Source organism: Furipterus horrens, unplaced genomic scaffold (genome assembly GCF_987537825.1).
Source record: "Furipterus horrens unplaced genomic scaffold, mFurHor1.1.pri manual_scaffold_8, whole genome shotgun sequence".
NCBI classification, from domain to species: domain Eukaryota; kingdom Metazoa; phylum Chordata; class Mammalia; order Chiroptera; family Furipteridae; genus Furipterus; species Furipterus horrens.
The window spans coordinates 102,703,916-102,846,888 of NW_028327178.1; the positions used below are offsets into that span (position 1 = coordinate 102,703,916).

At 50.0% G+C, this 142,973-nt stretch overlaps 2 protein-coding genes and 2 pseudogenes across 2 annotated transcripts; all 4 read right to left on the reverse strand.

The window, feature by feature from the left end:
* Positions 1 to 488: 488 nt before the first annotated feature.
* Positions 489 to 73,612, reverse strand: KCNB1 (potassium voltage-gated channel subfamily B member 1). The gene is made up of 2 exons (XM_090286548.1): positions 73,015 to 73,612; positions 489 to 4,214 (listed from the first exon to the last, which is right to left on the reverse strand). Exons 1-2 carry the CDS (start codon positions 73,579 to 73,581, stop codon positions 2,205 to 2,207), a joined length of 2,577 nt encoding a protein of 858 aa, XP_090142674.1. The 5' UTR covers positions 73,582 to 73,612; the 3' UTR covers positions 489 to 2,204.
* Positions 73,613 to 87,374: 13,762 nt separating this feature from the next.
* Positions 87,375 to 121,817, reverse strand: PTGIS (prostaglandin I2 synthase). Its single transcript, XM_090286549.1, has 10 exons — positions 121,420 to 121,817; positions 111,686 to 111,809; positions 109,817 to 109,995; positions 108,965 to 109,108; positions 104,555 to 104,706; positions 99,732 to 99,913; positions 94,650 to 94,818; positions 93,481 to 93,662; positions 92,098 to 92,249; positions 87,375 to 89,079 (listed from the first exon to the last, which is right to left on the reverse strand). The coding sequence occupies exons 1-10, from the start codon at positions 121,491 to 121,493 to the stop codon at positions 88,935 to 88,937; spliced, it is 1,503 nt and encodes a 500-aa protein (XP_090142675.1). The 5' UTR covers positions 121,494 to 121,817; the 3' UTR covers positions 87,375 to 88,934.
* Positions 118,606 to 118,750, reverse strand: LOC150003686 (U1 spliceosomal RNA; annotated as a pseudogene).
* Positions 121,818 to 130,149: 8,332 nt separating the features above from the next.
* LOC150003687 (small ribosomal subunit protein eS21 pseudogene) lies at positions 130,150 to 130,359 on the reverse strand (annotated as a pseudogene).
* Positions 130,360 to 142,973: the final 12,614 nt, after the last annotated feature.

The window sequence follows — 142,973 nt, forward strand, 5'->3', positions numbered from 1 at the left end:
TTGCTGTCAAGTACTCTGAAGATACTTTGGAAGAGCCAAGATACTTGGGCACACATTTTCCTTGTTAACACAGCAAAGAACAGGACTGTCCCCCTCTTGGAGGGGTCCACAGTCCTTGGAGATGCTGAGAAGCAGTGTGAACAGGGTGTATAATCAGCAGAGAACACGCATTTTTAAGGGCGATGGAATGACCCCATGTCATCATACCTGTGACAGGTGGCACAACGTCGTGCTGCTGTAAGGAGGGCAGGCAGAACAACACTGTGATACTTGCGTACTGAACAGGTGGATCGTGCCGTTGTACTAACAGGTGGATCAATAACATTGTATGAAGGACAGTGGAACAACACCATGTTTTGTCCCGTCAGGAAGACATATACCTGTCACAATTGAGGACTGGTAGATTACACACTATTGGACTTGGGACACCATCCCTTAAAATTGTATTAGAAGAGAAAACATCAGTTCATTGTACTACAAACAAGCAGAACGATAACATGTTATCTTTACTGAAAGATAGGCCAACAGCCTGGCATCACGCTAACCAGTGGCTCAACCCCATGTCACTGAACTGAGGAACAGCAGCGACACCACACGGTCACACTGAACTCGAGCAGACCAATGCCAGTGCATCAAACAAGACAGGAACACCCACACCAAGAGAGACACTAGAACCACTCACAATGTGCACAAATACTTATTGCTTTTGTCTGTACTGGCTGCATCGATGGCTGCAGAGAGGAGAGCTGAGCTTTGAATACAGACGGTGACACTGGAAAACACAGCGACAGCTGGTTGACAAGAAAGAGAACAGAGTACCACACCCAGTGCCCAACTGTCTACTGCCTTCTTCCGAGATGTGCCCGTTTCCTGTACACGTGACTTTCTGAGAGGCCTTCCTCAAGGGCCAGGTATCCTTCCTTGCAAGGGGGCTTAGGGAAGCTTCGGAGGGGCAGGGAAGGCGCCCACAGACCTTGACCCGGCAGACGGCAATATCGGCACAATATCACCCGCTGTGGCCGGACCCAGGCACATATTGAAAAACAACCCAACCAGAGTCCCCAGAAGTGGCCCATGGAAAATAGTGCTTCTTTTAAAGTGCAAGATGGTGACACTGTCCCTGGTAGAACCTATTTTTGAAAAACATAAAATGCTTTTTATTTTAACTTTTTTAAAAACTTGAATACCACAGGAAACAAAAAAGAATTTCTATTATAGTAGATGCTTTCCCTGCCGCAGCAGGAAGTATTCGAAAGTCTGAATGGGGCATTTCAATTGGGGATTTTTTTTTTTTTCCGTTTGTTTTTGCAGGTAAAAAAGAAAGTCAGATTTTATTCTGTTCTTCAGTTACATACAGTCTCTTTGAATAAGCTATTTCTTTTGCATATTTGACACTTGCATGTCTTTAGAGTTTATACTAGTGCTGTACAGAAAATGTATTTCCTCAACAACCCTAAAGTAAGTAATGCTCAGAGTTCATACTGCTGGCGGAGCGCCCGCCTTCTGAACCCTTCCCAGATTGCCGGGGGGCAATTACAATTGAGTACAAGTGGTACAACTCACCCTGATGATATCTCAAAATAAAATCTCAGGTGCTACGAAATACTGAACTCAATGAAGCCATTGGAGTAAGGGTTTTGCGCTGGGATCGTGCCTTATGGCGCAGAGATTTCTCCGTGACACCTCATTCCCTGGAGCCTTCTAACAGTGGGATCCATCAGGAGGTGATCGACAGGAGTCCCTAGAGGTGGCCAGGCAACACCCAAAACCAAATTGGTCAACCACTTTTTCAATACCGGCCATGTGTTCCAGCAACCTTCTCCAGCTGTAGCCAGGAGGGGTCGGAGGTGTCGCCTTCCGTGGCTGGGACGGAGAGCCATGAGAGAAGAACGGGGACTAGGTGGCCTTGGATATGTGTAGAACGTGTAAGTGGTGGCTGTGAGTTCCGCTCACATCATCACCCAAAGAGGGCAGTGGGGTTGTTACAAGGAGGCGCCATGTCCTATGGTGTGGCCAGCTGCATTCTGGTGGACCTGCCATGGCTCTCAAGGTCTTAGGGAGCTTTCTCTGGAGTCTTTCTTCTTTCTGGGGGCTGTGCAGAGACTTTCTGTTTCAGAATTCATGCAGAAAGGCTCTGTGGCAGGTAAGCTGAGCAGCACTCCTCTTTGGACCTCGCCCCAAGTCTCTCCTTCATGTGGGGTAGTTCAGATGCTCGAATCCCGCGTGCTTCCATGAGCCCCTCCCCCTGGTAACACCCGGACATCGGGGGAGATGTGGTTCTCAAGTTTGCACTTTTCCTGACCACTGGGGGCTTTTCCAGTCAATGTTTCTGCAGAGTAAATACAGTTCTGCCGTAAGAACTTAGGGGAGGTGGATAAGGGGGAACTTTCAAAGTGGTTCTTCTCCGATCTTGTCCCGACACTGAACTTGGGACTGGTGCTCCCATGGAGGCTCTTGGGAGGGCTGGAGTCCACACTGTACAGCACTTGCCCCTCATCATCTGTGTCTGCGTCAATGTACTGGTGGATACCTGCTTCGAAGTTGAATGCTATTGCTGCCTGTTTCTCGGGTGACCGGAGCGGTGTCCTGGCACTTGCTGTGGTGTAGATGGAGGACTCTGGGCTCAGCACAGACCTGTCCAAGAGTGTGGCACACTCCAGTCCAGCGACAGCAGCGGCAGCACCCCCCAGGTTCCTGAGAGGGTCATGGTACATCCCCAGAACGGGGACCAACGGACTGGGCTCCCCCTCCATGAAGTTGACTTTAAGTGCTCGAAGCTTCAAAGGGTTGTTGGTCTTCATGGAACTCTTGGGGCTCTCGATGAGGAAAGTAGAGTGATGACTGGCATCGGGGGTGGGGTTGGCCTCAACAAACCTACCACCACTGGCACCAAGAGCTCCCTGCCAGCCCGTCTCTGGGTCCATGCTGCCCCCAGTCTTGCTGGGGAGCGACGCCAAAGGGCTGTGGGAGAATCTGGTGGCCTCAGGGAAGTCTGTGGCACAGCTAATGAAGCTATCAATGCTTGACATGCTTCTCATGTCTATGACCCCTTCTGTACGAGCGGGCAGGGGGGCTATGGGGCTGGGGATGCTCTCCATTTCAAGCTCTTCCTTTGGTTTGCTCTGTGTTGTTAACTCCTTGGTATTAAGGATGGGCTGAGACTGGGCCTTGGCCATCTTATTGTACATGTCTTCCAACAGCTGGACATTCAGATGCTGAGGACTAGAAGATGACCTGGCCTTTTCAGGGGATCCCTGCTCCTTGGTTTCAAAGGACTTACTTGAGCTGGTTTCAGATAGTGTCCTCTTTGTCCATTTCCATTTGTTGGGAGACAAGTAGTTATCTTGTATTTTGTCCTTCTTACCCAGATTCTCTCCGTTTTTCTCAACCACAATGTCCATCATCTCGATGCTCCGGGCAAAAGCATCTTTCATGTTCATGGACACAATGCTGCCATTCCTCTTGGCTCTCTCCAGAGCCTCCCTCCGCTTGATTGCTTTCTCCTGCCTCTTCTGCTCCTTGTAGAACTCAGAGAAGTTGTTGACAATGATGGGGATGGGAAGAGCAATCACCAGGACCCCCGCAATGCAGCAGAGTCCCCCCACAATTTTCCCCAGGAGAGTCTTGGGGTAGATGTCGCCATACCCCACAGTAGTCATGGTAATAGTAGCCCACCAGAAAGAGGCTGGGATGCTTTTGAACTTGGTGTCCTCTTCATCCTTCTCCGCAAAGAAGACAAGGCTGGAGAAGATCATGATGCCCATGGCGAGGAAGAGAATGAGCAAGCCTAACTCATTGTAGCTCCGCCGCAGGGTGAAGCCCAAGGACTGGAGGCCAGTGGAGTGGCGCGCGAGCTTCAGGATGCGGAGAATACGCATGATGCGGAAGATCTGGACCACACGGCGCACATTCTGGAACTGCAACACACTCTTGTTGGACTCAGTGAGGAAGATGGTAACATAGTACGGCAGGATGGCCAACAAGTCAATGGCGTTGAGTGGGCCCTTGAAAAACTTCCATTTCTTGGGTGAGGAGAGGAACCGCAGCAGGTACTCCATGGTGAACCACGCAATGCACACGGCTTCCACGTGGGCCAGCTGGGGGTTGTCTGTGGTCTGGCCGAACTCATCAAGGCTCTGCAGCTCGGGCAGCGTGTTGAGGGACAGAGCAATGGTGGAGAGGACGATGAACATTATGGAGATTATGGCAAGGATCTGTGAGGAGAAGAGAGTGAGATTTAGTTACCATCCAGCGTTTCCCATCTCACTATTCACTTAATGCCTGGACGGCTGAGCTGAAAGATGATAAATTCAAATCCATTCATTGTACGGATGTGGAAACTCGCTCAGAGAATTGAAGTGATTTAAAGCTAATCATCTAGCTCAGGGGCTGGCAAATTTTTTTCCATGAAGGGCCAGATAGTAAATATTTTAGACTTTGAAGTCCATGAATTCTTTGTTGCAACTACTCAACTCTGCAGCTGCAGTATGAAAGCGGCCTTGGATAATACAAAAATCAATGCATATAGATGTGTTTCAATATAACTATTGATAAAAATATATATATACATATATATGGCAGTGGACTTTTGGGCCACAGTTTGTTGGCGCGTGAGCTAGACCAGCAGTTCATCACGACCACAGGGTGGGAACTGCTTTCAGGACAGGATACTGGCTGCTACTGACTGGCCCAGAGATGGACAGGAAACCCAGGCTTCAACCGGCTTCATGACAAACCCAAGCTCCAAGCAAGTGTGTCCCAAGTCACTGGGGACAGAGAAGCCATAAAGAAATCAGAGAAAGCTGACCCTTTGAGAGAAGCCTGGGAACAAAGGGAGGGGCAGAGCGAAGGAGCCGGGGGCACCCAGGAGGTTTGAGAGAGGATGTAGGGGCAGCAGTTAAGAGCTTGGGCTCTGGTGTCAGGCACCTTTGGGCTCAAGTCCCAGCTCTGCTGCTTCCTTACCTTGAGCCAGTTACTAACCTCTCGAAGCCTCAGTTTCCCCATCTGCAAAATGGGATGATAATAACAGTCTCTACCTCAGAGAGCTGCTGTGAAGATTTAATGTGTCAGGACAGCCTCTAGCAGAACACAGCGAGTGTCTGATGAATCCCAGCTACCCTCCTGGGGGACTGTCTCAGCCCACACCTCCCCATCAGCCCAGACCCCCCAGCCTCTGGGCGGCCCTGCTCGTCTTTGCTTCCTGCTCTTGTTTGGAAACTGCCTTCCGTATCCCGCACACGGACACCGTTGCTGTCTGGGTGAGTGTGAGAGACTCTGACCCCTGCGATGAATCCCCAGTCAGACCCAGGGCCGTCAGGACCCTCTGCATTTGACTCCTCCTGCCCCTCTCTTCGGCCTCACCTCCCACAGGTTCCCAAACTCCACGCTTCTCTAGCCACACGCAACGGCTGGTCAGTTCTGTGCCTCTTCCTCTCTGTCCAGAGAACTGTGCTCCATCTTTAAAAACCCAGGTCATGTGTCCTGTCCCCTCCTCTCCGAAACCATCCCCAGGCGGAGCTGCCCACTGCATCCTCTGGGCTCCCCTATTATTGTGTAGGACCTTGGGGTATATACCATACGCGTCGCATCACGGGGGAATGTGTGGGTCCATCACTGCCCAGCATCTGTGACCTCTGGTTGGGGTGGGGGGCAGGGCTCGGTTTTGAGGCTTACCTCCACACTCCCAGCACCTAGCCCAGGGCATGGCACTGGCAGAAACTCCCCAAGGGTTGGCTGCTGCTCAAGTTCACAGGGCTGCACGTGCAAGGGTCAGGACCAGCATTCAATTTTCAATGTTACAGCTAATTATTGATCATATACTATGTGTGAGGCACTGGGGATACCACAGGCAGCAAGCGAGCTCTGGTGTCTTTCTAGGTCAGCTCAGAACAGGACAGGGAGCGTCACACGATGCAGCGTTTCCCCCGTCTCAGTTGCTTTCCCAACGTCTTGATTTTTTTTTGCTATAGTAGTCTTTAAAAAGAAGCCTGAGTTTTCCTTTCTTGATTTACACTCATTGAACAAGAAAAATTCTGCAATCACTATATAAAATAAAATACCTGATACGCACAAGAGTAGATGTAATTTATATATGTTTATGAATCATAACCAAATGAACATCTGTGAAGCCACCACCCGAGCTAAGAAACAGAACATGTCACAGTAACCCTGACACTTCCTGTGTCCTTCCCCACTCAGAGATAATCCGAATTTCTTCTCATCCCTTTGCCTTTGTGTATAGTGTTTAACACAAATGTATATGTGCCCGGACAAATGGTTTCTCTTGGCGCAGCCTGACATCATATTGTACCTGTTCTTTGGTCCCTGTACTACTCTTTCCTGAATAGAAAAAAAAAAAAAAAATGAACAAACAAAACCCACTCCCCTCCTTTGTTTTATTTCAGCCTCATCCTAAGTAATAAACTGCAGCTTTTGCATGCTTGGGCTAGATGTATTAAATATTCATTAAAATAAATATGTGATCATCGGAATAAAACATTTTGGCAGCACACTTCGGGAACTGCTGCACAGAGGTTAGGAGTGTGGGGGCTGAACCGGGAAGCCGGCTTTGCCATTTATTGGCTGGGTGGCCTCGGCATCGAAACTTTCTTCTCCTCAGCTTCCTTGTTCGTAAAATGAGGGCTATAAGTTTTTGGTTGTCACAACTTGGGGGAAGGGCATCTGGTGGGTGGAGGCCAGGGGATGTTGTTACGTGATTTATAATGCACAGGACAGCCCACAATGAAGAATGATCCATCCCTAAATGTCAATAGTGCCAAGGCTGAGGAACCGTGGGATATACCGAGAGTGAGCCCCTCATAGATTGGGGGGATTGTGCATGTATAGCTACTAGCTCAGGGCTAGCTAAGCACAGAGTGGGTCCGACCTCATGCGGCAGCCAACCAGGCCTTGGGCTGAGCCCCCAGATTGCTGCTGCAGCCTCTGGCTCCAGCCAGGAGGGAGCTTGCAGGAGAAGGAGTACCTCCCTGGGGAGCCTGTTTCTTTAAGAACTGGGAGATCCCATTTCCCCCAGAGGCTGGTGGGGAAGCCTGCTCCAGTTTCTAACCCCTGACAACTCCAGGGAAGGCCCATGTAATTGATGTCTGCCGGCAGACCCATGAATTATGCACCCAGCCATTGTACAGTCCTTAGGGCTGTTATTCTAAGGCGGGCACCCCCTTTGTCCCTGAGACTGTGTCCTCCCCTCTCCCTCCTCTCAGCCTTGGGAAGAAGGAAAGGGAGGCAGAGCCCTGCTGGGTCCTGGAGGTGGGTACCTGCCGCTTGGGGTTGGGTTGGGAGGGTCACAGCACACCAGGCCCCCTTGCCGTTGTGTGTGAAAACACCAAATGGAATGTGCAGTAATACATCCCGGGGGCTTCCCTGACCCACCCTTCTGGGTCCTGCCCTCAAGATAGTTCTCCCTTCTGGACCCACTAGAGTTAGGGCCACACTTCCTGGCTGGAGAACATCCTAATGTGAGTTAAACCCCATATGCCTCAGTTTTCTCATCTGTAAGGTAGGGCTGTATGTCATGGCAGGGCTGCAACAAGGGTCCAATGAGTTCATAGGCTCTTAGATCAGCTTTCATTACTCCACAGGCTTACACTTATTTATAAGCTGAGTCCCGGCACTATTTTTCCCAGGCTGTGTAGCCTTGGACAAGTCACTGCCCCTCTCTGAGCCTCCATTTCCTTATCTCTAAAATGAAGCTGCAAATAATTGAGTATTTATCACATAACAGTCATTCAACATGTTATTAAATTATTACTTGGGTGGTTTATTGTCACCCCCACCTTGACCCCCAGAGAGGTTGCTTTTGGAGTTCCGGGACTAGGTCTGAGGGTCCCAAGGCCTGGCTAAGGCTGCAGACATCCTACAAACAGCTTCAAACCCAGATGAATGAATACTGTTGATCTGGTCTCTGAGATGGGTCTCAGCAGTGGGGGACCAGCCAGCACCCTGAGTCCTCTCAGCCCCAGCTCAGGCCCCTGACCGGCCTCTGTATTTCCTGCCTTGCTTTCCCAGGATCTGAGCCCAATCAGGGTTGGGCAGGGCTCCAGGGACTCGGGGAGCAGAGGCGGGAGCCGGGACCAAGGACTTGGAGGCTGTTCCCAAATTCCCTCCCTGAGAGGCAGCTCTGGGTTCTAGAGCGCACTTGTCTGCACCAAATGGGTGAGTGGGCTTAGGTGTTCTGGGAGAAGAGATCTGGGTGAAGCCAGCCCCGGGGGTGGAGCGCAGGGGTGGCCACCTTTGGCTCCGGCAATCGGCGCAGACCGTTCATCATTTCCTCTGCGTACTCCCCTGCTCGCCCAGAAATGTGGATGAGGCACAGAATGTCCATGCAGAAAAGAGCCCGGGCCCCGCAAGGTGGGAGGACTGAAGCAGAGAAGGGCAGGCACCCGTTCATGGTCACACAGCCCACTGGGGGCCAGTCAGTACAGTGACACTAGACGCTCTGGCAAGCGGAGCGCTGCATCTAGTGTTTAAGGGCTGCAAACTGCTGTTCATACACATGCGTGCTCACGGCAGCATTGTTCATAGTAGCCAAAGAGTGGAATCAACCCAGATGCTATCGACCGAGGCTCTATCCCATACCATACGACAGAATATACTCATCTATAAAAAGGAAGGAAGTACCAATACGTATGGTAGCAGGGAAACATTATGCTAAGTGAAAGAAGCCAGACACAAAAGGCCACATGTTGTATAATTCCATTTTATAAAACATCTCAATAAAGCAAATCTATAGAAATAGAAAGTGGTTGCCGGGTGGCAATAGCATTACCAGTGAATGGGCATAAGGGGTCTCATTGCAACGACGAGAACGTCCTAAAACTGACTTAGGGTCGAGGTTGCCCAATTTGGCAAATTTACTAAAAAAATTATTGGCTTGCACACTGGAAATGGGTGAATTGTATGATATGTAAAATAAGTCTCCCTAAAGTTATATAAAAGCTTGCTTTCTATAAAGAGCACCCCTTTGCTTTTAGTCTTCACAACCACACGGCTAGGGCACAGGAGAGAAGCCACAGCCCTGCTTTGAACCCCGCAGCAGCTCCCCATGCTTTCAGAGAAAGTTCCGACTCCTCTGTATTTAACTGATGTATGTTTATTGAGCACTTACTAAGTGCTGTGCTAGCCCCTGGGGATGCAGCTTGGGAAAGACAGACAGTTTCCCTGGACTTGAGGAGCTGGTAGCCAGAGGCAGAGCAAGAAACCCATAAACCAATAAAGGAGCAAGATGATGTCAGAGAGTGTTATGTGCTACATGTTACCGAGGAAAACAAACCGAGGGATCAGGGAAGAAGTGCTGGGGATGGCCACATGAGGTTGGGTGGTCAGGGCCGGCCTCTCTCCGGAGGTGCCCTGGTTGCGGAGACTTCAGGATGCAGAGTGTGCTGTTTAAAGAGCTGAGCGCTCCAGGCAGAAGGCACAGCATAGGCAAAGGCCCTGGTGTGGGAATGAGTTTGGCGTATCAAGCAGCAGAAAGGTGCTCTGTGGGGGTGGAGCTGAGTGAGCGAGGGGGAGAGCGGGGGGAGATGAGGTCGGAGAGGCAGGAGGGGCTGGGGAGACGTGGTAAAGAGGTTCAGGTTTTATATTAAGACTACCGCGCCTCTCTCTCTAGACCAGCTCCTGCACTCCCCACTGCACATTTCAGAGTGAGTCCTGGCAAAACCACTGACATTTCCCAAGCTTTCCCATCATGGTCGCTCACGCCTCCAGATCTTCGCCCATGCTGCTCCCTCTGCCTAGAGTGCCTTTCCTCCTCCGCTTCTCCTGGACGATTTGCACACCCTGGACAGGCCTCAGCTCAGACGCCATTGGTTCCAGCACGCTCTCTCCGACCACAGGTCTAGGCCGGGTGTTTCCATCCTCTGGACGCCCACGGCCCCTGAGCTTCTCCCACCCACAGCGCCGCTCGTGCTGAGCTGCGATATTCTCATCTGCGTCCCACAGCAGAATGTCAGCAGTCTTGAAACAGTGCTTGGCACAGAGTAGGTCCCCCATAAATAGCTGATAAATGCATAAACAAGCCAGGGAACAAAATGGAGGCTCAGAGACTGAAGTGACTTTTCCAGGACCACACAACTTGTAAGTGGAACATCTAGGACCCCATCTCAGGTCTGTGGCTTTCCCAAACCCGTTTCAAGGACAGATGAGAAGGCGGCTTCTGGACCATCAAACCTTCCTCTCCTTTTATGGCACTTCCGCTTCCTCCAGCTTTAAGGGGGGGGTGGATTACAGCCAGGGTGTTTTAAATATAAGGGTCACTGGCACAGATCCGATTAAGGGGATTGGGAGCAGCCTGATGGTCTGCCCCTCCTCCCCAGGATGGGGGCCCCTGGTGAGGGGTTGGGAGTCAGAAGCCTGCAGGGGACGTCCCTGGGCACAAAGGGACAGGAATCCAGGGATTGTGCCCTTGGATAACGGGATGAAGACAGAGGCCTTGGGGTGAGCCAGACAACGCGGCTTTCATCAGGAGAGGGCCACCAAGTCACAAAGGTGGACAGGAGGTGCGGTGGCACTGCAGGGGCTGTCCCAGGCATCATAAACCAGAGGCCTGGGGCTGAGAAACCTATTTTTCCATATTGGCTCAAGTTTCAAAATTGGGAAAGTTCACATTAAAAAATTCAGATTTTCAGATTCTCTCGGAAAATCAGATGATGTGTCTACACTCCACCTGCACTCCCGATGGCAACCATTGGCTGGCGCTGAAGAGCCAGATGCCCTGGGCACAGCTCCCTAGTTTGCCACAGGCCCCTTCACTCTTCATTATCTGTCAGGTCTCTGCAGGCATCGGGTTTGCAAACCTGGACTGGTGCCATTCTGAAGACAGCAACCATTTACTGACCTGCTACAGTATACGTAGAACATTCCAGACAAGATCTGCATCTATTTGCAGGAACCTAGGGTTCATACTTGCCAAACCCCAACTCCCCGAGGTGACCTGACTCTTCCTAACAAGCTCCGGGTTAGACAGCCTTTTCCTAACAGGTCCACTGAGTTCCCATGAGCCTTGCCAAAGCAGGAATTCTGGGAGCTGGCGGTGTTGCAACCTCTTGCCCATCTGAGGACAATGTCTCTAGTGATGGCGGGGGACTTCATTCTGGTCCCTGCGGAGGGAGCAGGTGATAGGGAGAAATGGGGGGGAGGGCGATGCCCTTTCTGCTTGAGTGGTTGCCAATTCCCTATATCAGCTTAGGGCATTAGGAGCTGAGGAAGGGACTGTCAGTCTTGACAGTGATGAATGGCATCAGCCTATCCCTGATGCAGAGAGCAGTGTATTGAATCAAAAACAAGGAGCATAGGAAATGTTGGGCAAGGACAGTGTCCACTGGTTCTGCTGAGCCAACACCTGTCCCCTTGTCCTCTGAGTCTGGCAGGATGGGGAACAGGGAGGGTCCAAGGAATGTCCCAAAGTCCCAGCACTTCTTAGAGAGTTACACTTAGTAGGAGCTTCCACAAATAATGGTTTCACTATTGCCAAGGATTCCGCAGTCATTTGAAGCTGGACAGAGTAAGGGTTTACGCTGCAAACTCTGATGTTGGACAGAGCTGGGTTGCAGTCTTAGCTCTTGCCAGCTGGGTGACTTCTGGTCTGTTCCTTAACCTCTCTGAGCCTTGGTTTCCCCTGGTGTGAAATGGGCAGGATTGGGAGAAGAAATCAGACCAAGATAGAAGCTCTAAGTGCAGAGTTTGGAAGTTCTTTGGTTTTGGGGCCACGCAGGTGAGTTCTGCATGTGGGCTCAGCCCTGGCATGAATGACATTATCTCTGAGCCTCAGTTTCTTCATCTATAAAGTGGGGGCAGAACAACCCCTACCACACTAGTGCTGGTGAGGCAGTGATGAAATCATGGGTGGAACAGGCATACCCCGGGGACTGCCACTTGGGGGCAACGAAGGGTGAGTGTGGCTGTGACAAGCGTGAACAGGGGCCACCCTGACAGCTGGAGGGCTTCACTGACCCACGAATGGGTTGCTTTGGCCCACACGATGAGTTAGTTGCCAACATTTATTTTCCTGTGAGTCCAGATTTCCAGCTTCTCAAAAAGAATCTGAAGCTCTGGCTACTGTGGGCCTATGCTCCTCTGTGACAGGCCCCTGGGCTGCAGCTGAGCACCAGCTCATCCAGGCCTGTGCTTTGAAAATCTTATACATGTGTTGTTTATGAGGCCTGCTTGGCCTCTGCCGGGATGTGGGTTTGCGAGCCCAGGAATAAATCATTAGAAGCGTGGCCAGCGATGAGGGAAAGGATTAAACCCTGCCAGGGAAACAGCCACGGGTTCCTTAGGGAACGCTGGGCCTGCTGCTGGGTCCATAGGCTGCCCTGAGTCAGGGATGCGGGATGGAATCCTGCCTGCTCTAGTGCCTTACCCGTCTGTACGTGGCCTGCTCCTCCCGGTCTGCAGGAAAGACACGGAGTTGCTGCCTTAGAGCCCCTGGCTGCATTCACCACCCCCTGCTTCCAGAACTCTCTGAAGTCCCCTTCATTCTCTCCCACCCACTCTGCCAATTAAAGTGATGGAATAAAAAACGATAGGGTGGGGAGGGGGGGCGACTACTTTAGTTCAAGTGGCCTTGGGGGGCCTCTCTGAGGAGGTGACAGTTGAGTGGAGATTTGAGGGATGAGAAAGAGCTGGGCATAGGAAGATCTGGGGACCGGCTGTTCCAGGAAGTGCAAAGGCCCTGAGGCAGAGAAGAGAGTCGCATGTAAGAGGAAGAGAGAGGAGAACAGTGTACCAGGAGCCTACAGGAAGGCAAGAGGTGCTAGAGGTGAGGTCAAAGAGAGAAGCGAGGAAGGCCTTGAGACCCGACGAGACATTTTTATACCAGCCACAGAGGGCTTCTCAGCAGGCTAGGGACGGGGCCTCATGTAGGTTTTAAGATCCTCCAGCTACATCTGGTAACAGCCCGTAGGGGGACTGGAAGAGAAGCAGGAATCTAAATGAGAAGGCCTGGCCGGTGTCCAGGTGAGAGATGGTGATTGTCACGAATAGAAAACACAGACTCAAGACATATTTTGGAGGTGAAAGTAACCAAACTGCCGACGGCTCAGATGTGTGAGGTGAGGAAAAGGGCCTGGGAGGGAATCCCAGGTTTTGCCCTGAGCCACTGAGAGGATAGTGGCGGCATTTCCTGAGCTGGGAAGACTGGGAAGAGCTAGCACTGGGAGGGGCCAGATCCCGACAGGCTGTCAATGCTAGCCAAGGGGTCTGCATGAGACCCTGCAGGCAATGGGAAGCTATGCAAGGCTTTAGAGCAACAGCAGAATATTCATTGTCATTCAACAAACATTCACGAGGACAGGGTTCACATTCTGCTCTCTGCCAGACAGCAAGGCTCTCCCCACCCTGCATGGGTTACGGGGCATGGCACAGCTTCCTGGGACCAGGGTGTAGATTAAGGAGCCCTCACCTACATGGGCCCCCTTCCCCTCCTTCATTCTCTGCTTTCAGAGCTGACATGCATTTCAAAACTTTATTTATTCACGGAGTGTCTGTCTTCCCCTTTAAAAGCTCCATGTACGTAGGACACCTTGGCCACCTCTGTATCCCCGGGGCTTATACCTGTGCCTGGCGCACCGCAGGTGCTCGATCACAAAATTTTATTTATTATGGGACAAGTTTTTTTTTTAAAGCCCCAGGCTCCATCTTGAGGACCAAGTGAGAAGCCATAAAGTGTGAGCGCAAGGTCTACTACACAGCAGGCGTTCAATGAGCAGAATGAAAATGCACAGAAACTCCAGCTACACTGTCCAGAGCCTTGCCCAGTCTCTGGTGGGTCTTGAGGCTTCCCCAGGGCAGGATGGTCCTGAGGACAGCCTGTGACCCATCTGCCTGGGCCCCTGTCTCAGGCCTGGATGGGGTAGGCGTGGTGTCTGCACTAATCCTGGCTAAGCAGCCGGATATGTAAGGACGTGTAATCTGAGGCTTGAATGTCCTGTCCTGACAGCTTTATCCTGACCTTGGCTGGGATGACCCAAGTCAAGGTAGACACTCCAGCCCCCCAAGGTCACCCAGAGCTGAGACCCTCCACACAGTCAGGGGCCGAGACCAAAGGGAGCTCTCCTCTGAGGTCAGAGGGTGGCAGGCTCACCCAGGCCTGCCAACCCTCTACCCCTGCCAGTTTGGGAAGTGCATCTCTGCATCCCTCCCCGCTTCCCACATCTCCGTCTTAGAGTCCTCTGTGATGGGAGCAGTATTATACAAAACCACTGTGTCAGGGAAGTGAAGGGATTTATTCTTTCACTCAGCAAACATGGATCGCAGCAGTGACCAAGACGGACCTCATCTTTTGGGAACTGACATTTGGGTGGGGGAAGCAAATATTAAATGAGAAAACATAAATTAAAGAGGTCACTTCTGGTACTACAAAGGCAAGAAAATAAGCTAATAGGATAGAGAGTGACTGGGTGTAGAAGGGCATCATTAGCTATGGTGGTCAGGGAGGGCTTCTCGGAGGTGACATCTGAGCTGAGAACTCAGGATGGATCCAGCTGTGTGCCGATCTGGGAGAGGAGCATCCGGGTAGAAGGACATGATTTTAATCTTCACAAATCATAGGAGTTGGCACTATTACTTCCATTAATTGAGCATTTATTTTGTGCCTGGCCCTGTTCTAAGCAATAAGCTCTTTAATATTCAAAACAATCCATTTTTGTCATTCCATTTTATACATAAGGAAACTGAGCCACAGAGAAGTTGAGTACTTTGTGCAAGGCCGCACAGCTAGCAAATAGCAGATCTGGGAGTTAAATCCAGGTCTGCTCTAACCTCCACGTTATATGGGTTGTTCCCTGTCCTCAGACCACAGGGAGGAGAAAAATTAATTGTTGAGCACCCACCTTGGACCTCCATCATCTTTACTTGGCCCTACCTCTGAAGGCTGCCCACTGGTCCCCTGCATGCATGTCTCTTTCCTCTTCTTCTGATAACACTACCCTGACGCCATCCAGCTCTGGGAGCGGCCATGTGACAGGCTGGACCAATCAGCACACTCCATCCCTCCTAGCCAAAGTGAACGGTCAAGGGATGAGCATGTGAGACAAATTGGGCCAATGGCAGTGAACCCTGGGACTCTGGCTCTAACTACTTGAGAGGAGGAGCTGTCCTTTGAGAGGGGCTATCCAGCTGCAAGAAAGCTCAGAGAGCTTACTCGAGGGTGAAGCCCACCCAAGGGAAGACGGAGACAGAAGACGGAGAGAGACTGAGTTGCAGTGACAAGTCCTAACGATATGATTCAAGGGCATGTGTATCTGGGCCAGAAGCCAGAGCAACTTCTGGACTTTGTAATTGCATGAGCCAATAAATCATCCCTCCCTTTCTTTTCTAGCTTAAGCCAATTTGAATTGGATTTCCATCACTTGCAAATGAAATCAGAACACTTTCCCTCCTGAAATGCCCTTCCTTCTCTCCTGCTACCAGCAGCGTTAGTCTTACTACCACCATCAATATAGCCATCTCTGCCATCACCAATACAATAACTACTTTAATTAATACTTCTAGTACCACTACCAGTAATAGCACCATCATCGCCACTATGAATGCAATGACCGGTGGGGCCATTACTGCTCCTAGGAGTGATACGGTACTACTACTATTACCTCTACACATGTCCCGCTGTCCATTTGTAAACCTCTCTGCAGTGTACAGAGTTCACAATCCAGGCTGGGTATTATCAGTTCCATTGTAGGGGCAAGGAAACGGAGGTTTCCCAAGGTGCCACAGGCAAAGCTACTCACACTTTCATTCATTCATTCCCTCACCTGATCAACCATTTATTGAAGAAATGTCACTGACTGCCTTCTGTGTGAGGACAGGCCCCACTAGAGGCTGGGACGCAGCAGTGAACACAGACCTGGTTCCTGCCCTAGCGGAGCGGCCAGTCTGGTGGGCTCCAGGACATTCCAAGGTGCCTCCCTCACAGGCCAAACAGGAAGCCTGGCCAGGGTCATTGTCTCCTCCTCAGGGGTCTGAGCCTACAATGGAGGGGCCCAGTTTGTAGGCAAAATTGAAGGGCTGTTGTGGATTTTACCTCTTACCTGAGCGGCCTTGGGCAACAGACCCAGCCTCTGAACTTTCCTTCCCACCAGACAGTGAATTCCTTGTGTTTGGGCGTGGGGGGAAGGGAATCCTGACTTAACTTCTCTGTCTCTGCACAGAGCCTAGCATGAGCCTGGGCAGACTGTAGGAACTCAATCTCGTCGTCGGCAGCCGTCCGTCTCGAGAGACGATGGTGTAGCTTCTTAAGAGTCTATCTGCACCGCCGAGAATGGCTGTGCAGTCCGACTCGGGAGTGACACGGTATCTGTCTCCTCCCGTGTTGAATCGACATCTTGCGATGACGCTGGAGTGTCCTCTCCAGTGAAGCTGAAGCTACAGAGCCTGGGCAGAGTGATATGGAGGGTCTGCTGATATGTAGGAACTCAATAGATGCTTATTAATGCACTGTTTCTCAGAGGCAGGACTAGACCTCCTTCCTTGGAGGTAGACCCAATTTTTTCTATCCATCTACCCAACCTTCCACCATTTTACCTCACTTTCCATCCATCTATCCATTTATCCAACATCCATCTATCTTCCTTCCCCTCTCCCTTCCTCCCTCCCTCCCTCCCTCCCTCCCTCCTTCCGTCCATCCATCCACCCAACTTTCAATTTGTGCCTTCTTTTGCTTTCTTTCTCTCCTTATTTCTCTTCCCTCTTTTCCTTCATTCTTTCCTCCTTCCACTCTTTCTCCATTTTTCATTCTGTCCATGACCCTGACACTTATCCAGCACCAATGCTCCTTTAGTCTTCTATCATCCATCCACCCACTCCTCCTTTCCTCTCTCCCTCTATTTCCTGTATTCATCTTTGTTTTCATCTTTCTTTTAATCAATTATTTATTCATCCTCCAGGCACATCAGGCCCTGTGTCAGCTGCCATAGATAAGGTGACCGTCACCTGATCCCTTTCTCAGAGAAAGCACATTAAACCAGACGAGGGGCTGCTCAGGACCAGGCCCCCTTGCTCTGACCCTGTGGTCTGTCTCCTGGGCCCTCTCATTCAGGCTTTTTTTCTTGCCTATGTTTGGCATCTTCCCTAGAGTTCTAGCCCATGGACCAGGCAGAAAGTATTTACACAACCGGTTTCTGGCTGTTCCCACAGCTGTTCTCAACCCGTATTCAGAGGAACACAGCCCTGGGCAGGGCCAAATTGCTGCCCAGCTCTGTACAAAAACAGTACAGCACTGTTTGAGTGCCTACTGTGTACTGGCGTAGTGGGGAATGTAACAGAAAAGATGATCTAAAATTTCTGAGGCCTAAGGTCCCTTCCTGGTTCAACACTTCCTTTTCACCCATTCTGGGCAAGAAGCTGGGAAAAGAGAATGAATAACCAAGCCAGTCTGCAGCAGCACCAGGACTGGATTTAGGGTCTCCTGACCTGGCTTTCTGTCCCTTACCTGTCTCCTCACCCCTGCCAGTACTCCTTGGGCAGTGAAGGAGAATTCCAGACTCCAGGTTTTTGCTCCTGCTGTGCTTCTTCCCAGCCCCCTTCCCTAGAAGGTTAACATTTTCCTGGCTCTTAGCAATTTGCAAAGGAGCTTGCAAGATGGAAGAAACAACAAAAACCTTGATTCTCTCAGCCACTTTTTGAGGCGGTCTGAGTTGCTACAGGACTTTCCTTCCCCGACCCCTCGGCCCCAATCCCATGTTTCCTTGGAAAACTCTCTGTCCGGTTTCCTCCGCCTGACAGCCAGCCAGGCTTGAAAACTCAGCCTCCAGACGGGCCAGGCAGGAAGTGCAAACAACTGAAGCTGCCTGGATGTAAAATTCGGGGGGGCGGTGCCTGGCCACCTCTCACCAGCTCCAGGAGGAAACAGAGGTGGCCCAAGGGTGGCCTAATTTTCCAGTTTTTCAAGACAAACAAAAAAAGTCTGTTTTTGTGTGTGTGTTTGTGTATGTGTGTGTGTGAAATCTCCCAAATTGTTAATGTTGGCATTTAATTAAAATATGTAAATACAGTTCAGCTCAATCAATACACATTAAGAGGCTAGATCTGCCCCTTTCCTCCTGGCAAGCTCAGCTCCTCTGCTAGCTGGTTGTCTGCTCCCCCACAAGTTGCCACAAGAGAGCAGGCTCCAAGAAGAGTGCGTTGCTTTGAATACAAAGGACATCATAACAGTAGCAGTCAGTAGAAACTGGATATCCAAACACTCGAACCACCCCCATGAGATGCTGTTATTGTCATTTTACAAATGAAGAAAGAGGCTCAGAGAGGTTAAGAAACATGCCCAAGGTCACACAGCTAAATGACAACCTGGATTTGAACCCAGGTCTGTGTGACTCCAAGACCGTGATCTAGCCCAGTGGTGGCGGCACTGTCCCCTTGGAGGCATGTTGGAAACGTGAAGGTGGACAGGCATTTCTGACTGTCACAGTGATGGGGTGGGGGTGCTCCTGGTGTTCAGTGGGTGGGAACCAGGAATGGGAGAGATGCTGTGTGATGTACAAACAGTCCTACATCATGAAGTCATGTCTAGCCCCCAATGTCAACAGTGCTCCCAGTTGTCTCCCTGCCCCCACAATGGAAGCCATTACTGAGTGCCAGCTGTATGCCAGGGACTTTGGATCCAGAAGCCCGGTGAGGTAGGCACTGTTAATACCCCCTTTTTATAGATGGGACAATTGCAGTTTGAGGGTGATGGTGACCTAACAAACGTTTCATGATGTGGCTGTGGAGCCCCAGACTAGGGTGAAAAAATTTTAGGGTGTGAAATTTAAGGGAATCCTAAAAAACTCAGTAATCAAATAGGTTATATTTTCATGCAATAGTTTTGAAAATCATACAAAAAAATCTGTGATGAACAAAATAGCTCCTATCTTCTATAAAGACAGGATCTGCCACGTAGAGCTACATTGGAGTCTGAGGGAAAAGGAAAACTTAATAACACTGGTCCTGGATCTCTGTGCCCTAGATGAGAGCCTCACTTGCCTTACCCTAGTCCTGGCCCTCAGTGGCAGAGTCAGGGTTCGAACCCAAGGCCACACTAACGGTACCTTCCTCTCTATCACTAGCCTCAGTAAGACAGGGAGTGGTGGCCAGGCCTTGATTGCGACTGGTTAAATTATAGGCCCCGGGAACCACAATTTGTAAAGCAAGAATACAGAAAGGACTTTAATTAGAGCAGGCGGGTGGGTGGCTGGCTAATACTAAGTTCCCTAAGAGGTACTGTGTTGACAAATTTGCTGGCTTGCTCACCCGCTCTGGAGGCCTCTTTGGAAACCCGTTCATAGAGAATTGGGTAAACAGCTATTTGTACCCTGAGAGAGAGAAAAGGATTTTGCAGCAGGGTGACTGTCACAAGGGTGGAGTGTGGGGGCTGCAGATATGGCACAAACCCCAGACTTGCCACTGACCTGCTGTGTGGCCTTGGGCAAGTCACAAGCCCTCTCTGAGTTTGTTTCCTCATCTGCAACATGGGGATGAGAAGACCTAACCCTGCAGGCCTCAAGGAAGATGAGAAATAACACACAATCACGTAAGATGGATATTCATCATTTACTCTTGAAAATCCCTACCTTTAAATTGTGAGGACCTAGCCCTGGCTGGTGTGGCTCGGTGGATTGAGCGCCGGCCTGCGAACTAAAGGGTCGCTGGTTCGATTCCCAGTCAAGGCACATGCCTGGGTTGTGGGCCAGGTGCCCAGTTGGGGGTGCGTGAGAGGCAACCACACGTTGATGTCTTTCTCCGTCCCTTCCCCTGTCTCTAAACAAAATAAATAAAATCTTTTAAAAAAATCGTGAGGATCTAAAACTTGGAAGTTCAACAGGCAAGAAGTAACGTGATTTATTTCAGATGCAGTCTCCCTCTCTGAGGCCAGAGGCACGTGTCCAATGTGGGGGGCGGCAGGGAGCGATGAAAGGGTGAAGGAGTAAATAGAGACTTTTCTCTGCCTTTCTTCCTCCTCAAGTGAGAAAAATTCAGTTCTCATGAATCTGACGCTTGGATAAAGAAACTGTTCTAACTAAAGGTCTGTGGCATGTGAAAGGGCTCATTACGGTTGTGGCCCTAAGAAAACAACCGGCAGGGGTTCCCGATTTCAGAGCTGCCTGCTTCTGGCCCTGATGGCACGTGGGAGCTGGCTCCTGTCCACGGAGCGAGTCTGGAGCGGCTGAGACTTCGGCGCGGGTTCAGCCAGGGGCTGCTGACGTCCTTGGGAGTCTTGAGCAAGGCTGGTTCAGACTGGTCAGGAGATAATTTGTGCTGCTGTTGCCTCATTTACTTCCAAGGATAATGACCAAGGATGTGCACAAGTGGAAAAAAGACAAGCTGCTCCGGCTTGTGCCAGAGTCTGATAATGGCCATGTAAATAAACAAACCATTATGCCGAGAATGGAAAGATCAACAGATACGCAACTGGTCTTCTACCCTGAGACCGGCCCTGAGCGGGAGGTTGGGTGCAGTGACTGTCACCAGGGTGGCACTCCCCACAGGAACATGGGCTGGAACTCTGCGAGGATGTCACAAGGACAGGAGAGGATGCCTCAGGCACTGAGTGGGCAGAGCCTGGCGTACCAGGCGACGTGCCAGCTGACCTTGTAATGCACGAGACAGTGCTGCTTACAATTTCCTAAACCTAGACTCTGACTCCATTTTATACATAAACACACCAAGTATCTTCTGCCAAGGTCTTAACATACACCGAGTTTCCCAGAAACTGAACCATCAGAGAAAGCAGGGGAAGAACGGAACTTCCTTCTTTACCAACAGTTATTCACCACGTCAGAGGGGAGCCACGGAGCTGATGGCCGTGCCGCCTGTGGTATCTGCCAACACGCCTGGAGCTCTCTGCTTCTGTCACTGTCGCACTCATGGTGCTTCTATGGATAGTGTAAGCACCTGACACCTTCATGGTGCTTCCCAGTGTCATTGTCATAACCAGGCACTTGCCTACTGAAATGCCTACACGTTTAATATAAATTATTTCCTTGTAATTCTCCTTTCTATCAAAGTTAGTACCTACAAGTTTTATTTTGCGGAGGTTAAGCGGTAACAGCAGGTAACCCAGTATTTGTTATCTAGAAAGGGGGCTTTGGGTTGGGGTAGAGAATGATGACCCTGAGGGTGTGTGTTTGTGTATTTCACCTACTGAGAGCTGCCTTCCTTGATCCTCTCTTACCTCCCTGATTGGGCCACACCTCTCCGCTTAAATTTTCAGAGCATTTGCACTTTTTCTTTCTTTTTTTTAATCCTCCCCCAAGGACATTGTTTCGTTGCTTTTTAGAGAGAGAGAAACATCTATGTGAGAGTTGCCTCCCAAAAGGGCCAGGACTGGAGACCAAACCCGCAACCTAGGGTGAGGGTTAGGGTTAGGGTGAGCTAAGATCTGACTGTTAGAAGGAGCTGACCATGAGAAGAGCCTGAGGGAGAGAGCACCAGGCAGAGAGTGGAAAGTGCAAAGGCCCTGAGGTAGGAGGACCCCTCAGGGCTACCACAGGCTCCAGTGTGCATCCCACCAGCAAGCTGTGTTATGATTATCCAGAGTTCTCACTCTTGTGACAAGTGGCTTGATTTCTCTGAGCCTTAGTATTCTCATCTGAGAAATGGGATAAGAACTCTATTTTCTTCATAAGCTGTTGTGAGGAGTAAGTTAATACGTATACGTTTTTTAGGGTGGTGCCTGGTGCATAATGGGTGGGTGCTCCATAAATGGTGGGTCTGCTCCTCATCTCCTCTGAGAAGAGCCAGTCTTTTAACTGCCTGCTTGCCAAGGTCAGAGGGAAGCCTCAGTGATGACTTCATGTGCAAGAGCAGCTTTCTCGGGTGGAATTTTTCTCTCTCACACCTCCCTCATCTCTTTTTCAATTCCATCCATCTGCCCATCCATCTGTCCATCCATCCTTTCATCCATGCAGCCATCATCCATCTACGTACCTACCATCTCCCTATCTATCCATCTGTTATCCATCCACTGGTCCATATATTATTCATCTCTCTACCCATTCACAAAACTACCCACTCCTCCCCCATCCACCTCCTTATCCACCCATCTGTCTATCATCCATTCATCTATCCACCCATTCACATACCCACCCACCCACTCATCCACCTGTCCATTCACCTGTCTACTTGTCTGTCCACTCATCCATCCATCTATCCAGCCAGCCAACCAGCCAGCACTTATGGAGAGACTGTGCCAGGTTCTGGGGAAGCATAAACAAAATAAACCCAACCTATTCCTTTGAAGAGCTCAAAGGGCCTTAGGCAGGATAAGTACCTAAGCTGCTTTATCAAGCATGACAGAGTATAGGGTTTGAACCCCCACCCCGCCACTTCTCTCATGTAACATCGAGACAGTGATTTCACCTCTCTGAACCTTAACTTCCTATCAGTAGAACAATGATAACCCCTACCTCCAAAGATGAGATATGAAAGAGAAATTACTTTTTTACAAGGCTTGGCACATAGTAGGCATTCAAAATATGGTTCCTGGGATTCTAGTGGAAACCAGATATAAGAGGAGGGAACAAACTTGGACATGAGAGAGTGGAGAAGAGGAGGGGATTTCTCTGCAGAGGGCCCAGGAAGAACAGAGGCACAGAGGCAGGGAAGTTCAGGTTCATGGAGGGGCCAGCGGAAGAGGAATGTTCTGGTCCCCTCCCTCTGTGTTCTCGGGCAGCAGAGGCCAAAGAACTGAAAAGGATGGGGGATGGGATAGGCTGTGAGGGGTGAGGGCCTGCAGCCCAGATGACCCAGATAGCCACAGGCAGATGGAACTGGGTCATGGGAATTAATCTCTGCCACACGGTGGGCTCCTTCCACCCACCATCTGGGCTGGTAGGGCCTGGCTGGGTGGGAGGAGGTTTGTTTTGATACTTGGCTGTTCCATGGGACCCTCACACTTAACAAGTTCAAGGGAAGCTCTTAACACCCTACCACCTGCTTCTTACTAGGTTTTTTACTGTTTTGGAAAACGGCACCTCCATCCTTCTGGATCCTCGGGCCACGAACCTGAGAGCCCTCCTGAGCTGCTGTCTGTCCATTGGCAGATCCTGTGGGCTCTGCCCTCAAAACAGGTCCAGAGCCTGACCGCTTCTCCCACCTCCACCGCCACAGCCTTGTCCAGGCCACGGACACGTCCCGCAGGATTATTGCAGTAGCGTCCTTTCTGGGCTCTTCCCTTATTGCCCTTCGAGGGTCAGCTCAGGCATCACCTCCACAGAGAGGCCTTGCTGACTGACTGCCTTAGTAAAGATGCCCCTAACTTGTCACCAAAGGGTGCTCTTACAGGGCTCTCGGAGCACGTGGTCCTTTCTTTCTTGACCTGTTAACTGTCTCGTACACTAGAGCGTAGGTGTCACGTGGGGACAGGGACTGTGTCTGTTGTGACCCCTTATGTATCTCCGGTGCCCTGGTACACAGTAGGTGCTTATTGTTTGTTGGACAAATGTGTGCACAAGGCCTTCCCCAGTGGGGAGGTTGAGAAGATTTCTCAGATTCAGAATCACAGACTCATGGGAGTATTTTTGAAACATGTGAGTGGTGAGCCTCCTAACCATTGTCATTGCCACAATGCCCACTGTACAGATGGGACATCTGAGGCCCAGAGACGGGAAGGAGCCAGCCCTCAGGCACACACCCCTGCCTGCGGCTGCAGAGCCAACCTGGGACTCCGGCTTCTCTGTCGGGGGCTTGTTCTCTGTCATGGCCTCACAGAATCCCGAGAGTCCCCGCTGTCTGCAGACCCTGACACACCGGCTTCCCCGCCTCATGGCCCCTTGCCAGCCACCCCAGCTTCCCCTGCCTCATATGGGGATCTCTTCTAGACTTGTTGGCTTCTGGAAACCCCATTAGGAAGGAGAAAAACCACAGCCTTCTCTCCTCTGGGGGTTCCCATGTAACTGCTGGGGGGTGGGGCGCAGTGGGGGTTTTCAAGGCAAGATCCGGAGTTTGGGCTCCCTCTGAGGTCACAGCCAAGGGTGGCCCAGCCCCAGAGACCACACCATCCTGTACCCTGAGTCCTGCCTCTGGCAGATTCTAGATGAAAGGGTCGGTGGTACTTAGGCCGGATCAGGCCAATGACTGCAGTTCCGTGTGGCAGAGTGGCCTTGGTACGACCTCTTCTTTCTCTGAACCTCAGTCGCCCCGTGTGGAAAATGGGGTGAAATCACTGACAGTACAGGCAAGGAAGAAATCTTTCCTGCTTCCATTAGAAAATACCAGCAACTACTCTTTAAGCACCTACTGTATAAACTCTTCTAAGTGCCTTTATTGAAGCTCTCAAGCCTTTTAGAAGGGTGGCCAGAGCAAGACACATTTACAGAAACAACCCAGAGAGCACACTCTGCCGAAATAAACACCCACAACACACATATCCTTATCACGATAACCACTCCAGCCCTTTTGCTCATTTTTTCAATGGTGGTTATGACCCATTCAATTGATTTTATGACGCTCAGGTTGAAAAGCATTGTGTTAACTCAATTATTCCTCACAAAACCCTTTAAGAGAGGAACTACTCACACCCCCACCCCCACCCCCGTAGATCAGGAAAGGGCTTCAGAGAGTAACACCTGCCCCGGGAAGTGATGGAGAGTGGAGAGGCCAAGCCAGACCTCAGACCCTTAATGGCTGTGCTCAATGCCCCTTTAAGGGCTCAGTGGGTGAGCAGGGCCTCTTCCTGGGATGGGGCCATGGAAACCTTTCCACAGTCCCCTGGCAACATTGCTTCCTTGGCCCCAGGCAACTCATCTTTTGGTTTCCCTAAGCAAGATGTCAGGTTAGTAAAACAGATCCCAGAGTTTAATTAAAACAACGATCAGTGCCAGAAGGAGGGAGCCTGGGCCAGCCTGCGTGGGGAAGGGGGACTGCAGTTTTGTTAGGGGGGAGAGGTGGGGAGAGGAGCTGAGTGGGTGGGAGACAGAATATGATAGGAGGGAAGAGGAAGGAAGGAAGGAAGAGAAGAAGAGAATGCAGAGAGAGAGGGAAGAGGAGGGGGAGGAAGAGAAAAGGGGAGGGAGGAGAGTCTCCACACCTGAGAAAAGCAAGGTCTTGAATAGGCTCTGTTCTGCTCTTGCCTCTTCCAACCTCTCCTGCCGGAGAATCCCAAGTATCTACGAGATCCGATCTCGTCACCCTCTGCTCTAGAGCCTCTGTGGCTCCCCGGGGCCTTCAGAAAGAATCCAGACTCCTGACTGTGGCTCTCAAGGCCCCAGGATCTGGGTCTCGCCACAGCCCACCCCTCCTCTCTCCTCCACAACTCCTTACGCACCCCCAGCCCCAGCGCTCTTTCCCCCTCTCCACAGGAGGCTGCTCCCAGGGGCCGCAGGGGGGCTGTGCTCTGGTCCTTCAAGGCCTCTTAGATGGGGGCGCCAGGATGGATCTGATTGGCAACGCGCCCTTTCTGAGCGCAGGGTTCGGGAGGGGAAATGACAAAGAAGGGAACGAATAAAAGGCAGGGATGGGCGTCAGGTGGGAAGGCGCCCACCGTTCTGAGCGCCCTGTTGGTGCCGGGCCCCGTTCAGGACACACTGCGTGCACTTGCCCGTGCCTCCTGCTCCAGCCCGGAGGCTGGGAGCCGTGATGCAGGCTGCCTGCGGTTCATCAGCGCAGAGCCGGGTTCCACTCGGGCAGTCCGGCTTCTGAAACCACGGGCTTCGTGGTGGCTCCAGACAGTGGGGGTGAGCGGCTGGGTGGGTCCAGGCAAGGAGGGAGAGGCAACTTGATATTTGGTGGCCTGAGAAGGTAACCTTTGAGCTGAAACAGACAGAGGGCTGGCCAGTCAAAGATGAAGGAAAGATGGGGTGTCTGATATTCTGAGCCCAGCCGCACTTCAGCCCCCCATGAGTTTCCATCCTTCCTAAAATGTGCTTGGCCCAGGCCAATGCGAGGACTGGGAGGGGCCAGAGCCAAGTCCATTGAAGGACTGTGACAGGGTACGGGGCTGTTTCCTCTCCGTGCGCGACTTCCAGGAAAGGTCTAGGGGAGCCAAGAGGGGAGGGGCCACCAGTCTCTCCAGCAACCAGAGGTCAGGAGAGGGCCATGGTTATCTCTTGGAACATAATGTCTTTTCAGTTGTCACAGATGTGGCTTCATTCGCCCACTCCCTCCTGGCTCATCACAGCCCACTGGCCCCTCTGAGGGCCTCTTTCACCTCATCCCCTACTTCTCTCCCGCCATGTTTCACTCTGGTTGCAATGATCTCCTTGCCTTTCCCCCCGATGTACTGAGCTAAGTTCTGCCTCAGGGCCTTTGCACTGCAGTCCCCTCTGCCTGGAATGTTCTTCTCTCATCCTGTGATGCTGTTATTAACCAAACATCAGCTTCCAGGAAGTGAATGGGGGGCGGGCAATGGGGGGGGGATCATTATGTCTAGACCTCACCATCCCCAAAGGTTTTAGAGTTTTCATTATGTAAGTATAAGGTTGGTTATTCACTGCATCATTGTTTACTAGATCAAAACATGTGAAAGCAACTTCAGAGTCCATCAACAGGGGAGAAGTCAAATCGACAGTGGGTCGTCCATACATACAATGGACTACTATGCAACTATCAAAAAGCACGAGGGGGTTCAGTGTGCATAAACAGGGAGGGATCCCCGAGGGATGCTGTTAGTAAACAAAATGAGGTGCAGACCTGTACAAGCCAGCTCCCATTCCAGTAAAACAAAGAAAAAAGAATATACACGCACTAACGACTTAGATTTACTTACGTATAGATAAATTATTTCTGGAAGAAATTGGCAACAGTGGCTACCTCTGGGGAGGAGGACAGGGGACAGGGGCGGCAGAAGGACTATTCACTGTGTGCCTTTCTGAACATTTTGACTTTCATCCTAAGCAAATATATTACCTATTTCAAAACCTGACATTGCAATATTTTTAGAACTTTGGCCTTATCTCTAAATGGGTTACATGCACAAATGGGGACACAAGGGGGAGCAATGAGAGAAGGCTGCGTTCGTCAAACCATGTGACTCTTGCACCCCATCACAAACTCACTCCTACAGAATGCCACGAATTTAAAATATAAACATGTAAGTAACCAAAACAAACCCCCGTGGCTATCTTGTGAGCCTCATGCTTCCATTGCATTGTGATTTCATGCAGGTGAGTCCCAAGCATGAATTTGTTGAGTTTAATATTTTAAATGTACCATAACTTTAGGAATTCTTCAGTTCTTTTAAAGACAAACTAATATTCTGGGAGTCTCAAAAAATAGAAGTCTCTCAGGTTTCTCATGGCCTGAGGGGACCCTGTCTCAGCTCTCCTTGGGGAGAGACCAGGGAGGCTCAGAATATAGGAATAGCCACTCCTTGGGGACCGTGACAAGTTCATCAGGGCACAGGGTAAGGTCAGTCCTGCCCCTGGGAACATGCCCCCGGGTGAATGTGGGCATGAGGGAATCCCCAGCCTCTAAGGCTGGTCTTGCTACAAACTTGGGGGGCCAGTCTATTGTTTTTTCACTGCTTCTTTTGGAAGCAGCCCCTCCCAGAGCCGAGCTAGAAGCTCCGCCCGGTTCTGTCCAACTCCACTGAATCAAAGCGGGAGATGCTGATATAGCCAGGGCTGCAGCCCGACTTAATCCAAGGTCAAAGTTTCCCAACCGCCTGCATGATGGTAGAAATGACCAAAAGGCACTATGAATAACATACTTGAATTTAACCCATTCATGAGTGTCACACTTCGCTGTTTTCAAAGCTCGTGCCCAGCCAGCATCTCACTTATTCTCATGACTACCGAGGAGGCAGCAGAATTGGTTTCATAATTCCCACTTTACAGACAGGGAAACTGACATTCAGAGTGGGGAAGGGACTTGTCTAAGGTCACCGGGCTGGGGAGTGTTATACATGGTAATGTGTCTCTCACCGAGATACCACCTGGGGGGCAAACAGGATGGGCCTAGCCCAGTGCCTGGTCCCTCGGGCACGGATGGGAGAGGCTCCGTCTCACCAAACAGGCAGAGCTCAGGGCAGAAGCTAGACAACTCTAGTCAAGACAGCCTTGCTGAGCCTGCTGATGGAGGAGGCATGTTGAGCCACCCGTGACAGGGAATCTCAGAACATCTAAGGGACCGGCGAGACTTGCCAGACCTGCCTTCAAGTGGCATCTGTAACGTTCCCACCTCTCACCAGCGGCATAGAACTGCCCGGGTCCAGGCCACCATGCTGTCCAGCCTGGGCCACTGCAGTCACCTCCTCACACTCTCCCCGCTGCTGTCCTGGTCCTTTACAATCAAACACAGTCCATTTCCCATGTTCATCCAGAAGGGTTCTGTAAGAGCCTAAGCCAGATCATTTCATTCTTCTCTGCCCAACCCCCAGCCTCACGCCTTCCAATGCACTCAGAACAAAAGCCAAAGTCCTAACAATGGCCCACAAGGCCCTGCATGGCCTGGCCCTTCCTCACCTCTCTGACCTTTCTTCCTCTCCCCACCTCCCCTCCAGCCACAGTGACCTTCTTGCTGCTCCTGGAACACACCAGGCCCTCCCCAGCCTCAGGGCTTTTGCACTTGCTGTTCCCTCTGTCCCCATATATATATGTCTGTCTCCTTTCTTTACATCTTTCAGGTCTCTGCTCCAATGTCACATCCCTGCGACGACTTCCCCTGACCCCTCTATTTCAACCAGCACTTACCTCCAATCAATACCTGTCCCCTCACTCCTGACATATTACATCTATGGAGAGCTGGTATCTATTTAATTGTGTCTTGCTGTTTATCATTCCTTTCTCCTTTCTAGAATGCAAACTTCATGAGCTGTGGGGGAGGAGAGAGGGCCTCGATCCTCTTCCTTGATTGCTCTATCCTCAGGACCTATCAAGGGGCCAGTGTAGAGTAGATTCTAAATAAAGATTTGTTAGAGGAAAAAGCGAATGAATTCCAGGTCCTCACGACTCTAACTGGGCCAGCAGGCTCTGAAATCGTCACAGATCCTTCTCTCCAGGAAATGCAAACCCAGCTTCCTCCTGGGGTTGGGCACTTTCTCTGCGAGCCACACGTCCAAGTCACGTCAGTGACAGTACCCAGTCCAGCTGTTTTGTGACTGGAGGCAAAGCACACTCCATTTCCTCAAGGCAGTCAAACAAACACAATGATAACTTTCTGGAGCTCAAGGTAAAATTTATAGAGTGAAATCTTGCTCCAAATGGTTTACCAGGAAGCAGAGAGAAACCAGGATGATTTCTTTGTAAAGAGCAAATGAGATCTTATGCAAAGTCAGCTTTGCTTGAATTGGCTTCCATGTCAAAAAACCATTAGTATGCAGAAAATACTCTTTCACAATGAAGTTACCATTAACTGAGCAGCTATTATGGGCAAGGCACTGTGTGGCATACACTAGGTACATTGTCTACTCACCCTCACGCTAGCCTTGAACAGTATCTCTGCCTGCCAGAAAAGGACAGTAGAGCTTAGAGAAATAAAATGCCTTGCCTGATGTCCCAGAGTCGTTAAGAGGGGAAGTCAGTACTCAAACCTTGGTTCTTTCACCCCGAATCCAAGAAAAGATCCTCAAAGAACACCGGGCATGGAGATCATTGCCAGCTACGATGGCCATGCAGATAAGCACAGGTTTGCTGGCCAGGGCCTGAAACAAATAAGGGTTCTAGTTCATCTGAACAACAAAGATGGTTGGTCAGTCATGCAGCACCCCAAGTTCACTCACTGTTGGTGGTTCCAGGAAGACATCTAGAGACAGGCCATTGTCTCCTAAGAACTACGGCGAGGAAAGATGTGTTTGGAAAGTCTTTTCCGGTTTCCATTAAAGCAGGTGCTTAGCTAAGGGCCCAGAGCGGCCACATGCTCACTGTTCTGCTGACTCACTTGTGGGTTTCCCTGGTTCTGAGATGACATCGTAACCCAAGGCCAGGCAACAAGACTTGGATTTCCAAGTACACAGCTCCTCAGGGGTGGGAGGCAGGGACACGAGGGGCATAGAACAAACAGGGTAGGGGCCTGCTTCACACTTGACCCACGAGGCAAAATGAGATTTGGCCAAACCAACTCTGGCTAACATGAAGCGGTAGGAATATTTCGTTCTGGGACGAGCCCTTTAATGGGCCTGTGAAGCATTTTCCTCCAAAGCCTCCTGACCTGCTGACATGCCACATGAGTCTTAAAACATCACTCCCACATTCTTCACCACTCTTCCACCAAGAGGTGAGGTTTATGTCCCTTCTTCTTGAATTTGGGCTCTGTCATTGCTTGTTCAGTGGACCAGAGCCGAATCGATGTGGTGCCAGTTTGAAGACCCAAATCTTAAGAAACCAGCATTGTTCACTTTCTATTTCTTGGCATGCTCCCCCTTGGAACCCAGCCACCATGCTATGAAGAGGCTCAAGCTACTGGGAACCACTCTCCGGCCACGTGAGTGGGGTGGCCCCAGTGGACGCCATGTATGAACATGTTGCAGACTTATGAACAAATAAGTAAAGATTTTATTTCAAGCCACTAAGTCTTAGGGGTATCTTGGTACACAGCAGTAGGTCACCAGAACACCTTCTCAACTTGGAAGGAATTTCCTGGGTCTTGCAGGAACCCCAAGTCCAGATGTAGGCCCGTAATAATAATAGAGAGGCCTGGTTGTTTGAAGGCATAAATCAGGCCAGAAAACACCAGCTGCTGACTTGTCCCCATCTCTCTCCAGCGTCGTCAATAAGAAGAGCTAAGCATACGTAGCCTTGGATTCTTCGCTAATTGAGATAGAATCCTCTGTTAACCAAGCACACCTCCAGAGGCCTCTGTGGTCAGGGGTGAAGAATAGATGTTTTTCCTTAATTCAGGATTTTAGATATTTTTCATAGACCATGGAGTTAATTGATAGCTACAGCACTATTTGGAATATCGGAGGAAATAAGGTCATTGGGTATGAAAGCACCAGAAACCTCTCCTTCTGTTATTGATTACAAGGGGCTGCCATGGAGAGGGAACTGGGAAGAGGTCAGGGAAGGTCAGCCTGTAAATTCTTCATCAACACCTCTTTTTCGAGGGCTTGGATGGGCTCCATGGAAGTAGGTTTGCCTGCTTTTCATGGAAGTGGGTTTGTCATGTGATTTTAAAAGTCACGAAAACTCTATCTGCTCTATCTGCCAAATGTCCCTCTCTTTTTTCTAAGTTAGCTGGAAGTCCCAAAAGGGCCATGATGCCAGGACAAGGCTCAGGAGTGCCCACAGAGGGCATCTGAGCAACGGGACTCAATGCCCGCGCGGGAATTGGCAGCCTTCATCAGCATTATCTTGGAAACTACTCTTAGGAAGTCGGTGAAGTTGACTGGATACAAGCTGTGGTCTATCCAAACGGTGAAATACTGCTCAGCAATGAAAAAGAATGAACTGCTGATAAATGCTACACACTGCCTGAGCCTCCAAACCATCATGCTACATGGAAGGAGCCAGGCACAAAAGGCCACAGATCATGCGATTCCAGTTCCAGGAAATGTCCAGAAGAGGCAAATCCACAAACTGAAAGTAGATTGGCGGTGGCCAGGGCCTGGGGGTGGGAATGAGGAGTTGGCATGAGGTTTCTCTTGGAAATGTCATGGAACTGGATTATAGAGCTGACTGTACAACTCTGTAAATTTATTAAAAATTATTAAATTGTGTACTTTAAATGGATGCATTTTAGGGCACGTATATTATTCCCCAAGATAGTTGTTTTTAAAAAATACAACCCAGGCAAGGCAGAGGGAGGAGATGGGGTGAGGGCTGGGGGTTGCGAAGGAACTAAATGAGTATGTACTGGTCAGAAGGGGTAAAAGCTTTGATTTCACACCTAATTGGGGAAATGATGGCTAGAAGGCCTCTGCCTTCATACTAGTCAAAGCAATTGTATTATGAGAGGGATAAAAGAAGAATGAAGAATAATAATAACTGCTAACACTTATTAAGCGTTTATTCTATGCCAGGCACTATGCAAAGCATTTTACATGTATGAACTCATGTACTCCTCCCAACGGCCTCAGTGCTCCATAAGTCTCTTAACGTCTGCATGTCTTCTGAGCAAGAGACACTAAGAGCTTTGTCTGAACTATCTTCTCAAGGATGTCTGGGTAGCAAACAGCCTTGGGAGATAGGGACAGTACCTCCATCTGGGGCAGAGAGTAGAGTTGTTTCCTGACCAGTACAGTAAAGGTAAGGTCTCCCTCTGGGGCAAAGGATGGGCAGATGTGCCAGCAGCCCTCTTGTAAGACTGGGGAGGTTCCTAAGCTTGGGGATCCTCAATCGTGACAAATCCAGGCGGTGCTGCCTCCATCTGGGCCATTTTGCAGTACCCCCGCGGACCTTGGGGGCAAAGAGAACAGATGTGAACGTGAAGCTCACACTGGCTGCTGTGCTGTAATAACGGCTTTTGTCTCTGACCCGCATGCCTTGTGTCTTTGCCAGCATCCATGAAACAGTGGCAGGCTGGCTTGTTAGCTTGCAAGCAAAGTAAAATCTCAAACCCTCCACGGTTCTTGAGAGCTGGCATTCACATCACCCCAATTTACAGATGAGAACTCTGAGGCCCAGAGAATTGAAACTTCTTGTTCAAGGTCACACAGCTAGCAAGTGACAGAGCTGGGACTGAAACCCAGAGAGATCGGGGAAGGCAGGCGATCGGAGCAGGGGGTTGGGGAAGGTAATCACTGGGAGTGACGGGAGATGAAGGCCCCAGAGATACACAGAAGGTCGTGCCTCTCAGCCTCCTAACTCCACACCCCCCCCCCAGATGCTGCCTGTCCCCACATCCGGCTGCTGGGGCTGAGCAGCCAATTTTGGATGGCCAAGATATATTTAACGGTGAGTCACGCTCTCCCCCAACAATCAGCGGTGGCAGGCTCCGGAGGATGCAGGGAGTATCTCTGGGAATCCATGCCTGAGGGTCACCATGGCAACCCTCCCCGACTCACTTGCCAGCAGCTGGGATGCCAGCACCTGAATCAAAGCAGACAATACTCTCACAGGCCAAGTGCAGCCAAGGACAGGAGCAGACTTGCCACACGCCATCACTGACGGGTTTGACAGGGGTTACTGCGGGGGGTGGGGTGGCATGAGGACTCGGAGATGAGGAAAACTCGTGGGTGCACTTGTGAACTCAGCATCCCCCATGGAGGCCTGGTGCCTCTGGCTTGCTGGGATGAGGATACCCGAGTAGATAGGTATTTTGGCAAGCACCATCTCTTTCTGCCTTGGTTCCTCTTGGTCTCTTTCATAGGTACGTGCTCTCACAAAGAACCCTCTCCATCGGAGGCTTCTAACCAAGTACCATTATGAGAGTTAAGACTCATGGCAATGTGGGGGTGTTAACCACAGACCTGTCTTTCGGGATAATTCTCAGGACTTCAGAACCTAGGACCAATCAGCCATACCTCCACCAGATATGAATATTGCAGTGAAAGCAGTTTGGAACTCATCCATTCATTTGTTCATTCATTCATTCATTCATTCATTCATCAATTTGATCCTCAACTGTTCGTTCTGATTTAAATTCAGGCTCCCACAGGCCCTATACAGATCTGGGCTTGTTATCTTCATCTCCTCTCACTCTCCCTCTCTTACTCCTTCCTAGCCCACTAGCCTTGCTGCTGTTTCTCGAACGTACCAGGCCCTTTCCTGCCCCAGGCCCTTTGTACTTATTCTTCTATCTGCTGGGAAAGTCCTTCCCCCAGACAGCCACAGCCTGACTCCCTGACTCCCTTTAGGTCCCTGCACAAATCTCGTCTTCTCAGAGAGATATTACCAAGACCGCCCCAGGAAAAGGCCCCCAATCCAGCCTCAGCGATAAGGCCAAATGCAGTTATAAATATAGTATCAGTCAGACTGTGGCTTAGATCTTCTAGCTGGGACAAGGAGAGGGAAACTGAAAATGTGTGGCCTGTACATCGAACCTGACCCACAGGTATGTTTTGTTTCAAGAAAAATGAATTAGTTGCTAACATTTATAAAATTTGGGAAACTTCATTTTAAACTCCCAATTTTCAGCCTCTCTTGGAACAGCGGAAGATCAAGGTCCATGTTCCTGCACCCGCAGCAGCAGCTGGCAGCCCCGAGCGCTCCCGCCTTCCAGGGGCCCCTCCACTCATCCCCATGCCCACAGACAGCCTCTGTGGGTCTTTGTGCTTGCGGTCCAGGTCTCCCATCTGAGGTCTCTAAGGGTTCTTGGTTTGGGAGGAAGGCAGTGGATCACAGTGATTTTTAGCTTTCCTCAGTTAGAATCAAGTTTCTGGGCTACTCCAGGCATTCCAGGTGAAGGCACTGGGTAAGCAACAGCCCAGAGGCATGAACACGCAGGGCAAGTTCTCGGACTGCCGATAAGTAGCCTGGAGTGGGAAGAGACCAGCAAAGTCATTTGGGGACAGAACCGAGAGGGCCTTGAATGTCTTGCTCGGTCCCTTCAACTTCTCCTGAAGGTCATGGGGAGCCACAGGTGATTCTGGAGCAAGAAAAGGGATGTGATCAGAGTGAGCAGTGATGTAGGGAAGAGGGAGTGAGAATCACCCTTGGTATCAAGTCTGGCTCAGGGGTCAAACGCCAGCTTGGAGTGCACCCAGGGGTCGGAGGGGTGGTGTCTCCCGCCAGCACCCCCAGCTCCCAGCTCCCTGCTCTGGTTGTCTTATAATAACAGCGTTTTCAATACAGATGTTCTGGGTCCCCTGCCACGGATCACTCAGCCACTCTTCCAGTGAGAAAACAAAAAGCAGTGTTTTTCCATGTCTATTTTAGGCTGCTGCCTACATCTTTGTTCTTCTCGAGGAACACACGCTCCCAGGGGGCCCCTTTTTCAGCTGTGGACTGGCAGCCAGGTCTGGTCCACCAGGCTGGGCTCCACGGTGGGAAAGAAGCAGCAGATGTAATGGCATCGGGCCAGTCAGGCCGGGGGCTGCATGGGGATGCCAGTGTCATTACGTCCTAGAGCCAAGAAGGTGAGGGGAAGGTGGCTCATCCCAGTCTGCGGGCTTGTCCTAGATGGACCATCTTTGACCATTCTGAGCAGCTAGGAAGAACCCACCTTTGTTGTCCCCCAAAGATGCTGCCTGAAATCTGGAAGTCTTTACTGTATGGGGTGTTTGTGCCCATTTGGGGGATGGTCTGGGAAGAGAAATAGGGATCCTTTTGCGCCTGGATGCATCCAGCCCACCCATTTGACAGGTGGTAAGACTGAGCTTAAAAAGGCAGCATGGTTTGCTCTAGATTACAGAGCAGTTGGCCACAACCTGTGACTGAAATGGCAGAATGTAAAATCTCAGCAGGCATGTATTTTGTCTGCCTTGGTCACAGCTGTGTCCCCATCACATAAAGCAATAGCTGGCAAATAAGAATCCCTTGATAATTACACTTTGGATGAATAAATAACATCTATATAGCTGTTTTCACGTTTTTACAAAGAATTTTCACGCACATTCCCTCATTGTGACTGCCCCGATTGTCTCATAAGTCAGGAAGGGGGTTCGTCCTCATTTTCTAGGTGTGGAAATGGAGGTTCAGAGAGGTTTATTTGTCTACCTGAGATCACACAGCCTAGAAGTGGCAGAGGCAGGCTCTGAATCCATAATGACGGCGGAGCTGGGCGTCCCTTACAATTTTCAGGAAGAGACTTGGAAGTGCCCAGCTGTGAGGTAAAAGCCTTGATCCCAAGGACAGCTCTGGTTGAATTTTATTTTCTACACATTCTGGGGGGAGGAGTGAGACCAAGGGAGCAACTCCTCAAAATGCTAAATGGAGTTGCCATGTGACCCACCAATTCCACTCCTAGGTGCACCCCCACAAGAACCAAAAGCCACATCCCCACAAAGACTTGTCCATGAATGCTCACAGCAGCCTTCCTAACAGTCAAAAAGGAGAAACAGCCCCAATGTCCACCAACTGATGAAGGATAAACAAAATGTGGTCTATCCAGACAATGGAATACTATTCATCCATAAAAAGAAATGAAGTTGTGATCCATGCTACAAGATGGATGAATCTTGAAAACAGTTTGCTAAGTGAAAGAAGCCAGACACATACTATATCATTCCATTTCTATGAAATTTCCAGAAAAGGCAAATCTATAGAGACAGAAAGTGGATTAGTGGTTTCCAAGGGCTGAGGAAAAATGGCCATGCAGAGTGATTGCTAATAAGTATGGGGTTTCTTTTTGGGGTGATAAAAATGTTCTAAAAGTAGGTTGTGATGATAGCAGCACAACTCTGTGAATAGACTAAAAACTATTGAATTATACATTTTAAATGGGTGATTTTTATGCCATGTAAATTATGTTCCAATCAAACCATTTTTTATAAAACACAAAGAGAGCATTTCTATGACAACAACATTTTAGAAGGGGGAACACACAAATGAGAAAATGTCCCCAGCATGGGCAGTCCCACACTGTCTTTATGATGTCTCAGGAAGGCTTTCAAGATAGGATTTCAACCCTGAGCCCTAAGGATTTACCTGAGAGCTTGTTCCTAGAGAGTTGAGAATCTGTAGGACACTGCTTCTTGGCAGCCCTCCCAGATATCCCAATCAGAGTTAAGAAAAAGAACCTAGTGTGATGACGGGTACCACTTAAGGTCCAGGTGCTCTGCTTGGGAGTATCACCACCGTCCCATTTTCCAGGCAAAGAAATGGAGGCTCAGAGAGGAGAAATAACTTGCCCAGTGTCACACAGCCAGTGTGTGGCACTCTCAGTTACATTATAATACATGGGACTTGTCCAGACTGGGATCTGGCCCACATGCCAGTCAAATTCCTTGGTCTCTGTGGGTCTTGGTTTCTCCATCTGTACCGTAAAATCCCAGCTCACCCCCGTTCACTGTCCTGGTGGGAGCTTCAGCCAGAGCATCCCCACCTGCCTCTAATATAATGATTCTCCATATTTCACTTGGACAAAGCCGAATGCCTTTTCTCAGGGCCCCACCTGCCCAGGGATTCTAGGCTGTTCTTCTTAATGCCATCTTTCTAAAATGCAGCATGCTGCTCATGCCTTGTAGGTTCCGCAACACCTCTCAAATAACCCTGATGTTGGGAGTCAACAAAGAAGACAAAGTTGCTGCTTTGTGAAGCATTTGCACGATGCAACTTCACAGGCTGTCTTTCCTCAGTGCTTTTTAGGGACCCTCACTTTACTTCTGAGACTTTAAGTTCAGCTTTGGAGTTTGCAGGTCTGAGAAAATTTTCCCACCAAAGTCTACAGGCAGAGCAGCTAATACACACCCTTTCACATCTCCTCCCACGCATCCTTCCATTCACCCATTCATCTATTCATCTATTCATCTGTTCATCCATCCATCCATTTCCCTATTTAGTTAATTCAACAAATATTTATTGAGGGCCTACTATGTGCCAGGAACTGTGTTAGTCACTGAGTACAACGGCAGAAAAGCTACAACAAGCCCTGTGTCCTCATGGAGCTCACATTCTAATGGAGGAAGACAAGTCTTAGTAGACACACAAAATATCAACACAGATTAGGATGAAGGTCACCAAAGACAAGTGCAGAATAACACAGGGGACCTAATTTCTACTGAGGAACAGAGGCGGGGTCTCTGGGGAAGTCAATATGAGAAATAAAGTCTGAAGTATGACCTAGCAGTGAGGAATGCTCTTGGTTCAAGAGGTAGAAGATGCTGAGCAGAAGTGGCTTAAACAAATGGGATCAGGTTACTCCATTATTGAGGGACTCAATGGTATCATCAAGAATCCAAGTTCTCTGTCATCTGCTCTACCATCCTCAGAGGACTGACTCCATTCCCAGGCTCACCTCATGAACCCAAGATGACTGCCATTGCTCTAGCCATCACATGAAGACATGACCGTATCCAAGAGTACAAAAAAAAGATCCTCTTACCCTTCTATCATAGAAGACTTGATGGATGGCATCACATGTCCACACCTAAACCATGGGTCAACCATGATTGTCTCAAACCAGCAGTTCTTACCCAGGGGTAATCTTTTGCTCCAGGGAACAATAGGAGACATTTTTGGTTCTGATAATTGTGTGTGTGTGTGCATGTGTGAGGATGCTATTGGCATCTAGCAGGTAGAGGCTAAGTATGCTGCTAAACACCCTACAGTATACAGGACAGCCACCGTGCACAGATTTACCCAGATGGCAGTAGTGCCAAGGTCGAGAAACTTTGCCTTACACCAACCAGAACCAAATCCTGAGTCATGGGAGCACCAGGCAGAAAGACATGGGGAATTGGTTAGGAAAAGTTTCCTGAAAGCTGTAATAACTCAGCTGAATCTAGAAAGATGGACACTGGCCAAACCCCCCAGGCAATGAGACAAGCCCAGCTCCCAGCCGTGTGAATGAGCAGAAATGCAGATGCTTCCTCCACCTTTCCTGCCCCTTACAGTGGGATGGAAGCCTATGCAGGCAGGGACCTCACTTGTCCTACTCAGTGCGTTATCCTCATTCCCAGTGCAGTGCCTGGCCATTGCTAAAAAATAAATTAATGGAGTGGAGGAGACCCACTCTTGACAATGAAACCCCAAGTCGGCCAATTCCTGGGTGCCACACAAAGTGAATGCTGTGGACAGTGTTCTAGAAGATGCATAGGAGGGTCAGTCAGTCAGCACTAGCACAATCCCAGAAAACAGCTCGACTCCGTCATTGTACAGATTGGGAGACCAAGGAAAGACCTTAGTCCAAGGTCACTCCTTAACTTGGGGGCAGATGCAGGCCAGAATCACTGTGATCTTTTCCTAACCTAGGATCAACACCAACGGGGAGATTTGAATGATCGTTCAGAGACACATGATCCACTGATCACAGTTTCTGGTTCCTAAATCCAAGTCTGTCTTGAGAATTTGGGCACATCCCATCTCCCATCTCCTTCCAAAGCTATTTTCCTGGATTCACTTACCTCCGGACCCCAGAAGGATCTGAGTGGGGCCACTATTTTGTCAGTGACGTGTCCCACTCAGTTTGCAAAATGGCCACCAACCAGCCAATCAAAATGGCCAGTTCTCTAAAAATGTATTATTTGCCTTCTCTGCCAGCCATAAAAATAATTGGGACAGTATGTGTATGATCCCAATCTCCCACTTCTCTTAGATAACCAGAAGGTCTGGCAGCACTATGCCCATTTTTTTCTGCATGGCAGCCATTTCCTGGAGCTGGGCAGCAGCGGCCCCTTTAGTTAAGAAACAAATGCTCCATTCCACCCCCCGCCCTCCTGGCATCTCACTCACATATGGGCCTGCCTGGTCCCGAGAGGCAACTGCCACTCAGCCCCAGCTGACAGTGCACGTGTGAGTGGGTGAGGCCATGTGGGACCACCCCCCCGCCCCCCCCAGGCAGGACAGGCTCCCTTGGTGGCCATGGGAACTCGCTGCTGTTTGTGACACACCTTCCACCTGAAACCGAGAGATGACAAAGTCCGTCTCTCTTCTCAGCTCAGGCAACTCCAGCTCCCTAAGGGCCAGAAGGGGGAGGGGGTATGATCTGTCTTTTCCAACAAGGGGCCCAAATGCCTCCAAACGCCCCCACTTGTTCAACCAATGCAGAGATGGGGCGTTGGGAGGGGCTGGTTTAGATTCCATCTTATATAAAAAGATCAGAAAATGTTTGATTAGAGATAGAGGAAGGCGTGGGTGTCTGAGACAGGGCTCTGTTTCTGGGCAAACGTTCACATTCCCCGAGGCCTCCCTCCCTTCACTTCCTCTGGGCAAGAGCACAGACTCTCCTTGAAGTTCAAAGCAGCCATCTTCCCCTCAGCCATGACCCTGGCCCTTCACCAATACCCTGGGGTCCCTAATGCATCCGGCCTGTTTCTGGGCTGCTTACAGAATCAGAAGGAAATCAGGGAATGAAATGAGAGAATCAGCCAGAAATAAGGAAATGCCCCACGCAACATTTCCTTCTGCAATGAAGAGGCTGAAACCCAGAACGGCAGCGGAAATCGAAAATCTCATTGAGAAAAGAGGCAAGCAGGGAAGTGAGTGCCAATTAGCACCCAGGTCCCCTCCTGGGAATGTCAGCCATAAATATTAATGGCCATAATCATCTCGTATTAGTCATAATGCCTTGGAAATTAAGGTCATTTTACTGGGAGTAAATAGCTGCCTTAATGGCAGGAAAAGGTAACTGTCGCTTGCTGGCTGGCTGCCTGCCAGGTGTGGCCCGCCAAAGTGATGACATAAATCAGAAGAGACAGGTCCAGTCTGAGAAGCGGGGCAGGAGCATCTAGGGCAGGTGGGGTGAAGGGGCAGGGCTGCAGCCCACCCTCTCAGTGGCAGCAGCCCCCATGCAGGGCCCTGGGGGCACATCTGCTCTGTCTGGGCACAGCGGCCCCACTCGTGCGAGGCTGGGGCTAAGGGCAGAGGGCCCGCCCTTTTTCACTGCAGCCTCATTGTCTTCACTGTGAGATGTAGCCCCGTCTCTTCTTCCTCTACCTCCCTTCCCCTCCTCTCCTCCTCCCCCTTCTCTGCCTCTCCTGTCAGGACAGACTTGTCCAGGTGGCACGGGAGACACGGAGCCCGTGGCTCACAAGACATCTAGGGTCCCCTCCTCAGTGGTCTGTTTTGTAATCCTCACCCTAGGATGTGTTCATTGATTTTAGAAAGAGAGGGGAAGGCGGGGGAGAGAAACATCGATTGGCTGCCTCCTGCACCCGCCCCTACTGGGGTTTGAACCCTCAACTGTTTGGTCTACAGGATGATGCTCTAGCCAACTGAGCCACCTTGCCAGAACCCCTCCCAGTATTTTAATTTCTTTTACAATAAGAAGGATAAAAAATGAACTTTAAGATTCCAGAAAATGTTTTCACAGGTAATATGGACACATTTGTCTTTCGTGCAGCCACAATGAGAGGGTTTAATGTTTTTTATGGAGAAGCGAAAGAGCCTGGAGCCCGTGAAATTTATAACATGGTCCTGCTCTCCGCTGCCCCCCTCTTCTCCCACTCGGCCTCCTCCTCGCCTTTCTCTGGATCCTTCCCCTCCTCCCGAACTAACCGTGGGATCTTAAGTAATCAGCATTGCCTTCTGGAGTCTCAGTTTCAACCTGTGCAAAATGGGCTAATAGTAATAAGTCATAATAACAACTAAATGAAATGACACCAAGTGGTGTTAAGCAGCATTAATCCCCTGCCTTCCTAGAAGGTTCTGGTGTCCTGGGAGTCAGAGGCGTGATTTATCTGAACATCTTAGGGGACAGTCCCTGGTAATGCATATTCTGCTCCTCCCCATCAGGCCCCCTCTCTCCCTACTTCCCTGGCATTCCCATTCCCCTAAAGGGTAAATGCTTTTCCTGACCCTCTGACAAAGCTCACAAGGCACTTGATTAGACCACATGGAACAAATCATGCCTCTAAATTCCAGCGAAGGAAAGCATCCATTATGGCTGGCTCTGGCAAGAGTTCGGGTGCCTCGCAGGTCCCTGTTAGCTAGGACTGGATGCATAATATACAAAGTGCAGAACCCTGAACCCTTGTTTAGACATGACTGTGAATTTCAAGACAGTGACAGCAGAGGATTCAACCAAGGGTGGGGCCCTTCTGAGCTTGGAGCCTGAGCTACCGCTCGGGCTGGCGCCCATGACAACAGCCGCTGTCAGCACAGAGCTGCAGGCCTGTGGGTGGGTGAGGCAGTGGGAGTAGCGGGGCGGTCACAGTAATGACTCTGATTCCCCATCTTCCCATCCACCATTGCCTAGCACAGTGCCTGGCACATAGTAGGTGCCCAACATTCCCTCACTCATGGCTCACCTGCTCACTCCTCTCCGTGTTGGGCCCAGAATATCGTCAGACGAGACCTGTCCCTACCAGGGGGAAGGCTGGGCACCTGGGCCAGGCTTGCCGTCGGGTGGGTGGGCTGATCATTTCTCCCTGGAGTCTGTGCACCGGCTGCTCTCCCTCCTCCAACTTCCCCCAGACAGAATGATCCCTGCTTCCAAGGTATTCTGGCTCTAAACACCCCCACCCCTGCCAATCGCAAACAGCATAGGCCAGGATTAAAAATAAAGCAAAATAATAATAGTCAGAATAAGAAAAGCCAACGTTTATTAAGCACTAACTAGGTGTCATTCTGCGCACTTGATATATCTCATCCTGCTTTAATTCTCACAACCACCTTCAGAGGTGGGTCCTATGATTCTCTCTGTTTGGCACCTGAGGAAACGGAGGCACAGAGAGGTAAAGTTGCCTGACCAAGGTCACACAGTCAGGAAGTGGCAGAGATGGGCTTCAACAAGGGCTGACATTGGACCAGAGCAGGGACGGGAAAGGGGTGGTCTTGCAGCTTATTCCCAGCCTCTAGGCAGAATGCCCACAGACCACTAGGAGATACCTTTTCCTGGGAGTGGGGCAGAGAGCAAGGGTGACAGAGAGGAGAGTGTGGCCCCTGAGACAACACTGGGGTGGGAGTCCTGAAACCTGTTAGAACCTGGGTTCCACCACTATGTCAACCTGGGCGGTCACTCACTCTGACCTGTACTCCCCCGAACTTTGCTGACAAAGTCACACCCTCCATTCATGCCACACCAACACGTTGGCCTCCCTACTGTTCCTAGAATCTATCTCATTGTCACCCCAGGACCTTTGCACGTGCTGCTTTTGCATCTGGAGAACCGTCACACAGCTATTCACATGGCTCCTTATTTTTCTGGTTTGAATTCAAGGATCAAGAAGCGTGTGCGTGAGGGCAGCATGACCTGTCTTCTGTGTGACAGAGGGGCCTTCGCTGACCACCTCACCTGGTGACATGTGTAAATTGCTTCAAATAGCACCTGGCACACGGTCAACACCAAAGACGCGTCTACTACTCTTATTATCATCTAAATGTACAGCTCCTCTTACCTTGTCTCTTTCTGAAATTATCTTATGTGTTTGTCAGCTTCTGTGTGCCCTCTGTCTCTCCCACCAGAGGGTGAGCTCCACTGGGCTGGGACTTTGTTGGGGTCACTATGGGTCCCCAGAGTTAACATAGGGCTCAGCTGGTGTCCCACAGCTGGGAAATCACCTCTCTGAGCCTCACTCTCTTCCCCTATAGAAAGGCAGTTGTAACAGCCCCTGCCAGGGCTGAGGAGCAGATGGAAGAAGGGGAGACCCTGCCAGGGCTCTGTGATGCCGATGTGGGGACTGCTGGGATGTCATGGTTCCTAGAGCTTAGCCCTAGGAAGTTGGCCACTGCCACCGGTAAGCAGCCCAGTTACACCCAGCAGGTTAGGACCTGGAGTCCCCCAGCGCTTTTCACACTAGCTGGCCACCAGCTGCCTGAGTTGGCACAGAGGCTAGCCTGCCTGCCTGGCCTGATCCAGAAGGATGCTCAGACAGCATCCTGGGGCTCACCTGGGCTCCAAACGTCAGCCCTGCCTTGGCCTGGAGGGCAGCTGAGGGGACACAGCCACAGAGACCGCTTCATGGACTCTCACCTCACCACACATCACTTGATTCACTCCCCCTACCACCACCATCCAAAGTCATGGCAGGTAACTGGTGGAACTGGGATTTGAACCAGGGTCTGTCTGATGTCAAAGCTATGCTGGTAAACACTTACATGCCATTGCTTCCCAGGCAGGCCAGATTCCAGAGATTCTCAGCAAGGAGGAAGAGTAATGCGACCTGGGTGCTGCCCTGTGCCTGAGAAGGGCCTTTGGGTGGAACTGTGCAGGGTCCCATGTGTGCCCCAGGCTGGCTTCCAGTTCAGACCTGCCACTGCCTTGCTGTGTGAGCAAGTCCAGCCCCCTCTCTAGGCCTCAGTTTCCCCAGCTTGGAGCTGTTGGTCTCTAAGACCCTTTAGCTCTCCACTTCTGGAAAGTCCCTGAGTCTGAGGATTTCCAGAGGTCAGCAACATCCAGAAGGTTCCATTTCTGTCTGATGAGGGAGGGCGAGGGGTAGGGGCAGCTATGGGAGCAGGGAGTGGCCTGACTGTCCTGGGGTCTCTGCAGAACACGCTTCTTCCGTTTCTCTCTGACACCGAGATTCTCAGGGCAACAATCCCAGGTATGGTTCCATATACTGAGGGCTTATATGGGGCGAGCACTTGCCAGAGTGCTTTGCAAACGTAATATATACAAGTCTGGAAGAGAGGGACTACTCCCCCACCCGCCTATTGCAGATAAGAAAGCAGAGGCACAGAGAGGTTAAACACATTGCTGAAAGTCACTCAGCTAGTAAGTGGCAGGCCGAGGATGGTCCAGGAAGTCTGAGTCTGTGCTGTTAACACGAGGTCCCTTCCCCATAGTGCTGGTGACTTTCTGGACTGTATAATTCTTTGCCATGAGGGACTGTCCTGTGCCTTGTAGGAAGCTGAGCAGCATAAGTGGCCTCTACCTACTAGATGCCAATAGCACCCATCCCCCGGGTGTGACAACCACAAATGTCCCAGGCATTTCCAAGTGTTCCCTTGGGATCAAAATCACCGCTGGCTGAGAACCACTGCCTTAACTACAGCCCTGGAGGAATGAATGGATCCTGGGTCTGCCTGGGAACTACTACCCTCTCGAGCCCAGCCTAGGCTCCCAGGAAGCATTGCCAAAGGCCAGGGACACCGTGCAGGGGACCATGCCCTGTGCAGGTGGTGCGAGCTTGCAGGGCAGCCTCCTCTGAGGCTGGGGGTGGGAAGACATGGTGAGGGGTACTGGAGGGCAGCAGAGAAAACGCTTGGGTGGTGTTGTAGGTTTGGAGGGCAGCTGTGTGACCTTGGGCAAGTGCCTTGACCTCTCTGTGGTGCAGTCTTTTCGGGCGACATGAGATATAACTGCTTGCAGAGTTGAGCTGTGAAGCTTAAGTAAGGTATCATTACTAGTGAGAAAAAAAAGGAAAACCAGAAACTACCTCAATACAGGGCCTCCTTAAATAAATCATGGTATGCCCATGGCATGGAAGGTTATGTGGCCATTGAAACAAACGAGGTAAATGTCTTTTTGCTGATGTGGAAAGACCTGAGATTTGTTAATTTATTAATAATTAAAAAGCAAGATACAGAACAGTATGTACGACACAATCCATTGGTATTAGAGAAAAAAAATTGAACTTTCAACATACCCTATTGAAAACCTACTACTTGCCAGGTGCTGTTGTAAGAGGTGTGAACACAGCAGTGGGAAGACAGACAAAAACCCCCATTTCCACGGGTCTGGTGGAATGGGATGATGCACATCAAACATGTGAAGATTTTATAAGGGTGTCTGAGACCGTGGTTTTTTCTGAGCCTGGAGATGGGGTGAGTGTCAACTGTTCCACTGTACACCTTTCTGTATTGCTTGCATCAGTCTTACTGTGCTCATGGATTCACTCTCATGATCAGTTTTTAAAAGACTGAACAAAAAAAAATTAGTGAGAAGACAATGCCAGTGCCTGGCCCACTGTAAATGGTTGCTTTTATTATGATCATGTTTCAGTAGCTGTTTCTTGAGTACCTACTATGTGCAGGAACTGTGCTGGGCACTGGGGACAGAGTGGTGAGCAAGCCAGATAAAAAACTTGGGGCTACAGCGATTAGAGAAGTAACTACAAGCATCATTAATGTTGTAGTGATGATGTCCAGGGGGTTACGGAGACATCAGAACCCAAGAGAGAGGAGGCCACGCATTTGGGGAAATTGGCTGGGGGTCAGGAGCCTGGGCCCAAGCTCTGTCTCCCCTGACATGACTTCCACCCTGGGCTGTTCACAGCGTGTGGCCCTTGTGTCCCTCTGGAGCTAAAAAGAATGATTAGCTAAAGTTGATTGAGAACTTTCAACCAATCAGGCTCTCTGTAAACACTTTACATGCTTTGACTTATAGAATCCTTATGACAACCCTACAAAGTAAATACTATTTTTTGTCCCCATGCTGCAGGTGAGACAGCTAAGGCACAGGGAATTGGGAACTTGCCCGAGGTCACACTGCCTGTACGTGGCAGAACCAGCACTGAAACCCAGGGAGTCTGCTCCAACCCCACACTTGGAAATACCTACTCTAGGAGTTTCTTATTTTCCTCCTCCTCTCTGCTCCTTGGGAGCAGTCCTCTGCCTCCACACTGTCCCCCCCGACATGAAGATGGCCCTCTGGTGCTACCTTCCAGTAGGATGTCCAGGATTGGAGATCGGCCCTTGGCATCTCACCTGTCCCATGGGCTCATAGGCATCTTGGTTTTGCCCTCAGAGCCCAGGTAGCAGAGGGATAAGGACGGGCACGAACCACCAGTAGCACACTGGTCTCCTGCCTGCTGTCCTGTAGGGATAAGGACCTGAGATGATTCTCAGGGTCCACGGATCCAGACTGAATCTAATCCCAGCCCCTCAATGAGCCCTGACCTGGGTCACAAACTGAGTCCTAATCCTGGTCACACTCAATCCTCACTCTGGCCACAGAGTCTGTCATGACACTGTTCCTAGTCTAAGCGCTGACCTCAGTCACAGTCTGAGCCCTGGTCCTGGTCACAGACCTGGTCCTCAGCTGAGCCATGACCAGGCTTAGACGGTGACCTTGGTCTCAGACCGAGTCCTGGTCCTTGTCAAGAATAAACCCTGACCCTCACCAAACACTGAGTCCTGACCCTGGTCACTTACTAAATCCTGACCCTGCTTATTGGTTGAGCCCTGATCCTGGCCACAGAGTCAACCATGACCTTGGTTACACACTGATTTCTGACCCTGGTCACACACTGAGCTTTATGTTGGTCTCAGATGCACAGCCATCTCTAAATGCTGCTGTCTGCTGTCCAGGGGTCTGAAGAATTCTCAAAATGAACCTCTTTCCACTTCCCCCAGAGAGCTAGGGACCAGTCAGTCTCTCCACCTGTGCGAAGATCATCCAGTCTGCTACCTCCCAGGGCCAATCTGGGGGCCTGGAGGGCCCTAAGAAAGATCAAGAAGGCATGATTTAGACAGAGCTAAATTCTTGGGAGGCCCCTTTCCAAATAGAAAGCTCTCAGACTCCTCCTATCTGTCCTCGCCCAGCTCCTTCTCCCATGTTCATGCCCACGTTCATCCTGAAATAAATTCATCAGCAGCATTCTCTTTAAGGAAGGGAGGTCAGACAGCAGCCCACCCAGGAGCTGGGCAGAATTCTATTACCAGGAAGAAGTGCCACCGGCAAGGAAGGACTGTGCCCTCTCCCTCCCCGCAAAGCATTGCTCACTGTCCCCTGGCCGGAGGCGGCGTGCTGACAAAGGGAGCCCATCTTCCCAGGAGCAGCTCTGTGCCCCTCAGATGGCTGGCCAGGATCTGTCCCTGGTTCTGGGAAGCGGCCCCCGTGTCTGAACAACAAAGGCGTACAGATTTGAAAAGGGTCCCCTAAGGTGTTTCCAAGGTTCGCAGGGCCTGGGCAGGGCTTGTCATGTTTGAGAATATCATCTGGCCTCCTTGAGGAATAATGTTTCCTCCTTAAGACCCCTGGGGGTTCTCTGCGGGGGGTAGGGGATGAGGTAAGGAACACGCATCCATCATGCCTTCCTTGCCCCCACGAAGTGCAGATATTAGAAACCAAGGAGACTGAGCAGAGGCTGTTTTTCACCCAGTTCCCCTCCCTCCTCTGGAAGGAAAGGACTGTAGCTCCTCTGGGCCCAGGGGAAGGGCGCATGAAGGGGAGGAGGGGAGCGTGGCTGCAGGGGCTGGGCGGGGGTGTTCCAGCTGTCATTTGAGCCCTGCCACCGCCTGGGCCAGCATGTGAGTTATGCCCTTGCTAGGGAGTCAAGAGTCAAATATCCAGGGAGCTAGTTAGTCAGTGGGACACGGACGTAGAAAACACAGACGGTTCACCTGTCAGCCATCTTGTCAGCCAGACTCAGAGACAGGTGAACGGCCAGTAACTCATCCATTTGATCAGGCACACGGTCAGACGGCCAGGCAGACAGACGGATGGCCAGTCAGCCCGTCGGATGAGGAGATGGACAGACAGACCTCTCAGCGTCATATTTTGGTCAGATACAACAGGCACCCAGAAGAGAGACAGAGAGACAACAGGCTGTCTGTCACAAGCCTGTCAGTCAGACATGGAAACAGCGAGCCAGGAAGTCAGACCAGGAGATGGGGAGATAGACTCTAGTCATTCATCTAATCACAGACAGCCAAACAGATTGTCAGCCAGGCAGGCCGACATGGAGACAGGCAGATCATTCACCAGTCACGCAGTGCTGGGTTAGAGTCCCGGGCTGACGGACAGACAAATGGTCCGTCAGACACCGCGAGAGGCATTTAAACAAGGAAATGAACAGAAGGGCAATTGTTATGCATTTAATTACAGTAAGTCCTCGCTCAGCATCGTCGGTAGGTACTTGGAAACTTAAACTTTAAGTGAAATGAAACCAATTTTCCCACAGGCTGATTGACAGAAATAAGAGTAAGCTTCTACAGCATATTTCTGGTCATAAAAACATCACCAAACTTCTAAATAAAGACCCCAAATACTCCTAATATTAAGCACTGAAATAACTGAGCTGTATGTACATTTAAGAAAGACGAATAAACCACAAGCTAGAGAATTCTTTTCCAACCCACTTATTCCAGTTCAGAGTCGGGAGTGGCTGGAGCCGATCCTGGCAGCTCAGGGTTCAACGTGGGAGCCACCTGGATAGGACGCCCTTCTATCCATCACAGGGCGCACTCACACACTCACTCGGACGGGGACAATGTAGACACGCCAGCTCACCCCATGTGCACATCTATGGGATGTGGGAGGAAACTGGAGTCTCTGGAGGAAACCCACACAGACATGGGGAGACCATACGAACTCCACAGACAGTGGCCCCGACTGGGAATTGATTTATTTTCTCATCAATGTTGTAATGAAATGATGTTATTCAAGGACCTGCTGGACTTCGTTATGAGAGCCAGTCAGACAGACAGACAGGCAGAAAGACTATCGGTCATCCATTTAGTCAGAGCCCTGAGAATATAGCCAGACAGGGGGCCAGTCCGGTTGGCATCTTTTTGGTCAGACGCAGACACACAGCTGCGCATCCATTCAGTCACACAAGTCAGCCAGACGCCTGGGTGGACAGAGAGAGAGAAAGCCCCACTCATCCATTCAGTCAGCCACCCAGTTGGTTGGGCAGGTAATCGGTGTGCTGGACCATCACACTCTGCCTGCCAGTCCGTGGTGTGGAGGACAAATCAGACAGTCAGACACTGTCAGTCTGACCCAACCAGCCCCCCGGCCAGTGGCTCGGCTGGTCATTACGATGACATCTAGGCTGGGCATTTATGACTGGACCCTGTGAGGGATGTTGGGAAATGGGACAGGTAGTCTGACCTGTGACCCTGTCACAGCCTCCTAAGTGGTCAGTGAGTTTCCCGGGAGAGGAGGGAGGAGCACCAGGCTGGACAGGCAAGAACAAAGCATTGTGGGTGGGTGAGCTGCCCATCCCCCAGCCAGGAGTGGAGGCAGTTTTCCTGTGTGTGTCTGCACCCCCCCACCCACCCTAACCCCAGTCCTCCTTTAGCTGTGAGGTTGGGGCCCACACATTCTGCCCCAGCTCTTTATCCTCACCATGCCTGGCCCCATCCCAGGAGCCTCTGAGCCTATGGAGCAGCCTGAGAACACCCCAAAGGCTGACTATTTTTATGGACCACAGGGCTAGAAAAGGGGCTGGTGTGTGTGTGTGTGAGTTTGGGGCTGTGGGTGTGTGGAGTCTTATGTTGAGCCCCCTCCTTTCTCCAGGCTCTGCCAAGTTCCCCTGCCTCCCTCCTCCCCAGGAGCTGGGGGTTGGGAGGCCCTCTTAGGCCACTTCCCATTTTGGGAATTGGTCTGAGAACTATGCAAGGAGACAGAAATAATTCCTTTTTCGAGCCTAGCCAGGACCATTGCAGCCCAAACATTGGCACAGAACCAGTGCTGGGGAGGGACCGTGGAGGGGTGGCTGGGGGCAGGGCTGCGCCCTGGGGCCCAAGCAGGCAAAGACCTGGGTGTCTGCATTAAAACTTGCTCACTCAGCCCCAGAGCTGGATACCAGGAACCTGTAACACTGAGATGCTTCTACTGGGGAGCTGCCAGGCCAGAAACTGTTGAGGGCATGGGGAAGCGGGAGCAAGATGAAGAGAGGAAGAACACGAAAGACATCACAAGGGCCCCACTGGCAAAGACAGCTTGAAAAACAGACCATTTCTGGAAGCCAAGAAGAGATCTCTGATAGCTCCTGAGCACATGCCCCCCTCCCATGGGCAGACAGGCTGTCTGCAAAATGGAGGCAGACCCCACCGATCACTCAAGTCGGGGAAGCACTTAGCACACAGTAGGTACATACTAAATGCAGATCGGAATTCAAACAGAGGCAGCTTCGCACCTCTCCTGGTGTATGACCCTGGACAAGCCACCCCCGCTCACTCAGCCTCACATCTGGAATCCGTAAAATGAGAAAAACGACAGAACCAACTTCCCACGGTGGCTGCAAGGATTGAAGGACATGATGGTGCAGAAAATCTTGCACGTAATAGACATGCAAGGCATTGTCCTCCCTTCTTTCCTTTCCTTCTCAAAGCATCGTCATTATTTTAGTGGGGGTCTTACCGAAACCAGCCAAAGGCAGATCTCAGTCCACATCTTCTAAGTGACACCCACCTGGAACCAGCCTCTTCTTTCTGAGCCTCAGTTTTCCCCTCGTGTAAAATGACAGTGAAGACAAGAGGAGCTGTCCTGGAGCGGTCTTTCATCACCAGAGTCCGTTGCTGGTGATCTTACCCAGCTGATTGTATCCTTCCCAGCACACATTTTCCCTCCCCACCCTCTCCTGGTCTGCTGGGGATCCCTGAGGTCTCAAGGAAGCTGACGCCACCCCTGCCCCCATCAGCACATTGCATCCCCAGGATAAACACATTGCATTGCATCCTCTAGACACAGAGATTGCTCAGAGCAGGGGCATGTGACATAAACTAGCCCATCCGGTTGACTTCTGAGACTTTTGCCAGAATGGTGGGAGTTCTGTTCTCTTCCGGATGACATGGCGGGCAAATGTGAAGCCTCGAAGTGCATTTGTGGCTCCCATGAGGGAAGCCAGCCCAGGAGCCAAACTGACTCACGGAGAAGGGCAGAGCAGAGTGAATCACAGGCATTACAAAGACATCATGACCCTACCCCCACTCCTGGATCCCACCTCCCTGGGACTTTTCAGCTATGCCCTCCAATAAATGCTCTTTACTGTCTATGCCAGTTCGATGTGACTTTCAGTCTCTTGCATCCAAATGTACCTTACAGACATATCTCCTTTATCAAAGACTTTTTGCCAGGTTTAATCCTCCTCGTTACCTTTGTAAATAGATGCTGCTGCTCTTCCCATCTTAGAGGGGAGGAAAGGAGGCTCAGAGAAGTAAAGTGACGTGCCCCAAATCACAGAGCCAGGAAGTATCAGCACTGGGATTTATACCTGGAAGTGTCTTATGCTCTTTTCCTTCTGCTCTATAACATATTTTACCTGTCTCAGAGCAAGTGAGAGAGAGAAAAACAGTAACACCCCCCCCAACTTTGATAGTAATTGTCTCAAACCCTGGAAGATGCTTAGAGATCATTCAGCTTAACCTCCCTCAACCATCCATTTTAGATGGGGAGCCTGAGGTCCAGAGCAGGGAAGGGACACAGGGAGCAGGAGGCAAGTTGGGAGCCCAGGCCTGGAAGGGCAGAGAGATCACCTGCTGTTTTAGCCATGTCTAGGGGCTTCCTTAATCCTCTCACCCTTTGGGGGGAACCAGGTGGCTTGGGTGAAGCTGGCTCCAGGCCTGGCCAATCAGAACGGTGCATGTCCCTGGCACCGATGATTGGCTCAGTGTGGGCACTGATCAAATTAACCCAATCAGAGTGAGTCCTGGGGCTGGGCAGGAACTACAGTCGAAGGGGTGCTCCCCAGTCCTAACCAAGCCCACTTTTTGGCACAGAGAACAGGCTCCAGGCTCAGAGCCTGTGGCAGGCCACGGCGGTCAGTTAGTTTAACAATCTAGTTCATTTCCATGGTAGTCACTTTTAAACTTGTCTTCCACTTAGAGTGAGCAACTCAAACTGGTTTGTGGGGACCATCCCAATTTTAAAACTGAAACGTTTCATGTCCAGGAAACTGCCTCAGTCCTGGGAAAAAGGGGACGGAAATGGTTGGCCACCCTACTTCAATTTATGGGTATCAGATACCGGTTTTCTATTCATGGCAGGTTCCTTTTAAAGTAAACTCACTTAAATTTAAAAAGTGATCTGTATAAGGGAAAATACCAAGAAAATAATGATACCTTTAGTGAAGGGAAATGGCAAGAAATCATGAATGCTGCACGTGAGTGCCAGATGGTGTTGGGAGAAACACAGTGTTTGGAAACCCAAGCTCAGTCTCTGGGTTGATGACCTGCTGGCTGTTCGACCCTGGATAAGTTGCTCACCCTCTCTGAGCCTCTACCTCCTCCTTAGCTCATAAGGCGGCAGAGAGGACAGTGGCATGGGCAGGCAGGGGTGGCATGGCCAGGCAGGCTCTGTTCAAACCTTTAAATTATGAACTCTTCCCAGGACAAAACCTGCAGCCAACAGCAGCTCACGGATCCTCAAGGAGGCCCGTCATCCCCCAGCTGTGCTTGGCTGATGGGGCCATGTCTGCAAATTAGTCACCACTCAGCCTGGACACCCTCTAGAAAAGCTCATTGCCCGATGCCAACGAGTCCCCACTCCTCCCTGGCACAGACAGCTGGCTGTCGATCCCCTGCCATTATTGTCTGATAACAGTGCTTGATTTGTCTACAAAGACCAGGGCTCTAGCATGCAATTAGCATTTAACTACGGCACAGCGTGTGGAGGGCTGTTCATTGTTACTTGTGCAGGTCACACAGGCACTGGCAGACATCTATTCTTTGGACACCTCCGTAGACACACGTGCATCTTCATGCATGCCTGCTTAGGTCCCTAAGTGTGGCATGAGTCAGTATATATGTGTGCATACGTGCTCTGTAAGCCACCAATAGCTCGCACAGAAAGAGCCCAAGATAGGATCATGTACATGCGTGAACAGGCATGCAACATGGGTTGCTTCCAGGATTACAGTAATGACAGATACCCGCAGGTACCTAGGAGAGTGCCTAGCACGTGGTTAGCTAGCCCTCAATAAACAAGATCTATTGATCAATTCCCCCCCCCCGCAATATTATCTCACTTATTGAGGTGTAACTTATGCATAATAAAATGCACAAGTTTTAAGTGTTCAGTGAGATGCCTTTGATAATGAATACGCCTGTGTAACCATCATCCTAATTAAGGTACAAAATATTTCCCTCACCCAGGAAGTTCCCTCGGGCCCCCTTCCAGTCAATATCGCCAAAAGCAGCCACTGTTTTGATTTTGCTCCCGACAGTTTAGTTTTGCCTGCTCTTGAAGCTCATATAAATGGAATCCCACAGTATATTCTTCCCAGTGACTACTATGCATGTCAGGTGTGTGCAAGCAAGCATGCACAGCCACACACACACTTGTATTTACTTATGTGCCTGGAAGCTCATGGGTGCACCCATGGACATGCTCAGAAAAGGGTACAGTATTCCCTCACTTATCGTGGGTATTACGTTCTAGACCCGCCCCCCGCGAAGTAGGAACCTTACATTTATTCTACACTCTTAAACCTACATAACTTTAACAACATACGTATACAGTACCGCAAGATCCTGTGATATAGCAAAAAATCCACGATAAATAATTAAATATAATATTTTTTAAAATCCCACGATACAGTGAGGCCGCGATAAGTGAACCAGATATAGAGGGGGACTGCTGTATTTCTAAGGTGTAAATCCCTAGGCCTCAGTCTGCGGCTCAGCCACAGTCCAGGTGGCTAAGGGAGGTGAGGGAGCCTGGGCACCGGATCGAGACCGCGGGGAGGCTCCTTCTACATCTCCTTCAGCTCCTCCCCTGGACGACCACTTGCTACGACGTGCCAGGTGCTGTCCTACCCCACTCCATCCTTCCAGCAACCTTAGAATCTAGATACAGTTATGACCCTTCTCTTATGGGTAAGGAGCCTGAGGCACAGAGAGGTCAGCATCTTGTCCAAGGTCACAGAGCAGAGGAAGCGTCAGAGCGGGATGTGAACTCAGTCCGCCTCCAGACCTTCGCTCGCCACCACGACAGCATCCCTCCTCATGGAGAGACTAAGAGGCTTATCGTCCTCTAATTTTAAACCCCACATTCTTTCTATTCTCCCTACTAGGGATATTCTGTCCCACAAGAGGGGGACTCTGTTTTGCTCAATGCTATGTCCCCAGCACCTAGAAGAGTGCCTGGTACACACTTAGCACTCAGTAAGTACTTTTCCAGTGAACACGCACAGCAGGGAGTTGGAAGGAATCACCCAGCCCAAAGCCCTCCTTTACAGTTGGGGGACCTGAGCCCTACCGAGGGGTGTGACTTGTCCAAGGTCACACTGCTCAGCACCATTGAACCTATAATTTTCTCCCTGCCTGGTTCACCCTCTCTACTTCCTGCCCTGAGCAAGTCAAAAGATTCTGGAGCCCCGGAGGCACTCTCCAAGGCCACGTTAATGGGGAGCTGGCGTGGAGCCTCTCCCAACTTCATTACACCGTCCAAGGTCGGTGCGGGAGGCTGCCAAGCGAAACCTCAGAAAACGCCGGGGGAAGGCAAACAAGGCCCAGCTTGCCAGAGCTTTCACGCTGGGGCCGGGGAGCATTCCTGGCACAGAGGGCAGGGAGGGAGGCCGGGCCAGCCTTTAAAAGCCCTCTGCAAACAAATGCTTGGGCTGCAGCTCACTCTGGCCATGTCCCCACCAACTCAGCAGAAGCAGCAAAATTCAGCCCAGCGGGACAATGGGGCGTGGTCAGTGATAAGTCCATCCTGAAGACAGAGGGAAATAAGGGGAAGGAGGGGCTGCAGGGGCGGGCCAGACTGCCCTAGGTGGGGCTCATTCTTCATTGCCATCCCTAGCACTTGTCCGTGGATGCAAGTCTTAAACACAACGACCACTTCCTCCCATGCCTGTTAGGTGGATGTCCCTAGAAGCAGAGCCCGAGACGAGGATTCTTAGGCACCAGATTCATTGAGGAAGTACATTTAGGAGCCAGCCATTGAGGGAAGCAAGTCTCCGCAGGAAGCTTGCTTCAGCCTGATCCAGCAGGAAGCCCAAGAGCATGAATTGCACAGGAGTTGATCTCGTTGTAAAGGAAGAAGGCAGAGCTTTTGTACCCCTGACTCCGTGAGTCATTGGCAAAAGGCTGCCGGAGGGGAGGTGGAAGCTGTAATCGCCTCAGCAGGTGACTCCCATAGGCCAAGGGCAATTGTGAGAAGGGGCAGTTCTGAGGAGGGGGCAGCTGTAAGCTATCAGCAGGTGGGGTGCATCAGCCCAGAAAGCGGGTGTGGGTGAGGTACCTACAGCATCCAGCACATTGACCGTACCCTTGTTCTATTAATTCATCACCGCCTAAACCTTCCCCATCTTAGGGCCAATCCTTAGAAGAAAGATAAGGAAAAGACTGAATTGAACTGAGGTTATGTCTCTACCACCCGCCATTGAAGGCCATCTAGTCCATTGTTTGAAGAACAAAAATATAAAACTAAAAAAAAAAAGAAGAAAGAAAGGAAGGAAGGAAGGAAGAAGGAAAAAGAAAGAATGAAAGAAAGAAGGAAAAGAAAGAAAGAGAAAGAAAGAAAGAAAGAAAGAAAAGAAAGAAAGAAAGAAAGAAAGAAAGAAAGAAAGAAAGAAGGAAAGAAAGAAAGAAAAAGAAAAAGAAAGAAAGAGAAAGAAAGAAAGAAAGAGAAAGAAAGAAAGAAAGAAAAAAGACAAGGCACTGTTCCACGCGCGGGCTAACAGTGCAAGTTCAGCCTCTCCCGTGTGCAGGACCCTCGCCTCTGTAAGCCTCTGAGGGGGGCGCCTCTGACCTGGAGCTTTCAGGCCCTTCGCGCTGCCGCGCCCGCTGGGGAGGACTCACCGAGGGAAGGCAGGATGGGGCCCGGCTCCAGGACTGGGCTAGGCAGATGAAGTTACAAGGTGAAGAAAGACAAAGCGACCCAGCTAGTCCTCAGGGGAGGCCCCGGGACAGGCCGTGGAAGGATGGCGAGACCTGACCTTGGGGAAGGTGGTGTGGCAGAGCAGGACATGCGGGGCAGAGGGTCCTTGGGAAGGTGACGGCCTGGCCTGCAGGTCCAACCCCAGCTTTGAAAGGCAGCAGACCTTTCGGCCCTGAGCAGGGCCAAGGGCAGGACCCCCGCTCACCTTCGCCCATGGCAAGCGCAAGCCACCTCACCTGGGCACAGCTCTCTCCAGTGAGCATAACACCCATTAGCTCAGCATTTTGAGGTGGGTGAGTCAAGGACTAAATTCACCCTTGAGGACACTGAGGCTTAGAGAGGTGCAAAGACTTCCTTCCATAACAAATGTGCATCAAGCACTTACTGTGTGCCCTAACTCAGGTGCTGGCGTCCTTGAGTAAACCAAACAGAAACCCCTGCTCCCTGGGAGCATACATTCAGGTGCGCCGGGAGCGGGGTGAGAAGAGCATAATTACTATGGAAAAATAATAAAGCAGGGAAGGGAGAAAGTGCAGGCGGGGGAAGTTGCCATTTAAAAATGGGTGGTGAGAGGCAGAAGAGCACCAGCTCTGGAGTTACACAGGTTCTGTGTTCGAATCCCTGCTCCACCGCGTGCTCACGGCAGCGCCTTGGGCAAAGGACTCAGCCTGTCTGAGCTTCGGTTTCCTCACCCGTAAGGAGGAGGTTGCTGCGAGGAGGGTGTGCTTCATAGGGCTGGGTCTCTGGGTAAGAGGCCTTCGTGGTGGCCGCCAGGGTACAGGTGATACGCTTTAGAATTGTCCTTTGAGGACCACCCGGATCAGAATTAACTGAGGTCCTTATTAGACTGCATGGATGGAACTGGAGACCATGATGCTCAGTGAAATAAGCCAGGCGGCGAAAGACAAATATCATATGATCTCACTAATCCAGGAACCTAATGAACAAAACAAACAAACGAGCAAAATAGAACCAGAGGCATGGAAACAAGGGACAGACTGACAGTGACCAGAGGGGCGGGGGGAGGGGGAGAAGGGGCGAAAGAAGGGGAGGGGTTTAATCAAGGAACTAGTATAAATGACCCATGGACGTGCACACTGGGGTGGGGACTGACTGTGGGAGAGGGGCTGGGATGGAGGAGCAGGGAGAGCAGTGGGGGAAAGATGGGGCAACTGTAATGGAACAACAATAAAAAAAGAAATTAAAAAAATAAAAATAAGCAAGTAAATAAAAAATTTTTCTCTTAAAAAGAGAAAAAGAAGAGGAAAAAGAATGTAGGTCCTGGGCTGCCTCTAGAGACTTGGATTCTGTGGTCTGGGGGACAGGCCTGCTGCAGGTTGAGGTGCTGACCTAGGGCTTGCCTTTGGGGTTAAGGAGACTGTGGCTGCTCCCTGACAAGACTCACAGGTCCCCGGAGAAGAAATGCCCTCCAAGATCACAGAGCCCAGCGATGTGCTCCCGTTATGCAGACAAGGACATCAGAGAAGTTGAGTGACTTGCCGGAGGCCACACAGCTGGCAAGCAGCAGAGGTGTGTCTGGGACAGTTGACAGACAGATGGAGAGGTAACTGCCAGTTCAAGTAACAAGCGGTCAGACATCAGAGAGTGGGGGTAGGCTCAGGACGAGAGTTGAATTTCATTCCAGGAATCTAATCCTTCTGAATGGGAGAAGGAGGAGTGTTTCCTTGCCATTGGATAGTGTTAAATGATTCCCCACGGACTCCTGCTCAGTTCATTTTTTTGAAAAAAGGGACCCTGCTCTTTGGGATGCCCTAACCAGCCCAGGGCACCCTAGCCTCGCAGCGAGCCCCTTCCTGCAGCCCAGTGGCCTTGCTATACCCCTGTATGTGCCGACTGGGACACACACCACCGGTACTAGATGCATTGAAATCTGATTTTCTCACCCTCACTGCACAGTGGAATCACCTTGGGGGCTCTGAAAAATACCGATCCCTCTGTGCCACCCCCAGAGATTCTGATTTAATTGGTCTGGGAACAGGGGGTGGCCTGGCTTTAGGTCTTTTAAAGATTCTGAGACGATTCTCACGTGTAGCCAAGACTGGTTTCACCATACGGGGACAAAACATCATATCACGTTAATTCAGAGTGAGAAGGTGCGAATTCAGAGTGAGGATTTCCAATTCTCCTTCCAACCTCAGACGTCCTAAAGGGGAAAGTCCCAGTTTGAAGCTAATGGAACTTCAAACACTTCTCCAAAGCACATACATCTGCCTTTCTAAGCCAAGGAGAGCAGTGTCAGGCTCCAGCATCTGGCTAGAATTTCAAAACATGATTCATGGCAAATGGTACCAATTCTTTGTGATGTTTAATTTCCTCTGGAAACAACTTGATTTAGGGAAAAGAAATGAATTAATTTAAAGAAGAACAAAAGCAAGTCCCTATGTTAGGAATTTTCCCTGGGCCTAGTGGTGGTCCTCACACTTACGTCTCCCTCTGCCAACAGAGATTAGCTCAGAGATGAGCACATGACCCAAGTGCGTCCAATCAGAGCCAATCCTGGGATTTTGCTGGAACAACCAGGAATAAGGGCCTCTCATCCTGCTGTTTTTGGTGCTTGCAGGATGGAGTTTGGAGACAATGTCATTTCAGAGAGGGGACGTGGCCTGTCCGAGGCCACAGGCACTAGCTGGAGCTGGGATTTGAACCATGCCCATCTGTCTCCAAGGGTAGTGCAACTCCTAAGTAAACTACGTATCTGGTGAATTCACGGGGATCCTTCATTTTAAAACCTCCCTTCGAGCCTTCATATGGTGTTTGCTTAAGGAAAATTCAATAGCCTCCTATAAAATAGAGCCCAGGTGGGTATCCTTAAAAATCGGAGAGAAGACACTGCAGTCATCCTTCAGCACATTGTGAGCATCAGAGAAGATACTTGGCTGTTTGTAAAAAATGTGGTGCCTTGTTCCCTTCAGTCTGGGATGATAAGAACCTTCTGGTTCGAGTTGCAGCTAGACATTTCAGAGTTTCTAATCCGCTCCCCACTGAAAAAAAAGTGTGATGTTAGCTTTCTGCCAACTGTGACTAGCCTCTGAATTCATTCAGCCATCCCTTCATTCAGCACAATTTTGTGGACAGCCTACCCGGAGGCAGGCACAGAACACGGCAGACGAGTCCTGCCGTCTGGGGGCTCACAGCCCGTGGGGCAGGGGAAGGCACACCGTAATTAGATAATGGCTTAAGGTGAAATTATAATGGAAACACAGAACCTCGAAAACCATCCCTGGGGATTTGACCTCTTCGGACATCAGAGAAAGCTTCCCAGAGGAGGTAACACTTGATGTGGGAGCTGCAGGATGAGCCAGCAATAACTGGGTGAAGAAGAGGGGAAAAGCATTCCGGGCAGAGGGAACAGCATGTGCAAAGGCCTGAGGCAGAAGGACTTTAGTCAGATGAAGTGAGTGTGGCTGCACTCAGAAAGCCAGAGACTGTGATGGGAGACGAAGTAAGAGAGGTGAGAGGGGTGGGGGGTCCGGAGCCTTGTAGGCCACTGGGAGGAGGCTTACTCCCTCCCCGGCAACCCATTCACCAGTGCATATGGAAAACTCGAGAAAGATAACAAAACATCCACACAATTAGGATTGTTGATAACTTGAGGAGCGTGAGTTACCTAAGGAGAAAAGGGAGGAGAGCAAAAAGAGGAAGGCAAAAGCCTGAGGATAAAAGGAAGAAGCACGCAAGGGGAAAGCTATAGAAAGGGGAGAAGAGAGATGTGCCGGCTCAGGGCCTGGGCTTGGGAGGTGCAGCCTGGCTTCAAACACTGCCCTGCCACCTCTTAGCTCTACCCTGGCATGTGTAACTCAACCTCTCTGCGGCTCAGTTTCCTCGTCTGTAAAGTGGGGATAATAACAGTGCCTTCCTCCTAGGGCGCTGTGAGGGCTAAATGAGTTATGAACACCTGTAGAGTGGTAGGTGAGTGTTAGCTATATGGGTGTCCTCAGAGAAAGAGGCTGGGTCGTGCCCTCTAAACTCTCAGAGTCCTTAGTGGGGACAGGTCGAGGAGGAGCAGTGACTGAGAGGACAGAGGGCCCATGGTGCTGGGCTAGTATGGGACAGGCTTTGGAGGGTGACTAAGGAATCTCCCTGGGAGACCCAAACGCCTCCTCCCTTAAGTGAGAATGTCTCATATCTAGGAGACAGTCAGGTTCTACACTTTTCTGAGCAAAAAGGAAGGGGCTCTGGCCACATCCCTAATTAGAAACCTCCAGTTCAGGGGAGACAGTTCCCACAGTGATGAACTTCAGAATCCAAAAGCAGGGACCAAGGGCCCATCATGAGAGGAAGGACATCAGCTTTGGGAAGTCAAGGGAAGGGTATTTAAGCCAAGTCCTAAAAGATGAGTTAAGGAGGCCAAGAGGATCAGGGTAGGTGCTGCAAGATTATCCTAGTCGACATAGTATGGGCAAAGGTCCTGAGGTGAGACCCAGAATGCTGTCCTGAGGGTATCAGGAAGGAGACAGGGAGCCATACGACGTGTGTGTAATATGAAGGTGGGTTCTTACAGACCCTTAGTGGCCAGATAAGGATTTTGGAAGTTATCCTGATAGCAATGAGAAGCCATGATGGGATAATGCCTCTCCCTACAGATGCTTTCCCTCACCCCCATCCGAAAACTCTGTACAGATAGAGTGGGCAAGATTGGAGGTAGGCTCTGCATGGAGTGATTTCACTGTACCTGCATGGCAACATTCCTTCATTCATTTATTCGACAAATTTTTATTTGGTAACTCCTCTATGCTAGGCACAGTGTTAGCACTGGCAAGACAGACGTAAAAGCTGACCAAGTTCCTCTCTGATGGAACCTACAATGTAGTGGGGAGAAGACAGACAAGAGCCCGTAAGCATATAAAACGCAGGGTGTGTAAAGGGCCGTGACAGAAAATAAAGGCAGGGAAAGGAGGGAGCATGAGGTTGGGAGGAGGTTGTCCTGTAACCATATACTCAGGGATGTGACCCGGCAAATTGTCCCCCCCTTCCGCTGAGTACGCCGTTGTAAGTAGAGTTTAAAGATGATTTTTAGCATCTCTCCACCCTGTGATCAATGAAACTCCCCAACTGGCACCAATAATGCATCTGGTGTGACCACAGTGACCAGGAGAGTTTTTCCACTTCCCCATGTGTTGCTGCCAGCCACACAGCTCCCGGGCTGGGGAGCCATAAGCCCTTGGCACCCTGCTCAGATCCTTGCCTAACACCGTTTGCCCTTCCCCGGGCAGCGGGGCGGGGAGGTTATCCCGGGCCCACCCGGGCTTTGGCAGCGCTGCCTCCCTGGGCCTGCGCCAGGTCAGCCAGCGAGGAAAAGGGGATTTAAACAAAGTTGACAACAGGCTGAAGGGCCTTTCGCTGGGGAGGGGGGCGCGGTGGAGCCCTTCTTCAGCCACCTTCCCGAGGATCACGCCACCTCTGCCGGCACCTCCCGTGTAGATGGATGTCAGAAACAATAAGAAAAAGCGGCATAAGTAACAGAACCCCACTGGTTAAACAGAGGTCTGGGGACCTTCTGTGGTGCATTTCTTCCAAAACTGTTGCCAGGAGTTGCAGACAATGAAGTGTTAATGACACATAAGGGACAAGACACACAAAATAACGAATTGGGAACAAGAGTTCCGACTCTGAACATCAGTGTCCCAAATGTGCCTGCCAGAACCCCAACCGTGAACGCTACCAAAGTGTCCTGACCTTGAACCTCAGCATTCCGACTCCGAACATGAGTTCCAGCCTGGAACATCAGCATTCCGACCCTGCCCACTGCAGTTTCGATCACGAGTAGCAAAGCTCTAGCCACATACCCTTTGGGTCCAATTACGGATTTGAGGAATCTGACAATGGATGGCAGGCTTCTGACCTTGAACCCCAGAGTTATGACCTTGAATGGCGGTGCTTCAACACAGAATATCAGAGCAGTGATCCTGAGTGGCAGAACTCCAACCTTGAACACCAGAATTCCAATTCCAGGCACTCTCATCTTTACCAAGAATTTCTGAATGCCCATGCTTCCCAGCTTGGATTTGTAGGGCTGACATCACTTCGCAGGGACATGAAGTTTAGTTCTACACAATAAACTCTACCACAGGCCCACGGCCCCTAAATATAAGCCAAATGTTCAGATGATGAGGAGGAGGAGAATCCAAGTGATAAAAATAATCCCAGTTTACATCTGTTGCGCGTCAGGCACTTTGCTGAGCTCTTTATATGCTTTTATGTTATTTGTTTCTCTGGACAAGCTCAGGGAATTTATTATTCCCATTGTGCAGATGAGGGACCTGAGACTCAGAGCCAGTCCAGCTTGCTGACTCAGTACCCGGTGCTCTTTCCAGCCACGACAGAAGCTTTTCCTTCCTGCTCTGGTTGAGGCTGGGCAGGGGAACATTGGATCCTTTTCGCTAATAAGTTAAGGATTTACCGTGAATTTCACCGAGTTGTGTTGCCACCCACCAGGTGTGAGTTGCCTTGGGTTTTGAAGCCAAGTCGCAGCTGGGTGGAACAGTCATTCACTCAACAAACACGTGTCACCCTGTGCTGGGTTTGATGCTTCTGTCCCCCAAGCTCTGCTCTCTTCCCCTCCCCCTTCCTGATGGGAAGGACTCAGAGGCCAAAAATGACTCTCCTCCCATTGCTCCCCATCCGAAGGCTCTGTGATTCCGGGATCAAAAACTGGAGCCCCAAGGGCTGACTGTGGTCCCCAGACATGTGTTGTTTGGCCCACTCACATGTTTTAATTTTTTTAAATTATTTGCCAACATTCAAGTTGAGATACCTCACATGAAAATTAAAATTTCTGGCTGGGCCCAGAAAGGGACCCAGCTTGGAGCTGAATAGCAGCTGCTTTTTTAGATGGAGTGTATAGCCCGGTTCACCACAGTCCCCACCGCTCCCTGCTGCCCCCTTGACACTAAAGCTGAGTGTGAACTGGCTTCCTTATTGAACTTGCCCTACCACCAACTGCTTCCATCCAACTGCTTCACTTGTTAACACCGCCTGTCCGGCCCCTGCAGCCATCTGAGTTTGAGGTCCCTGCTCTGACCTCTGTGTCCCTAGGCAGGGAGCTTGAAGAGGCAATTTTCCTTGATAGATTCTGAGGTGCCTTCTACTCCTCCCCTAGGCCTTCTGAGTCATTCTCCCCAGAGGGCAGGGCTGGCTTCCTGGGGTGCAACCTACATAGTCACACAGGGCCCTGTGCTCAGAAGGGGCCCACTTGGCTTAATACTTCGCTGCCTCCATGAATTTTTGAACAAGGGGGCTGCATTTTCATTTTGCACTGCACCCCCACAAATTCTGTAGCTGGTCCTGCCAGTGGATCACTCAGTACTAGGAGCACACAGCACACACAAGCGTACCACACATAACACACATACAACACACAGCACACACAACAGACACAACATAACACCACACACAATGCACATACAATGCACATGCACCACAGACTTCTCAATCTGTCTGGAAGACCACCTCTTGGCTTGACCTATTCTCCCAGTCATGAGACCAGTAAGGGCCTAAAATTTTTATACAGGGGTGGGGGCTTTGGGGCAGCAACCTGGAGGGAGGGAGAGGGGATTAGGGGACTTGCCTGTGGTTGCATTTGCAGAGAGCTTTATGGGGTGTCTAAGTCCCCCACCCTCTAGCCTCTCCTTGGCACAGACGTTGCATGAAGAGTTTGAGCAAGCAAGGTGTCATCAGCCAGATTAAGGCAAGGTTTAGGGTAAATGCTCTTTCCTCTCTCCCGTTTGAGAAAGGGAAGGAAGAAGGAAAACCGGCAAGCATCTGTGCTTGGCCACACAGTGCTGGGCACACAGCACACACAACCCCTGCCCCAGACCCCCCCACACACACACACTCTGGCATAGGTGAGCGCCCCTGTCTTTCTTGCCTGGCAAAGGCACTATGCTTACTTTCCAGCTAAGGAAACTGAGGCCCAGAGAGATGAAGGGTCTGTCTCGTAGCTCCTGGGTGGCAGTGTCAGGACTGTAAACCCAGTGGCCCAGAGTTCTTTCCTCTCATCCCACCAGGGAGACGGCATTGAGAGGAGGGAAACACTGGGGAAGAGGAAGGAAAGGACGGCCGCCCCAAGTGGGCCTTAGTCTCAAAATAAACCGGAGACATTTTATCACAGAAAGAGCATAAACGCCACTGGTCCAAACTGATCTCTCAGGGTCAGGGAGGGCCTTTCTGAAGAGGTGACATGTGCACAAAAATCTGAAGGGTGAGAAGGGGCAGCTGGCATTGCAAGATATGGAGCCAGAGGCCCAGAGAGGTTACGTGATTTGCTCAAGGTCATGCAGCTAACTTGTGCTTTCCCTCCCTCCCTCCTGTCCTGCACCCGCCCTCTGACACAGCCCCTCCTCTGCATCAGGCCCCGAGGACACTTTAGAACACAGGTCTGCAAACGTTTCCTATAAATGCTGTTGTTACCAAAAGCAGCCTTAGGTAATGGGTACACGAATGTGGCAGATGTACCAAGAAAACTTCATCTATAAACCAGGCAGCCCACCCACCCTGCTTTAGAGCACAGAAATAAATAAGATATAGTCCTAGACTTGGAGAATGTTCTGCTTTAATTGGGGAGATAAAACAAGAGGGAATGTGCTAAACGGTGCACGGGAGGTAGAGACAGAGAATTTGTAGAAAAAAGATAATTTCTGCAGCTCGGGAAGGAAAAAGATCAAGTGCAGATTGTCAGAAAGGGTCAACCACACTGAAAGGTCCTCTTTGACCATGCCCTGTTATTAGCTCTTAAAACACTTTGCTTCTTTCCTTCACAGCATACACATTACACTGTGTGGTTATTCCTCCATTTAATGTTTTACTTGTTTAATGTCTAATTTTCTCCAGTAGCCTGTAAGATCCATAATGGTTGTGGATTCTTTTTTGCTAGCTTACATTTAGTCTTCCCTCTCTTGGAAACAGGACTTGGATTTTTCTTTGGGGAACCCCCTCATTCCCGTTTTCAGTTTCATCCCCAGCTCCAGCTATTGGCATGTGATCCATATAGGGCTAAGTGATTGGTTCAGGGATGAGCCAATGAAAATTGGCCTTGGGATTTTGTTGGAACTACTGGGAAAGAGGCTTGCATTTTCACCACCGCCCCCCCCCCCCCGCCCGCCCCCAGGATGGAAGTCTGGAGTTGCTGGAAACAATCTTCCCAATCTTATTGGCATATCCTGCTGAGAAGCCACCACAGAGAAGGAGGGAGAGCTTAGAGATATTGAAAACCAGGTCTCTATGACTATTTGAGCCCCTGGATTCCCCTCCCTAAAGTCTTCTTTAATCAAGGACTTTTCAATTTTATATATATATATATATATATATATTTTTTTTTCCCCTTAAGTCCACATGAGCTGCATTTTTGTCACCTATAGCCCAAGGAATCCTAACTAATAGATAGATACACAAGTGCTTCTCAAGCACCCCGCATGGTTCCTGGCATATAGCAATAAATGTTTGTTATACAAAGAACAGGTGGCATTAAAGCAGGACCTCAAAACATGCACATACACCCACATAAAGTTATAAGATCACAGAAACCTAGAAAGGAAGCTCGAAACCAAGAGGATTGTCTCAAGAATAGGAGGGAACGACTGAGTCAAATTGCAGTCAGTATTTCAAGGAACAATAAAAGATGTGTAAACTTATCCAAGGCAGAGGAGATAAAAGAAAATCGATCCATTCAAAGAGACAATGGGAACTCCAGACGTGAGAAGCAGATGGGAGGCTGGTTCAACATTATCATCTTATCTCTGCCTTTCTTTCTGCTTCTCACATGCCCGGACTGGGCAATTACAGGCTGCCTCTTTGGTACAACTGGAGCTGCAAGGACTCTGAGAAGTAGTGCTGGCCAAGGTCAAGGGCCCCAAGGATCATCCAGGCCTTGGAAAGACTCTGGGAAGGGCCCTAGATAGCAATTACTGAAATGCGGTAGTTTATTTTTAGAATCTGTTTGATTCCAGGTCCATTACCTGGCGGACGTGAGTGATAGCGTGGAAACGGCAATCGTGACATTATTGTCTCAAAGACATAGTCTGCCTGCCAGGCCATGGTGGAGACCAGCCTTGCTGCAAAGTAAAATGGAGTGATCAGGGGGCGAGGGAACACCTCACATGTCTAATTCAGTCCTGCCTCCTCTCTGTGAATGGAAGGCAGGAGGTCACCTCTTCCTGGCCCAGGAGGTCGAAGTGGGCAGGTGGAGACAAGGAAGGTGGGAGGAGATGGAAGGCTACATTGGGACACCTTTGCCTTGTGAGGGAGACCCCTCTGACCAGGCGTCATAAGATCATGTAAATTTGCCCATTTATTTACCTACTTAACTACAACAACACCAATACTAGTTAACTTGTACTGGACACTTGCTGAGTGCCAGGCACTACTCTGAATGCTTCATATAGAGCCGGTTATTGTGAGGGTTCCCCAATTACGGACCAGGAAACTGATCAGAGAAGTTAAGTCATGCACCTTAGGGCACACAGCTCAAAAGTGCTGGTTTCAGAGCCTGCTCTCTTAAGCACTCCTCTCTGTGGGTCAGTCCTGGCATCCCCGGAACAACCCATAAGCTAGTCTTCACAGCGTTTGTGTGAGGAAGGTCTGAACGCCGGGTTTCCAGCGCAGAGAGGAGGGAGTAGTCGGCGCACCGCTGGAAGGGGATGTGGGTGGCAGAGGGAGGGAGAAGTTGGTCCTCAAAAGGTGGGAAGAGACAGGCTGCAGGTAGACAAGAGGAAGAAGAGCGTGCAAAGCAGAAGCATCAGCTTGGGCAAAGGTGTGGAGCGGGACTGGGGAAGGATGAGTATTCAACAGATGCCAAAGGATGGGTGGGGTGGGAGCAGACCGTACCTTGGGGCAGGGGTGGGAAGAGTGAAGGTGGGGATGAAAGCCTTGATGCTTAGGGTGAGGGGCTCAGACTTTATCCTGGGGGCAGTGAGCGTGTATCATTTTATAAGAATAATACTTTTTTGAGAAGGAGCTTATTTATCTGGCAGGATTGTCAGGAGGATTAAGTGAGACAGTAACAATTAAAAACGGTCTTGGGGGGCTTATCTATGTGTCAGACCCTAGTTCCAGCGCCCTGCATGCATTAACTCGTTTATTTCTGGCAGTCGTGCGATGAGGCAGGCACTGCTGTTGTGCCCATTTTATGAGAAAAGGAACCGGGGCACAGAGAGATGCAGTAGTTTGCAGTAGTGGTTAGTGAGCAGAGGTCAAACGTTGGACTGGGGCGGTCCAGTTCTAAAATCAGGGCTCCTACCCAGAATGCAATGAGGTATAGAAGTCCACAAAGTGGCGGGTGTGGAGCTGGCGCTGAATGTGTGCTTGTTTTCTTTCCGTTAACTAGGCTTTGGCCAAGCCGCCCCTTTAGCCATCGCTTTTTCCTCCTAAGCATTTCCACGTTTTCTAGCTTATCAGAGACTTTCAAAAATGCTGAGAGACCAGCTGCCAAAGTCTCTCATCCTGGACAAGCATCCCAGAGAAATGGAAAGATCCCTGAGCTTCGAGGAGGGTAACGGTAGGGTGAGAGAGGTCTGGAAATGGCCCCTGGCATCTTTTACCAACTTGCTGTGAGGAGCAGGCCAGTCCTTGAAGCACCCTCTGCATTTCCCATTATCAGATCAGGATACTGGATTTATGAAGCGTGGCTTCAATGCTTTACATGCACGATCGTAATTCACCTCTGGGCAACCCTGTGAGGTGGGTTTTATTACATGTTCATCTACAGATTAGGAAATAGAAGCTATGGGAGGGGAAATGATTTGCACTAAGTCCACAGCTAGGGAATGGCAGGGCTGAGACTCAAACCCAGGCCTGTGTGGTCCCACAGCCAGGATTCTGAATCTCTGGCATATTGTCTCCCAGAAATAAATACAAGCATCCAGGATGCCCGACCTGGGGCCAGCAAGAGCCTCAGCCAGACGACTCATGGCACCAAGAAACCCCATAAGTTCTGCTGGCTTCTTTCACTTTTTCCTGACGAGAATGCACGGATGCCCCCGTTTCGGGTCCAGGAAGCAGAAGCACCACCACACTGGCAGCATGGACTCCTAACAGGGCAGGCAGTGACCCTACAATCAACAGCGCAGCCGTAGGAGATGCTGCCAACCAGGGATGTAGCTAGAATAGAGAAATTCGGTGATGACACTAATAATTGCTATTGTCATTTACTGAATGCTTACCATGGGCTGGGCACTGGGCTAAGCTCTTCATGCAAATAACCTCTTAACAGCCCTACCTGGTGGGCTCCATTTCCCAGATGAGGAAACTGAGACTCCGAGAAGGAAAGGAATTTGCCCGAAGTCATACTCCCGGTGGGATGGAGCTGAGAAATGAACCACATCTGTCAGACTCCAGAGTTGATTCTTCATCAAGTCTGCGGTGGGCAAAATACTGACAGCTGTCCCTAAATCAAGACTACTCCCTCTTTTGAATATGAAAATTCACAATAATAAAGTACCTTCCATTTGCAAATTACATTTACATCTGAAATCTCACTGAATCATCAAAAGAGTCCAAAGAAGTGGGTCACCATTGAGCAGATGAGCTCACTGGGCTTGAATGATTCCAGGATTAAGAAACGCTGGCTTGGGAACCAGACCACCCTGGGCTCAAACTCTGGTTCTGCCATTTTCATTCCTTCAACAAATATTTACTGAGCACTTAGCTGTGTGGACTCGGACAAGTGATTTCACCACTTAGCGCCGCCATTTAGTTCTCTTTATAAGAGTCTTAATGCCATTCATCAAATGCATTCTCTCCCTCATCTGAAAACGCCAGGCTCATGTCGTGCTTCCCCAGGCTTCCCTGTAGAATGAGCATGTGACCTGATCCTGGCCAATGGGATTTCAGGGGGCTCTTGGGGGAAAGGTTTATCTCAGGGAAAACATGGCACATAGGATGAGAGGCCCCACGTCACTGGTTGGCTATCGTGTCTCAACACTGGAAGGCTGGAACTGGGCAGCCATTTTGTGACAGGAGGCATCAAGCCTGAGGACCAAGCCACCTGCAGGAGCTGGAGGAGCCAAAAGATGAAAAGAATCCAGACTCCTGATGGTACCACGGAGCCATTATCCCGAAAGCAGCTACCTTGGAACACTTCCCGTTAGGTGAGATGATACATCTTCCTCCTTCTAGAAGCCACTTCAAGTATTTTATTCTGTTACTTGCAGCCCAAATGGGCAGACTTTCTGGATTGTTGCTGATGGGATTTCAATGAGATGGTGCGTATAAAGTTCCATGAATCGGTGCCTGGCACAATAAACAGCAGCTACTCAGGATATTAAGGAATTATCTTAGGGCTTGAACCCTGAGGCTGTTCTGAGGAATACAGACGCTCCTAGCCTGGTGAATTCGTTCCTGTTCTCTCCTCTACTGAGAAAGCCTGTGGTTTTCTGAGAAAGCGGAAACCCAATGGCGGCCCAGCACCGAAACGCTATCACTTTGTTGGGGCTGACCCCAGTTCCAAACAAGAATCAATCACACTGCCTTTTGCCTAATGGATTTTGATTTTCACTCCCCTGACGGCGAAGGCTAGTGCCTGAGCTTTGGTTCGTCTCTGTGTTGCCAGAACAGCCCATCAATTATTAACAGCGACGGCTCAGCCTCCCAGTCCTGCTATCAGCAGGAAGGGGTTTGCGGCAGCTCGGCCCACCCAGCCGCCGAGAAAGAACTTGCGCCTTATTATTTATAACAACAGGCCCCACTTCCTACCGAGAGAAAGTCTGGCAAACACTCAAGATGACCCTGCAAGGGGGGCCGTTTATCTCCACTTCACAGATGGGGGGCTGGCGCTTGGAGAGTTGAAGGACTTGCTTAAGGCCAGAAACTGGGGAGGGTGCTGGACCTGGGACTGAACCCCGGGTCTGTTCTTGCTCTTCAACATGGGAGATATGGTCATTTCTGTATCTCACGACCGACCACCCAGTAATGGTCCTCCATTTTACCCTCTCCTTCTGTGGCCTCTGAGAAGGTTCCACAGGCTTTGTCGCCTGACTAGCAAGGCATCCAAATTGCTGAGGTGAGGTGGGGGGTGGGGGAGGGGTGAGGTGAACACAGGGAACTGGGTTGCAGGTGGGCAGTGAGGAAGAAGTGACACATTCCCCAAACCCTGAGACAGAGTGATTGCTTAATCTATTCATTTCTTCTATATTTCGTTATTTGAGTTTCTCTGTGCCAGGGACCGTGTTGGATGCTGGGAATAGAGCAGTAAATCCACTCTTGTGTGGGAGAAACAGAGAAAGAAAAGGAAGCAGATATCATTTCAAGTGGTGCTTCAAGCCTGTGCAGCAAAGACACTGCATCCTGTGACAGAGACAAAGGGGAAGGAGGCTGTTTTAGACAGAGCTCCAAAAAGGTCTCTTTGGGGAGGAGATATTTGGGCAGGGGCCTACTCAAAGGAGAAATGAGGAGAAGTGGCTGGCCATGAGACAACATGAGAAAGAACATTCTAAGTAGCAGGAACAGCAAGTGCCAAGGTCCTGAGGTAGGATAAAGCCTGACCTGTTTAGGGAACAGCAAGGCATCCAACGGGACTGGAGTAAATGAACTAAAGGAGACTAGAAGAAATAAGCTCAGAGGAGTCATAGGCTTGGGTTCAGTATGGTCTGGTATGCCTGGCGAAGGTCTGGCTTTTATTCTGAGTGAGATGGGAAACCTATGGAGGATTTTGAGCAGATGAATAATGTGATCCAATTTACATTTTGAAAAGCTCACTCTGGCTGCTGTGTGGGCAGTGGATTGCAAGGTGCAAAAGTGGAAACAGGGAGACTGGAGAGGAGACTACATCACTTATTCACTATGGAAAGAACAGGGTCTTTAAAATCACACTTGAGTTTGAATTTTTGGCTACTCCTGTGTTGCCTGCTGTGTGACCTCAGGCAAGTTACTTAACCTCTCTGAGCCTCCCTATTTGATAAAAGTGAGATAATAATAGAGAGTAGGTATAAGGACTGATTGTGTTGGTGCACTTTTTACACAGTAGGTGTTTGATCAATGAGAGTCAGGATTTCTATACTGAGAGCCAAGGAGCTTGCTTGCCTTCCCATTTCGGCTCTGGCTGCCGAATATCCTAGACCATCCATCTGCCAGGAATGTGTGCTGGCTGAGCCTGGAATCACAGAGAGGTCACAAAGCTGTCCCTGTAAGCGGATTAACCCAAAGGAGAGATGAGGCTGTTTATTCCCAAATGGTGTCTTTTGCAAGCCTGAGTTCCACATGCCAACCTAGACACTGCCCTCTGCTTGCTTCTTCTCTGGGAGGGTGACCCTCCCTTCCCCTGCCCCTCACTCTCCTGTCTTAGGGATGGGGCAGGGAGGAGGGAGGGTCATGTCTGGGCCCAAACAGGATGTGGAGGGCAGGAACCCATGTCAGGCCTGGAAATAGCAAAATAAGTCTGTTGATCCTAAGCCGGTTAAGGGTGAATGAACCTGTCTTACGAGGGAGGCTTTTTGGACATGAAACCTGGGGCAGGATTATGACCAGAGGTAGCCCACAGCCTCAGAAGAGAAAAATCAGACCCAGGAACCTGCCCTCTTTAGGACTGACAGGGAAGAGGGAAAACCTGCAGGCTTTCCTCCACGCTCCTACCAGCCACCCCCTCCTGCATCCCTTTTTAGAATCCTCTCCTCTGGGTAGTCAGATCAGGGGAAAGGACCCCACAGGGTCCTCTTCAGACCTGGCCCTGCATCTGAGCCTTTGGTGAAAAGCTGAACCGAGGGTTCCCACACAATGAGAGGCCAGGCTGAATGAAGGCAGCCCTAGCTAATACATCATGGCTGGCACGTAGACTTCCTTCTCCTTTTTTTCCCTTTTTCCATGAATACGCTGACCTACTCTGTACCCGTCCCCCCTCCCCCCCAACTCTGCTTTTTGGCCCTGTTCTCAGAAGGCGAGTTATGTCCAACACATCTTTTCCAACTTGGACTTCCTGGATTTTGACATCAATACCTCTCTTCTCTGGGCTCCCTCTGGACCCCGAATGAACTCCTTTATAGGGCTGAACGTACTGTGTCATTTATTCTGACACTCAGCACACTGGTCACAGGAAGACAGGCCCCTATCTCTTTAAGACAGTCGTGGATCCCAGTACAACACAGAGAAGTCGCTCCCATTCTGGCCTAGCTCCCACCCAAAGCCTCTCTCAGTCCCTTACACCTTACGTCTGGCAGCACACAAGACTCCCTGGCCCGCTGGGCGTAATCAAACTCATCCCTGCCTCTTTCTTCAGCTTTATTTTTCATGTTGCCTCATTTTTCTCTCCTATTTTGAAAATTTACATCTTCTACCAGTGGCCAACGTATCTTAACACCTGCATCAAGCCATTCTTGGAATAAACTCATCACATAAATAAAGAACAAACCAGGAGGTGACCCTTTGCCCACAAGCATTCACAGCGAGCTACAAGAGTCATGCATGTACACACCCACCCCTCAGAGTCCCTTTGCCTCATTTTTCTTCCTTATGTTAAAACTGCCTAGCCCTGGCCAGGTGGCTCAGTTTGTTAGAGCCTCATCCCATACACCAAAAGGTTGCAGGTTCGATTCCTGGTCAGGGCACATACCTAGGTTGTGGGTTTGATCGCCGGTCAGGGCTCGTGTGGGATGCAACAGATTGATGTCTCTCTTTCTCCCCCCACCCTCCTTTCTCTCTCTCTAAAATCAATAAACATATCCTTGGGTAAGGATTTAAAAAGAAAAAAACTGCCTGATAGTCTCTCCATGTCTTCCAAGCAAGTCTGTGAGCTGTTTTCACTCCCTCCTTGGGGCAAAGTGGGGTTATACATTTAGGGGTAAATTAAAATTGCAGGATGACACCCTGCCAGCTTGGGTCTGGGACTTCACAAGAGAGCATTATGTAGAATAGGCCAAACCCAACTCTCTGCTCCACCCCAGCAAGGCTTAACTGCCTCTCTGTACTCTCCTGCTCGTTTGCTGTGTCCATCTCTTGCCGTGTGGGTTTTTATAAGTCTCCGTAAATTCTTTTCTCCAACAAAGTTGGGCATAAGGAAATGAATAAAAAAAGGATGGGGTGGCCAATACTTCATAGGAACAGTCTGATGGGGTCGGTCCTTATCTCCAAGGTCTTCGTATGTGAAGACCAGAGTCCCCCAGCAGAGGTCACATATATCTGGGGACACAGGCAAAGTCCCCCAGCCCAGCAGCCCCCAGATCCCAGACTCACCTTGGCAGCCACAGAGGAATTGGGCTTCTCCAGTAGGTCCCAGAGCTTTTTCCTCTTTTCTGCGCAGCATGTGTTATCAAACTCCTCGCCCTCCCGCTCGCGTAGGGTCTCAGCCTCGCGCTTGAGCTCCTCGTTCATCTGCTCCTTCTTCTGGTGGTAGCGGGCCTGGCAGCAGGACTCCAGGTAGATTTCATCGATGCCCCAGTAGTCGAGCTCTTGGCTGAAGCTGAGAGCACACATCTCCTCCATCATGTGCAGCCGCCCAGTGCGGTAGAAGTTGAGGATGGAGGTGAAGGCGCCTGGATGGCGGTCGAAGAAGTACTCGTTGTCATCGAGGCTGTAGTCATCACACACTTCGAGCAGCGAGTCGTGCGTGTTGCAGTCACGGAGTTTGCCCAGCCGCGTGCGGGGCAGGCGGTCCAGGGTCCGCCAGAGTACTTCGTGCGCCAGGCCCCCGACGTTGAGGCGGACACGCCTCGAGCACGCCTTGCTGCGCACGATCTCCATGGGCTCGGGCGGCAGCGAGCTGGTGGAGCGGGAGCCATGCTTCGTCATGCCCGCCGGCATCGCTGGTCTGGCCACCCCCTCCCCCCCTGCCCCCCCCAGGCCGCTGTCACTGGACGGCAAGGCCAGCCGTCTCTGGGGAGGGGGGCAGGGAGCGCTGTGGGCTGTTCAGAGTGTAGGGGGCCACACAGGCGCGCGTCACAGCGGTCTTCTCACCTCCATCCCGACGGCTGCGAGGCAGAAAGCACACGCAGGTCAGCAAATAGGAAGGCACTGCCCCAGCCGGCCTTGACCTTCCCGGCGCTTAAGCGGCTCAGGGGGGCAGAAAGGCTGGGCGCTGTCCCTCCCGCCGGTGCTGAAGTCCGCCCACCCCATGGATGGAGTGAGGGGCCGCCCTGCGAAGCAGGCAGAGGGCCCCCAAGAGGCTCCCCAGGGACCTGGTAGGCCCCACCCGGGCTTCTATGGCCCAGGCCTGACCTGGCCGCCCGGGGCGCTGTCCGCCCCTTCGAGTGCTGAAACTCGCTTTTCTCTGGGTAACCCCGTCGAGTCCCGAACCTGGCCCCGAAATGGGGAGAAAGGGGAGCTGCATGAAAAACTTTCTTTTTTAAATAAAGACTTCGCGGATTTTCCTTCCCATTTTCCGGGATCATTAGGATTTGAGGGCTGGGGGATGGCAGCAGGTTTGCTTTTTCTAAACCTTAAAAGATTTGGGAGAATTTTGGAGGGTTTCAGGTGCCACCTGTCGGAGGTCACAAGAGACAGTGTGGTCACGACAGCCCCGCTGTCCTGGAGCAACCCCTCTCCCCAAGCCACAGGAGTATCTCTTGAGGTCGCTCCGGCGACGAGATGAGCCCTGAAGACGCAAAGCGTGGGTTCCCACATCGCCCTACCCCCGTGCCCCTGAACCCACCGCAGGAGGAACGCGCGGAGTCCTGGGGATCTACCTGCTCCGTCTTCCCCTCGCTCCTTCCCTGCCCCCTTCCTCTCCTCCTCCTCCTCCTGCTCCTCCTGCTCCTCCTCCTCCTCCTCCTCCTCTTCCTCCTCCTCCTGCTCCTCGCTCCTCTCCTGCGATGGCTTTTTATAACTCCGGGTTCTGCGCCTTTCCCGGGGCTTAGAAGGGAAGGGGTGGGGAAGGTGGGAGGCGGGGAAACGAGCTGAATTTTCTGGCCTTTTCAAAACGTGCCTTCCTCCTACAGCGCACTGGTGATTTCGGGGGCTCCTTCTGAGCCCCCAGGCAGTGAAACTCACGCCCTCTCTCCTCGCCCCGGAATGATATCGTGCGTCTCCCCAGGCCCCGGCCCTTGGCCGCACCCCACCCCACCCCCCAGCCTGGAGCCGCGGAGCCTAGGTAAACCAACAGGCCGAGCTGCGGGGCAGGCGAGTCCCCCACTCGTGTCTCCCTGCGCCCTCGCCGCGGGCCCCATGCCCCAACACTCACCCTCAGGGCGGCCGCCTCCCGGGGCCAGGGACCGCGCATCGCCCCGGCCGCCCCAGCGCCCCGGTCCGCGGGCAGAGGCGGACCCGGGGCCGGGCCGGGCCCGGCCTACGCCGGCCGGCCGGGAAAGCGACGCGCCGGGGCTGCAGGCGCTGCGAAGCCGGGTGCGCTCTCGGAGGCTGGGGGCGCAGGCGGACGCCGCGGGTGAGGGTGGCAGGACGGCTCCCGGGAGGCGCCTCCTGCTCCACCTCCTCCTCCTCTCCTCCTCCTGCTCCCGCGGCGGCGGCGGCAGCGGCGGCTGCTTTGGCGAGATCAACAAGTCGGGGCTGAGCTTCGGCTCCGCGCTCGCTGCGATTCTGTCCCACACTTGAGAGAGCCCGGAGTCCGGCACCGAGGCGGGACGGCGCCACCTGCGGGTAACCAGCGTGCCCGCCGCTTAACTCCTGCCTGCCCGGCCTGGCATACCGGTGAGGTCGGGGGCGGGCGGGGGGTTTGGGCGAGAAGGAGCCTGCCAGTCCTGACCTTTCCACCTGAGGTACAGCTGTGACCCAAACATAAACGCTGGGCACCTGGGCACCTCGTGGAGCTGGCTGGAGACAGAGCAAAAACAAAGTAAAGAATATCAGAGGGCTGTGAGCGCTGGCGGGGGGGAGTGGGGGCAGGCGGGGGAGGCGGGGATAATAAAGAAAAGGAGAGGGACAGAGGCAGGGGCTGGGGCCAGATTGCAACGTTAAACAGCCCTTGTTTTTATGAGTTTCCATTCTAGATTCTAAAATCTAATTCTAAAATAGATTCTGCTGGGGAAATGTGGACAATTAATACAGCAACCAATATGCAATGTGGCAGTTAGTGATAACGCTAAGAAGAAAAATAAAGCAGGGTGCGGCGGAAGAGGGAGTGAGGGGTGAGCTGGTTTACAAAGCCTGGCCATTCATTCATTCATTCGTTCACTCATTCATGTGATGTTGGACGGCTAGCTATTGAGTTTACTGAGTGCCAGGTCCTGTGGCAGGGTCGGTAAAAGAAACGTCTTCCCCTGGAGCGCCCGGTCCGATGGGGGAGACAGAATTGATCAATAGTCCCCAGAAGTAAGTATAGAACCAAAGGGTTTACCAGGAGAAGTAAGCAAGGTTTCCCTAAGGATGTCATAGTTATCCCCTCCCCCACCAGGTACTCATTTATTCTTTCAAATACACATTTACTGCATGGTAAGTAAATAGGTCCTGGGACATAGCAGTGAGCCCCCTGCTCTGGAGGAGCAAAGCTGTGAATAAGTCACTAGGCCCACAGGAAGGTCCTTTCCCTCTCTGACCCTTTTCTTCATTTGTCAATTTAAAGGGGTTTTTTCCATAGAGTGGAACATAATATTATTACATAGTTCTAATTTGTTCACTTCTCATCATCTCCATTGTCATGATCCTTGTTGAAGGTGCCATCATCTTGTGGGCAGAGGCCAGAGATGTGGCTAAAAATCCTCCAGTACATAGCACAGGCCCCCACAATAAAGAATTCTCCAGCCCTTTATGTCAATAGTGCCAAGGTTGAGAGGTCCTGGATTAATTTAATAGAAGGCAATGGTATGTCCTGATCTGGAGATGCTATTCTTTCAGCCAATAATTAGTGGGCACCTACTATGTGCTGAGCACTAATCTAGACACTGGAGATACAGTGAGAATGAAAAAGGTAGTTCTTATGCATGTTCTGGTGAGGAATACAGTTAATAAACAATAAAATAAATAAACTGATCATTCAGATTATGATAAATGCCATGAAGAAAGTAAACAAGAGGAAGTGATAGAGCATGCCTGAGAGAGGTGTCAGCAACTTTAGATAGGGTTGTCAGGCAGGGAAGGCATCCTGGAGGAGGTGATATCTCTAAGCTGAGAACCTGAGGGCAGGGAGCAGACAACTGTGTAAAGTTCTGAGGAAGGGCATGCAGGCAAGGGAACCTGAAAGAGCAAAAGCCCTAAGGTGGAAATGAACTTGGGAAGAAATGTTACAGAGGTGAAGCACACCAAGCCATGCAGAGCTTCATTGGGATTTTATAATAAAAGTTAAGGAATGAGTTTGAGTTTAGAAATCATAATGAAAAGCCATGATAGAGTTTTAAGCAGAAAAGTTCCATGTGCTGCTATATGTCTTGAAGTGATTCTTTCAGCTGCTGTGTGCATGATGGAGTGCTGGGGAAAAAAACGTGGCAGCAGGAAGACCCATCATGAGGTTTCTGCAACTGCCCAGACCAGACGTAATAGGGCTTGGACTGGGATGGTGGTGCTGGGGGTGGCTGGGCAATTTCACAGCCACAAGGCTCTGACAGCAGAGAGTCTTCAGTACAGGCCAGTGCGACATATTCCATTTCATGCACATTCTTCCCTCTGGGTGGCCTGATTCCTGAAATTCTGGCTCCAGGTTCAGATAAAGAACATCTGGATACACTTGGATCTTGGAAATGCAGACAATGGGAACAGCTCTGTCACTTTCCAGCAAACAGCCCTGTTGCTACGACTTGTCTGTTCATTTACTCAACAAGGATTCAGTGCAGACTTACACAGGAAGGCAGTGTCGCCACCCTAGGGGCTCAGAGCGCAGGTTCTGGAGTCAGAATGACTGGTGCCATTACTTACATGCAGAATGACCTTGGGCAAGTAGTCTAATCTTTCTGGGCCCCGTTTTTTCTATGTAAAATGGGCACGGAAATAAAGAGAGTACTTGCTTTGTAGGGTTATTATGGGGAACTTACAGAAGGCATTTACTCATTGCTAGCTCTGATTATCTGATGAGCTGCAGGTTACCCAAGGGCAGGAGCTGGTCTGTCTCACTCATCATCTTAAGTAACAGAATCCTTAACTAATAGGGGCTTAAGGAATAAGGATATTGAGTGATCTCACATTAGAACTTTGGAGTCGGGTGGTATGGGAGTTGATTCAGCTGCTCAGCTATGTTATTCAGGACCCAGATTTCTTCCATCCTTTTGCTCTGTCTTTTACACTCTACTGGCTCTTTATCCCAGGCTTGTTGCCTCAGTCACACAATGGCTGTTACCACTCCTTGTGTCAGTCTCCATAAAATTGTTTTCAAAGGCAAAAAGAATAAGACAGCAAAGGTGGCCAAAAATAATTCTCCTGTGATGCTTCTCTCTTTTTATCATCGTCTCCCCACCCACTGCCAAGTTTCCTACCACGGGTCACATGGCCACTCCTAGACCAATCATTGACAAAAAGAGAGCATTGACCCCACCGGTCTGAATTCGACACTGCCCTTACAAAACTGAAGTTTTGAAGTTTATTTAACAAGGAAGAAGTGGAGATTGAAGTTGGGCAGACATTCAACAGTGTCTGCCACACCGTTCTTATGCTGCTCAGCACAATGCCAGGTACAGAATAGTTGCTCAATAAATATTTGTTAAATGGATAAATAAATCCTCTTATACGGAGGCATATAAGAAATTTATGATTAAGACACACCTCTGACTTTAGAACTGTTCAGTCCTCTTTGTGGGGGGTGGTGACAAGGTATACAGAAATAAAATTGGCCAAAAGCTCTCTTATTGCCCCCTCCCGGACTCCAAGGCTTTAATAAGGAGACTCCCTGAGATGATCCACAGCCCCAAGTCAGCTAAACTGGTATTTGTATAAAGCCTTTAAAAAAGAAAGAAAGAATGAAAGAAAGACATGGCTAGTGTATAAGTGGTGCTCTGGTCCTCTGGGCAATCCCGTATGACAGCTAGCAGAGGTCATAAACTGGTGATTTGCGGACTTGTGTTGTTTGGCCATCCTGGTGTTTGGGTTTGGGTTTTTTGTTTGTTTTTTTTTTTTAAAGATTTTATATATTTATTTATTTTTAGAGCTAGGGGAGGGAGGGAGAAAGAGAGGGAGGGAAACACTGATGTGTGAGAGAAACATTGAGTGGTTTGCCTCTTGCATGCCCTCAACTGGGGACAGGGCCCCAAACCCAGGCATCTGCCCTAACTGGGAATTGAACCAGTGATCTTTCAGTTCACAGGCAGATGTTCAATCTACTGAGCATGTTTTTTTGTTTGATTTTTAATTGAGGAGTATACATACAAATCTGGATTTCTGGCTCTCTTGAAAAATTAGTGGCACTAATTAACACTAGACCCACATTCCTGTGTAACATGGAAAATATGGCTGGTACAGAGTAGTGACTGCCCTTGAGGCACAGCTGCCCCCGTTAGGCAGGATGTGATCTCCAGTTTGCTGCAGTCTCTACTCCTCCCTTCTGTTTGACATTCAGGACACTTTCTCACTTATGCTACTTGCTGGCCTTGGTATAAATTTAAGTCTGTGCTCCTTGCATAGAAAGACCAAAGAAGTCCAGAGAGGTTGTCTTGCCTCTCTCTGGTTCCTCAGCCTCTGCACAGTGCCTGATTTAGAGTTTTTATTTCCTGAATGAAAAGGCTATGTTATTTGAAAGCAACAGATATTCATTTCTTGGAATTTTCTGTGATCATAGTTGGAGAGACTATCTAGAAATACAGACAATATGAGGGAAAGTAGAGCCCAGAGATTGAGATACTGAGTCCTGAAAATGTCATTAGTGGTCCTGGATCCAGCCATACCTGAAGGCAGTGCCTTCTGGATTTTCCAGCTGTGTGAGCTAGTAAAAACCCCTTTTCACTGAAGCCATTTTATTTTATTTTATTTTATTTTTGATCCACTTATTTATTTATTTATTTATTTTCACTGAAGCCATTTTAGGCTATGATTTTGTCATTTATGTCCCAAAGATCCCAGCTGCTACAATTTTCTCTCTACCAACCATAAATGTATCATCTCCTTACAGTGTACTTCTAAGAAACAGGGCAAGAAAAAAAAATGAACTTACAGGAAACAGAGAAAAGAGAGTAATAAAATTCAGAAAATTCTATAGAGAAGGGTTCAAGTACAGCATCTCATTTTACAGATGAGAAAACTAAAACTAAACTGATGCGGGCAATAGCATCCCGGTTGTCTAGCAATGAGTTGGCAGCTGAGTACCAGCACTAGGTCACAAACCATCTTCTCTGGCCTCTCAGACTTCCCACTGAGAGGTGCTGAGACTTCCCTCAGGCTGAACGAGGTCAAGTTGGCATCATTCATCCATATAAATACAAGTGAGTCCCCCTCTAAATTGTGCTGGCAAGAGATGTGTCCACTTGAAGTCAGATTTTTTTCTTGGATTCCACAATGTCAGCCATCACTTATTTATAATCCCATTGAGTGTCCTGCTCAGGTTTCTCGACACTCGGGGCACTGAGCAAGACTAACTAATCCCCACTTTCCTCTCCTCCATGGACTCCTGGGAGGGAATAATTGCTTTATGAGGGCTGTTATGGGGGGTGGGAGTGGGCACAAAGGCTCAAGGGAAATCATTGACATCTCTGCATGGATGTCACTCAGGACAATGGGCTTTTGCTGTGGCCTTATCCAAAGTCCCAGCAGCCCCACGGATTTTTCCATCAGCTTGGACCCCAGTCTTCTTGCCCATCTCTCTTTTTGTCACACCCAATAATAATAATAACCATAATTGTGGGGAAAATGGGGTTAATGATAGAATCCACCTTCTATAGTTGCTGGGAGGACTAGTGAGATAATGTATACGAAGTGCTCAGCACCGTGCCTAACATCAGTAAATACACATTAATATAACAGTAGTAGCACAATACTAACAAACAAGAATAGCAGCTCACATTGATTGAGCGGTTACTATATATTAATATTAATACGAGGCACTGTACTAAATGTTTTGTGTGTGTCTGACATCATTTAAAATTCTTTCTGGCTTTCTCACTCTTGGGCTGAACATTCTAATATAAAGAAGACCTATTAGCTGTCAGATGATACTTGAGTGACAGACGTCTGATGCTAGTGCCTGTTCTATGCTAGCCTGACAGCCTACTCATCAGCCCAGCCATCTATTCATCCATCCATATACTCGGCCACCAAACTATCCAACTATGTATCCACCCATTTATCTACCCACTCACCACTCACTCGTCTTTCTTTCCATTTATTCACAGATTCTAACCATCTTTCTACCCACCCATTCACCCACCTACTATTTTTCCATCCATCTATCTATCCGTACGTCCTTTGACTTTTCACCCACTCATCTACCCATTCACATACCACCCATCCATCCATATACCCAACCACCTACCCAACTACTGGCCCATCCATTCGCCCACCCGCGCGTGTAGCTATGTACTCATTCACCCCCTACCCATCACTCATCCATCCCAAACAGCCATGCGCCTCTCTACCACTCACCCGCCCACTCACCTACCCAGCCACCCGCCCGCCCTTGAATCCACTCACTCTCTTGGCCACCGCCTAACATATCTAAGTGTTTAGTCCATGTAATGTTCTGTGCTAAGTCTTGAAATTGTCTCTCGGGCTTCCTCCCAGGGAGGCAATGCGGTTGTCACCAGAGGGTCCCCACAGAGCGAGATAGGTAAACCTGCATGTAGTCCATTGAGCCTCTTTGTGGCCCAGACTTTGCCAAAGCCATTAACTCCCAGGGTTAGTGGCCAAAGAATGATGAAATGCAGGCGAGGATGGACCAAGGCACAGGCTTCCAGCAGAGCAATTAGAGGGAAACTAATATGTCTTCCCTACAGAGGAGCCTGGGAATTCCAAGACTCGATGGAAAAGCAGTGAGTCAGCAAAAGGGAGAAATCAAAGCCACATAGATCAAGAACTAATTAACTGATTCTCCTAAGATAATATTTCATGGAAATCCAGCTCTTCAGTCTTTGGGGACTGATGTGTCCCTTACCTCCTCTCTGTTGCCCTTGTCCACCCCTTCCAGCTCTCATCTGTTTCCTCTCTGATCTCCCCACTCCAGTTTCATCCTTGTTCTAATCCAACCTCCCCCACAGCTAGCAGGGTGGACCTTTCAAAAAATGTATTTAAAATTTTTTTTAGATTTTATTTATTTTTAGAGAGAGGGAGAGAAACACAGATGTGGTAGAGAAACATCAATCAGTTGCCTCTTGCATGTCCCCAACTGGGGACCTGGCCCACAACGCAGACCTGTGCCCTGACTGGGAATTGAACCAGCAACCTTGCGGTTTACAGGGCGGCACTCAATCCACTGAGCCACACCAGCCAGGGCCCAGGGTGGACCTTTAAAGGCACCAGGCTGACCCCCACTACACTATGCTGCTGGAGGGATCATATGGGAAGGCCACAGTGAGAGTAAGGGGCCCTGAAATTACACAGAAAGACAGAGTAGCTCAGCCACCCCAATGTCCCAGCTGAGGCACCCTCTTTGATGTTGCAAACCCCTCCCCCCCCACATCTGACTGCAGCTACCTGAGAGCTAACCCCAGTGAGACCAGCAGAAGAACTATTCAGCTAAGTCCCTGTCAACCGACAAAACTGTGAGAAATTATAAAATAATTTCATTTTAAGCCCTTACACTTGGGGGTCGTTTGTTACCCCCACTGACACAGAGTCTGTGCTCATGCTATTTCCACTGCTCAGAATGCTTCCCTGATCCCAACCACCATTTTCCCTACACAGTGAGCTCCTACTCACCTTTGCAAACCCAGACCCACTGTCACCTTTCCTGCCTCTTCGTGGCATGGGTCAGATTCTCTTCCCTCGAGGAAAGCGGCTAACTTAGGATACTCATTTTCCATCTCCTTCATTGGTTGAGAATGACAATATTAACTCAAAGCTCATCAAAAAACTTCTGAGGAAGCCCTGACTGGTGTGGCTCGGTTGGGCATTGTCCTGCAAAATGAAGGGCTGCCGGTTCAATTCCCAGTCAGGGCACATGTCTGGGTTGTAGGTTTGGTCCCCCCGTTGGGATGCATGTGAGCAGCAACTGATCAATGTTTCTTTCCCTCTCCTCCTCTCTCTCTACAAATAAATAAATAAAATCTTTAAGAAACTTCTGAGGGAGATATTATTATCCATTATCCCAATTTTACAGGTACAGAGGCTGGGGTACAGATGACCCAAATCGCCCTGGTGTTAAGTGGCTCAGCAGAGATTCAAACCCAGGCAGAGCCCATGCTCTGCCACTCACCATGATATACGGCCCCTAATTAGAGTCTAAACAGTAATGACATTTATTACTCCGCTTTCGCACAAAATCCAGACCTAAGTGGTTCCAGGGTCTGTCACAGGAGCAGCTCACAAGTCTCAGGATTCTTGGTTATTTCTCTGAGATTTTCTTACCCTCATGATCACAAGACAGCTGCCATGACCTCCTTCTCACATAACTCCAAGATACGGAGGAAGAAGGAACTTCTCCCACATTTTTGAAGCTCCCCACAGACTTCCCTGACCATCATTGGCCTGCACTGGGTCACATGACCGTCACTAGCCCAGTCACTGGCAAGAGGTGCCTGATACCTTTAATTGCATTGATTTAGAGGTTGGGTCTCTTTTGGCTGAGCACATGGCTGCCTATATCGGAAGGGGGGTTGGGGAGTGGCTCTTGGCCAGATCAACATTTTTCCCCACAGTGGTCAGCCCTCAGCACACCTGAAATAAATAAAGGCACACAGAGATCCTGTTCATTGCCAGGATCCCCTTTCCCAGGTTTGTGATGTGGGTGCACCAGCCTCGTCTCTCCCAGGCCACTCTGGGGTCCTAGGGGCGGTTACCAGGGTGAGAGGATAGCGCCCTGCCCTCTCCCCATTCACCACCCTCCTTCCCTGTAGACACACCCCTCTGGATCACGTCTCAAGTGCCCGTGAATCTCAAACACCAGCACGTTAAAGGTGTTCCAATGTTCACTGGGCCACCGTGGAATGAGAAAAATAAGGACGATGGAATGAGACTCTTATATGCTAAATTGGTTCCATTGAAAGGAAAGCTGCTGTTGATGTTCCTACTTAAACCCTCTAATGGCTTCCCAGGCACTTATGATAAAGAGCAGGCTGCCCGCCCTGGCTGCCTAGGTGCGCTACACACCTCTTGCTACCCCTCACCGGCCCCAGCCTCCCCGCCTCCCCGGCAGCCTTGCTGTTTCTCAAACACACCAAGCCTTTTGCCTCTGCATTTGCTGCTCCTTTTCCCTGGAATGTTTTTGACCTGGTCCTTCGCAAGGTTGGCTACTCTTCATTCAAGCCTCAGCTCGTCTGCCACCTCCTTGGAGAGAACTCTTCCCTGACCGTCTCCAAGGCCATGGCCACCTCCATCTCCATGTCTCCACCACACGCCACTGTGACGTTTGCTCGTCTTCAAAGCCCTCTCAGGACCTGGCATGGTGTTCATGTTGACTTGCTTCCTGCTTGAGCTGTCCCTTCTGCCTGTGAGTAAAACCTGTGAGCGTGGAGACCTTCCTGGGCTACCGCAGCCTCCTTCTTCCTCTCTCTCTCTCTCTCTCTCTCTCTCTCTCTCTCTCTCACACACACACACAGTGAGGATACTGCTAGAATTCAAGGCAGATTGTGCCCCCCTTCTACCCAGAACCCTCCATGGCTCCCAGCCACACTGACCTCCTTCCTGTTCCTGGAAAATGCCTGAGAGCTCCCTGCCTCAGGGCCTTTGCATCAGTTGTTTCATCCTTCTGGAACACTCTTACCTCAGATACCAGCATGGTTTGCTCCTTCTAGTCTGTTCAAAGGTCACCTTAAAGAGGCTTTCCCTGCCCACCTTACTTAGAATTGCAATTCCCCACCCCATTTCCCTCCGTTATTCTTCTTTATGGTACTTATCATCATGACATACTTTATATTTAACTTATTTACCTAGCCTATCACGATAATTTTGGGGGGGGGGGTCTGTTTTACTCATTACCAGGTTCCCATTGCCTAGAACGGTGAGGTGCTCAAATATTTACTTTAAGAATATTTGTAACAATTTTATTGTGGTATAATTAACATATCATAAAATTCAGCCAAAGTGTACAACTAGTCAATGGTTTTTCATAAATTCACAGAACTATACAGCCATTCATCACCCCCCAAAGAAACCCCCTACCCATTAGTAGCCGCTCCCTATTTCTCCCCATCCCCCAGTGCCTGGTACAGTGCCCCTGTGAAGAAAAAGACTATTTCCCAGTCTCCTGTGTAGCAAGAAGAGTCATGTGACTGAGTTCTGACCAATGGCTCCTTGCTCCTTCTTGGTGTCTGGAAGGTGAGCAGAATGGCTGGAGCTCAAGCAGCAATAGCGGACCCTGAGGTGGAAGCTCCTGGTTAACAGATGCTGGAGGGACCAGAAGGAAGGGACCTGATGAGCGTGGAGAGGCCACACCACCTCTGATCTCCTGTATGTGCATGACAAGAGAAAGAAATGTCTGCTGTGGTGAATGGAATGCTTTCATGTGAAAATGTGGCTGTTACCTGACATGCCTGTCACTCACAGCCAAGTCCAGTCTCAGTGAATGTGCCTGCATGGACCCCTCACAGACGAGGAAACCAATGGAAGGGACATTTGCCTTCGAACATTATTTTTTACTCAAATATTTGGGAGGAAAAATAACAATTTTCTCTTTTTTGTTTTTCCCAAATCTAATTCATTCCACACCCCTCCCTCCCCCTTTTTAAATCAAACAAATGCCTATATATGGTGAAGGACAGAGAACATGCAGTGAATTTTTAAGAGACCTTTTTTGCTTTGGGGTCGTGAGCCTCCACAGGTACCTGTCCCTCTCTGACACCCAGAGGATCAGTGAAGGGAAGCTCCTGAACAGTCTCAGGAGGCAGAGAGGCCTGTGTTTGAATCCCCCATCTACTAGTTATTAGCCACGTGATCTTGGGCAGGCCATCACCTCTCTGCCCCTCAGGGTCTTCCCCTGCACAAAGGGAGATAATGATACATGCCTTGGAGGTATGCCCTGGCTCAAAGGGCGCTGACCCAGAGCTGGCACCGAGCAGGTGCTCTGTGCTCCCTCCCCAGCACCTAACTCTGCCACTCCGGTCACAGCAGACACTCTCGATCTGAATCACACTCAGAGGCAGTTTCATAAACAAGGATGGTTTAATGAATTTTGGCACATTTCTGCTCAACAATATCATATGAAAATAGAACTCTTCATTTAAACAGCAAGGCATAATAATTGCTGCTACTCACAAAACTATTAAAAAAAAAACAACATCAAAATCAATGAATTCTGGCAAGACACTTGAACTTTCATCTGGAGAATGGGCAGGTGGGATGTCACCAGCTCAGTGCACTCAGGAGCACTGGTGGTAGAAGACTCTGGTGGCACTCAGACCAGGTGTAATGCACAGGTGACCCATGTGCTGAGCAGCTTACTCCTTTTCATCCGGTAATCGGCAAGGAGAAAGTCTCAGGGTGCTGCTGGCCTGGCTTGAATGCCACACTGGAGTACTTGCTTGTCTCATTTTGTAACAGAAAAGTGACAGATCTCAGGCCCTCAGCCTTGGTGATATCAGCATGGAGACCCTCTCCTAGCAATTTTATTTTTCACAGTCACTTTGTATTTTTGGTGAGTGGTGCATGTTGTCTGTTACTGGCAGTGATCAAAACAAGTTCCCTTTTCAAACAACTATAAGTTTTAAAAAATGAGTCTGTTGAAAGGAAAATATCTGATAACAACATAAAACATAGCAAAAAAAAAAAAAAAAAAAAAAAGAATGGCGATGTTAAGGAAACACTTCATTAAGTTAACCTAAGAGTGTTTCTAACATAGGTCCTGCAATTTTGTGATTCTAAAGCAAGGTAAGAAGAAATACAATGGCATCCAGGTACCTTCCTAACTAACCTGCAACAAGGAGCTAACCCACTCAGCTCTTCCTCTTCTTTATATACCTTTTTAAAAAGAAGAAAGAAAAGAAAATGAAAGATTAAAACGGAGACTTAAATCACTGTCTCCTAAGATGCACTTCTATATCTCTGGTACCAGCTGGAGCTGCCTGGTGGGAGAATTGTCTCTTCCTAATGATTGTGGCTTCAAGGAGGTGTGCCACCTCTAAAGGAAATTGGCCCTTTTTTGAACATAGGTGAGAATCCAGTCTCAGTGACAACGCAACCCTGCTTTGGAAGAGGAGAGTCATACGGGCTTCCCCCCAGCACACCAGGGAAGCAGCCTCGCACAGAAACCTTTCCTGCTGCTATTTCTGCTGGCCTTCTTCCTTCTCTTCCAAGCCTGGATGAGGCAGCTGAGGGTTGCCATGGAAACCGGCTCCATCCTCCCACTGGAAGCCGCCAGCCCTGATTTCCTGCAGAGTTAAGAAGCAGGCGGCAGCAGGGGTCACCCATGCGTGAAGATGGGTTTCCCAGGGGATATCCCGCCTCCTGCCAATCACTATCTGTCTGGGAATCCTGGGGGTGCCCGGAGGCTGAGGGCCAGGGAAGCCCCCAAGCCCCAGTGCTGCTCCAAGAAGAGACTAGCGCCTGAAACATTCAGAAATCTCAGGTCCTCTCTTCTTCTTCAGCTAAAGCTCAAGGAACCTAGCTACGTGTGTGTATGTGTGTCTGCATCTCACGAGATGCATCCATTCATGGGTGCCTCTGGCTCTGATGCCAAACAGAACTGTCCCTCCACTGCCCACCCCCTTGAGCCCGGGGATGCATTTGCTAGTGGGACAATAAAACTGCTGAATTCCACCCGTGGAGGAGCTGTGTGACCCTGGCAGTCACTGCACCTCTCTGAGCCTGTTTCCTCAACAATAAAAAGGGCATAACCATCTCCCTCTTGGCAGAGATGATAATGAGAAGTAGAAGTACTATGTCCACCGTGCCTGTCCTAGGCATTTAGAGAGTCCTCAATAAACAGAACCTAAAGTTAATAACACTTACTATCATAATAAAGGTTTCTAGGCAATTTTTCTCTTTGAACTCTTTTTCCCCCTAAAGTGATACAAAGGCAAGTTTTCATCATTGATCTGTTTGTTCAAAGGGTGCTGCTCACAGGAGAATGGACCAGTGGCCTGAGAACCAGCTAGCATGTTTCCACCACCTCCTAAAAGATCACTTCTAAGAGTCGGAACAGGGTTCTCAAACTTGAACGCCTTCATGGCCTAGAAGGTACTGTGAAGGGAGGGAGAACCAGAAAGGAAAAATTCCACCAAGTAGAAACCCTGGTGAGCCAGCCCACACATGTCCCAGATAAGGGAGGCGGCCAATGGTTCCCTTTGGGAAGATGGGCCCAGTGTGCCCAGATCTTCCAAGTTTTCAAGAGAAGCTGGACATGTTGAATCAATTCTCCTGAAGATGATAAGAAAACCAATGTACAATATTTTTAAAGTATAGGCCAAACAAAATAGGTCTGCAGACTGGATCATGCTCCCTGCTGGAGCTTCTGAGCTAGAATGTAGAAAACCAAAGCCTCCTCTTTTTTTGGCTTGCCCAGAGCAAGGCCTGTGTCTTTCTTATTCCTGGCTTGAGTCCCAGCGTTGGCAAAGCCTGTCCCACCTGGAGCCCACAGCTCCAGAGCAGCGAGCTGTACTGCTCAGAGCCCAGTGGCTGGAGGGTGCTCACCATCTACATAGCAGCTGCACCAACTTCAGGAAGGCCCTCCAGCATTTTCTCAGTGTGGATGGAGCGATGAGGGAACTGGAAACAGGCCTGCTAAGGACTCCTTTGGCTTCAGCTAGTTTAATAATAATTTGGGGACAAGCTTATTTCAAGGGACACACTGCTAGGTCCCAACCGGCCTTTTTATAGCCAGCAGCTACTTTGAATGGTTAAGGCCTCAACCACACCATATTGTCAGGGACTTGCACAGGGGCCCCTCTGGGAGTCAGGGGCACAGCAACCAGGACTCCTGTTCTGTCCCATGTGCCCTAGCTTCTGTGGGTGTCCTAAGGCAGGAGGAACAAAGTGAGCTGGGAGCAGAAAGAGCCTTCTTTTGGACTAAACCTTCTCTCAGTTTCCTTTTTCCCCCTCCCCTAGACCAGCCTAACAGGAATAAAAAGCAGTAGAGTGCTAAAGGAGGGGCCGCTGGGTATTCCAAGCTCTGCACCCGGGCCAGACGCAGACACAGAAAGGCGGGCGATCGGTCGGGTGCGGGCCAGGTGGGGGCAAGCCTGTGGAGCCCCATCCGCTCCCGGAGCTCATGGCCGGATTCGGTAGCGGATGGGTACGTCGTTTTCCGGCTGCATCAGCCCGAAGCCATACCTGCTGAGGTCAAACTCAGGGATCTCCACATCGGGGTTGACCAGCTCCAGGTCAAAGTGCAGCAGCACAAGGAACACGAACCTGCAAGAGACGGTGTGGAAGATGTGAAGGGGAGGGAGCGCGGCGGCGGGGACGGGGCTTGCTCAGAACAAGGCAGAACAGCCGTGGTTTCCTCTGGAGTCTGATCCCAACAATCACTCTGGGAACAGTGAGGAAGGGAGAGCAAGAGAGCAGCGCATGGGTGGCCCAGGAGCTCCTACACGCGCGCTAGCTCTGGCTGACAGGCTGTGAGCAAAGTGACGTCTGTCAATTTCACACCAAAGCATTTTGGAGCAGGTGCCAGACTCCCCAGCTTTCCCTTCCGCCCGGCAGCTGAGTGGGTCCCGCGTTGAGCAGAGCCCGAGTCTCTGCATGAAGGGGAGGCAACCCCCAAACCCACAGCCGACTTGGTGTGAGTGGGAACTAGGCCCTTGCTGTGCCCTCGCAAGCCGCTGGGACTAGGGGGTCGTTTGGTACCGCACAGCCCCGCTTCCCCTGATTAATATGAACAATGCCTCTTCCTGACTCCCCCTGCCCCCAACACAACCATACTCGTCCTGCCGCCCCAAACTCCTGGAACCCTTACTGTCTGCCCTGGTCAGGGCCACTGCTAACCCACAGGCTGCCTCGGTGGGATGAGAAACAGGAACTCCTCCCTCGAGACCCTCTGTTGTGTCTGTGGGAAAACTGCCAGAATGGACCAACTTCGTGAGAACGAACCCTCTTTACTGCCACCTCCTGGAAAACTGTCCTCGTAAGGAAACACACCGCGTGCATGATGTAATCCAAGTGTCCGTAAATGTGGCGCTGCCCCCTACCTGATGTTCACGGCTTCCCGCCCACCTGCCTTATCTTGCTTAGCAGCACCTGTGTCAGGAAGGGTCAGAACGGGGTCTTCTCCTGCTCTGTCCCTCCGCCATCCCCCCCCCAAATGAGACCCAGGGGCCTCGGAGCACACGGCAAGGATTCTTGAATCTCACTGAATGAATGGAGAAGAGGGGAGACGAGGATAGAGCAAAGGCAGTGCTCTGGGCGGGAGAGCTGGGCTCTGCCTCATAAGGACACATGACCCTCATAGAGTTTCTTTCCCCCTTGGGGCCTCAGTTTCCCCATCTGATCGAAGAAGGTCAAAAAGGTGGGATGTCTCCCTGGCTGGTGTGGCTCAGTGGATTGAGCACAGGCCTTTGAACCAAAGGGTTGCCAATTCGATTCCCAGTCAGGGCACATGCCTGGGTTGCGGGCCGGGTCCCCAGTTGGGGGCGTGTGAGAGGCAACCACACGTTGATGTTTCCCTCCCACTCTTTCTCCCTCCCCTCCCCTCTCTCTAAAAATAAATAAATAAAATTTTAAAGAGGAAAAAAAGAAGGTGGGATGTATCCCTTCCAGCCCTGAAGCTGTAGGATGCTAGAGGGTGAAGTTATATAGGATGATGTGCCCACACCTGGATTTAGATCCTGATACCTCCACTCACCAGGTACGTGACCTGGCAAATGATTTGATCTCAGTGTTAGACTGACGCCTACCTAGCAGGGTTGTCATGACGATCAAGTGAGATAAAAATAACAAAAACTTATCGACACACTACGTGCTAGCCACTGTGCCAAACATTTAGTGTTCAATAGCGCTCTCACTCGTCCAGAAGCTTTAGGAAATAGGAGCTACAGTCAGTTCTGCTGAAACACCTGTTTTGAACACCTGAGTTTGTTCCAATGTGACCGATATGTTAGGGAATGAGTGAAGCTTAATGCACACGTCACACCAGCTTACGGACAACTGTATCAGCGAGGAACACAAGGAGAGTGTAAAACCCTGCACCCAGCTGAGCCGAGCTAGGCAGGAACTCATAAAACGCACACACGCGCCTAAACTCTATCCACCAATGACCTCAGTTCATGGTGTGGGCATGTGCGGTGCGTGTGCGTTATGTACCACACCACCCATATCAGGTGTCCAATTTTAGATAACCCTCTTTCCATGCTTACGGTAGCTCACAGCTGCAATCCACTGTTTACTTCCACTGCAAACTTCAGGTCATTTTAAGAATAAAGTACCGTAGTTACTAGAGCACTTGGATATTTCATAACCACTTAACATGTGTAAACCTGTACTGTCATTTTTTCCTAGGTTCTTTTCTCTTTCTTAATACGCCACTGATGCGGGTTTTGACTGTTGGGCCCTGACCCATTGTTCCCACCATCCTTGTGGTTTTAATGAGTGATTTCTCACGGCGCAGTGATTTTTTTGGAATGCTCATGAAGCGTCAGAGCAGAAATGGCTGCATGAAGATCTCCATTTTTACTGCTGGAAAAAACTGAGGCCGAGAGGTTAATGCAATGTGCCTGTTCACTTAGCATAGCGCCTGCATATTAATAGTAGTGGTATTAGTAATTACAGTAATAGCTAACATTTATTACATGCCTACAATGAACCAGGCAGTGGGTTAAGTATTTAGAAAGATCCCATTCCTTTGTCCCAACACTCCATTATACAGTTGAGGACACAGGGGCACAGAAGGTCACCTGACTTGTGATGGCTCAGGGGCTAGAGAGAAGGACAAGGCGCATGTCCTAACCCCTGGTCCAACCTATTTGTGATCCAGGGGCCAAGGCTCTTGGGGTCAAGGGAAGAGAATGAATGGGGCATTAAAATAACCAAAGGGCATGACGACACTTGGCCAGTTCGTGCCAAGAGGCTCTGAAGAGCCCAGCAGCTGCAGACAGGCAGCCACCGTCAGCCACACAAATACCACTGCTCGGTGTCCTGGGAGTTTGGTATTTGGACACTAAGTGTGGAGGAAGAACCTGTGGCCAGATCTGATTATTTCAAAAGAAATCAGAAAGCCGGCTTTTTACTTTAGCTCTTCCGATTCTTAAAAGTTAGCACACATTTTTAAAAACACAAATAAATAGATCTGTGGGCAAGACATGGCTCGTGGACTGCCCGTTTGAAGCCTCCACCTGCCCCAAACCCTCCTCCTGGCTCGCCTCGCAGTCTCGGGAGAGAAGGTTCTGTGCCAACCAGACAGAGCAGGAGCCTCCCCTCCCCCACCCCGAAACTCACTGTTTGATGCTGCTGATGGCGTAACCCCTGCCCAGGCACTGATTGTGTCCGGCTCCCCAGGGCATGATGTAATTCTTCAGTCGCTTCCCATCCTTGTAAAAGTCCTTCTTCTCTGATCCGTCAGGGTTCAGGAATCGGTTATATTTAAATACCTGAGACAGGAAGAAGGTCCGTTTCTGACTCCACCGCCCCCCCCCCCAGGTGCATGCATGAAGAAAAGCTACGAGGATGTTCATCGTAGTCTTGTTTATAAGAGGAAAAAACTGGAAACAATGGGAAGGGCAATTAACAGAGGATTGGTTAAAAACTTATGTATGGCAGCTATTCAGAAGGTTGGGCTTGGTCCGTGTGTGCTGACATGGAAAGTTTTTAAGACTGGTTGTTAGGAAAAAAGCTAGTTTCAGAATAGCATGCATTGTATGATCCTATTCACACACTTATCTCTTCACATGTATGTGAGCATGTGCATGTTTATAAAGGCATAAAAATAACTTTAAGGACACACTCCCTACCATTGTTCAGGAACGCTGTAAAACTGGAGAGGAAGGGAATGAGGGAAAAAATTTACCTTTAAGTATATGTCTATCTATTTCTATTTTATAGGTATATGTTACTTTTGTAATTTAAAGAAATTATTTTTAAAAAGAGAATGCCAATTTGGTTGCTTTGCACAGTGGTAAGGTGAGAATTGTTATCTGAGAACAGGGCTTGGCACAGAGTAAGTGCGGAATGAAACCTGGGTGAATGGGCCAGGGGATATACTGATGAACAAAAGGGTGGGTGGGGGTGGGGGTGGATGGTTGGATCAAGGGATCAAAGGATGGATGAGTGGAAGGCTGGATGGGCAGACAGATGGTGGATGGATGGGTAGATGGATGGATGAGTGGTTGGATGGATGGACAGATGAACAGATGGATGAGTGGATGGGTGGGTGGATGCATCAATGAATAGATGGGTGGATAAATTGATGGATGGATACACGAGCATACAGAGCAGTGCCTGGCATACGGTAAGCCCCAAATCTATAAGAAATTGTGCAAGTTTCCCCATCTCAAAGTCCAGGAAAAGGGAAGGGTATTGAGAAGCTGGCACTGTAACATTCTGAAAAAAAGGAAAACCACTCAGCTCTCATTTATAAAACAGTCACCGTGTGCCAGGCACTATGAAGGCCTTCTGCACATGAACTCCTTTTATCTTCCTGACGACCCTATGAGGCAGGTGCTAACATGAGGTTTATTCCACAGGTTAGGAAACAGAGACACATAGAAAGGTGAAGTCACCTGGACAAGGTCACACAGCAAAAAGCAGAGCTAGGATGCCCCTCAGATCTGGCTGATCTGGAAGCCACCGCTTTTTCCTCACAGTCCCTGCTATGCCATTTACCTCTGGGTCTGTGTAGACTTCTGGGTCCTTCTGGGGACTCAGGAATGGAAAGAGGAGGAGGCGGTCACCACGTCGCAGGGCGAATTCCCGCCCGTCTGCCATGGGAAGGGCCAGGTCCACCATGACCTCTCGGGTGATGAAGGGTGCAGCCGTGAGCCTGAGGCTCTCACTCAGCACGCTGTCTGCATCGGACAGGTACAAGGAAGGGTCAGCAGCTGTCCTCTTAGCCACTCAAATGCCACCCCCAGCTCTCATTTTCCAGAAGAATATGAGGAGGCTCAGAAAGGGAGCATGACTTCCCCACCATCACACAGTGAGGCCAAGAAGGCCAGTTCATGAGGTCTGATTGCTACAGTCCCTCAGAGACCAGAGACAGGAGGATCTGGGTCTGATCCCAAGGGAAGCTGTGAGGAAAGGTGGGAGACAGAGAGATATCAGTCAGAGAAGGCTAGGCAGAGAGCAGGGCCATTCATATTGGTTGTTTCGGCCTGCCCAGCATACATTCATTCCCCTTCTGGAAACAGTTCCCTGATTTTCCTCTAGGGACCGACCCTCTCCTATTATTGGGGGTTGGGCTGTTGGTTCCACTCCCAGCTCCTGGAATTGGGCTGTGTTATGATTGGCCAGTCAGAGCATCCTGACCCCCTGAGCCCCCTGGTTGGTTCAAGGTGAGCCTATGATCCAAAGAGAGCCAAGGAGACACATTCCCGGGACTTTGGGTGGGAACGCTGCAGAAAGGCACACCCTCACGGACCAAGAGCGTCAGCTGGGAGCTTCTGGTGGCCATTTCGCCAGCCTGTGACTGGAACCCAGCAGAAAACGAGGCTGGGAGAGGAAGAAAGACTGAGTTCTGCTGACATTGTTAGAGCACCTGCATCCACCTGCACCTGAAGCTAGATGCCTCTGGACACTCTAGTTACTTGCCCCAAATAAAGTCCTTTTTTTTTTTTGCTTCAGCCAGTTTAAGTTAGGTTTTTGCCATTTGCAGCCAAAAACCTCCTCCTATGAACAGCTGAGACAGGCATGGAGATGCCAAGTCCAAGAAGATAGGAAACTCAGGGGGATCTTAGGTCAGAGGACACTGACGGGCCCTGGACGATGGGTGCTCATGTAGGGGAGGCCATGACAACCCAGCCGCTGGGGCTGTCTGAAGGGCCTGACCATCTCACCGAGGACAGGGACGCTGTCCAACACCTTCTGCGGGAGGGTGGTCATTTGCGAGACAGGCTGCTCTGCCCGGCACAGCACATGCTCGAGTTCTCCACGGACGGCAGCCAGGGCCTCGGGGTTCTTGAGGAGGAAGAGCAGAAGCCAGAAGGCAGCCGGACCCATGTTCCCCTACAATGAGAAAGAGCCCCCGTTGTACCATCGAGAGGACAGACCTGGGGAGTAAGCTGAATGGTCTATGCCGCGGACACAGTGCTGGTCGGGGTGCGTGGGTCAGGACGCCGGAGCTCCCACCCCTACCTAACACCTAGGCCTGACCTATGTCTATCTTCAGCCTCAGACCATGGCCAAGAACGGCACTGTGGTTGGAGCAGAGTCTGATGGTTCCCTCAAGGCCTTCCCCGCCATCCCTGACCTTGAGCAAAATCATCAGCAGGCGGTCACACAGGTAATCAGCAAAGAAGTGTCAATAATCTTCACAGCTGATCAGCAAAAAAGCGTCAATAATAGCAACAAAGTATGTCAATAAGGTGATTGTAACATCTGAGGGTGACTGCATCCTTGGCCCCAATGTTTTACCCCTCCCTGCATCCATTCCTTTACCATGTGACTTTGCATTTTCTCCCGTTAAAGAGGCAGTGTATTTCCCCACTCCTTGAATTCGGGTTCAGTCATGTGACTTGCTCTCGCCAATAGATAAGGCAGAATGGACAGAACAGTCCTAAGTCTAGGCCTTAAGAGACCTTGTATGTTTCCACCTGCCTCCTCACCCACTGGTCCCAAGGGGAGGATGGGAGGGAACAGGGTGGAGCTGTCCAGCTGAGCCCAGTCTAGACCAGCTGACTCCCAGTGGGCCCATAGCCATGTGAGTCAAATAAAGGCACATCAGTGTCTGCCGCTGAGTTTTTGTGGGTGGTCATTACATAACAGCAAACGGATACAATATCTCAATATTTACTTTTGAATATGTATTGTGTACATATAAAGCACGGCAGCCACGATCAACGATGACTATGAAAGCTATGAATGTCTTACACAAAAATTATTTAAAACTTCCCATTAGCTATATAATTAGGAAAATGGATGGAATTTCTTGCTCCAAGACTTTAGCCTTGGCTGAACATTTTAATACTCACGTATTCAGCGTGTGGCTGAAATGTAAATGGGGTACCCTTAAATGAGGCATGGGTGAACACCAACTAACCTCAACTGGGGGGAATATTCTTACCCTACCAGAAACGACTATCACATCCAATCATGGCAATGGCCTATTAAGCAGCCACTAAATGCCGTGTTTACAGACATAACTGCACACACACACACACGGTTATTTGTGCAAGGATATTTACCGCAGTGCTGATGTAACAGCAAGATTGAAAGCAACCTTAATGCCTATCAATGGGAGATCAATGAGATCAAAGATGATCCATCCCTGGGATGATATAGGAGGTTGTTGCAAAGAAGCCAGCTCTGCGGGTACTGCTACAGGACTGTAGCCGAGGTGCACTGACGCATGCAAACGGCAAGATGCAGAACAGAGCTCAGCATGCCACCGTGGGTGTGTACGTTTAAAGCAGATATATGTGAAGAAGCACATCTCAAGGAGACTCAGGTAACGGGTAACTAAGGACGGGAGAGTCGGGAAGAGGCAGATTGGCCTTTCACTGCATGTGTCTTTTTCAACTGCTTGAACTTTAAAAATAACATACTACTGTTAAGCGAAACAAAAGTGAGTGATTTTTTTACAGGGATCTGCAAGGACACAGAGAAATGTCCCTGACACAATATTAGGTCACATTAAAAGTGGGATTTAAAAAACCGCAGGATCTTAACCACTGAAGAAAAACATACAGAAAAGGCAGTAAGCACACGCACCAAAGCAGCAACGATGGTGAAACGGATTTTCTGTCTTTCTTCCTCTTCCACTCCCACTGATGATTTCAGTGCCAAGGAGGTACCACGTTCCCTTGTGCAATTCCCCCATTTAGTATGGACCATTATCACACCTTTTACTGAAAGAGAGAACCGAGCACTCCCTAGTCCCTACCCACTGCCCGCCATAGTAGAGGCTCAATGGTATTTATCAAATAAACATCCGTGCCCCTTTGGGGTGGGCCTGAAAGTCAGCTTGGAAGGAAGGCAGGCTGGCAGAGCCCTGAACTGGGACCAGGCACAGTCAGGTTCAAATCCCAGCTCCCCACTTCCTGTCACTTTGTCCTCTGGGTCTCAGAACTTCCCTTTTGCTAAAGTAACAACATGCCCACTCCAGGGGCAGCCACAGAGTCCACTGAGACTGGATGCAAGCGACTCCCACGCGCTAGTCACAGAGTAGGTGCTCAGAAGAGGTTTCTCCCTCCCTCTGGTCCCGCCCCCAGGCTTGAGGACAAGCAGGGACCTGGGACTTTCCCTGAGGTTTCCTCCAGCACCTCAGGTCCCGCGGAGACAAGCAAGGTCAGTTGCTGTTCATCACTTAAATAGCCAGGGGAATGTAGGCAATGAATAATTGAGCTTTGGGTTAACTCGGTGCCAAGGCCATTTTCTCTTGCCAGGATGGTCCAATGGGGGCCACAGCTCATTAATTACAAAGCAGAAGCAGAGCATGAGGCTGCTCGGTTATCTCTGCTTTCAGGAAAAAGCTGTGGCAAGTTAGGGAGGCGACAAAGGCCACCTTCCACTCAGCTGCACAGATGGGTGTGAGTGTGCACATGTGTGTGTGCACATACATGTATGCACACATACATGTATCTGTGTGCTCACACAACCATAGCAGGCTCTGAACTCGCTACCCTGGAGGTAGAGCTTTCTCTGCTGGGGCCCAGCCTCATTTACCCAGAAGGACATTTCCGGTCTAGCCTCTGTCCCCCCAACAAAGCCACAGTCTAAGGCCCAGAGCTGGGAGGGAAGCCTGTGCCGAGACAGGCCTGCTGGGACTGTCCTTCTCTGCCCGCCCTTACAGCCAGCTCCCCTTCTAGGTCCCTGGGTGCAGCAGCCTCCAGCAGCCTGATTCCATGCTTCAGGGTTCTGGATTCATGGAGCTTTTGTGAGGACCCTTTGAGATGATGTCTGCAAAGTACCCAACAGGGTGGCTGACATGCGGCACGTGGCATGTGCATGACCGCTTCTGAAAAGATTATTCACGCCTCCAGTCTTCCCTGACAACAGCAATCACAACTACTGTCTCCACCCTTGGAAGACTTTCTGACCTGACCTCTGGGGGGGCACTCCCTTCTGATCTCCTCCCACCGCCCTGGCCACTCCTTCTCCGTCTCCTTTGCTGTGTCCCCCTCATCTTCCCCGCCCCTAAACTGGAGAGGCCCAGAGCTTGGTCCCCTTCCCCAATCACTCTCACCCCCAGTGTCTCCAGCCCAGTGCTCTCCACACCATGTCTACACCGTCAGCTCCCAAATGAACGTCTCCAGCCCAGATTTTAAGCCTGAACTCCCGACTCGTTTCTTTAGATATCATGCCCCACCCCCATTCTCCATCTCAAACTCAGTGTACCCAAAACCAATCCCCCAGTTTTTCCCCCAATGCTTGCTCCTTCCACCATCTACCTCACCTATTGCTGGCAACTTCATGCTTCCCCCCGCTCAGGCCCATACCTGGAGCCATCCTTGTTCATACCCATTCCCGATGTCCCAGCTAACAGCAAATCCTGGTGGCTTGACGTGGAAATAGGTCCAGAATAACCAACCACTCTCCCCCCTGCGCTCTGGTCTAGCACCATCCTCTCTTGCCTGGTAACTGCAGTGGCATCCTTCCTGGTCTCCCTGCCTCCACTCCCCCCTTCCTTCCTTCAGCCCTTTCAACATGTTGAGGAAGGTGCTGCCACCTCCACTTTATTTTATTTTTTAAAGATTTTACTTATTTATTTTTAGAGAGAGGGGACAGGAGGGAGAGAGGGAGAGAAACATCAATGTGTGGTTGCCTCTTGCGTGCCCCCAACTGGGCGCCTGGCCCACAATCCAGGCATGTGCCCTGACTGGGAATCGAACCAGCGACCCTTTGGCTCACACGGTGGTGCTCAATCCACTGAACCACACCAGCCAGGGCTCACCTCCATTTTAAGGATGAGTAAACTGAGGCCTGAGACTTAAGCAACTGACGTGCACGAAGTGGCAGGTTAGTCACAGAGCCCGTGCCTAACACCACTGGGCTGCATAGCACCCTGGCCCCGCTCTTGACGTGTGTTCCCCAAGGGTCTTCCCACCTGCCTGAATGTGGGATGCTGCCAACGACGCAACCTCAGAGGATGTCCTGTCCCCAACTCCTGCCCAGTTTCCCTGGCCCTGCCAAAGGCTGTTCCCTGGACTTTCTGTCACTCAAGCCCCCGGGCCAGCATCCAATTCTGCTAACAGAGGTCATTTGCGCAAGGGGTTCTGGAAACAGTTTGGAGCTCCAATCTCTGCCCATAAATGTTATTAGGCACTAATGGGGCCCAGCTGCTGATCAAACCCAGCCCCCGCCCCATGCCAGCCTCTGCCTACAGGGACGGTTAATGGCTCTGAGAGAAAACTAAAAATAAGTTGTGAGTCGATGGGAGAGGAATTACCCAGAAATGTTGGCCTGAGCAACTGTCATGACTGAGGTGGGGCCAAGAGCAGGTGGGGGTCTCTGGGGCCGGGAGAGGGCAGGAGCCAGGCCTGGACAGATGGCACACTCAGCCCTGCTTTCTCTCACCTCAGTATCTGGTCCATTACTAAACCCATTGGTGCTGTTGTCTTCCTTGTGGTTCCAGAGTCTATCCATACCCTCATCATGTCCATGGCCCCACCTGGCCCTGCTTCTGCCCTTGCTCCTCAGATCCTGTCCCTCCTTTGCTCTCGGGGCTCCAAGCTCACGCAGAGAAAATCCCAAGTCTTCACTTACCAAGGCTCACGGGCCCTTTGTGATCTCTCCTCTCAGTCCCATGCCTCTCCTCACTGTGCTTCAGGAATGATCATGTTCATGATCCTCTTTCTCAGTTAAGAGAGGCAGGGTACTGGGCGTGTGTGCACAAGCCCACCCCCCACACTCGCAAAGGCACGCCTTCACGCATGCACACACGCACACGCACAGGTGCACAGCCCCACCGCCACGCCCACCTGCGTGGCCCACAGCTGCAGCACCAGAGCCCGCGCCTGCATCTGCTCCGACACGCCCATCTCCTCCAGGTGCAGCAGGTAACTCTCCAGCCAGTTGCTCCGGTGCACCCGGGCGGCCAGCCTGGCTGGGGACAACAGCTTCCACAGGCGACCTTTGACGCTGCATGCGCGGTCCTTGTCCCCTGCAGGAACAGAGCACAGAGGGTGGGGGTTTCAGATCCACGCCCAGCCCTGACTTCCCACAAGGCCAAGGGTCTTCTGGGGGTTACTCCATTGGGGTGCGGAGTTCCTGCAGGAAAGCCCTTTATCTGTTGACTTGCTTATTGTCTGTCTCACCCCCAGAGAACAGGAGCCAGGGGTCTTGTCTGCTTTATTCACCTCTGTGTCCCCAGCAACTGGCCCATAGTAGGTGCTCAATAAATACATGTTAAATGAATGGTGTTTCTGTACATAGCAGGGGATGGCAGCACTCCCTAGACTCAGCCTAGGTGCATTCGGAGTCATCAGGAATGAACTAACTGCCATCAAGAGGGGACAGATGGGTCTGGGGTCTCAAAAGTGAAGCAGGGAGGAGGGCCAGGAGGGAGGAGAGCCTCGGAACAGAGAGTCGGGCAGCTTCTATGCAGCTCCACCAACCCTCCCCCTGGGGCCATCAGTCCCTGGCCAGGGAGCCTGGTTTTCAGAAGAAGCTGAACTCTAAGTGTTCATGTGGAATCTCCTCGTGTATTTTTTTAAAGATTTTATTTATTTATTATTTTTAGAGAGAGGGGAAGGGAAGGAGAGAGGGAGAGAAACATCAGTGTGTGATTGCCTCTCAGAGGCCCCCAGCTGGGGACCGGGCCCACAACCCAAGCATGTGCCCTGACTGGGAATCGAACTGGTGGCCCTTTGGTTTGCAGGCCAGCACTCAATCCACTGGGCCACACCAGTCAGGGCTCTTCTCGTGGTTTTTGAGGTTAGCACATAAGCAAGAAATTTTTAGTAACTGTGCGGGTCACACAAGCATCTTGAAATGTCAACTTTGGCCCACGAGTCGCCAGTTTGCGATCACTGTCAAATGAACAGCGGTCTGCTATGCTCTGGAAAACCAATGAGATGGGCCCACAGGGTAGACTGTTGAGTGAATATAGCCAGGTGCTTATTATTTAAGTATGGTTTTAATGCTACAACATGATGCTATATTTACATACGTGCACAAATATAAGATTTGGTTTTTCCTAAATCACCCCTTGGAAGAGTGGGAATTGCTTTGGATTACTATGAAATTCCAAAGTTCTAGGAACTCTTTTATTGACTTTTTAAATTTGAGCCACAAAACAGTGTTTCTGGAAGACCCACCCACCCAGTGGTTCTAAACCAGGCTGCATACTACAAGGTGTTCAAAAGGGTGTAAAATGTAGGCCAAACATTTTTTTGAAGTATACAGTTGCCCCTCTCTATATCGCGGTTCACTTATCGCAGCCTCATTGTATTGCAGGATTTTTAAAAATATTATATTTAATTATTTATCGCGGATTTTTCGCTGTATCGCAGGATTTTGTGGTACTGTACAGTAAATACTAAAATAAATGTAAGGTTCCTACTTTGCGGATCTTCACCTATCGTGTCTAGAACGTAATACCCGTGATAAGTGAGGGGTCATTGTATTAGTTATATTTTCAAAGAACGTGCAATGAGCCCAATTGTTCATCTGAAATGCATTGTTTTCCCATGTTTCTCAACTTTTCAGGCACTAGAGAACCACCCATGAGCTTTTAAATCTCCTACCCAGATCGCACCATAAACCAATCTGTACCTCACTCTCCCCATCTATAGAAAGAGGGTCCCCAGCTTGAGCACCTCAAGTTTTCTTTGGAATCGACTCTGTGCACTAGAGGTCTGGGGGCACAGAGAGGCACCCTTTGGGAGACAGGCCTTAACAGTCTGCATTTTCCCTTTAAAATGAATTAGGTGTACATATTAGACTCTCTGATTCTTTAATATAAGAATGCTTATTCCCCCCAAAACAAAAGTCAAATGAAATAACCTCCCCACACAATAATCAGTAAAATGAATGTGCTAGAAAGAAGCAGTTAGCTTAGCTTGGGGCTTTATTTAACTGTCCCCTGGCCCGGATGCCCTACTATAAGAGAAACACCAGACTCAATGGTCTAAGGGTCAGTTTTCTTTTAAAATATGTTTATATTTTTTAAAGCAGAAAAGGAGTAATGAGCGCACATAATAAAATAATAATAATAATAATAATAATAATAATAAAAGAAACCCTACAAGTTCAAATGAGTATACTATAAGTTAGTTTCTCTTCAACCCATCTAAGCCTTCCCAGAACCCAAAGGTCTACACATGTTCTCACATTTCAAAACACATGGATGTTAACTAAATCTATTATGGTAATCATTTCACAAAACGTGTAAGAGAAGTCACGCAGGATACCTCACACAGTACACATGTCAGTTATATCTCAATAAAACTAGAAAAAAGAAAAATTAAAAGCACAATACATCCACTGTCTGCACCTTTTTCGTAACAGCAGATTTCATCCTGAAGCAGCAACCCCCTTTCTGGGATGCCTAATTTATTTCTTCAGCCCCTACTGGTGGGTATTTAGGTGGTTTCTAGTATTTGCTATTGCAAGCAACACAGCAATGAATATTTTGATGTGTCTGTAGACATGTGCAAGCATGTCTGTGGAATAATTCCTAGCAATGGAAGTTCAGGATTAAGAGGATGTGCATTTTATATTTCGATAGGGGACAGGTTTGCCCACAAGCCTCCAGCCCTGAACTGAGAAACCTTTTCCAACATTGCCACCTGCTGCCCATACTGGGAAGTGCAGCCTCTCTATAACCCCTCCCCACCGCTCCCAGGGCTGCTCCCAGAATGACCCAGGGTCCCCCTCTGCGTCTACCCAGACTCCTGGGTAGTGGGGACCATCAGCATGGAGGAAAGGGCAATGCAGAAAACAAGCTTTCCTAGAGAAGCAATCGGGGCTGGGAGGTGTCAGGTGATTAATGCATAGCATTTTGCAATCAGACAGACCAAGTTTCCATTTTGCTGGTTCTGCCTCCACCAGCTGTGTCTATGACAAGGGACCTCTCTGAGCCTCAATTTCCTTACTGCAAAGTGAAATAATGACACCAAACTTCCAATATTAATGGCAGGAGTCAATAAGATAAATATTTGCCTCTAAAAAGACATTAAGAGACATGAACAGGCAATTCACAGAGAGGAAAAGCAAATGGCTGGGGAGACACAAAAACCTGTTTCATCTCAGTCAACAGGGAAATGCCTATAAAGCCAGATGCCCTTTTTCACCCATCAGATTGGCAAGGATTTAAAGGATGATAACTGCCTGTTGAGAAGGCTGTGGGAAAATGCAGATTAAAACAAGTTACTCAGTTCTGCCCATCAGATTGGCAAACAAGTGGACTGATAACATCTGGTGGGCTCCTTCCCTTTGGAGAGGCATGGGAATTGCTCCATCTTTTGGAAATGATGTGGTAGTAACGAGTAAACATTTTAATGTGTATGCTCTTTGACCTGGCAACCCTACTTCCAGGAAAATGTCATCAAGAAATAAAATCACCACACCCTCCCCTCCACACCCCCACTCTTATTAGGGTTTTCTGGACCCAAGGGTAGGTAGGACGACGACCATGTCCAGCTTGAAGCAGCTAGAGGAGCTTGAGACCTTCGCCCATTGTCCTTTACAAGATTACAAAGGGTCCTAATATTTGAGGGGGGGGGGATAGTTAATTTTTACGAACCAGGGGTATGGACTTGGGGGGGATTGCTGGGGGAGGGGGGAGCTGGGGGGAGGGGAACAAGGGGGAGAAAATTGGAACTGTTGTAACAATATAATCAATAAAAAACATTAAAAAAAAAAAAAGAAATAAAATCACCAGAGGGCAGAAGAGATACCAGTACGAGAAGATACTGTAATAGCTACACACACACACACACAAAGAAACAATTATAACAACCCTTTGGAGGGGCATTGCTGCCTAAACACTAACATGTAAGGGCTGGAAAGGTGTCTGTGTTTTTTGTTAATTTTATATCCTATTCTGCTGGATTCTTTTCTTTTCTTTTCTTTTTTTCCTTCAGTTAGTTTTATCATGGATTTTCTAAGGGTTTCCAGATATAGTGTGAGATCATTTGCAAATAGGGATAGTTTTAATTCTTATATCAGTAGTAATTGATTTCTCTTATCTAATTGCATTGGCTAACATCTAGAAAATGTTTGCATTGACAGGGGAAAATGTATCTATATTATTAGCTTTAAAAATGTTGCAAGTAATAGACATACCCCCCCCCTTTAAAAAATACATACTCTAGATATGTATATCTGTCTCTGTTTGCAAAATAGAATATTCCTCCAAAATACTGTGAAGGGATCTATATCGGCATGTTAACATCTATTTGTATAAGAAGCTGGGCTTGGAAGAGTAAATGTTATTACTTTTTACTGTCTACCTCTATGAATTTTTACCCACAATAATATGTGTCTTAATTTAAACAATTTAATGTGTTAAAGTTTGGTTTATAACAATATATAAATAAGGGAAATGATGAGCTATTATGAGCACTGAATGAGACAATACTTAATTAACTGGGTATTAGGCACACAGAATAGGACTCAAAAAGAGATGTTTTTTTTTCTTATTAACTCAGCCAATCCCGACAGCCACCTTCGAGGAAGGCCCTAGGCTTCTTCCCATTTCACAGGTCAGATCTTTCAGTTTGAGCTTGGACGCTCCCTCTGTGTCCTTCAGTCTGCCCAGTACCCACCAGCTCCCACGCCCCCCACCCTGGGTGCTTACCCACTGACAGGGAGCCTCGTGCCAGTTTGGGAAGCAGCAGCTCGAGCTGGCGGAAGGTGTGGAAGACGTCGGCAGAGTGGATGCGGTCCTGGGCCTGACTCAGAGGGGTCCGTGGCAGTGCCTCGACGCCATACAGGGTCAGGTAACCGGCTCTGGGGACAGCAAACAGCGCATCAGGGGTCCTCCCTGTCACTCCCGGTCTGACCCTCCCAGGGCAGCCTACAAACTTTTCTCCACGCATACACCCAATGAGCACCTACTTTTCCTACTACATGCCCCGACTGTTCTGGGCCAGGGAGTCACTGTGAACAAAACAGAGAAAGCCCTGGCTGCTGTGGCTCAGTGGATTGAGTGCTGGCCTGAGAACCAAAGGATCGCCAGTTTGATTCCCAGTCAGGGCACATGCTTGGGTTGCGGGCCAGGTCCCTGGTTGGGGGCGAGCAAGAGGCAACCACATAGTGATGTTTCTCTCCCTTTCTTTCTCCCTCCCTTCCCCTCTCTCTAAAAATAAATAAATAAAATCTTAAAAAAAAAAAAAAAAGAACAGATAAAACCCTCAAGGCTTCATAGAGTGGACACTCTAGTGCAGGAGACAGACCATAGACAAGAGAAATGAGTGAACAACTAATATATCAGCTGGTGCTCTGAGGTATGTGGGAGGGAGAGGGCGAAGGGGTTCACCATGAAGCTGAAACCTGAGGGAAAGCACAGAGGGAGGGGGTCCAAGGCGGAAGGAATCATGGGTGCCAAACACACTGAGGCAGGAAGGAAATGTGAGTGTTGAGGAGCCACAAGGAGGCTGGTGAGGCCAGAGCAGAGTGAATAGGAGGACAGTGGGTTGAGATGGAGCCACAGGTCGGGAGAGCAGGATCCCTCCCCTGCAGAGGGAGTCAGGGCAGGGTCCCTGGAGGAGGCAGGGTCTGAGCTGAGACCTGCAGGGTGAGTAAGGGAAAAAAGAGGGTAAGGGGTTCAGGCAGAGGGCACAGCCTGGGCGAGGGCATGGTCAGAGCTGCCAGGTGCTGTGGTCCAGGCACTGGAGATGGAGTGCGAGGGGACAGGGACAGAAGTGGTCTGGGAGGTGGCAGGAGTGATAATGCGTGGCAGGGCAGGGGTGGGGGCTGCAACCATGAAAAGGCTGAGCTTGACCTGAGGGGTCAGGAGGGAGAGGGACAGGGCCTGGTGGGGGTGGAGAAAGGAAGAGCCACAGGAGCAAGTGTGTCCCTCAGACACACGCACACGCACTCTCCCCGGAGAACCAGTCCTAGACAGTATGTCTTTGCCACCAGTCACTTTTAAGCTTCAGGAGCCCCAGGCCCACTGGCTCCTGTCCTGGGAGGAAAACCGCAGTTTTTCACTTTTTCCACGGGGTGGGAGGGGCCAGCTCGGGCCTGGGCAGGGACATCGCTGAAGCCCCACTGCTCCCCTTGAGCTCCTCCTCATCCCTGGATCTCCCCAGAGAGGGATTTTCCTGTGGAGAGTCTGACTGCAGGACTGAGGGAGGCTGGGGGCCAAGAAAGGCCTGTCTAGTCCTGACTCAGTCCCTTATCTGCACAGTGCAGGCATGTAGCAGGCCTTCCATACATGTGTGATGACTGGCTGGCTGGCTGGCTGGCTGCATGGATGGATAGAAGGGAGGGTAGGTGGATGGGTGGATGGATGAATGGATGGATGGCTGGATAGATGGACAAACAGACAGGAGGAAGAGTGTGCAGATGGATGGACAGGTTAGAACTTAATGCTGAGAATACTGATCTTGGGAGAAAATTACAGGATCATCATGATTCCGAGCTAAGTCACCCAGCCTGCCATCCACCTTTCCCCCTGCGTCCCACTCGGCCCCCCACCCCTGCCCCCACCATCCGGCCTCGGCTTCCATGACAGCAGAGATAGAGCGCTCAGCACCTGCTCATCTCGCCGCGCTCAGCGGAATAACCCTTCCTGCAGAACCGTCTAAGCCGTGGCCTTCCCAGGCCTCTGCACCAGCCCAGAAGGAATTTTCTCCCCTTCTTGCCCAATCATGCAAGGCCTAGGCCCTCTTCTCCGGACAGACGCCCCGCTTCCTATGGCAGAAGTTGTGAAGGGCAGCCTCACACTGCATCTAGTCCACAGACGCATATGGTTTGGTCAACAGAAAACAAACTGAATGTGTGTTTAAACACTGGGGGACCTTCACACAAAATCTGGATTTCCCCCTTATCTCTTCTTGAAAAAGGGCAGAATACTTCCCCCCGCCCCGAGCCAGCAGGCCAGCCTGGCAGCCCCGGGTAGGAGTCATGGCCTCCTCTTTTAGACCGGATGAGCTGGCAGGGTCAGGCGGTCCCCACCAGGCCCTTCGGTCCCCATGACACTGCAGTTAAACACTTGTTGCCATTTGTCATCCCACTTGCACTGTTTTTTTTTTTTTTTTTTATTAAAGCAGAGAACCTTTTCCCTGCACATGTATTTCTACCAAAATAGGCAATAAAAAATAACTGCCCCTCCCATAAAAAACCCACACCAAGGCCTCAAGGGGTCACACTGTGGAAGTGAGAGCTTTCCTATGGCACCTCCCCTCCCCATCAAAATAACACACTACCTGGCTGAAGACAGACAATAACGACATGTATGAATACACACAAAACCGACAGGTGGCGCTAGGAGCTACAGAGAAAAGGCTGGAATGGGCTAGGTAATGAGAGGGCCATCATATTAAACGGGGTGTCAGAAAAGCCTCTGAAGGTGACACTTGCGATGAGACTTGAATGAAGTGAGGTGGGAGCCAGGCAGGCGTGTAGGGAACAGCACTCTCGGGCAACGGAACAGAAACGGCGAAGGTCTTGAGGTAAGAGCATGCCTGGCCTATTCATGGGGCAGCAAGGAAGCCAGTGAGATGACACAGGAGAGAGCAATGGGGACACAGGTATGGTCATGCAGGACCCCATAGGTCAGGGTAAGAGCTTCAGATGTGACTCTGAGTGAGGCAGGGCCCTGCATAGGAAGGCCTGAGTGGTGGTCTTTCACGGTCTGGGGCCATGTGAACCTGTGCCTCCACACCAAGGTTTGTCACCCAATCCAATCCCCCCATCCCTTTCTACCTCAGAGGCTCCAGAGGTGATGAAAAGGCCCCAGGCTGCCAGGCAAGGAGTCAGGAGCCCCAGCCCAGGCCTCAGGTCCTAAAGACACAGGGATCCACTAACATCTGACCCCTGCGCTGTGCCTGCCGTTCCCGTGGGCCTACACAGCCCCTGCTGCCACCACGTCATCCCACCTCCCCCAGCGCCACAGTGGCCTCTCGGACTTCTTTGCCCACACAGGGACGCAGGGTGGCAGGAGCCGGGAGACCTGGGAGTTGCCTTGCTATGAACTTGCTGGGTGGCTTTAGCTGCCCCTTTCTGGACCTCGGTTTGCTCCACAATGACAGGGTGGACCAAACCAGCATCACTCAGGCCCATCACAGCCCTTGAGAGCTGCTGTGAGGACTAAATGCATCAACACAAATTGAGCCTACATGGATGCACACACATGCATCATAAATGTGGCCCTGTGCCCATATGTGTCAGGGAAGGCCTGTCTTTAAGGCTAATACTGGGTCCCCCTAATGTTTTAGAGCTGAAATGTCCTTTCTTTTATGAAATGCCAGTCAGTTCATGGTACCACCAAAAATCAAGGAACTGTCCTTACTACAGAGCTTTCCCTCACACTCCTCCATCACTGCCACCGCCCCAATCAAATCCTTCAACAGGTCCCATCAGCTCCACCCCACCAATGGTCACCATCTTCCTGTCACCTCCCTGGTGCAGACCACCATTATCTCTTATCTGGGCAACTACAACAGCCTCCTAATAGGTCCTCCTGCTTCTCTCTCATTGCCACACACCTAGTCTCAATGCAGGAGCCAAAGAGCATTATTTTTCTTTTTTTTTAATTTTTCTTTACTGATTTTAGAGAGAGTGGAAAGGAGAGAGAAAATGAGAGAAACATTGCTTTGTTCCTGCACTTCTTTACGCATTCACTGGTTGCTTCTTGTATGTGCCCTGACAGGGAATCGAACTCACGACCTCGGCATATTAGGACAATGCTCTAACCAACTGAGCTACCCGGCCAGGGCTCAAGAAGCACTTTTAAAGCTGTTAAGTCCAATCATGTCAAGCCCCTGCTTAAACCCCCTGTGTCACTCCTCTTACGTAGAATAAATTCCAAAGCCATCAATGCCCCCTTTTTCTGGCCTCTGTCTCCTTTACAACCTGCCGGCTGAGCCAGGTAACTACTGGGGGTCCCAGACGCATCATGTCACCTTGCAGTCTTTGCTTTCAGTCTCCCAGACGGCTCCCCCACCCACCAAGTCCTCCTGGTTCCCCAGCCACTACTAATGGCCGACCCAGGTCCAGAGCGCTGGGCTCCACTCCGCAGAGGGGGGCTGCTCGGGCTCACCTGAACAGGAAGCTGTAGGAGAAATCAAGGAGACCCGTCTTGTGCCAGCCACCGCCCGCTTCTGCGGTGTCGCCCAGCAGGACGGTGCGGAGGTTGGTGTTCATGGCTTCTGTGAGCGCCTGCAGGTCTCTGTGGAGGAGAGTCCTGGGACAGAGGACAATGAAATGAGAGAGCAGCTTCCAAAGGGTAATAGCCACTTACAGGCGTCTCCCTCCCCAAACCTCCAGTCCCAGGGCTCCGGCTCCTTGTTGGCAATGGAGGCCTTTGGAAGATCGGCTCTAACAAGATGATATTATTACTCTCATCATCAACAATGACCAATACTATGTATTGTGCTAAGCGCAATGATCTCACTTCATCTTTTGGAAACTCTAGGGTTAATAGTTACTATCGTGGTAATAAAGCGTGGTTGTAAGTTACTTACCCCCTAGCAACGCCGTGAAGACTGATGAGATCATGCATGATGCCCAGCATGGAATAGGAACTCAAAAATATTCACCACCTTACGCTCTTCCCTTCATTTTACAGATGTGGGAACAGGCTTGTGGGATGGGGGGTGGGGGGGGCCTTGTTCAAAGCCACAAGGCTAGGAAGGGGTAGAGCTGGGATTCGAACCTAGGTCTGACTGACCCAAACCCTGGTCTCTTTCTACTCAGATCAGAGTTGCTTCCTAAGAAGTAAGGAGTTTTTCCTCACCCCAAAGATTTGGGGTTGTTTTTTCTTTTGTTTTTGTTTGTTCCCTTGAAACAAAGTGTCTTCCCTGGACACCCATTGAGATGACCGCGACTCGACCTAGCAGGTAAGCAGGTGGCCCCTCCGGCCCACCCGCGGCCGCTGCAGCCGGCCACTCACGGTTTCATTTTGGCCTTTTCGTCGCTGGGGTTGTAATGCGGAAGCTGCACGTCGAAGATCCTCTCCATGAGGAAGACGGCGTAGGCGTGGAAATCCAGCTTGGTGCAAGGCTCCCACACCACCGAGTCATAGGAGTGTGGGTCCAGGAGGACAGTGACATACCTGCCACCCACCAGCACCTGGGAAGTCGGCAGATTAGCGTGGGGAGCAGCGCTATGAACGACAGCAGCCCTCCTGTCGTTATCCTGGTGGTCAAGGGCTTCCCCTGCGCCGAGCACTGGCCCCGTCGGGTACTTAATGGACACTGGCCTTCTATCTGCCCCTCACAACCACCCTGTGAGGTAGGGATCACCATTCACCCATTTATAGCTGAGAAGCGAGGCTTCAAGAAAGCATATAACGGGCCCAAGACGACGCAGCTGGGAAGGGGCACAGCTAGAACTGGAATTCTGCAATTTTTGGAACCAAAAGTTGTGCTCTTAAGCACCTGCCGTGGTCACCTTGGTTACTGTCACCCCTCCAGCAGCCAGGGGGGTATCCAGATGGACGGATATGCATCACAGGTGAGTGGGTGGATGGGCGGATGGAAGGTGGGTGGATGGAAGGATGTTGGTGCCTAAGTGCCAATGGGTAGATTACAAACAGGTGGATGAATGAGTAGATGGATGGATACATGGGTGGAAGGAAGAAGGAAGGACATAGGGACAGGCGATACTGTCTGGGAAATGCTAGCGGACGTGCGAGCAAGACCCACTTCTTTGGGAGGTTGAGCTCTGTACGTAACCTGCTGCCCCAGAAGGGAAGAAAACATCACTAGAGAGCTGTAATCCTGCAGACAACAAAGGGAAGGGCATTGTCCCTCAAGTGCCTGGGCAGGGGTCTGTGAGTCACATTACTCAAACCCCCTTATTAGACACAGGCCAGTATCTAAGTAAACATGCAGGTGGGTGGACCGTTAGATGGGTGGATAAATGGTAGGAGAGATCACCGAATGTCTGTTGGATTTGGAAGATGGATGGACAGGCAGCTAGAGGTTGGCTGGAAGTGAAGCGGATGGACGGATGTTGGGTACATGGGTGGCAGGATGCTAAGTGGGTTTGGCGGTAAATGGGTTGAGGGATGAATGTTGGGTGAATACAAGTTGGAAGGATCCATGGAAGGTGGGTGGATGGGTGCTGGTTGTTTGGGTGTGAAAGGGATGGAGAAATGGAGCTATCACTAGCTGGATGTCGAATGGAGAGATAACCGCACGTTGGGCGAATAGCGGCAGATGGACGGAAACATGGGTAGACAAGCAGAAGAACGGACGTTAATGGAAACTGAATACACAGATGAATGTTGGGTGGGTGTGAGGTATGGGAATGGGAGAGTGCTGAATAAATCTGGGTAAACATCTGGAGGGACAGGTGTTGGGGACATGGAAGATGGACAAATGCTGAAGAGATACAGAGAAAGATGGGCAGAGGAGCAGGTAGCTGGAGGGTTAATGGACACGGAGTATATAAATGAGTGTTGGGTGGCTGTTAGGGGGCAAGGGTGCTGGCAGAAGGGCAGGTGTGCTATGGGTGGGCGGATGCTGGATGGGTGGAAGCCGAATGAACGGAGAGAAGTCAGTTAGATGGATATACAAGAACTGGACAGATTCTGAATGATTACATAGCCCAGTGTGGGGGAGATGCCAGCAGGATAACGAGAGAAAGGGTCTCAGATAAACGTTGGATGGAAAGCTGTACAGACACAGCTAGTTGGTGGGAATGTCGAACGGGCAGGTTAGCGTACGCGTGGCTGTCGGAGGACTCAGTAAACATCAGGTGTGGCCGGCCCGGCTGCTCGCCTCCTTCCCTCCCAAGAGGCACAAGAGGTACTTACAGTAAAGATATCACCGTGCTTCTCCTTCATCCTCGTGAGGAAGCTGGCGGCGTCTTTCCCAAACTCCAAGGCATAGCCCAACCAGGGGATACTGCCCAAGTCCAGGGGAGGCTCGCCAGGCCGCCTGCAGAAAGCACAGTGCTCGTCACGTCACTGTTTGACAAAGCAGGGAAGAGGACGAAGGGTGTCGGGCGTGGGGCGGGGCTTTAAATGGAGAGGGTAGGCGGGCTTCCCTGAGGAGGCATTTGACCAAAGAGAGGGAGCCCCGTGGTTAGGTGGAAGAAGAGCCTCCAGGCAGAGCGAACAAGAGCAAAGGCCCTGGGGTTGGAGCATGCCTGGCGTGTTCCAATCATAGTACAGAGGCCAGTGTGGCTGGACTGGAGGGAGCAGGAGAAGCAGGAGAGGCTGAGGCCAGCGCAGCAACCAGGCCAGGCCATGCCAGGCCTATCGGCAGCATGAGGACTTCAGCTTTGTCTCAGGGAGGTGGGAGCCATGGAAGTTTGGAGAATAGTAAGGATGTGATCTGGCTTTCTTTTTTTTTTTTTTTTTTTTTTTTACTGGATCCTTCTGGCTGCTGAGTAGAAAATGGACTGTAGGGGGCTGAGAGCCGAAGTTGGGGGACTAGTTGATGAAGGTGGTCATCTCTCTAAGAATGGGGTTCTTTTCAAAACCCAGTAGTATAAAGATACAGGATTGCCTGTTTGAGCCAGCGTGGCCCAGGGTTCTGGTCCTCACACTCCCTGTCATGCTGACAGAGGAAGGACGAGACTGGAGAGTGGGCTCAGAATCTGAGTTATCCCAGGCAGCCAGAGGCCAGGCCCATGGCTGTGGGGGTGCCCCAGGGCCACGTGCCAGCTCAGCCTCCGTGGGAAGGTTGGGTGTGTGATAGTCAAGGTCAGAATCACCTGTAAAAACAGAGCAACTCCTCTGAGAATCTAGTAACAGCATTTATAGCCACCGTGACCGAAAGAATTCTGAGATGCCCCACACCCTTGCACAACCCCCTCCCGCGGAGGGGGGAACAGATGGTACAGTTGACTTTACGGAAGAACAATCCTCCTCAGTGGGCCTGACCTAATCAGGCAGACACAGGGCTTACAAAAGACAAGGCTCTTCCTGGCAAAAGAGGCTCGAAGCATGAGAGACACAACATCGGAGAGAATCTCCGTTGCTGGCTTTGAAGATGGAAGGGGCCACATGGCAAGGAATGCTGGTGGCGTCTTGGAGCTATGAGTGGACCTTGTCTGACAGCAAGCAAGGAAGTGGGGACCTCAGTCCCACAACCACAAGGAACTGAATTCAGCCAAATTCTTCCCTGGAGGTAGCCTCGCCTACTCCTTGGCTTCAGCCTTGTAAGACTCTGAACAGAGAACCCAGCTAAGCTGCACCATGCTTGACCTCTGACCTGCCAGACTATGTGTGTGGCCATGGTTGTAAGCTGCTAAGTGTGTGGCAGTTGGTTGCACAGCAAAAAGTAACTCATCCCCTGAAACTTACATGGCACTTGCAGGGGTATGAAGTGGTATATGAACACTCCTCCCCCACCACCCTTTGAGGGGCAGCTAAGGAGAGGTGCCTCATGATCACAAAATGAGCCTCACAATATCATACAGCTGGTCCCCAAACCCAGGCTCGGACCCACATTGGAGGCTGAGAATGATCAGAACCACGGGGATGCAGAAAGCTCCCTGTCTGCCGAGTGAGTGAGAGAAGCATCCCACCTCTTCTCCTCACTGTGGATTCATTCACTCCTCCATCAAACAGTGACCACGAAATGGGCACCGTTCTCAGTGCTGGAGACACAGCAGTGAACAGGAGAGACCAGTCCCTGACTGCACAGGGCGTACATATTAATAAGGAGAGATAGGCCAAAAAAAGGAGGTAAAATCATTTCAGAGAGTGAGAAATGTGATAAAGAAAACAAAGACAATGCAACTCAACACCGAAAAGAAAAGAACCCAATATTAAAACACATTAGGGTTTTGGACAGTTCCCCCCAAAAGATACACAAATGGCCAGTAAACACATAAAAATAGGCCCAACATAATTAGTCCTTGGGGAAATGCAAATCAAAACCACAATGTGGTACCACTTCACATCCACTAAGTTAAGCATTATTAAAAAAAAAAAAATAGGAAATTGCTGGCAAGGATGTGGAGAGACTAACATATTCAGGTGTTTCTGGTGGGAATGTAAGATGGTGCAGCTGCTTTGGAAACTAATCTGATAGTTCCTTGAAAGGTTAAATAGAGTTACTGTATGACCCAGCAATAGACCCCCAGAGAATTGAAAACATATGTTCACACAGAAATTTGTGTGCTATTGTTCATAGTAGCGCTATTCACCACAGCCAAAAAGTGGAGCCAACCCACATGCCCACTGACCGATGAATGGATAAACAACACGTGGTCAATTCGTGCCTGGGAACGGTACTCAGCCATAGAAAGGTATGCTGCGCTAAATCATGCCGCGCTAAATCGTGCCACAGCATGGAAGAACCTCAGGACCACTGTGCTAAGTGAAAGAAGCCAGACACCAAAGGCCACATGTTGTCTGCTTCTATTTCTATGAAATGGCCAGAAAAGGCAAATCAATACAGCTAGAAAGTGGATGAGTGTTTGCCAAGGGCGGAGGGGACAGGGATGATGAGTGACTTCTAAAAGGGGAAGCATTTCTTTTTTGGAATGATGAAAATATTCTGGAGTTAGAGCGTGGTGATAGTTGTACAACCCTGCAAATACTCTAAAAACCACTGAATTGTGTATTTTAAAAGGATGCATTTTATAGTATGTGTATTATATCTCATTAAAGAAAAAAGGAAAGGTGATACGAGATAGTCAGGGGCTAGTTCAGAGAAGGTGGTGAGGACAGGCCTCTCCAAGGAGGCAGGTACCATCTGAGCCAAGACCCAAGGACGAGAAGGAAGTACAACGGAAGAGAGAAAACCATCACAGGCAGAGGGAACAGCAAGTGCAAAGGGCCTGGGGTGGGAATGCACTTGGTGAAGTTTTCATGACAGCAGGAGCCAGTGTGGCTGGAGTGGAGAATGGGGGCAGGGGGAGAGGTAGGAGATGATGTTGGAGATCACCGATGGCCCACGAAGATCCAAAAGTCGAGGAGAGAGTCTGGCTTGTCCATCAGGTGCGATGGAGATCCTCTGGAGGGTCTGAGGTGGGAATTGGGAAGCAATGTGGTTATGCTTTTTAAAGACTGCAACTGAGAGAGAGGCAGTGGGGAGACGTGTCAGGAGACTACTGTGACCATCCAGAGACCGATAATGGTAGAAGCGAAAGCCATGGTCCCCAGGGAGCCACCCAACTGCTGCCCCGCCCCCCCGCCCCCAGCTCCCAGGGCAGGGGGCTTTTGTACTTCGCCAGTACCCCAGGGGGCACCAACCTCTCTTCACCCTTCTTCCCCTCCCCCTCCCCCTTCCTCCGCCATGGCCCCCTGCTCCCTCAGTCTGGATGTCCCCCAACGTAATCCAAAGGGCGGGGCAGGTGGTGAATGGAAAGACTGGTCTGATTTGAGCCTGGGTTTGGGAAATGCGGGAGCAGACTCAGAGAGGAGGCTGCAGGCGCTGGGCCGTGCCTTCCGCAGCTGCCCCTTCCCCTCTCCCCGGCCCCCACTCCGCCTCTGATCCCATCATCGAGGAGACTTGCAAAGTCACAGACCTGGGACTCTAAGGGGGTACCAGAGAGGTACCAGGACCTTCTCTTTCCCCTTGTCTTCCTGTGAGCCCCTGAGTCAAGCCACTCCTCAGAAGGCTCCACTTAAAGGTGAGGCGCCATGCTGGCGGGGCCCGGGGTCGCAGTAACCCAATAGCCCGGTACGCACCAAGCCAGCGAGGGCATGGGAGCACCGTTTTTGGCCAGAGGGCATGTCGGTTATGAGCCCGACTTTAGCACCACTCTTTCTGGCTTCAAATCCCAGCCATGCACTTGCTGGCTGTGTGACTTTGCTTCTCCGTGCCTCAGTTTCCTCACCTGTAATACAGGATGGACCACAATACTGACCACATCAGACTGTGATGCAGAACAAGGGAGTTACAGAAAGAACAGTGAGTGCCTGGTACCTCGTCACCGCTGACCAGCTGGGGGGGCCTGAGGAGGAGGACCCATTAGACTCTCGGGCACCATTTATTGAGTAAAAACAGTATGTCAGGTGCTATGCATTTCCCAAAGGTGTCCTTGCTTGGTAATAACGGCTAATACTTAATGAGTCCTGGCTGTGCCACCCTATGAGGAAGGGGTTATTACCATCAAGCCCACTTTATGGCAGATGAAACCGAGGCAGAGGGGCTGAGTCGCTCGCCCAAGGGCCCACTGTGGAGGGTCTGGGTTTCTAATCCAGGCAGGTCTGGCTGCAGGGAACCTACCCTGGCCCCCAGTCTCCCCAACTGGGCATCTGCATCCCCACTTCGTAAATGAGGAAACTAAGACAGAGAGGTTTCAGCAACCTGCCGGAATGCAGGGCCTGAGATTTTCCCCTAAGAGGTCTTTGGGGATGCGGGTGGGGCCTGGCTTCCTTTCCTGCCCTTTATCCCCGCTGCTGCCACCCGGGCTCCCCAGCAAGCCAGGTGTTATTTCTGGCCGCTTTCATCCTTCTCTAGAAAAGCCCGGAGGAGGTGCGGACAAAGGCAGGAAGCTGGGGGCCCAGTTGTCTGACCCCTGGTGTGGCCCCGGACTCCTCCAGCCCAGCCCGCATTCCAGTGTGACTCAGCCTGGCCAGTGGGGGCGAAGGAGGCTCTATTTTGGGGTCTGCGGTCTCTAGCCTCTCCCACTGACACTCTCACTGTTTTCAGGCACTGCCAGGCCCTGGGGGGCAGGGATGGAGGGCTTGACCCTCTCGTCCCCAGCTCCTGCCCACATCGCTGATTGTTGCTTGCCCTTCCTGGTTCCGACACCAAGGCAACCTTTTCTGAGTTTTACTTCCCACCCCTGTGGTTTAAATTCCCATCATGTGGGGCCCTCCAAAGACTGCCCATTCCTCGCTCACAGCCCCCACCGCCAACCCCGCCACCTGTCCTGTTTCTCTCCACTCAGCCCTTTGCAAATCAGGAGAGAGGGTCAGGATGGATCTCTCCCACCTTTGTGTCTCCTAGAGTATCACACCTTCACTGGATGCAAGTTCTATGAGGACAGGCACTAGTCACTGACTACAGCACCTGGCCCACAGTAGGCGCTTTATAAATATGACAGATGAATGAATCATGTATACCTGCCTCCCAGAGCTGCTAAGAGGGTTAAGAGGGCTAGTGCAGGTTAAGCATCTGACAGATAATCCACATTCTGAGTTTCCCAGAGCAGAGGCGGCACCGCTATGCTGTGCAATGTTGGTGGACTGCCCAACCTCTCTGTCCAGTAGTTTCAACTCAATTCAGGGCCTCAGGCTCTGGGAGGATTTAATGGAAGAACAGAAGGAGGCTGGTTGCCATTAACCAAGGGTCTCCCTAACCTTCTTTTACTACCCCCTCTCATGGCCTCCCACTGTGTAGAAAAAGCATGCGGCCATCTTGCTGTAGTTTTTGTTTCCCTGTTTGTATAAATAATAGACACAGATTCAGAGAATTGTTTTTCAACATAAAAAACTGTATAGTGATAAATACAACAGCTGCATGTTGAAGATGCAATAGGGAGTGGTGGGGACTGTGGCAAGTCTAGAGAGGACTCTACAACTGAGTCCCAGGCAAGTATTGTTAGCTATTCCAATTTTTTCACAAGAAGCTGTAAATCCAGAGTTTTGTGTGTGGAGTGCCCCAATTTTCTCCCCTTGTGCTGTGTGGTACACACTAGACCCAGCTGGGGTTGAATTCAGTTAATAGACCACCATTTGGTGACTTCTGGTTAGGACATGTTGGAAGGAGACAGCTTTATTTGTTCCTAGGAATTCCATATTCTGCAAGGGCCCAAATCGGCCCTTGAACCGCCAGGAACCCTTACCTGATGCCACTTGTGGCATTTGGTCCCCCAGAAAATGGGCTTCCCATGCAGGAGACCTCTCTCAAGGCTCCCGCAGCAATCACACAAGCCCAAAGAGGAAGAGATGCATTCAGTCTGGCAAAGTGGCAGGGGCATGAGAGACCAGCAATGTGCACCAGCTCAGAGGACAGATGGAGAAACTCGGGCCGGGAAAGCAACGTGCCTGATACCCACATGGCAGATCACAGCCTCTATGGGCACAGAAGCCGGACACCTAACTCCCAGCTCACCACCTCTCCCAAGCGAAGACACTCACGGTTAGCAAGCTGGGCTGAAAAATTCTTGCTATAATTGCAGAAATCTGAATTTGGACTTGGAACTAGATGACATTAAGAATTATTTTCGAAATTCTCAGGATAATAGAATTGCGGTTGTCATTGTTTTTTGACGTGCATGCTGAGGTATTTAGTGGGAAGACAGTATGACACCTGTAATTTGTTTTGAAATGTTGACAACTGTCAAATCTAGGTGACGGGTACATGGGGGTTCTCATACTATTCTTTCTATTTTTCTGTCTAGTTGAAATCTTTCATAAGTAAACTTTTAAAATTTTAAACAGAACAAAGCCACATGTAAAGACAGAGTTGCTGACTGACTGAAGGAGTGCTTTTTTCTTCTCACTGGGAAGAGCATAAATTTGGGAACCGGCTGGATGTGGTGTGATTTCTGTGTGACTTTAAGGTCACGCAGCCTTTCCTAAGCCCAGGCTCTAAGATGGGGTGATGAGCATTCCGTCAAGGGTCAGTCAAGAGAAAGGAATGAGCCAAGGGCAGGGCCTTGCTTGTTTTGTGACCCAAACTTTGGATCACTGTCTACACACCATCAGCATCATCCGCCTCTCTTTCCAATGCTTGGTTATTTGTCCTTTCTTAAGAACCTTCTAGAGGTAGCTGCATCTCTCACTATCTTAACATCATGTGGTTCTAGGACTTTTTTTTTTCACTGGAGAGCGCGAGCGTAGTCCTCCCTCAACCACAAATGATGCAGCCAAGTTTCCCACATGTGGGGAAATCGCAGGGGTCAGCACATTGGAGTGCAATGGAAAGCCACCTTCATGATCACAGTCTCTCCCCTGCCAGGTAAGTACCTAAGACTATTTTTAAAGATTTTATTTATTTACTTTTAGAGAGGGGAAGGGAGGGAGAGAGAGGGAGAAACACTGATGTGCCAGAGAAATATCGCGTGGTTGCCTCTCCCAGGCATGTGCCCTGAGTGGGAATCGAACTGGTGACCTCTGGGTTTGTGGTATGACACCCACCCCACTGAGCCACACCAGTCAGGACTCTAAGACTTCTGAGCATTCAGGTCACAAATATAATGTGTGCAAAGAGTGAGAAGTCATTTTTCCTGGGAGTTAAAATTTCATGCAGCCCAGGTTTTTAATCCAGACAGACCTTGGGCAAGTTGCTTGGCCTCTCTGAGCCTCAGTTTCTTCCCCTGTAAAATGGGGGTAAGAGTGCCCCTCGCTGAGTCAGTAGGAGGAAATGAGATTGGGGGCTTAAGTTGGGGTCCTGTGGGCTCTGTCCACCAGCTGTCGGCGACCCCCACACCCATACTTCTCTCCCATGCCCCCTTGTTGACTCTCCTAAGCTGCCAACAGATATAAAAATAAACAACTCACCCTCAAAGATCAATCAGCTCTCTGGATCTAGCAAGAATTAGCTAAAATAATGTTTAATTGGTATTCCTGCTAACCCAGCAATTCCACTTTCACCTACTAGTATCATCATCATCATCATCATCATCATCATCCCCACTTTAAAGATTGGGGAACTGAGGCAGAGTGGTTACTCAACTTCTTATTCCCAGAGGCTGGAAATTTCCATACGCTGAGCACCCAGGTCCCCTGCCTCCCACGGCTGCCCCCATCACCCCAAGAAATACACAGTCACCCCGAGAAAAGCACAGACCAGGAGGCTCCGCAGGAAAACCACAGCACATCATCTGAAATAGCAAAAACAGTGGAAACAACCTAAAAACCCATCCACAGGGAGAAGAATGAAAAGGCAAAAGAGAAGTCTGCCACTATTCATACTACGGAATCTTACACAGAAAATCAAAAAACTGAATTAGAGCTCCACGTAGCAATGTGGAGAGAGGTCAGAACCGAAACCTGGAGTGAAAAAAAAAAAGCCAACATAAAGTCTGAAAACACCTCTATTCAGAGTATCCAACAAACTTATTTGTTGTCTTTTTCTTTCTTTTTGAACACGGTGTTCAATTTCACCTGAAAATGTGATTGTTGAAAAAAAATATCATGAACTTACGGTGTGGAAATTCAACTAACATACTGTTTAAAAATAAAAAGTTTCCAGAAAATGTCTGGAAGTTTCAGATACTCTGATTTAAACACACACAGACCTTCCCACTGCCCTGCATTATCTACAGGCTCCTGTCCAATGCACTCATGTGTGTACAAATAATTGCAAAAACAGCAGGGGAGACCAAGGAGATGTGACACCCTGGCCTGGATCCTGGAATAGAAGGAAGACTTGAATGGAAAAACTGATGAAATTCAAATAAAGCCTGCAGTTTGGTGAGTTGGAACAGACCAGAGTTGGTTCTTAGTTTTGACAAATGTATATGATAACAAAAAATGTTACCAAGAGCGGAAACTGGGTGAGGGGCATTTGGGAACTCTTTGTACTACCCTTGCAACTTTTTTGTAAATATAACACTAGTCCCAAATGAAAAGTGTACTCTCAAAAAATCTGGAAGGTTGCCCCGGACGGATCCACGGGAGAGGCCAGAATTGTTGGAAGGTTGGTTAGGAGGGCTTATCCCTAACGGGATATTTGTTTTAAGCCAAAAGTATTCAGCTATTCTTTATGCAACTCAGATTAACTTTTAAATATTTTAGAGAAAGAAAAAGGCCTACTGCCATCTCCCTGATGGGAGGAGTATGAGTTTTTTACTTTTTCTCCTAAATTGCAGATTCTCAAAGGAGCAGAAAAACCTTTGGGACTAGGAAGCCGAGACATTTCACTTTGGTTCTACCTGGTCAGGCAGCTGGACCTCAGGGGAGGGGAGACCCCTCCCTGGGCCCCACTTTCTCCCCCGGGCAGAGCGAAATGCCGAGCCTGCCCAGCGACCCCGTCCAGGTCGGTGAATCCTATGGAAGGTGGTTTCGGGGCTGGTAAAAGGGCACCCCTCGGGGCCTCTGCCTCCCCAGCCTCATTTCTCCCATCTGTGTACTGGGGGTGAGGAGGAGGCTACCCCACAGGACTGCAGAGAACAAAGCCGGGGTGTGAGCCCGCCAAGTAGATGCCGGATCCACGTAGCGGCTGGAGAGCGGGAGAGGACTTCTTCCAGCGGGGGTCGTTCGGAGCCTGCCTACGCGCCTTTCCTCGCCCAAAGCCCCTCTGTCCTCGCCTGGAACCCCAGCGCAGGTCCCAGCCCGTGCGCCCTGGGCCCGGCCCGGCCGACCGAGAGGGTGCGGTAGGTGCCAGCCCCCCGGGGCCCACCCCGCGTTTCCACACCTTCCCGCGCCGCGCCACCCCACTTCTTTGCAGGGTGGCCCGGCCCGGCCCCTCCTGGTGATGAGCGTGGGAGCCCCTTGTGCGAGGGGCCTGGACTCCCACCTCCGAGGGACTCGCTCGGGGGATGTGGGTGACAATGGGAAGGACCCCCGGGCACTGGGGCGCGCGCGCGCAGGCTCCGGCCCGGGGCTGCCGGGGGCTCGGCGACCCCCAGCTGCAGCCCGGGCCCGGGAGCGGAGACGCCCCTTTGTCCGGCGGGGTGGCTGGGGGCACTCACCGCGTGCGCCGGCGGGTCAGCAGGAGCAGCAGCAGCAGCGCGGCCAGGAGGCCGAGGAGCACGGCCCAGGACATGGTCCGGCCGGGGACAGATCGGGCGTGCAGCGGCCGAGCGCGGGAGACTGCGGGCTGGCTCGGGGGCGGCCCGGCCCACCCAGGTGCCTCTCTCCGCCCCGGCGCCCTCTCTCCAGCCCACAGGCCGGGCCCATTTAGGGGCACGGGGCGGGGCCGCCGGTCCCTCCCAGGTCCCAAGGGGTCGCTGGGGGCGTTCTTGGAGACCCCTCCTCTCGTCTCCGGCCGAGACAGGCCCCCGCCCCCTGGGCCAGGAATGTGATGGGGGTAGGGGATGGAAAATGCGGAATGGAGGAAAGGGGAGACGCGGGTTAGAGAAGGAGGGGTTTGGTGGGACAGGGTGGGGGTGGTGATGGAAAGGGAGAGGATGTGCTAAGAGGGAGAAATATGTGGGGGGAGAACGGGGGAGGGGAAGGGAGTGTGAGGATGAGAGGGTGACTGGGGAGGGGGTGGCTTTCCATCACCTTCCACCTAAACAGCCTCCAGCACCCGGCCCCCTCCTCGTCCATCCCCCATGGACCACTTTGAGACCTTGAGCTGTCTATGCTGTGGTGGGGCTGGGGGAGTTGAGCTGGATTCTACCCACTGGTACCCCACATGCATAACTGCACGGAGGAGGTTCCAAGCGCTGGTTGGAACCGGGCTCTGAGTCCCCAGCCCTCAGCTGCTGTAAGGGACAGACCAGAGTATAAGGCACCCAGACCTGGACCTGGATGTGGTGGCCATTGTCAGGATCACCTGGGGGTTAAGGTGCCAGCCTCCAAGCGCCCCTGGCTCCACAGGAGACCGCCCCTGCGTGCTGGTGGGAGCCTGGTCTCCCAGCTGGAAGGCCTGGGCCTTGCGTTAGGTTTGCTGCAGGCTCATCACTCCCTATACCTGCCAGCCCCCATTTCCACCCTGGCAAACCTTGCACAGGTAACTTACTCTCTCTGAGGCCCGTTACTTATCTGGGACCTGATAGATCAGAGTTGTACTTATGGGGCGGGGTGCGGTGGGAAGGGGGGTTGACGGGGGAGGAATTAAGGAGTTTGTCCGTGAGAGGGAGTTTTAAACACTGAAGTCTTGGCACAGGTAACTGGTGAGACCATGGGCCAGTGGGGAGCTGGGACACGGAAGATCTGGCTCTAATCCGGTGTTTACGGCTAGCTGCCGGGTGAATTTTGGCAGGTTTCGTTTCATATTTCCAACAGCCCTCTTAGGAGCTGTTACTCCTCCCTAGTCCTCTGGCTTCAGCCCTCCTCCTCTCTCCACAGCCCATTCTCCCCACAGGAGTCAGGAGGATCCTGCTAGTGATGGGGGAACTCAAGGGTTAAAGATTTTAGCCTTAGCTATAGGTGATAGGCTTAAGTGATTAATGCATGTGGAAAGCTGTTTTTCCAGGAACTGCAATGCATGACCTTTGTGACTCCAGGAGGTCACTCCAGGAGGTCGACTAGCAATTCATCCTTTGTGCCCCAGCAAGTCTGCAAGGGAAGGAGATGGTATCTGAGCCAGTGTGTTCCAGAGCTGAACTGCAGATAAAGAATTGTTGAATAACAGATAAAGAAGTACTAGGAGAATCTCCAATTAACCTTTTTTCCAGGCCCCTTACTTACCCTTTCTCCTCCTTATAAAAAGGTTAGCTGGAGCCCTAGCTGATGTGGCTCAGTGGATTGAGCGCCAGCCTGCAAACCAAAGGGTCATTGGTTCGATTTCCAGTCAGGGCACATGCCTGGGTTGCAGGCCAGGTCCCCAGTTGGGGGTGCACAAGAGACAACCACACATTGATGTTCGTCTCCCTCTCTTCCTCCCTTACCCTCACTCTAAAAATAAATAAAATTGTTCTAAAATTTTTTTAAAAGATTGACTTGAGATGAAATGTTAAGGCAGTTTTTGAGGGTACATAACCTGCCATCCTCTCAGACCACTGGCATCTGAATAAAGTGCCCATAAAGGTTCAATCCTTGCTTGTCTCTACTTACTGGCTCTGGTGACAGGCAGCACAAATGCTGACTTTCCCGGTTTGAAACCAGAGAACAGCTGAGCCCAGGGCTTGTGCAGTCTGTCACCGCTCAGCCAAAAAGCAGAGACAGCAATTGGATGATCATTGTGCTTTTATTAACATCAGAGGCCAGCAATCTGAGCAGGTGGCAGGTAAAAGCCCTAACATCGACCCCTCCCTGCGCTTTCCGAAGCAAGTTTGTGTAGAGGAAACGTGGGAATTTGGAAGGGGTAAATTCCAAGGGGGAGAGCAGACATGCTGTTTCTTTTCGGACCGAGAGAAGGGGGAGCTGAAAGGGGAGTCGGCAGCTCCTGCCCAAGCTGGCTCCCTCTGTCCCAGTGTCATCTCTCTCGGCATTAGCGTTCCTCTCCTCCCCGACACCTGTGGTTTATGGCCAGAGAAGTTTTGTATCCTCTGGTTGGGGAGGAGAGGTATAAACCATTTATTCTCCAGTGTCCTTGGTTAGGGTGTTACAGAAAGGGGGGTGTCCAAAAACCCCCAGAGCTTGCAGCTGGGGGATAGGAAGAAGGAAGAAGCTTTCAGGATGCCTTCACATGCCTGAGGCTAGGGGCTAGTGTCTTTGTTATGCAAATGTTAATGCACCTAAGGCCCAGGAAGCTGGGAGGGGTCTTGGATGGGGGGAGGGGAGGGATGGTATGGAAAAAGCACACAGAGCCTGCGTGAGGTTCTGTGAATGGTCAGAACTGGGGACCATGCCCACTGTATTACAGGACGCAGTCAGGAATTTAAAAATAAGCGGCAGACATTTTAACGGGTCGGACCACGCAGTTTTGAGAAGGGGTCTGACCATGCTGTTTTGAGAAGTTCTCCATGCGGATTACAAAGGAGGGTACACCACGTGGTTTTAAGAGGGTACACCATGCTGCTTTAAGAAGGGAAAATTCCATGCAGTTTACAAGGAGGCTGGGAATCCACGAGGTTCTGGATTAAAAGCTGGCGGGCACCACAACGCAGAAAGGCCTTCCCAATCAGAATTGAATGATTGGCAGCTACGGGTAAAGCTGAACTGTGTCTAGGAAGTCGTCGGCAGCCGTCCGTCTCGAGAGACGATGGTGTAGCTTCTTAAGAGTCTATCTGCACCGCCGAGAATGGCTGTGCAGTCCGACTCGGGAGTGACACGGTATCTGTCTCCTCCCGTGTTGAATCGACATCTTGCGATGACACTGGAGTGTCCTCTCCAGTGAAGCTGAAGCTACAGAGCCTGGGCGGGGTGATATGGAGGGTCTGCTGTTGCCCATGCAGCAGACCCTGTCTAGGAAGTAGGGAAACGGTTTCTCTAACTTTTCTAAAACTAGCCTGGTTTGGTAGGGGGAGGCAGAAATACGTGTTTCTGGGCGTTTTAAGGAACATAAGACTTAACGGCAAAAATCCGCAAATGATCTAAATCTATATAACTGTTAAAGAAACAGTTCTTTTTCTTTTCACCAAACTCTGGTATTGAGAGTTTTACTTCTGGCGGCAGGCAATCGGGCCCCTAATTAAGCAGCCCGTGGGTTCTATAACAATTTGGCAACCACGAAGGGATGTTAATAATTGCCCGTGGCAGGTCGACCCCCTTGGGAGACACCTTCTGAGAGCGCCGTCCGCCTAAGTATGCCAGGAAAGACTAAAAAAATGAATCATACAATAAAGAAAACTCTGGCAAAAATTTGTCAAGAAACACATTTGCAATGGGACCAGATACTTCCCATTGCTCTGCTCTGAATTAGGGTGGCACCCAGAAGTGGGCTTAAATTAAGCCCTTTTGAAATAGTTTATGGGAGACCCCTTCAAATCTCTGGTTTAGGAACACCCCCTCTGGATTTAGAACTCGAGGCAAGAATTAAGCAACATGTACAACATTTAGGGCAAACACTGACCACTTTGCACAAGTTTGCTCATTGCAGATCAGTATATCCATCCGATGAACCCCTGCACCCGTTCAGACCTGGGGGCAGAGTCTTACTGAAGACCTGGAAGACGCAAGGTCCTGAACAGCAGCTGGCTGAACAATGGACTGGCCCCTATGGTGTTTTGTTAACAACACATTCTTCCCTGAAGCTGGTAGGAATCAAGGCCTGGGTCCACCACACACGGGTAAAACGAGCACCGCCTGAGGAGGACACAGACCCCGCTGCTAAGATTGACACCGAAAGAGAAAGCTGGACCTGGACTCCGGAAGAAGATTTGAAATTTCTCTTTCGAAAAAGGACAGTGAACCGCAACACAGAAGAAAAATGTTTCTTTTGCTTTAGGCATGTGCTTGCAAATCTAAGGAATTTTTGGTTACCAAATACTGACTTTGAGTAAAGTCCTTTACAGTAAGAAAAAGAACAAGAATTGGAAATGGGTTATAGTTAAATCCGAATGGGTAAATATATTGTGGAAAGTCATAAAAATATATAGAAAGGTTGTGAAAATTTTTAAACCTGGGAAAAGGAAACCTCGACTACTTGTGGTCTGATTGTATGGTTACTGTACCTTGTATTGGTATTAGCCATTGAGACCTAGGAAAGGTCTAGAATTCTCTGTATTGGTGTTGGCCATATAATCTGAAAGAAAAATTGAGGTTTTTCCAGAGAAAGTTAGAACTTCACATGTAAAAAAGTGAACAAAAGAAAGTATAAGGCATGGAAATGCAATTTTAGTAAGTATTAGAAGGACAAGGATTTTCCTTCACACTGTATATTTTTCTCCCTACCTGATCCCTCCAGAATTTGGCAATTTGAAGAAGTAAGTAATGCCATTAGGTTTTTTTGCATAAAACTAACAAGACCAGTTGTTAATAAAGGTTTTGTTTACCAAGACTTTGACTAGAATGACATGCCTGAAGGAGGCATGCATAGGCTCTGGTTGTTACCAGAAAGCCCCGAGGAATGGGACTTGACTTTTGAAGCTAAGAAAAGCCCAGAAGAAAAAAAAAGGCCTTGCACCTTGGTTGGTTGTGCGGTTCATGGCAATCTTTCCAGGGAAGGAACGAAGGTTGCTTTCCTGAAAGATGGCTAGAAAGGAACCTTAAGGCACAATGGAAAACCCAAAGGACTTGGAAAAGCAGGTGTTTACAGGCAAGGCTGAATGGCAGGTGTGTGGCTCAGCTTCTGTGCCCTGATGGGCAGACTGACAGTCAGCATGAAGGTTTCTTAAGTAAGTTCCAGCAAAGCAGACTTAAAAATCATATGTGATCAATTGCTGCTCTTGTTGTGTTTATGCAAATGAACAGGCTAAATTAAAACTGGACTTAATACAGTCCCTTTACTGACAAGGAGGGTAATCTTAAGGAGAAAAATCATGACTCAAGGAAAATCACAATGCTCAGTAATAGACTATAAAGTAGTGCAGCTAACTGTGTATAAAGTTTGTTTTCATTTGAAAGTTAAACCAGGTCTGTGACATTATCAAGAATGCTTAATTTATAGGCAAGAAGAATGTCTTCCCAATAAGACAGTCTCTCAAATTTAGAGACTGGTTTGTGAATTGTGTTGTGTGAATTAACATGTGTGTTATTTCTGTTTTCATAGGGCATGAGCCTATGATCTCTACCTGAGTAACTGTCTATACATATAGGCCTCACTTGAGAAGCCCATCTGCATTGCTGCCTCCTGAGACTCAACGGTTTGGCTGAACTAAGTGGCTGGGTTGGTGAAGAATGGGGTGGTCTGTGGGCTTCACTTTAAAACTGGTTTCTCTTTTCTGTCCTAATGGCTTGGATAGAAAGGGCCCAGAGGTCTGAGAGGGGGAAAATCCTAAAATATACCCCTCAGCCCAAGCTAAGTATAGTGGACAAAAGGGTTTTTGACAGGTGTGACATGCCCTGCACACCTTCCTCCAAAGAAGCCATTCTTTTTCCTAATGTGGGACATTGAAAAATTAATCCCTGCCTTTTGTAATATAGTAGTTGTAGGTTAAATTATGTGTTTTAACCCTGTTGCCAAATCTGTTGCCCCCAGAATATGACAAGGATGCCAGCTTGTCCAGCAGTGCCAGCCCTTGGAAACCAAGCATGCTGCTGCCCGAGACAGCCAACTGACCTGGACTCTGCAAAATCCTTCCCAATGTGGGAAGGTCACCCTCCCCTCCACCCCCACTCTTATTAGGAATTTCTAGACCCAAAGGTAGGTAGGACGACAACCATGTCCAGCTTGAAGCAGCTAGAGGAGCACGAGACCTTCGCCCATTGTCCTTTATAAGATTATAAAGGGTCTTAAGTCTGAGAGGGGGTAAACTGTAACAGAGCGGGGGGGGGGGGTGTCCAAAAACACCCAGAGCTTGCAGCTGGGGGATGGGGAGAAGGAAGCAGCTTTCAGGATGCCTTAACATGCCTGGGGCTGGGGGCTTATGTCTTTGTTACACAAATGGCTGGGATGCTCCCAAGGCCTCAGGTGGATGGGAGGGGGCTTGGACCATGGGATGTATGGAAAGAGCACACAGAGCCTGCATGAGGTTCTGTGAATGGTCAGAACAGGTTACCATGCCAACTGCGTCACAGGACGCAGTCAGGAATTTTAAAATAAACAGCAGACATTTTAATGGGTCGGACCATGCAGCTTTGAGAAGGGAGAACTCCATGCAGCTTACAAGGAGGCTGGGAATCCACAAGGTTCTGGATTAAAAGCTGGCAAGTCCCTTAACACAGACAAGACCTCCCTCAATCAGAATTGAACGATTGGCAGCTACCGGTAAAGCTGAACTGTGTCTAGGAAGTAGGGAAACGGTTTCTCCGACTTTTCTAAAACCAGCCTGGTTTGGTAGGGGGAGGCAGAAATATGTGTGTGTGAGTGTTTTAAGGAACATAAGACTTAACGGAAGAAATCCGCAAATAATCTAAATCTAACTGTTAAATAAACAATTCTTTTTCTTTTCACTAAACTCTGGTACAGAGTTATAATTCTGGCGGCGGGCAATCGGGCCCCTAACTAAAGAGCCCGTGGGTTCTGTTTCCACTGGAGCAGCCCAGGGGTTCTGTGACAGTCCCACCGCCCTCACCCACTCAGCTCCAAGCACACTCATCTCATCCTTCCCTAAGCATGCCAGACTCACTCCCACCTCAGGGCCTTTGCACTTGCTACTCTTTCTGCCTGGAATGCTCTTCTGTTGGAGACTCAAACAGTTGGCTCTTTCCATCACATCCCTCATCCTTCTGTCTTTGCTTGACTGTCAGTCACCTCCTCAGAGAAGCCCTTTGTGATCACCTGGTCTAAAGCAGTTCCACCATCACTCTCTACTGTCTTATCCTGTTTTTCTTCCCCCCATGCCAGTACTTAACATTTCCTGCTATCATATTAAAGATTCATTTATGTGCCTGTTTAAGGCGGGACGTCAAAGCAGCTAGATGACTCTCACATGGTCTCAGCGGTCTCAGGACATCAAAAGCGAAAAGGAGTTTCCTGAGCCTCTTATTTATTTATCCAGCTTGTCTGCTTAAGCCAACAATCTCAAAAAGGCCGCAGAACAGGCTTGGAGCTTTTCTCCAAATTTGGGGGCCTATGGGCAACCTTCTGGCAGTGAGGCGCACAGCCCAGCTCAGCCAGCGCTAAGCTGTGGGACCCTGGGCAGTCTGCTCCACCTCCCCAAGCCCCAGTGCCTCGTTGGTGGAGTGAAGTCGGGGTGAGGAGTAAATGACCTCATCCAGGTGACACACCTCTCGGCACGCCTGACACACAGAGAGCGTTAGTGAAAGGTATCCGCCATCAGCACGTATTCCAAGTCAGCCTCTCACCTTGTGTGTGATTGGGGCTGGGGCTCAGTTTTCTCATCTGAAAAACGGGATGAGCAGTGCATTCCTCACAGGGCTCTTGTGAGGACAGAAATAAATGATGAGAGGATGAAAGCACCCAGTGTGGGGCCTGGCACCTAGTAGGTGCTCAATAAATGTTAACTCTTCTACCTCATACCCCTGGCTTGTGTGCAGACCAGGGTCCCAAATAGCATGCCCCTCCTCCCTCAACCCAGGGGCAAAACTCCACCAGGGAAGGAGACCAGCTGCTCATACACCAAGAGAAGATGTTTCGTTTCGGGAGGGCCTGTCTTCTCCCTTGCTAACTGAACCCACTTTTGTTTAGGAATTGCGTAGGTGTTTAGAAGTTGGCCCCATCCCCCTCCCAGGAAATGAACTACCATTGGTGTGAGCCGACCAGGGAAATCCCTCTTAGCTAAGGATTGATCCAGGGCGGCTGCGGGGGTGCCTTCTGGTATATGTTCCCACCCTGTTTGCCTCCTCTTTTTCTTTTTAAGATTCTATTTATTTATTTTTAGAGAAGGGGAAGGTGGGAGAATGAGAGGGAGAGAAACATCAATGTGCCAGAGATACATAGATCGGGTGCCTCTCCTGCATGCCCCAACTGGGGACCTGACCCACAACCCAGGCAGGTGTCCTGACTGGGAATCGAACCAGCAACCTTTTGGTTTGCAGGGGGGCACTCAATGCACTGAGCCACACCAGCCAGAGCTGCTGCCTCTTTTTGAGTGTTCTTGTGTGAGGACTGAGGGTGGGGGTGTTAGGAGGAAAGGCAAAGGAAATTGCACAGCCCCGAACTAGAGCTGCAGAACAATCCCCCCTGGAACCACCTACTTCTAGACTTCCTGGGGGAGTGGGGGAAGTTCACTATTTATGCCAAAGTTCACATCTGTAATGCTTTCCAGTCAGAAGTTCTCTGAGATGATGCCGTGGGCCTTGGCCAGTCAGAGAATGGCGTCATCGGACTCGCCCGTCCTGCCAATAGCCCCGCAGATAGCGTAGGTTTTAAACTGGTCATTGACCCTGCCCATCACCTTGTCAGCCTCGGCCACGTTCATCAGGATGGGCGCATGGTCCTTGGCGCTGATGAGGCCGTCGCTGGCAGGGCATTTCCATAGCACGTACAGGTCCTCGAACTCGCTGCCGTCCTGCATGTCCAGGGCGTGCCGGCTGCCAACGCTGGGAGTGCATCCGCAGAAAGAGCTGAACTTCTTGTTTAATGAGATAATCAAGTAAACGCACCATGAGTCAGATTTTCTCTTACATGCAGCCAGAACGTTTCTAACTAAGATGACCTTCCAGTTACGGATGGGTGAGAGGACTATGTGAGATAATAAAGAACACGTCTGAAACATCTCTCATAGTATCGGCCCATGGTGAGCATTCAAAATGTTGCTTCATTTTATTATTTTTGCATTTTTGTTTTTATTTTTGTTTTTTTGTACAGCTCGGGCTTTCTGCATTTCTCAGGCTAACAGGATGTCCAGCTCTCTTGGCTACAACATCTTGCAGGAACAGGCAGGCTCTGGAAAGTAGAAGAGACTCCAAACTCACCTGACCCATAAGACGGACAGGGTTCTGCTAGGGACAAGACGGGCACAGCCTCAGGAACGGAGATGAGAGCAGACCATCCCAAGCCCGTGGGGAAACAGCTGGAACATCCATGGGCTTGAGAGCTAAATTCAAATCCCAACATTGGCAGTCATTAGCTACGTGACCCTAAGCGAGTTGCTTTACCTTATCTGTACAATGGGCGCATCTAAGCCTTCCTCAGGGAAGGGAAGCCCACATGTCAGGCAGCCTCTCAGGAAATGTCCTCTTCTGTCTAGCTGTACACGGGGCTGCGACCCAGTGACAATCATCCAACGTTCCCCTGTGGGAGTCTTAGTGTGTCCAGATGTTCACTGTCCAGCAGAGACAAGACATCTGGGTAATTCTTAGGTCCTGCTGAACTTCCACTCTCTTATCTGGCTATTGGAAGGTCGTGAGGATAATGTCAAGACCCAGCTCCTTCAGAAAATGGCGGGCTTTGACTGGGAAAGGGCAGCCCTTTCCACCCGCATCCCTGCCTTCTCTCTTCCAGGAACGAGGTCTGGCTCATGTCTGTATCCTAAAGGCCACAAACAAATTGTGTCAGGAAAGGAAAATATTATGTGTGCTGCCTCCTTCAATGCCGAAAACCAGACCCGTAAGGGAGGAGCAGTTTTAAATATTTTTCTAATTAAAGCTCTAACTTAGTTGGTACCTTAGGCCATTTGAAACACTTTTTCATATTAACCCATCTAATCTGCACAAGACCCTATAAAATGGGTACTATTATTCTTCCCAACTTTCAGATGGTGAAACCATGGCCCAAAGAGGCAAAACTGATTGGGGAAAATGCCGGGGAGGAAAATGAAGAGGGAGCCAGAGGAGGCCGGGAGAAGGGGAGCGAGGGAGGAACGAAGGAAGGAGTTGACTAGCTGGGACTTGGGAAGGACAGCGGCAGGTCGCCTCCAAGGAATGAGAAGCCGGAACCAAGAGGCAGGATCGTCAGGGCACCAACTGTTCCCCATCTTAGCCTTAGTTTTCCTTAAGTTTCTTGTTCTCCCAAGAGAGAATCTGATTGGCTGAGTTTGGATCATGTACCCACCCACTGACCTTGATGGACAAACAAGATGGGAGAATGGATCCCAGTAGGAGGATCAGAAAGTAGGTGGGGTGGTTGGAAGTTTGGCATCTCACAGTTGAGAAAAGGAAACCCAGAGAGGGACGGGATCAGCAGGGACACAGAGAGAGCCCAGGGCTGGTGGAGTCAGGGCTCCAACCAGAGGCCCAGCTGCCTTCCCCCTCCTGGGCTCCGGGCTGGCGGGGGCGGGGACGGGACAAGAGGGCACTGTGCTCCCCGCAGGATGAATGGCTGGCTCCTGGGGGTGTGCGGGGACCCAGAAGAGGCCTCCCCAGAGTGCAGGAAACCGCCTCAGACTGAGCCTTATTCAGGGGTCGGGCCTTCTCCTCTCCCTTCCCGTGCAATGAACAGACCCTCCTTCATATCTAGCCCCGCCCTTCAGCTCCAGCCCTACCTTTAAGAGAAGCCAGGGAGAAAAAAAAAGGTTATTTTTCCAATATGTAAAATACTCGCATGGACCAAATAAAACATGTCCAGGTTGGAGGCAGCCTGAGATGGCTAGTTGGCAAGTCCTGGAACACTCCTTTGTACACACAAAAATCAAGGCCCTATTTACATAGATACCAGTGAGGTTGCTAATGCCCTCACTTTGACTTTGGCTATGCAAAGAAAAGTCTTTTATAGTCTCCAGAGAGGTCATCTAGTGCAATGATTAGGAGCGGGGATATTCTGGAGCTGGATGCCTGGGTTCAAATCCCAGCTCTGCCACTTACAGTGTAACCTCAGGCAAGTTACTTAACCTTTCTGGGCCTCAATTTCCCTTGGCATACAGTAAATACAACCAAAACCTCAGCTACTCTCCTCTGTCCATGGTCTGATCTTTTCATGAGCTTCACGTGGCAAGAAAGGCAAAATCTTAAGCCAGGCTTAATAAGACCACCTTCACTCAGGTGCTATAGAGACCAGCATTCCCCCTCACCCTGCTCCCCTCCAGGAAGACATCTGCCTGCACCCCATCTTGGTCACAGGGAAACTGAGCTTCAAGGAGAAAGACTGAGGTTCGTCAGTGCCAGTTAGTGAGCGCTCCCTCTGCATCCAGCTCATGCAGAGGCGTGAGCTCCTGGAACCCTTATGAGCACCTGAGGCGGAAGGAATCACAGCGCCATTAACCAATGTTGGGGAGCTTGCAAGCAATGCAGGTGGCATGAGACTCCAGGATGTCCCACTCCAAAGCCTGGCTTTTCTCTGTTCCTATCAACTGCAGGTTCCCATTCCCAATGAAGGAACAAGACTCCAAAGCTCCTGTGCTTTCATTGACCCTTGTCACTAGGTCCCAAAAGGAAAAACTCTCTCTGTCCCTGCGTTCTGGTTCAGTATGATAGCTGTCCGTCCACAAGTAATAGTTACGATGTTTATCATTGCTAGTGATAGGAATGCAACTCAAAGGGGCTTAAGCGAAAAAATAATAATTTTTTGGCACTAGCAGGGAAAGTCCGTAAGGGTAGAATCCTGGCTTCAGGGAGGAGGGGAAATGCAGCTTCAGGTATGGTAGGATCCAGGAGCTCCAAGGATGCAGTCAGGACTCATTTCACTCCATCTCTCAGCTCTGCTTTCCTCTGTGTTGGCTTCACCCTCAGGCAGCCTCTCCCTGTGTTGTTTAAGATGGCTCTTAGCAGCCCCGGTCTCCTGCCAGCTTAGCAGCCCCAGTTGAAGTGTTATGTAGCAGCTAAGAAGGAGCAGCCGGAGGGGAAACAGAGGCAGGGCCCTCACCATTCCAACCTAACAAAGAACTTAATACAGGCGGCTAAAAGCAAAGGGAGACAGCTCTCACCCATTGGCCCAGCGGTCCTGAGCCTGGTTCATTAAGGCTGCCAGGCATTCCAAACAAGCAAAACTGTGATAGTGCAGGAGGTGAGGAGCCCTTGAAAGTCTGTGTGTATCATCTCCACTAGCCAGGAAAAGGAAAACCTTGAGATTGTGTGTTCATCCCAAGGCCTGGAAGGGGGAAGGGGAGGGATCTACAGTGCCCAAAGAAAAAGCCCATGAAACAGCTTTGGCTAACGGCCTGCCTTCCATCACATATACAAAATGAACGATTGGAGTCTGGAGCAAGATAAGGATTCGGGCTAACAGATCGCTACACACACCTATGGAATGCAGGGAAGTGATGCTGTGCCCGTTCCCAGCATAGGCCTCCAGAGTCCTTGCCGTTTCTGCTCTCTCTCTTTTGGACCCCGAAGAGCCATCATGAGAAGCCTGGGCTAGTCTGCCTGAGGATAAGAAACCACAGGAAAGACAGCCCAGCCCCTCACAGAGGCCATCCTAGACCATGTGGACTGAGTGGAGGAGGGGTGCCTCCTAAAATAAGAGGCGGGTTCTATTACCAGAAGGACAAGATGAATCTTGGAGATCTATTTCTCTATGATTATCATCTCCAATTCCCAGCTGGGAAACTGGTGAGCCAGAGATGAATTTGAACTGTGGCTAGTCCACCAAGTCTCCCAGAACAAGAAATGTTAAGTGATAACCCTGGGTGCAGTGGAGCATAGACACAGATGTTACTACGATGCACCTGAGACAAAACAGTCACGATGGCTGAGTGATTTTAATTGAGTTTCCTGGCAGCTAAGATAAAAAGAGAAATGTATTGAGTTGCATCAGCCTGTACACCTGATATTTAAAGAAGAGGAGGAGAAAAAGAAAAAGGCTATCTGTAAGTTTGTCTAGAGAAAAACGTTTTCTTTGACTTGACTCCAACATGGTACTGAAGGCTCCTTACACAAGAAAACTAACACAAAAAATGGTTATTAAGTTGGATACTGTTCATTTCCCTCTCCGTAAAACTTGAACGTAGCTGTGAACTCAGACATTTCTGGGAGGAACTCAGATAATGAGGTTTTTACCTTTCCTTTCCTTTCCTCCCCTTTCCTTTCCTTCCCTTTCCTTTTCCTCCCTCCCTCCCTTCCTTCCTTCCTTCCTTCTTTTTTTAACAACAGAAGTTTATTTCTGTCTCTAGAGTGGCAATTTAGAGGTCACTCATCCAGAGCTGGTGAGGTGGCTCAGCTGTGCCCAAACATGCATCTTCAATCTCTGGGTACAAGGAAGCTGCCCCAGCTCTTGTCTTCACGCCTGCCTCCCAGCCAGCAGAAAAACTGGGAAAAAACCAGGCTTTGCTTTTGAGTGATCATATTTACCATCTTGCAGGCCTAGGGCTGACAAAAGCCAGAGGAACAGAAGTAAGATGTATCTGTAAAACTGAAAATTAACAGGCTGCCCAGGTTCAAATCCTGGCTTGACCATTTACTTGTATTAGTTTCCTGTAGCTGCCACAAATTACCACAGACTTGACGGTTAACATCAACAGAAACTTATTCTCAGACAGTTCTGGAGGCCAGAAGGTCAACATCAGTTTCACTGGGCCAAAACCAAGATGTTGCTGGGGCTGTGCTCCCTTTGGAGGGTCTCAGGGAGCATCATCCCTCGCCTCTTCCCCCTCCTTGTGGCTGCCAGCATTCCTTTGTTTGTTGCCACATTACTGCAGTCTCGGGCTCTGTCTTCACATCGCCTCCTCCTCTTCTGTGTGTCCGTCTACTCTTCCTCTGTCTTCCTCTTGTAAGGATACGTGTGGTGGCATTTAGGCCCCACCAGATAATCCAGGATAATCTTCTCTTCTCAAAACTCTTAATTTAATCACATATGCAAAGACTTGATCATATATGGTGACATTGGCTGGTTCCACAGATTACATAGGACCTGATATCTTGGAGGTCCACCATTAAGCCCGCTACACTAGCTGTGTGACCTTGGGCAATGGTCTTCACCCTACCATGTCTCAGCTTCTTTACTGTAAAATGACAGCAGCCACCTCATCAGACTAATAAAAGGATTAAACAAATAAATCACATAAAGCATTTAAAATGGTGACCAGCACATGAAAAGAGCTTTGTGTTAGCTCTTAATATGATCAAGATCCTTCAGCCATGACTGAAGTCCCCACAAGGACAGTTCCCTGCCCTGTCCTGTTCACCACTGTCTCCCAGCACCTGCCATGGGACTTACGCCAAGTAGGTGCTCAGGAAATATTTAATGCACGCGTGCCATTGGCTGGCTGTGTGGCTTTAGGGAAGTCGTTCCTCCTCTCTGGGCTTGTTTCTGCCTGCCTTCGCCAAGAGTTGCTGGTGGGGAAAGAACATTTCTGCATCTGGGAGGGCGCGTCCCTGTCCAGGGAAGAGAGTTCAGGGATCAGGGGCTGGTCGTAGCTGCTTTCTCTCTGAGTCATTAAATTTCTCTACTCTCAAGTGTCTAAATATTATGAGCAAGCCGGCTGGAGATAAGGTGATGGAAAGCTGATCTGACAAAACAAGTTACTGGGCTGGTCTTCCCTGGAACTTATCAGCAGATGACTTAGCGCTGAGCACCTGCCAGGAAGTGGGGTGACCCATATGCCAGGCCATGGTGGTGAAATCCTCATCTGGACACTTCTATTCCCAGAGCCAACATCTAGTCAAATCCTCGTGGCTCCAGTGGAGAAACTGAGGCCCCAAGAGAGTGAAGATCGTGTCCAAATTACTACTGTGTGATGCTGCCAACGAGGCTAAGACCCAAGACTCCTAACGACCAGCCCAGCACCTATAGGAACCACTAAGGGAGACGGAAGGCTCACAGTGTATTGCCAGCAGGGGATGCAGCATGTGCAAATGCCCCGGGGTGAGAGACAGGACGCAAACTCAAAAACTAAGGTGAAGGAAGAGTTACATGTCCAAAACTTTAAACTCGGTTCTGAGGGGGAAGGGGAACCATTGATGGTTTTAGGAGGAGGAGTAACAGGATCTGAGAGTCTTTTTCCTGTTGTGATCTGTAGACCATTAGCATCAGAATCACCCATGCAGTGGGGTGCTGAGGGGAGATTGTCAAAATGCAGATCCTTGGGGTCCACCATAGATGGGCTCTCCATTTTAACCATCCCCACCCCACTCCCTGAGGTGATTCTGAAGCACACCCACTGTCTTAGTGAGTACAGAGATTATTCCAGTTAAAAGGTCTGGACTCAGTCAAACCTGGTTGCAAATCCCAGCTCTGCCACTTACTTGCTGTGTGACTTTGGGTCAGTTACTCTACCTCTCTGAGCCTCAGTTTCCCCTCCTCTAAAGAGGAGACAATCTTAGTATTTGCTTCTCAGGGTTCCTCTAAGGATTAAGTAAGACAATGTACATAAAGCAGTTAGGACCTTCTTAGTGCTCAAAAACCACTGGCTATGAGGGATTCACTGTGGTGGTGGTGTGGAGACTCTAACGAAGGGGAGCAAGCCAGGAGGCAGGGAGAACGGTGTGGTGGCCGCAGCAGGCCTGGGGCTGGGATGTGGAAACGGGCTTGGGCAAGGTGTCTTCTTTGCACAACACCAGGAGGCACCATTTCTGTGCAATTTACCATGAAAGACGCCCCCTGGAGTTGAGTGAGGAGGTGGTCTGGGGCCAGAGAGAAGAAGATGAAGTCCATAGAGAGGAAAATAATTATTATATTAGCAGCCATGGATCAGGCACTTAGCTTGTGTAAGCCCCTGTGTTAACTATTATGTGAACTTTATCCTCCCAAGAACCCTATCACGTGGAGGTCCCAGTACCCTGGGGTTTCACAGCCTTGACACTAATGACATCTGTGCTGGACAGTTGTGTGTTGTGGAGGTCATCCTGTGCCCTATAGGATATTTAGCAGCGTTCCTGGTTTCTACCCACTAGATGCCAATAGCACACTCCCCCAGTTGTGACAACTCAAAATGTCTCCAGACATTGCCACATGTCTCCCAGGGGGCAAAATCACCCCCAGTTAAGACCCCCCTGCCTTAGCCTCATTCTACATAGAGGAAATGATGGCACAGAGAGCCAAAGCACCTTGCCCACGGGCACCCAGCTAAGAAGCATCAGGATTCGAACTCGGGTCTGGCTCAGAGCTCCAGATGTTCGTTAAGCTCTGCTGCACAGGACATCAAATTTTTGCAGTAGCAGACCCAGACTGTCTACGTGGGAGGAATCTGGGCAGTGGCCCAGTCCGAAGGGCAGGTTATCTGAACTCACTCTGACTCTGTGTTTCCTGGGGACAGCTTTGGGAGCAGTGCTAGAGATTATAGGGGATCCAAATTCGGCCACCACCACCAAGCCTCCCTGGGGTGCCATCACTGATTGCCCTGGGTGGTGAGGCTGGAGAGATGGAGCCTTGAGGACAGGCAGGAAGGACGAAGGTGGTGGCAATCGGAGAAGCTGTGAGGCCAGCCAAGCCTGGAACCCCCCTGCCGGAGCCTCTCAAAAACTCTCTCTGAGACCTTTGGGCTAAATATTTATGCCGCAACCTTTCTTTTCCTTCCTGTGTTGGCAGATGGAAGCTTAGAGATGGCTCCGTGAGATTTGGGGAGACAGAATCCAGAGAAAAGTCAAGGCCAGAGACCGAAGTTCAGAGACCAGGAGAAAATAGTTGAAGCCTGGGATGTCTGTCCCCTCGGCCTGACCTCCAAAGCCATCCAGCTTGGAACCCGGTGGCAACAGTCATCTCCCTCAGGGAGGCATGAAATTCAAATGTGGTTTTGTGTTCTGAAGGGACACAGAATAAAATATTGTGTTTCTTTTGTACAGTCTTGATCCTTTGAAGCATGGGAGTTGGTGGTGAGAGGACAATTAAGTCAAAGAGTCTTACCCAGAGAAGAAACCACTTTTTTAGACCCAAAATACTTTGTTTATAGAGATGGTTGCTGTAAAAGGCCTGACTCCAAGCCATTAAAGGCAGTGGATTGACGATGGAGAGGCCTCAGGGTGAGCTGAGTAATCAAAGTCAAGGTCCTGACAGTTTAAGCCACAGTGACCTCTGCTCTCCATCCAAAATGACAGGCCCCCACTGATGGATTCTTCTCCCAGACAACGGAGAAGAATAAGGGCCGTCATCCTTCATCCAGTTTTACTGCTGACTGTCTTTTAAGTGTCTGAAGCATCATCTCTGACCTCTAGGCGTGGAAGACCCGTACAGCTTGCATGTCTTGGTGGGAGAATTGCCTGGAGACTTACGCATGTTTTTTTGGTAGGAAATTGCGTTCACGAAAGAAATACGTGCCTGTTAGCCATCACTTGAATGGTAAATAAGATCGGTGCTGTGCATGCATATACATGCGTGCATGTTCAGGAGCACCTGTGTGTGTGTGTGTGTGCATTTTCTTTTCTTTCTTTGTTCTTCCAGCAAGGTGGAAAGTGTCGGAGGGTGTTTGAGAGGTGTGAAAACAGAGGAGAGAAGCAGCAATTCCGGCCACTTTTTCCTCTTGTAGGATGAAAACGTGTTCTTGGGTGTTTCTAAGCCGAGACTGGTTCTTCTCGAGCTTGACTGTGCGTCAGAAACACCTGGCGGTCTTGTTAAAAAGCAGATTCCGGGACTTCCGGCCAAGATGGAGGCGTAGACAGACACGCTGCGTCTCCCTCCACAACTAAGAAGGAATACAACTACCTTAAAACTAGAGACAACCAGAAGTTCCAGAAAATTGAGCTGCATGGAAGTCCAACAAACAAAGATACAAAGAAGAAATACTCACCCAGACAGGTAGGAAGGGCGGAGCTGGGCGGAGAGGACTCGGTGTGGTGGAGGCAGCAGCGGCGGCAGTGGCAGGCCAGCAGAAAGCGCAGTCACGTGTTTTAAAAAGTCAGGAGGGACACCTGGGGAGCGTTCCCAGCTCCAGACCAGACCGCACAGCTCACGGTCCCAGCACCAGGGATAATAAAGACTCATTGCTTCTGACTGTGCAAACTAGTGGGGGTTGGGGCGGAGGCAGAAACTGCCGGTCTCTCAGCCAAGTCTGCTTGTCTAAAGGGCCCCCAGGGTCCTAGAACATCCGCAGACCCACCCACTCTGGGAACGACGACCAGGGCAGCAGCTAGAGGGGCGCCAGTCCCATACGGAAGTGGGAGAAATGCCTTGAAAAAGGGTGAGTGCTGAGCAAGCGGCATTGTTCCCTCCCTGACCCCTCCCCCACATACAGCGCCACAACGTGGTGAAACAGGTTGCCGTGTACTGACGAGTACCTAAGGCTCCGCCCCTTACAACGGAACAGGTGCAACAGCTCTACCTAAGACACAGAGGCAAACAAACACCGGAGCCTGTCAAGATGAGGAGATAGAGACGTATGGCCCAAAAAGGGGAATGAACTAAGGTTCCAGTGGGAGAATTAAGCAACAAGGAGATAGCCATCCTAACAGACGCAGAGTTCAAAACACTGGTGATAAAGATGCTCACAGGCTTGACAGATATGCTTAAGTACAACAAATGCATAAGGGAAGAAGTAAAGGCTATGCCAAACGAAACAAAGGAAGATCCACACAAAACCAATGGTGAAGGGACATAAACCAGGGTTCAAGTCAATAATTTGGAACATAAGAAAGAAAAAAAGTCAACCAGTACAAAATGAGAAACAAAAATTGAAAAAGATGAGGAGAGGCTTAGGAACCTCTGGGACAACTTTAAACGTGCCAACATCTGAATCATAGGGGTACCAGAAGGAGAAGAGGAAGAGCAAGAAATTGAAAGCATATGTGAGAAAATAATGAAGGAAAACTCCCCAAATTTGGCAAAGGAAATGAACATACAAGCCCAGGAAGCACAGAGAGTCCCAAACAAACAAGACTCAAAAAGGACCACACCAAGATACATCATAATTAAAATGCCAAAGTTTCAAGATAAAGAGAGAATCTTAAAAGCAGCAAGAAAAAGCAGATAGTTACCCACAAAGGGGTGCCTATCAGACTATCAGCTGATTTCTCAAAAGAAACTGCAGGCAAAAAGGGACTGGCAAGACATATTTAAGGTGATGAAAAGCAAGGACTTACAACCGAGATTATTCTACTCAGCAAAGCTATCATTTAGAATGGAAGGGCAGATAAAGTGCTTCCCAGACAAGGTAAAGCTAAAAGAGTTCACCATCACCAAGCCATTATTATATGAAATGTCAAAGAGACTTACTTAAGAAAAAGAAGATCAAAATTATAAACATTAAAATCACAACAAACTCACAACTATCAACAACTGAATCTAAAAAATAAAAACAAAAACAAGCTAAGCAAACCAGAACAGGAACAGAATCATAGGTGTGGGGATCATTTGGAGTGTTATCAGCTGGGAGGGGGAAGGGGGAGAAATGGGGAAATGGTGTAGGGATTAAGAAGCATAATCGGTTGGTACAACATAGACAGGGGTAGGATAAGAATAATATAGGAAAGGGTGAAGCCAAAGAACTTACATGCACAACCCATGGACATGAACTAAGGGGGGTGAGATTGCTGGAGGGAAAGGGGGTACTGGGCAGAGGGGAGCAAAGGGAAAAACATTGGGATACTGTAACAACATAATCAATAAAATATACTTAAAAATAAAAAAGCAGATTCTGATTCAGTAGGTCTGGGGTAGGGCGGGAGCTTCTGCCTTTCCAGTTGCCCCTAGGCAACACTGCTGCTGGTGGTTTGGGGACCACAGTTGCAGTGACCTGCCCTGCATGCCCCTCCTTTAGACCTTTGCTCCAGCCATCCCTGCCACCTGGCACCCCCTCCCTCTCTCTGCTAAGCCTCTCCCTAAGCTCCTCACATTGGGGGTTGTCCACTTAAAGATTCAGGGACTGTGTGAGCTTAAAGGATCTTTGAGATAATCTTGTTCAAATCTCTTCAGAGTTCCCAGATACTTTTGCAGTAAAAGCTAAAATACCAGCTCAAACCTGGCTGAAGCAAAAATAAAAATAAAAACCAAAAATAAATGTTTGCCTTGGTAAATGAAAATCCAAACATATTTACTGAAACAGGGTTTGCAATAATCAAAACCCGGAAACAATCTACATGTCAACCAGGGGGCGGGGCTGGCTAAGAAACTGCAGTTGGTTCGCATTCTGGAATGTGCTGCTGCTGATAAAGAGGAGGAGGAGGTCTGCCTGTGCTGACGTGAAAAATCTCCGAGATTTATTATTACGAGAAGAAAGCAAGCTTGGAATGATATCTACAACACGACACCATTTATTTAGAAACACCCCCTGAAACACCAATTCAAAAGCATCTATGCACCCCAATGTTCATAGCAGCATTATTCACAGTAGCCAAGTGCTGGAAGCAGACTGAGTGTGCCCATCTGTACATGAGTGGATCAAAACACTGGTGCATTTACACGATGGAATACTACGCAGCATAAAGAAAGAAGGAACTCCTACCCTTCACGACAGTATGGATGGACTGGAGACTATTATGCTAAGTGAAATAAACCAGGTGGCAAAAGACCACATGATCTCACCTGTAAGTGGAACCTAATGAACAAAACAAACAAATGAGCAAAATAGAACCAGAGGCATGGAAATAAGGAACAATCTGACAGCAACCAGGGGTGATGGGGGAGAGGGGGAATGGGGGAAAGAAGGGGAAGGGTCTAGTCAAGGAACAGGTATAAAGGACCCATGGACGTGGATATCAGGGTGGGGACTGACTGTGGGAGTGGAGGGAGGCAGGGCAGGGAAGAGCAATGGGGGAAAAGTTGGGACAACTGTAATTGAACAATAAAATTAAAAATAAAAACACACCCCCAAAAATCTTTGTCTTTTCTGCAAGGCCATATAAATTTGTATGGCTGCATAGAATAAAGTGGGGTTCTCAACCAGGGTGCTCTTGGCATTCTGAACAGGAACATTCTTTGTCGCGGGGGGCCACCATGTGCTTTGTAGAATGTTTAGCAGCCTCCCTGGCTTCCACCTAGTAGATGCCAATAGCATCACTGCCCCAGGTATGACAACCAAAATGTCACCAGACGTTGCCAAATGGGCCCTGGGGGCAAAATCGCCGCTGTTTTAGAGCCACTGGAATAAGGTCTGGATGCACCCATTTCAAAGATAAATAAGATTGGCTACCTCTGGGGGTATGAGAAGGCCTGGGCGGAGGGGGATAGAAGGTTTTCATTCATCACTGACTCCCTCATTCATCTAGCGCATACATATTGATTAAGCACCTACTATGTGCCAGGCACTGATAGATGCTAGGGATGCAGCAGGGGAAAAAAAAAAAAACCTTAGAATCTGACATTCTCCAGGGAGCGACAGACAAGAAACAAATAAGACCTCCGTACCTGATGGTGCTAAGTGCTGAGGAGAAAAATAAGCAGGGAGGGGCC

Bases quoted from the DNA above. Each gene is read 5' to 3' on its own strand.
- KCNB1 (XM_090286548.1), bottom strand. From the start codon at position 73,581: ATGCCGGCGGGCATGACGAAGCATGGCTCCCGCTCCACCAGCTCGCTG. The intron at 4,215-73,014 runs GTGAGTCTGGGA...TTCTCCTCACAG, and splicing joins ATTCCTCTGTGGCTGCCAAG to ATCCTTGCCATAATCTCCAT.
- PTGIS (XM_090286549.1), bottom strand. From the start codon at position 121,493: ATGTCCTGGGCCGTGCTCCTCGGCCTCCTGGCCGCGCTGCTGCTGCTG. The intron at 111,810-121,419 runs GTGAGTGCCCCC...TGCTTTCTGCAG, and splicing joins CTGACCCGCCGGCGCACGCG to GCGGCCTGGCGAGCCTCCCC. The intron at 109,996-111,685 runs GTAAGTACCTCT...CCGACTTCCCAG, and splicing joins AGCACGGTGATATCTTTACT to GTGCTGGTGGGTGGCAGGTA.